Source organism: Amblyomma maculatum, chromosome 1 (assembly GCF_055883805.1).
Source record: "Amblyomma maculatum isolate TAMU_Amacu chromosome 1, ASM5588380v1, whole genome shotgun sequence".
NCBI classification, from domain to species: Eukaryota; Metazoa; Arthropoda; class Arachnida; order Ixodida; family Ixodidae; genus Amblyomma; species Amblyomma maculatum.
The window spans coordinates 18,348,091-18,492,269 of NC_139344.1; the positions used below are offsets into that span (position 1 = coordinate 18,348,091).

The window sequence follows — 144,179 nt, forward strand, 5'->3', positions numbered from 1 at the left end:
GCATTGATGGTATTCTTCAGCTGGAGACTATTTTCTGTGATGAAGAAATTGTGCATGGCAGTTACTGCAGACTTAAGTTGTATCCGAGACTATAGAGGGGAAGCAGTTGTTATATTTATTTTTGTTGATGTGTCGCATAGGACAAGCAATATTTATGACTCCGACATTGATGAGAAATTGCAAATGAACACTTTACACAAGGGCAGAGGTCGTACTTATGAAAAAAAAAAAAAGAAACTAAAGAACAAGGACTACATAAAATGTGTTGAGAAACTATATGCCATTTCAGGTTACTAGCAAACCTAAGAATGCTGCAAAACATGTGCACCTTTGCACCATGATATAACAGATCAACATAAAGCTATACACGTGCAGCCTTTTATGCAATGCACACAGAAATTCCCAGTGCTCCTGCTGCTATTGGAATAAACGGTAGAATTTCACCCCTGGTGGGCACTTCACGCAGGTGCATTGAGCATCCAATGATGCAATATTGTATGCATGACATTGCGAAATCCTTACAACTGCAAACATACTGCCTTATGCCGCCGTGAAACAGCAAGGCATAGGCTTCCACTGGGGATCACATAGTGTCGCTTCCATCTTGTGGCATGATAGTTATACTTGCACCGTGGCTCTGTCGCTTTGAAGTTAGGATTGTTATTGTATTCGCCGTACTCTCTTTCATGAGGAAGTCATAGTTTCTTCCACCATAAGCCAGCTAAAGACAATGTGTCCCTTTGCATACATGCTCGTCTCCCAGCGCTATTAATAAAATTCTCAGTAGTGTGCAAAAAAAAAATAACAAAATATCTTAGAAAAACAAGGGGGCTGTACATACCCCTTAGGTTGAGTGTTGGGCATCACTGCATCACTGACCTTCATTTTAATGGTGGGCTCGTTACTGCCCGCTATCTAGGCAGCGGGCAGTTACATCATCTTTTACTGTCAAGTTTCAAAGATATTCAAAGCAACATTCCTATTTCGAAAATTTACATTTTAAAATGTCCTGCCGTGTTTCTTACCCCTAAAGCTAGGTATACTTTTTTTATCTGGACGCGGAGTGTTCGACTGCCACAAAGAAAATATTGTTGAAAAAAGTCAGCAGACTGTCCTTCAGATGTGAAGCATTTGCTACATTGTACAGAAAATGCTTTGGACTTCTGCACACTATGCCATTTCATACACAACATGCAATGCTGCCAAAGGCAGTATGCCTGAGTACCGACTGCATTCGTGCCTGAGAAACAGTTTGTCCTACATCCAAGTCCAAAGTGCAGACATGGATCGTCCAACTGAGCTATGGAGACATCTATCTTAACACTGAGCGTATTCATCAGTGCCACCCTTGACTACAGCAACGGATGCAGAATTACCAGCATTACCGTATCTGTCATGTGGAATGTGATGAAACAGTGAAGCAGTGTGAGAACCTCCTTAACAGAAGCTGTCATTAAGTTACTGGCCAGACAACAGAAAGGAAATCAGCCCTTTATGTAGCCAACAGCCACTGTGACTAAACAATGTTGAGGAGAATGTTTTCTCTTCTTAGTTCGTAGTTCTGGTAAGTGGAGAATGAGGTGTGCATTTTTTTTTTCTTTTTTTACCAGACAGACTATTTGAGAGAAAATAAAACAATCCTACTCACTGAAAATGAGGTTCAGTCATTTATTCATCTTAATAAGCTTTGGCGGGTCGCGATGGTTCGGTACATACATCGCCACTAACTGCGCAGATGCTTTAAAGTGAAGGAGGAGTCAAGAAAATGTGCAATAAGGAACTGTGGCATCAAAGTTACACAGGCCTACGCGAATGGTATATAACAACACGAGCCCTTTCAAAGCAGTTATTTTCATAGCTGCAAATAAATCAGGTCATAAATTAACGGCACTGCAGTGTTCTAAAAGGTGAGAGAATTGTGAATCTATGGAGCACTGACCTGTAGTAGATGATTTTGGTGCACGAAATGCTGTTTTAAATACAAGAAAGGTTATACGCATATATTTCATGCGGAACTTTACAACGAACAAAACATTTTAGAAATGTTGCAAACAAGGTCCAGCCATATGTATACATTGAGCATTATCGGCAGGTGGCCAGCTTCCACGATACACACGTCTTAGGATCCGGGATTTAGAACTGACATGAAGAGTCGTTCCTTCAAGAAGAACGTTAGTCAAGTAGTGACTAACGTTCTTCCTGAAGGAACACCAACCGGAACGACGCCCCTTTTTATACTGGTATTTCGAGGTGATTAAAGTTTACCACTGCTACTAAATAGTGGTGTCGAAGTCGAGGACAACGATAAAAATGACAGCAAGATTCCATTCGACTACGCACTCGACCGGAGACGAGTTTGTCGCATCCCATGTGTTGCGCTACTTGCGCTGTACACCTTACTTCCGGATGATCCAAAGGCAGTGACTTTCGTAAATTTCGGGAAATGCAAGTAAGTACTTGACTTGCGACATACTGCAGGCATGTTCCATCGACAAGAGCGGGCTGACACGCATTGCAGAACTAGCATCGCAGAGTCCGTCGCAGAGTCCACAGGTCGGAGATGGTGCTATCTGTAACTAAGAGAACGCATGGGAATATCACAGCATGCTGCTTGACGAACAGCAGTACGCGAGGCCGAAGCTCAAGGAGTATTATAACAAGTGGAAAGGAACACGTACGGCCACACGGCTACGATATTCAAACTACAATGCCAAGAAACCCGTCCGCCACCATCGCCACAGCCATGTCCGGCTTGCGAGCGATCACGGAGCCGGCGACACTGGCGACCAGCTATCGACCTATCGCTTGAAACGGCGACGAGAAGCAGCAGACATTTTACAAACAAAACAAAACAAGGCTACGTCACATCCGGCAAGTTATTCCTCCTCACTTCTTTCAGCTGGCGCATGCGCAGAAGCGACGGAGCATTCCAATAAAGAAGGTCTGGTACGTCCAAACTCCCTGGGCTTCTTGATAGCTGCTTGGCGCGAAATTAATCTCCTCGGTCGCCTCGGTGTTTCGGGAGCACCTTCTCTCGTTAGTACTAGCGGCTGATTTGGCCGACAGTGGCTTGCGGATCATCTAATTTGATGTTTTGCAGTGTGATCAAAGAACGTGGTGAACTCTGAACTCTCGTCAGCCAATTCGGTGTGCTTTGGTGAAAACATGGCGGCCGGCACCGAACCTGTTGAGCTTGTGCTCAAGATGGATGAAGCAAAAGACGTCGACGTGCATTTCTTCGCATGTGACATCGAGCACAGGGGAAAGGCCAACGTGCCTGCTTACTTCTCGCACCACGTTGAGCCTATTGAAAGCAAGCCAGGAAACTTCAAGTCACGTCTGCGGGGACGACCACTCATGGGCAGACAGCTGGACCTGCCGGATGGCTACAGCGGCATCATAGCGCGGCGTGCAGGAACCCAGTCCGGCGATAGTAAGGAGCTTTACGTAAGCGGCCGGTTCGACAAGATAACTGCCTGGAACTGGAGTTCATTGATGAGTGAAGAGAAATATCGTCAAATGACTGAGTGGATCGCGGTGGCTCAAGCGCTACACGCACCATGTGACGAGTAGGCGCCAAAAAACGCGCGAAAACATTCGCTTCGGGTGCTGACAAGTACTACCGGTACTGGCTGTTCAACGCTCTGAGCCAATGCAAGGGTCCCTTAGAATGTTCTTACCGGCGTCAAGAGCGTCGACCATTGTTGACTATCCGTGCTTGAAAATGTGAATAAAACGTTATTTTACTTCAAAGCGCTGGCTGTTCGGCCTAATTGGAGGAGCTAACATATACTACCAAGAGAGCTGCGCGTCATGAGCTCGGTCGCTGCTATTAATGGTCATTTATTCTTCCAGGTTTTAATATGCATGGGAACATAATTTTAACTTTGTATTGCACGCTGAAAGTTTTTTTGCGATATGTACTCTCAGTACACTCCAAACACCCCTGATGCGGTCTGTACCTTCAAAGTGCCAACAGGCTGTGGGTTGTTTTTTTTTTTTCCTTTAGTTGCCGCGACGTGAGTGCTACAGTAGCTCTGCACACGCTTCCATAACCCCTACACCTTTAGCTACCATGTAGATTGTTGACTCCCATCACTGTCGCCTACACCACTTTACTCAAATTGCAGGTCTATAGAAGTTTGTGCAGACAGGATGCCGAATTGAAATGATTGCGAGTACTATGGTGCCAAGAAAAACAAATGGCTGTAACTACGATGAAAAATGACTCTGCAAGTGATTGCAACCTTTTGTCACATCCTGTTTTATTATTCTAACAAGTATTGTCAACTGATATTGTGATTGCAAGTGGTCTAGCTAAAGATTGCTGAGCTAGCCGTCATTTTGTCTACCTCTCCTGTTTACATGTTGCACTAGCCTTTACCTGAAGAGAAATGCACCTGCTTGCCCAGCAACCAGTTTTACTCGAGTGACTGAGAACTGCCGTTGTCAAATCCTGTTGTTTTATTAGTTCTGCAAGTGCATTCCATTTGCTTATTTTGCATCTGTGAATGTTGGTTCTTTTGACTGTTTGCATTTTAGTCCTGAAAGGTGTATCTGCTTTGTAACAAAGAAGCAGATGCTTCTGCAGAAAGAAACTCGTGAAAAATAACAGATGTTGTAAACAACAGGGAGTAACGAGTTGCAGATTTCTATTTTGTTCTGAAAAATTGAAAAGTCTCAAAAGTCATCTGCTTTCTCTTGGTCAGGATGACAAATGTAGGATAATTTTAACCACAAAGGGTTGCTACAGGATATGGTACAAGTACAATAGTGTATGCCAGAGTTAGTGACCAAACACTTCCTGGTACAAACACACTGGTGCTTGTACAAATATAATCTGTCTGTGCTGGCTGCACTGTAAGTACATTGCTCGTCATACAGCAAAGCAAAACAGTGCAAAATAACCAAAAGAGCATCTTGCCAAGTAGGGGAAAAGTTTGTGTACATAGTTACACTGAAACTGTACTACTACTGCCCCTTACCTGTGGCACAATGATTAGGGCACTCGACTGTTGTATCCGAGGGTATGGGAATGAATCCCGATAACGGCGCCCGCTTTTCGATGGAGGCGAAAAGCAAGACGCCCACGTGCTGTGTGATGTAAATGCATGTTAAAGAAGTGGTTGAAATTTCCGAGCCCTTCACTATATAAAACTGTACTAGTTGTGTTAAAGCTAGAGCCTTGCATCAGCTTTTAGCATCCAAATAATAAAGCTGCCTTTATTTTAAGTGGAATTCCTTTTTGAAGAGAAGAGTGAAAGGAAAGCCATCTATTCATGTTCCATAACACATGCAGCAAATAGCAGATCAATTAGGGGAAATGAGGGTACTTGTTATAATACATGAAGTTGGCTTCTTTCCTACATGCAGCAAATGACATTTAGTCACAGAAAAGCCTTGGCAAAAGTGCAAATAGATGCACTAGTTGAAAATGTGAAAGAGAGTTCTTATTTCTTGATGAAAAATTATGTATGGATATAAATATGAATAAGCATAAATACTTCATTGCACACAAACATTCCAGTGAGCAAGTCAGTCGACGTTGATGAGCCTGGGGTAATTCTCAAAGGAAGGGCAATATTTGCTGCATTTTCTAGAGGAGCTACAGTTCATTGGCTGGGGAATAGAAAAGTGAGAAGAAAGGAAGTGTGTATTACTACTAGCGCTGAGTGGACACCAGAACCAACTGTGAGGAACCAAATGCAGGTATAAGCTATGCACCTTTTGGGTTGGGGTGGAATTTGTCAATATTAAAAACCGCACGTCGAATGCATCATCATTTAGTAGAACTTGCGTGCGGTATAGTTGGTGACACGATTGGCGACGTCCTTTTTTTTGTGTGTTCTCTATTGTGAATGTGATCAAGTAGCAGTGCCAACAGTTCAGAGAATAATCATTCATGCAAGAAAAAATGCTCTCAATAAACTAAAGTTATAGAATTAGTGCTGCTTAAGGGGAGGGGCAAGAACATTAGCTGCAACAAGTATACTCTTGTTAGTGCATACTGTCAAAACCTGAAGTCCTTTTTAGAACAAATAAAGGTAAGATATCATACTCAGTTCATTCTTTTTTAGAATGTGGCACAACCCCTTCTCCATGACTATAATTATAATTAAGTGCACAGAAATTTTATTTTGGTTTGCTTTGGTTTATAGGTTTTAGTGTCCTAAAGCAACTCGGGCCATGACATACGCTATAGTGGGGGACTCCGGAAATAGCACATGGGTGCCTTGCCTTTTACCTCCATAGAAAAGTGTCTACTGTAGCTGGGATTGAATATGCTTCCTTGGTGTCTCTAGTTGAGTGCCCTAACCATTGAACCACTGCAATGAGGCAATTTTATTTCGGTACCTGTATTTATTTTTTCATAAATTCTTTTGAGTAAGCCACATTTTTCTCGGATGTGAAGTAAAGGTTTAGCAAGATCAGCAAAATGAGCGGGTCTTTCGTGGTTAAGCAATATGTTATTTGTGATGCATTGCTCAGTTTTTGCCGGCGAATTTTGAGCTGTTCCTGGCAATGTGGCAAATTTGACATCACAATGCCTTCTTCTTAGCTACACTTCAGAGAAATCAGATACTACACTTCAGTGATATCAGACATTTTTCTACATGGGATATAAATCCAGAGCATTCATTGAAGCTGATACACAGTATGTCAGTTTCAAAATCTGAGCAACACTACAAGTAATCCCAGAAGCTGCCTGAAACACAGGTGTAAACAAAACTAAGAAAAAAAAAACAGCATGTGACAGCTAGGGGCTGCAGGGACACAAAATACCATTTGTGATAAGCATGCTATAGTGTGCTATCATGCTGTATGATGTTAACATCTGACCAGTACACAGGCCCTATCCTATTCAGCCACTTTCATTTGCAACAGTTATGCACTGCTCTTATGTGCATACACCTTTGTGAACTGGTTAACTGAAACAAGCTCAGTTTCTGCAACACTGCAAGGTTTTAGCAACATAGAGCAGTGATCACGGCAGCAAAGGTGCCCATAACCGCATCCAGCCATGATTCCTGTGGAGGCAGTACTTTGGCTGCAGTCACTACAGCAGATTGGCTCTTCACGTATGTTCATCAAGTTTTGCACTGCTGCATGTGTGTGTGTGTGTGTGTGTGTGTGTGTGTGTGTGTGTGTGTGTGTGTGTGCGTGCATGTTAACACTGAAAGATAGTTTTTATGGTATCTGCCTTGATCTGAACACTTGGATAATTGTTGGAGGATGTTTCAAGTGAATGCTCAGTTTGCAGCATATGAATGCTAATTTAGTGCAGCTTTTATGAATGTTTTTGAATATGTCCTTTGCTATAAAATTTTGACAATTTGGGCCCATTTTGTATCTACTGCACAAGGAGGGCGTATGTGAAATGCAAACTTATCTCAGTTTCTATGTTGACTGAACTTCACCTGTCTGTTCTGTAATCTAAGGCCTGAAACTCTGGCACCTGGTTGATTACCCGGTCAGTTAATTGTTAGTGCAATCCTGTTACTTTTCAGATCATACCATTCCCAATAGAAAAAAATCAATGGGCCCAATTGGGAATTTTCCAACTGAAATGAACTGGTTAAAAACCAATTGTGTTTTCACCGCCCATTGGACCTGACCATTTGATATGAATTGGTGGATATGAAGACTAAATGCTTCACCAATTGAACTCAAATGGCATGCCCATTGAGCCCAAATGGTTTGAATTCACATAGCTGAAAAAAAAAAAATAAATAAAGATGCAATTTCAATGCTTTCTGTCAAGAAGTTACAGTGGAGCCGACTTTTATACAAGTGGACTGAAATTTCAAGTTTTTACAGAAATGAGAGACAAGCATGCATCACACTCATGGAACACAGATTAAATGTATATATCCACAGAATACTTTGCAGAGACTTATATATTCCATTTGTTGAACAGTGCTGCTGGGACCAGTAACACATCTCTGTTATTCAGAGTTAATTTATTTAATTATGCCTGCACTTACAGTGGACACAATAAAATCAATAAGATTAAGCGGCATATACTTTTTATAAGAACTTAAATTTTTCACTGTTGTCTCTTTATAGATGTATGTATATATGTGCATATCTCAGTCAATGATATCATTGACTTGACTCTCCCAAGTGGGCATGTTCTTTCTGGACCAATTAGAACTAATGGGAAGCCCAATTAATTTCGTGACTCCCAATTGGGATGAGTTGGTTAATTTCAAACTGGGAGTGAAGAAACCAGTTAGGTTGGACAGCTAGGACCCATTGGAAAAACCATTTGGGATTGGCAGAACCAATTCAACCTGACTGATCGTCCCAATTGGATCCATTGATTTTTTTTTTACTGGGTTCGACGAAGAAGAAATATATTATTTCCTTTGCGAGTGAATTGCAATATTTAAAATTTCGCAATTGCTCTAAATTACGAGCCAGATTTTGAAGGAAGAACATAGCTGGCAATTTGACGGTCATGTGCGTCTTTATTGTGGCCTCTGGCCAAGGTCACGGGCGAGGATCGAACCCGCGACCACGAGTGAACCGAAGTAGGTCCAAATGGAGCTAAAAAGTAAAAAATAAACTGAGAGAGAGAAACAGACATGAAAAAACGCCGCAGGCGCTTTGCTACAGCTACAGGTGAATAAATTGATAGTATCGATCGGCGACACAGGCAACGCAGGTGACAGCTAGTGGTTTCCATGGTCTCCTTTTTCGTATGTTCTGCGATTCCACTTCGGCGCCAGCCAGCCTGTGTTTCAAGTTCATTTATACGTGCGCTGCGTGCTTAAACCGAGTAATGAATCTTCTTTCAAAATAAACTGTCAAGTACGCGTTATTTTCAAACAAAGGCAATAGTGTCTTGTGAGTTGAAGGAGGATTCACGATTGCACAACGTAAGCGGAACCGAAACTGAGCGGAACAACCAACCTTGATCCACTTGAGCTGAGGGGTTGAGCCAGCTCAATGGCGTCGATGGCGTCCTCGTACCGGGTTCTCTTTCGCTTGGTTCGGCGGCCGTTTAACTACATTTTCAGGCAAAGTAGTCCTCCAACGTCTCCGATTAGTTCTTCCAGCTTGCCTCAAGTCACGCAAAGTTTCTGCCAAAGGCTGCCAAGGTGAACTACATACATTGGTATAACTGATATCAGGCGCGCGGTACCCGCGAGTGTATTCATGGTTTGCGGCGTAGTGCCAATCTCTTTCTTAGTGGTAACGCTGTCTACCATACTGAGTGCATCTCAGCATTCAGGGAGATAATTGCTTGTGACGCCTCGGGCAAAGCCTAGCGGTGTTTCTTTGAAGCCGTCAACTAATGCATTTTGTTAGACACGAGTAAGCCCGCCATCACCGCGAGTGCACGAAGTAGTGGGCAGCAGTAAGCAAGGTAGATGCCGTGTGTGGTGTGGCGAAGCGCTGCACTGCTGATCCTTGCGGAGTTTAAAGCTTGATTCTTTGGCTCTACCTCGCTTATATTTGTCGGAAATTCTTTTTCCCCTGGGACACCTCTTGTTGCAGCAAGGGGTTTGTGGCTAGCAAAAGAGGCATTTCGATAATGATTTGAATTCAACGAAATTAGTCACTGGTAGCCTTGGAGTGTGCTTGCTGTGGTCATTTATTGATTATAGGATGTAGCGCGTACTCAGGAAGCATGCTTCGACTTTTTGAAGTCAATTCTCTTGCATGTAAAAATGTGTAATGATTTTTTGGTCATTTATTATTGCTGCTACATTTGCTGTCTTTTCTGGAAACTGGTAAATCACCTAACGAAAGTTTATGTATTGAAATCAAACTTGCTTACCTAAGTTTTCCCAAGAGCACAAAGCGTTTACATGTTTAGAGGATCTATGCTTAGGCATCAGCTGCCTGACGTGGATTGTCGGTTTAATCTATCTCCACCTTTTTTTTGCTGTGTATCCATATCAAGCACTTATTTCAAAGCCCATTCTTAGCTCTGAAACATGAATTGGGTCCTAAAAGTATTTGAGTCACTACTTTAAATACAAAAATAACAGGTATTCCTGGTTTTAATTTGCAAATAGAGGTATATGTTAATTGTAACCTTGATTTAATAGCTGCTGAGTAATAACACACACATAACCAGTTTATTGCCTAGCCTTTGGCCTGTAAACATGAATCCAAATCTACTTGCCATTTAAAGCTCAGTGATTATGTGCACACTAGCCATTTGTGATATGTGTGAAACTGGTGTTACTGAAAATACAAGTTGGAGTGGATGATATGCAAATAATTATACACCAGAATGTGTTGTGAAGTGTATTGCCTCAGGCCTTGTGACTCATTCATTGTTTTTCTGTTCATATAGCTGCAAGAATGCAATGTTGGCAGGTTTGCTGTCTTTCCTGGGACTGCAAGAGCGTGAACCAGAAGACCCACTCATCCACACAATCAAGCTTGGCATTCTTAACCTGCAGAGGCAGGATTTCAACAAGGCAGAGTCCATGCTTCATATTGCACTAAAAATGGCTCAGGAGCGTGAAGATCACCAGGTGAGCCAAGGCAGAAAGGAAAGAAAGTATTGGAGTCTGGGTAGTTCCTGTGCCTCTGCATCATATATTCTGTGTGTGTTTAAGAATGAAGCCATAAACTGAAAAATTTTCAGTTACTCACGCTGTCATAAATGCATTCGTGGTGGCATTTTGAGTTAATGCTTTTCTATTTGTTTTTCTGTTTGCTATTAAAAATATGGGGCACGAAAAACATCGTCATCAGAATGTAGGCTGCTACTATAGACCTTTGCAATTGAGGGACCCCTGGGTGTCTCCGTAATTCTCGCTGAGCTGTTGTGTGCGGCTGATGTCAGTATGGTGGAAACGGCAGCGGAACCAATTTGAAACAGCCCAGAAAGGAGATGTTTTGACGTCCTCCTCGCCTAATGCAAAGTTCTATATATTCATGTTATTTGGAGTAGCCATGGTGGTGCAGGGCTTGTAGCCTGACATCAGCACATTACTGTCCAAGTTCATTACATGGTTATCACACCACATTCATCTTCCAAGATAAATCCAAATGTACATTACACATGTACCTTCTAGCAATTAAAATGTAAATAAATGCTTCTGCTAGTGGTATGTGCCCTAGGATGGCATTTTGTTAATATTTGGGGAATGTTTCAGCAGCGAGCGCTACTGCTTGGCTTATGCAGCCATGTGTTTTGCACAATGGGGTGCAGATAATTGACTGTTCTCCCATCAGGTTGCTTCAGCAGAGGTTATTCAGTCCGTTATATTTGTGGCCATGTGTCTTGGTTGGCTGTTAAAATCCTAAAGCAACATAGGCTATGAGGGATGCCGTGGTGAAGGGCTCTGTATAACTTTGACAACCTGTGATTCTTTAACATACTCTGACATTTGCACACTACATGCACACCTCGCATTTCTTTTCCATTGAAACGAGGCTGAGGCGGCTGGGATTTGACCAGGGTTTCCCAACATAGGGCATCTGTTAAAGCATATGCTTGGTGTACTCTGCGACACTATGGTCCCACAGCTCCCACACTTGTCTCTGCATGACATTGTTGTGTCATGCAGGAAAAGGAGATCCAGGTGGTTGAGCCGATGCTGAGTGTTTGGACATTTAAGGCCCTTTGGCAGAGGCAACACACCACTGGCGCCCGCTTCCTTTAGACCACACTGCTGGGAAGATCTGACCAGGGGAAATTGGCAGTTGCCTTTTCCTTTCCTCCTCTCAATCTTTCACTTTTCTATCTTCTTTCTCATAACTCCCCCGTCTTCTCTTCTTGCTCTTTCCTTTTTCCAGGTGATGAGGGTTAACCTTTTGTGGCTAACCACCCTGTGTTACGCCCTATTTAGTTATAGCTGGAGTGTACAGCTGGGGAAGGCAGGGCTTGCTTGCAAATTCCTGTCCTGTCCCTTTGTTGAGCTCTATGGTAGGGGGCTGGCACCTTGGACAAACAACATACTCATTCTATGGCTTCCTCATTTGAACCAAATGATTGCTTTAACAAAAAAAAAAAAAAAAAAAAAAAAGAAAAAAAAGAGGGGACTGAGGGCATGGAAGAATTCCTGCAGAAAAGAAAAAAAAAATACCCAAATACCACGTTGTACACTCTAAAGCTGAGGGAAAACCAGCTTTAATGCTGTCCCCATTCTTAGTATCCAAATTCTTTACAAATGCCATGGGGTCAAGATACAAAGTCAGCAGAATAGCAAACGGAAACCTCCTATCTTCTGAAGACATTGCTGTGACTATCACTGCCCAGAAATCTTGGAATACTGTCCGTGGAGTAATTTTTTACTGGGGCTTCCTACACATCACAGAAGAAAGAAAACACTCTGCAGAGGTCTGTGTGGCTGGGAAGGATTATATATATCACTGAAGAAAAAAATGTTAGATGGTCTTGCTGACCAAAATGTTATACATGTACAGAAAATCGCTATTCAAAAAGAGGACAAACAGATCCTCACAAAGCGCCTAATTCTCACTTTTAGTTCAAGCACACTACTAGAAAGAATAGAAGCAGTGTACTTTAAAATAGAAGCTTGGCAAATGCACCCAGCCTCTGCAGATGCCTTAATTTTCAAAGGTATGGACATGGGGCTACAGAGCTGCCGTGGCCGTAAAGTCTATGCAAAATGTGCTTTTAAAGAACACCTTGCTGACAATTGTGATGCTCCGGCGCCCCATTGCGGTTACTGCGAAGTATACCATCCTGAGTATTCAACATCTCGCCCAAACTGGAAGAAAGAAAATGAGATTGGAATAAAGACTAAAAAGAATCTATTATTCACAGAACTAAGAAAATCAGCTGGCACAGACTAACCCGTCCATTATCACTGCGCAGGCGAACTGTTCAGATATAGCTTGCATGGGCAGAGCACTACGCCGTAATCAGGCATGTGCTGAGGTGTCTTCAGACCCTGTGGTAGTGCCATCCAACCTGCCTCAGAGGCAGTGAAGGCTACTTTGTCAACTTTAAAAGAGAGCCTGCTGATCTCAGAGTTGGGTAAGCTTATGGCTCGTTAGTTCGTGACCTCACCATGGACCTCTAGCGCTTCCAACAAAGCAATGGGCGTCACTCCCAGCATGGCTGTGTTACTGGCGCAGTGCGAGTCACTGGAAAAATCAAAATGTCTTATTTAATGCAGTGGAACTGTGGAGGTTTACTGAAAATTATGTGGACATTGCAGACATGTTTGAATCAATGACACCCACAGCTGTATGCTTTCAAGAAACTGACCTAGGGCCACAGCACACACATATCAAAAGTACAAAATTTTCCGACGAGAGAGAGCATGCCAACAAACTTTTGTTATGTGTTGCAGTTATAATCTAAAGCAATGCCCTGGAAGAGAAATACCATTAAAAACTAATTTTGAGGCAGTTGCTGTAAATATTGTTTGCTACAAGACAATAACATTACGAATTTTATACAGCACACCTCACAGTTACACAATTCATGATTTAAAAGATTTCATTGAACGATTGTCAGAGCCTTTTGTGATAGTTTGGGACTTGCTTGAACATGCATAGCACGACATGCACAGGGTTGTGCCTTTAACATTTCGCAGCCACTGACAGAGACGTGGCCGCTGCATTTGACGAAGCTTTGATCCCGCGCCATTTACAATGCGCGGAAGGGTCCTAAGGCGCAATCCTTCCGCTTAGCCCTTCTGTCCTGGTTAATTGACATCCCAGTGACGCAGTATGCATGAATTTTATAAGGCAGCTTAATTGTACTGAACCAGTGGGTAATTTAACGTGCACTGTTCGTTTTGGGGAAGCGAACATATTGACACCAGGATACAAATAATAGAAGATTTTATGATTTCAAATAATGTATGCCTTATGAATACAGGAAAGCCTATGTATTGATGCCCAAGCTCGGAAAGAATGACCTGCCTTGATTTTGCAGTAATATCATCATCTGTTTTTAACCCTTTGATTGTCGAATATTCCGAAAAAATACTCACCCCAGTGTTGAATTTTTTTAAACACTATGTGTTTAGCGCAGTACCCGTATGGCAAAAACTGCGCGGGACAGGATGCGGCTGCAGTACCTGTATGGCAAAAACAGTCAAATGGATAATGACTTTAATTGGGAGGTTTTAGACTACCCTCGTGGGAGTGATCACTTGCCCACAGTCCTATGCACATTCATCATCCCCACAAGACCACAGCACTGGAAACTTCATCTCTCTGACTGGTCATCTTTTAGAATGAATGCCACCTTAATAAAAGATTATTCTGAAGAACTGGATTGAGGAAACAAATGAAAAGTTTATTAATGTGTATAATTAATAATATCAGCAGCAATAATAGCCATTTCACAAATTTCAGAACTTGCACAAAAAATACACCGGTTGTCGGGGGCAAAAGAATTCAAACTGGTAAAAAAATGGGAAAACAAAGCATGGACAAGGCAGTGCAGAGGCAGTGCAGAGAAAATTTCATGGCAGAAATGCATGTCCTTCATGAACAGTTTGATAACATCAAAGTAAATGTGGGAACCGGACAGAAAATTAACTTGGGATTATACCCGTTTTACATTTCCAATTCTGACAACACCTGCTACACAAACAGCATTAGAAGTGCAGGCCAACGGTCTAGGTGAGTATTTTTCAAAAGTTCCGAGCTTGTCTGATTACACATACTCATTCCAAAAACACAAAGCTACAGCAGAAAAAACAAAAACAAACTTCCCTTCGGATCAGGCACGCATGAAGACTACAGGCAGCTCATTACATTGCAGTTATCAAACACGGTGCTATCATTCAGTAAAAAAGACCATTTGCGACTTGACAAAATCAAGCCCCAGTTGCTGAATTTAATTCATGTTATGAAGTTTGCTCAAGTAAGGTTGATAACCACACATTAAAGTGCTGTGTGGTTATTCATTCAAAAGTTGAGGAAAACTTAATCGCTTTGAGTTTTATATTTGTGCCTGGCATGGAGGCAATGTTTTATGGTTTGTTCTTAACTGCTCTAAATAGTGAAATGAAAACCATAAAAAAAAAAGCTCGTAGGACAGTTGTCATTGTGTAATGCGAGATTCAGCAACAGCTGTGTAGGTAACTATTTCACAATAGGTTGAGGTAAAGAATTTGAGAGTGGCTTGCATACATGAGGGCATAGTCAGGCTGATGATGATGTATACATGAACGGTTATAGTTCCCAGGAATGTGCATTTAACTGCTCTATAGTTATGAAGAAAGTGTGAAACACACCTGCATCATTCTAATACATAATCTTCAGCATGTTTTCCAGTGCTTAAAAATCACCTCATTTTTTGTGGAAAAAATTTTTTGTCACCTGGCGACCAGTCTTTCACCCCTTAAAGGGGTCGTGAAACGAAAATATAGCTGCCCAGTTGCAATTTTTTTTGCTTCGGTAAACATTAGGCATGCCGATTCCAAAATATCTTGTCGAAATATTGCTTCTGCATTTAATAATACCATTCTGAAATCACAGCATTTTTGCGTTCCTGAAGTGACCATGCGACCCTGTTATCCGGAATTAGAAGTACTCGGCTACGTCATGTTTAGCCGTTTGGAAACGCAGATATTAATCATTATTTCCCTTAATACAATAGGTTTATGTTAAAGTTAGCAAATAAAAAAATAGTATATCAATTACTCGCTCACGCAAACGCATTTCTTTAACAATCTGTACCCGGGCAGTCTCTCGTTGCTGTCACGTGACGCGCGGTCGGCGGCGGCGGAGGAAGACGGGTGGTGTCTGCTTCTCGCTGCGCGCTGGAACAGAATGAGAGGTGACACTTGAGTTCATTTTCGGTAACGACGACTAACCTCGCTCCGCCGTGTACTCTAAATGACCATGGTTCCAATCTTATTTGTTGTTGTTTTCTTTTTTTGTGCGTGTGAACATTCATGATGGAGCACAACAACGTCTTGAGCAGTCACATACCACCGGTACAACTTGGTTGTGCGGCCGCTGCTGTATTTTTTTTTCTTTATTCTTGGCGTCATTAAAGATACGATGTAAATACGGTTTCAGGTCGAAGAAATCGACGAGTGTGTTCAATCCGAGTGGTGGGTGGAGTGTTTCAGGAGCGGGCGCCGCGGCGCGTACTCGTATAGGTATATTGCTCGCCTCCGCGCTGCATCGTTGAGAATAGCGTGTCGAGCTTCGCTTCCTTTATTTCGGCTCGATGACCTGAACTATGGCACTACACGGAAAGCGGGAAACAGGAAACACCCAGACGGCTGCTTCAACTACGTTGTCGCCGCCGGGATCTCGCCAGATGCTCTCAAGAGCAGTCGGCATCGGCACGCACCGCCCGCAGCTGCACCTGTTCGAAAGCTTCGGTTAGCGATTGCGCTCTCTCGCAACGGTCGAACGTAGGCTAGGCTGCAAGACTCGGACATACATACCAATGCCAATGCTGTAGTGCTCTAGACCTATGCGTAGTTCCGAAACGGCTGGGATCGGGAGGCTGGCGGTCAGGGCTTCTGCAAGCCGGAGTTGTGCCATGGTTACCGCGGCTTCTTGACACAAGTGACCGGTCGCAGGCTCCATCTTCGCCGACCTGGCACCCGAAAAGTTGCGTTGGCGTAAGGCTTAAAGCCCACGATGTAACCATGTTTTAACAGTAGCGACTATATAGACATAGCAGCGACGCTGGAACCTGGGACGTCGGCATGGAGGAAGAAAAAAATTTCTTCCTCCATGGACGTCGGCCATATTAAAAAACCCTATGTGAGCGTAGAGTAGGGCGCAATTACAACCTCTAAAATACACCGAGCTCGGTCAACTTTGGCTCAGCAGGCTCCGGCAACGGGAGCTTCTCATTGGCTTAGCGCTATGACGTATCTGTTGAGTTGAGGAGGACACGCGCTAGGAAACCGAAATTCTGTTTTTGTCGCTAATCAACGCGGGTGATGAAACGAATCGAGGTATATTATATGATGCAGGATAAGGATTCCATTTAGGCAAGCCGTGCAAAATTTCCGGAAAACGTTTCACGACCCCTTTAAGTGTACCTCTTCATCAAATTGGAACACATGCCCCCCTTCCGCCACAAGTGCCTTGTTCGGGGTCCAGATTTGGTAAATACTGAGGGCGGTATCTGGGGCAAGATTAACTGCTGTCAATACGAAGCCTATCTTAAAACTCTCTCAATGCCCCGCTCGTATTGGTCAGCCCTGATTCGCGGGCAGGGCGACCAATAAAAGTGAGTGTTTTGAGACAGGCTTTTTATTGGGAGAGGTCAATAATCTGGCCCCAGGTGAGCAAGCATGGTGTGCGAACAATTCAAAATTCAGGCAGTCAGTGGTTGCAGCTGCTGCATAGATGGAATGAGGCTTTGCATTGTAATGCTGCAAGATGACAACTGCAGGCAACATTCCTTGTTGCTTTTATTGCAGGCCTAGATGTAGTGCTATAAAACAAAGCCTATTCAAGGACCTAGAAGAGAGGAAGCATAATCTTCCCTGCAGATGTTTATATCCAAGATTTATTTTACTTTGGGGATCAAGAATGATGCCATTTGTGCTCTTACCCTGCCGTGGTGGTTCAAATAATTAGGCTGCTCAACTACTGACCTGGGGAACTTGGGTTCGATCATGGCTGCTGTGGCTACAATCTGCAATGTCACAGCGCATTACAGAACTCCAGTTGATCACAGTTGTCCAGGGATCAGAGCCCTCCACTTTGGTGTTCCTCATGATGTTGGTTGATCTGGAATGTTGAAAAATTTGAATCAACCAGACCATTTGTGGTCACTTTTCTTGTTTCCAGTGTATGGTAATAAACCCATGTTTTTCCTCCAGTAACAAGTCTAGCTAGGAGATCGCCATCTCATTCAAAGCATTGCACAAGTTCTTCACAGATGCCAACATGTCACTTTGAGCTTTGTTGTCAGCTGCCGTGGTACCTATCTTGCCAACACTTCCTGAAACGTGCATCATGAATAACATCGTGAGCTGCATCATGACTAGTCCACAGATGTGGCTGCTTCTCTGCAGTCACTTGGCAATTTTTTTTTATGAGCACTTTGACAGTTGCAGTACTTTCAGGTGTCTCAAATCAGTATGCTTTCCTTAGCTGAGGTGTATTGTTAGGTCTCACATCATTCTTGAATTTTCTACTCCACTTCTAGGCTTGCTATTTTGCCTGCCAGAATTGCATGATCATACTTAGCTTTCATTTTACGATAAGTTGCAGTGGGGCTTTTTTTACCTTTCTTTTTTAGAAATCTAATAACAGGATGTTGATCTTCTTTGGTGAATATGTCAAGTGGGACACCGTCTTACGCTCTGGCGGTGACGACTTTTCATCTGCACTCTTCAGCCACCTACTGTATATTCCTTACATTACTAGCAAGAATGAAATTTTGTATTTTAAATTTTGTGACTAAACTGTAACACTAAAATATAGTGTCTGTCAGCACAAATATGGGATCTTTCCAAACCTGTATTTGGTGTATGACAGCCCTAGCTGCTGATGTGTTGTAAAAGCCAACAAATGCACTCCCCCGCAGGGGCACCTTGTGTAATGAGGTGTTGGTGCTTGGCGCCACCACGGACCCTGAGCCCCCATACTGAAGCTGCAATCCGTACCGTGGCGATAAGTTGAAAGGTTGAGGGAAGAAACCGTGAACGGTGGCGGTCAAGGTCGTGGTCAAGCCTCGGCCGACGGCTCCCCACCTGTGTACCAGGTGTGGGTCTCCGGGACCTTCTTCTGCATATAAGGGTGAAACAGAGGCGACAGAATATATGGAACCCTTAGACCACCCATAATGCATGGAAAAACATTCATCAAAAAAACTTGATCGACCTCCGAAAAGGAGTCGCACCGAAGTGACACAAAAAATCATGACACCAACTGAGAACTTCCCAAAGTTTCTTGTCCTGAGCTCATTATTAGAGTCTAAACCTGTAAATGAGCTATCAGTTTTTCTGATAGCCAGCTCGCTGAAGGCCATCATTGGGGCTAACTATAAAGTGAAAAAACTAGGATCTGGTGACTTGCTAATAGAGGTATCAGACAAAAGCCAGTCTGATAAACTCCTCATAACAAAGACATTTGCTCACCTTGACGTTCAGGTATCGCCCCACCGCAGTCTTAACAGCTGCCAGGGCGTGGTTTCTGAGCGAGACCTCTTAAATGAAACAGAATCAGATCTCCTTGAGGGCCTACAGAACCAAGGTGTAACAGCAGTACGAAAATAACAATCAGGCGAAAGAATGAAGAAATAAAAACAAAACATATTGTTCTCACTTTCAACCAGAGCACACTTCCTGAATTCATCAATGTGGAATTCATCCGATGCAAAGTTAGCCCGTACATACCAAGCCCCCGCAGGTGCTTCAAGTGTCAGCGGTACGGGCATGGTAGCCAGACATGCCGAGGACGCCTTACCTGTGCAAAATGCAGCGCACATGACCATGCAACTGATAATTGCAATGCAACTTACTTCAAATGTGTGAACTGTGAGGGCACACACCCTGCATACTCACGGTCCTGTGTGGTCTTTCAGGCCGAAAAGGAAGTGATCAATCTGAAAGTAACCAAGGCGCGAAAGTACGGTGAGGCGCGGAAGAACATAAGTTCTCTCCTCTGCTCCCTATGCTGACGCAGGCCGTAGAGGGGCCAGGCCGCGTCTAGTAACGGTGGGCACGCAGTGCAATGCTGCTGACGTGCTCCCACCACGGCTCCTCACTAAGCTGCCACCGGCTGCCCCAATCTTTGCAATCCCGGAGGTCACTTTCTCGCAGACGTCCGGGACACCAAAGACATCTGAGAGGAACTTGGTTCCTCTGGAAAAACCTCCTGCCTTCATGCCTTCACCAGAGGCGATGGAGGTTAGTGTGGACTCCACAGCGTCAGTGGCGCCTAGGGAGTCCGCCAATGAGAGGCAGTGCCTGCCGGACCGCTCCAAATTGAAAAAACATACGTCAGTTAAGCCACCTGATAAAGGCGGTGAGTCTTAAACCCACTGTCTCATCCACATCCCGCACTTACAAAAAGGGCTACTGTGAGTATCGTTTATTGGAACTGTCGGGGACTACTAAATAATCTGGATGATGTATATGAAATCCTTGCCGAGCACCAACCAAACATATTTTGTCTGCAAGAAACCCACTTAAAATCAGCAGACACAAGTTTCCTCAAGCAGTACCTCGTATTCGGGAAGGATAGGCTAGGCAGCACTCGCCCCTCTGGCGGTGTTGCCATTGTAACTCAAAAATCAATCCCATGCCAAAGCATCTCACTTAATACAGACCTAGAGGCAGTGGCAATATGAGCCTTAATTTTTGGTAAAATAACAACACTGTGTTCTCTGTACATTCCTTCAGATTATAGGTTATGTAGCGAAAGTTTTGAACAGCTAATTGATCAACTTCCGGAACCATGGCTGCTGGTCGGAGACTTTAATGCACACCATCCATTATGGGGATGTACAAGAACGGACTCCCGAGGTGTGCTAATCGAAAAATTCTTATTGTCCTCTGGATCGTGCCTACTTAACACAAAAGAGCCAACATACTACAACATATTACATAACACATACACATCCATAGATTTAGCTATTGGCTCACCAATGCTCTTAGCAGCTACAGAGTGGGTTGTAATTAACAATCTATATGGAAGTGACCATTTTCCGATCTCTGTAAAGTATGCAGGTAATAAAAATGAAAATGCGTCTAATCCTAGAAAGTTTAAAGAATATGCAGCCAACTGGGAGATGTTCAGGGAACACTCATCATTGGCCTGTTCACCAGTTACTGACTTAGGCGTTGATGAAACTCAACGCTTGATCACGCTGCACATCATAGAGGCAGCAGAAAAATACATTCCACAGACGTCAAGTAAGCCACGAAATAAACGAAGACCCTGGTGGAATGCAGAATGTAAGACTGCTCGTGAAACTCAAAACAAGGCATGGTCGAAACTACGCCGATACCCCACAGCCGAAAACCTAATAGCCTTTAAGCGTGCAAAGGCAAATGGCAGGCGTATTCGACGCATCACCAAGCGAGAAAGCTGGTCATCATTCCTTTCTTCTGTGAACGCTTATTCTAATGCACATAAAGTACACAACAGGATAAGAGCACTCGAAGGATATAGCACAATCCCAACGCCCCTTGTCAGCACCAGTGGTGACTCTCTTGAACATCAAGCAGACACACTAGGGCAACACTTTGAATACATATTCAGCTCAGCACACTATACAGATTCCTTTTTGCGGCACAAGGCAAGAGAGGAGAGGAAGCACATACATGATAAAAGACCATCCTCGGGAGGATACAATAGCCTATTCACCATGCAGGAGCTGAAGATTGCACTAGACACATGTGGTAACACAGCACCAGGTTCTGACAGGATCACATATGGAATGCTCAGGCATCTGCATGTGAACACTCTTGAAACCCTACTCTGCCTGTATAATGAAGTGTGGGCCACAGGACGCTTTCCTAAAGCATGGAAGGAAGCGATCATCATCCCAATATTAAAACTCGGAAAAGAACCCACACTTGCTGCTAGTTATCGGCCTATCGCACTAACCAGCTGTCTATGCAAGCTTTTTGAGAAAATGGTAAATCGTCGCCTTCTACATTTCCTTGAATACAATGGTCTTCTTCATCAAAATCAAGCTGGTTTTAGAGCTGGGCGGTCAGCAGCTGATCAGCTCATTGCCTTTGAGTCTTATGCAAGGGATGCTTTTGTACATAAACAACATTGTTTATCTGTCTTTTTCGATCTTGAAAAAGCATATGATACCACTTGGCGCTACGGTATCATCCGCGACCTCTTCTCTCTTGGCATCACAGAGAACATGTTGAATACAATTCGAAGTTACTTGTCTGAACGGACCTTCAAAGTTCGTGTTGGCAACGCATATTCAAAGCAGTGCATTCAGGAAAATGGTGTCCCTCAAGGTGGTGTTCTCAGTTGCACACTTTTCATAGTCAAAATGAACTCTTTAAAAAGCGTGCTGCGAAAAACTATTTCTTGTTCTGTATATTTTGATGACGTCCAGATAAGCTTCAAATCTTGCAACTTGACTATCTGTGAACGACAGGTTCAGCTAGGTGTAAACAAATTTTCCAGGTGGGCTGATGACAATGGGTTTAAATTTAACCCTGAAAAGAGTGTTTGAGTACTTTTCTCTAAGCAGCGTGGCATCAGGCCTGACCCCAACATTACACTGAATGGTCAGAGCCTTGCCTTTAAAAATGAACATAAATTTCTTGGCGTAGTTGTTGACGAAAAACTTTCCTTCATTCCCCACATAAAACAGTTGCGACTGAAGTGTCTCAAAGCAATGAATTTGCTAAAAATTCTCTCTCACCGGTCATGGGGCACAGACCGCGACTGCCTTCTGAACCTTCTGAATAGTGTAGTTCTATCACGCATTGACTATTGCTCGATGGTCTATGGGTCAGCATCATCCTCTGCGCTAAAATTGCTCGATCCCATGCACCACCTGGCCTTCGCCTCGCTACGGGCGCTTTTCGAACTAGCCCAATTGCTAGCCTCTATGTCGAGGCGAACCGATGGTCACTGCAACGAAGGAGACAATTTACTTCTCTAACTTATGCTATGAAGGTACTATGCCAACTGGACCATCCATGTCGTCAGCTCCTGCTTGACAAAACTGGCACAAAACTTTTCTCAAAAAAACCATCTCTAACACCACCATATCCAATCAGAGTTGCCACGCGTATTGAATATCTGGATGTTCCGGTTACCAGTCTTCATACAACTTCCATAAAAGACCTAATTGCTCCTTAGGAAATGCATGGTGTTAATCGTGACCTGTCGTTTCTTGAAGTGGGGAAGCACGCATCCCCTATTGCCATACAGCAGCACTTCATGTCACTACAGGCGAAGTACACTTGTGATGAATATTACAGCGATGCTTCAAAGTCTGCTCAAGTGTCCTGTGCAGCACATGGACTGCACTTTTCACTTTCAGAAACACTGAACAGGCACACAAGTAGATTTACAGCTGAATGCCATGGAATCTTACTAGCTGTGAGACCATATTATAGAAAATAAAATACAGACATCGATCATCTATACAGACTCCCTCAGTGTTTTAATGTCCCTATCCTTTTGGAAGTGGCATAATACGAACCCAGTCCTGAATTCTCTCTATAACACCCTTATGTCTGCCCATAAACTAGAACTTAAAGTTACACTGTGTTGGGTGCCAGGCCACCGCTGTATATCAGGTAACGAGGCAGCTGATAGGCTTACTGCATCAGCTGCCCTTCGATACACTACAGACATTGATAACATATCATATCAGGACCTCAAGCCACACATCAAAAACATGATTCGACAACAATGGCAAGAGGAATGGGACGCAGCAACAGAAAATAAACTACACACAATAAAGCCAAGGATAGGCAGGTACACCACAGAAAAACAAGACAGATTTAAAGAAGTAGCCCTGTGCAGGCTGAGAATTGGTCACACATACACAGCACATACATATCTTTTAACCAACTCTCCTGCACCACACTGCTCGAGATGTGGTGATCGGCTTACTGTCATTCATGTTTTAATCATATGTGCACAACTGGAACAAGAAAGGAGACGTCATTTTCCCTCCTTGTTCACTCATCAAATACCTGCACACCCATCCATTTTTATTGGCGACAACCCAATGTTTCCTTTAAAACAGGTGCTTAAATTTTTATCACAAGTAAGCTTTTTACATGGAATTTCGTATCGACATGGGTCTCAGCCCGCTCCTCCTTGAGAGGACGGATGAGATCTTTTAAAACATCTACATATACATCGCACATCCATTATATATCGCAAATGAATTTTAGGCCCTATACACCATTGTTTTTAGCGATATTACAGAGCGAACACATTTTTAGGCCCTATACACTATACACCACTGTTTTTTATCCCTTCATGAAACATCAAAAATATCCCATTACATAAACTTGAGTACACCGTTAACCTTGAGTTTGGCGCTCTTTGGCCTGAGTCGCCCTTGCGCCATTAAAATCCATCATCATCATCAACTATCACATTACGCAAACTTGAGTACACCGTTAACCTTGTGTTTGGCGCTCTTTGGCCTGAGACACCCTTGCGCCATTAAAATCCAACTTCATCATCATCAACAAATGCACTTGCACAAGTCATGGAATCGAGCTAGTTAGTTCATATACACACACTGTGCTCTGTGTGTGTGTTTGTGTCTATTCGTTCTGTCCTCCTTGCGCAGTTTTGAATCTTCCGAAGCATTCGCACACGTTACAGGTTTACAGTTGCCGTTTGAAAGTCTACTTAACTTTTTAGATGACACTTTTTGCTATTTCATTTAGGGCTGAAGCACGCAGACACTAGTGCAACTCGAACCAATTTCCTGAAATGAATTTGGCTATAGCAGAAGCTGGCCACCAACAACACAGGCTGCTGTAGATGATTGTAATGTTCCTCCTTTTTGTGAATCGCATGCAACATGCAAATAATTTGCCGTGCACATAATTTTGGCGAAATATTGACTCATGATTCCACAAAACTGCTGTCTCTAAGGTCAGCACGTTGTCCTTACCTCCCACTAGAAGCTGAACATGCACTGGCTATATTCTTTGGGTAGGTTTTCTTTCCAAATTGAATGATCCCTGCTACTGGCTGCCATGGGTAACCTGTTGCTGCTGCCCAAGCTTCTGTTCTTTCATTTTTTCTGCAGCTTTAAGTCTAGCCTATCTCCTCCCTATGGAACATCCAGAACCTGCTTGCCTTGCTGACAGCCATAAAAGCCACCAGAGCATTTGACAGCTCTTGCGAGTTGCATTCTGTATTTATCATGTCATTATGGGAAGTTTATGGTCAAAGGATAATTTTATTACATCCTGGTTAAGAGTGTGGAATTCATCAGGCATTTGAATTTTTTCCGCAAGGCAGTGCTAGTGTGCTTTCTTTGTATACTGCCGAGTTCTTACTATGGTTGATGCCGGAAATGCAGGCTGTGCTGTGCAGCGCTGAGATAACATTCTTGCCCTAGTAGCGGCTAAATGTTTGCATATCGACGGGGATGTGGGGAGTGTTGGGTGGCCTGCAACCTCTGATACACGAAAGTTAGTGCTCATGAAATGATCTGCAGCTATGCTTTCAATCGAATTCGTCATTTACGGCACATCTTTGTTCGACCGAGGTGCTTGCTTAGGGCTCTTGGTGCCAAACTAGTCCATCATTAATAGCATGCTCACGACAACCATAGCAGATCATGTTAAAATATATTAAGAGTTTTCTTCTTCTGATGTGCTGCTTTTGTGCAAGAGGGCAGAGAGAAAAACCAGCACAACTCAGTATTTCTGAACCACTTTTATGCATACTTGGTGGCCTGTAAATGCCACCAGGTCTGTAGAAACAGGCTACATTTTTGGAGGTATGGTGTGAACAGGTCAATGAAGTTTTTGAGGTTACTTATTGTACTTACTCTTGCTATCATTTTAAGCCTGATGATGATTGATTCTGCAACGTTATAGTATAAGAACCTTATAATGTCTGTTTGAAATTTAAGAGTGATGACAAAAGGAGTCTGCTTGAATATTCAGATTTAATCAATGTGGCTGTGCAAATTATTTGCCAAATTGATTTTTGTGAGCTGGCCGCTCATGAAAACTGTGCAGGCTGTATCTTTAATAATTATGTCCCTTAGTGCATTAGTACTGTGTGATGATGTTGCTTGCCTGATCCGAGTCCGATGCCAAACTGGTGTCACCTGCAGGGAAGCTAGTGAAACACTGAGCTCTCCATCCGAAATGGAATATTGATGCCATCTGCTTGTTGGTTCACATTACTTGCAACATGAGGTTTCTTCAAGAATGTGACACAGTATTTTTTTTTTCCCTGTCTTTAGCATACACCTTTAATTTTTGGTTGAGGGACTTGACGAGTGGCTGGCGACAGCAAGAAGTTTAACCCTATTTGCGCCTGAAAACAAGTTCCGCAACACGCAGCAAAATAGACCAAAAGCTCACTGTCTCATTGCATAAAACTGTTTCATAGTAACACAAGATGCCTCAAGTTGTGCAAGTAACAAAGTAATCATACTGAATCAACTTTAACTTGTGTGCTAGTGAAGTGACATAGTAGGACTTGCTAATAGAAGATGGATACAGAATAGCGGTGGTGCTTATGTTTTTGTTTACGGCATTTTTTTATGTCAGACATTAACAGTTAGCTTGCAGTGCCACTCTGTTAGTAACAAAGCAATTTTTAACATGCATGGTTTGTGGCTATCTACACTCTATCCAGAGGCTAAAGCAGTGTAAATGAGCAGGGCACCACATTGTAACACAGCTGTAGCAATACTAAATTCATATGTAGCTTTAGTCAACCTCCAGAAAAAGCTGTGAATTGGCAGTGTATGAAATCGTGCGTGTGGTACCTGAGAGAATCATTCCAAAGTGGTGTTTTAGTTGTCTCTCCTGTCTTCCTGTTGCCTTTGACCTCATTAATCAGGTATGCAAGTAATTCTTTGAGTGTGGAAAAGGAAGCTTATGAAGAACACACAATCACAGAGTTGTAGAAGTGCATGAAATGATTTTAATGTCCTTTATATTTTGCTAAATCGTTTTTTTTTTTTCCTGAAGGCTTTTTTTTTTTTTTTTTTTTTTTCGAAGAGTTTGCCACAAGGCATAAGTTGAGAAAGGGGGAATGGATGCAGGAGATAGAAAGTTAAAAGAAGGAGTGAAGTCCAGTTGTGCTTATGTATTTGAGGAGGTTGGCAATATAGCGATTTATCATGCAGTCTTGCAGTTTTCAGTAATGCAATTTCTATGCTTTTCTATGTGACTGTTTCCCAAGTGGTAACTTCATTTCATGACATGAAAGCACCTTCATGATTGAAACTGTTAATGTAGCATTTTCTCAGCTGTTTCTCCTTTCCTTATTTTCTCAGTGTTATAAGAAGGTGTTGGTATGGCCGTTATTGTGCACGTTTTGTGTAATGATTTCATCAGTGTGTTGCAGGCTTTAGGTGAAGAGTTGCAGAGAAGGGTTTTCTGTGTAACAAATTTTGTAAATTTTGTATCATACTAACATTTCATATAAGAGTCAGAATACTTGCCAAAGAATGGGGGGGGGTACTTTTTGACTGTCATGCAACTCTTTTTGTCCTTTGCAGGCTGAGATCTACATTTTTGATATCATGGCCAATGTAGCCTTGGAAAAGGGTGACTATGAGAAGGCTGAAAAGCTGTTTGTGGATGTCATGAAGCGTTCTATTGCGGCTGGGATGCCACGGGATGACAACGCCATCGTTGAGATGTCTCTGAAGCTTGCTGAGATTTATGACCACTGCAAAGACACGAAGAAAGCAGAGCAGGGCTATCGCTTTTGCATTGATACTCAGGAAAAAAAGTTGGAGAAGAAGGATTACTTAGAACGGCTGTCTGAGCTAAGTGATGTTGAAAAAGACACGTTAGTCCTCTGGGCAAGAAGCACAGAGGCTTTTGGGCGGCATCAGTTGGAGCAAGGAAAAATTTTGGAAGCACAGAAATGTTTTGAGGATGCACTCACAGTCTCTGAAAAAGTCAATGGCATGGAACACGAAGTGACGCTCTCACTGTTGAATGATGTTGGCACTGTGGCGTCTATGCTTCATGATTATGATCGAGCTCTGAAATTGCTTAGAGAAGCAATAGCTAAGGGTCGTAGTATTAAGTCCAACAATTTGGCTGTGTTTTACTGCAACCTGGGTGGTATACTTATGGAGGAAGGCCGAAGCTATGCAGAAGCAGAAGATGCATGCCGAGAAGCCCTAAAGTTGGCCAATAGAACAAATAATAGCGAGGCAGCAGTCAGGTCTCGGGAGTGTTTAGAGGAGTTGAAGAAACGTGCTCCCAGGGCAGTGTTTGTTAGGTGATCTGGGACTCCTTGTGGCATTCTCTAAGTGAAGTGTTCAGCTTTGCCTCCTTGCTGCTGTCTCATGTCATGGCAAGCTTATGTCAGCTGCATTATCAGGTAGTTATACCATGGAGTCTCTATCTTGTGAACAAGAAACAATGTTCAGGATCTAGTCATAGATGTCTGTGAGGCAATGTGAACAACCTCAAAAGTAGCATTTCTCCGAGCTGCAGTGAACCCTTGACTGATTAGGCATATTAGCTTGTGGCAAAGAATGCTCTTTAGGTGTATCTAGCCAGCACTGCCTCCTCCTGGCCTTTAGAGGTGGACATGCCGTTAGTATGAGGCTACTGTGTGCACTCATGCATGTACGTATGTGCACGTACATGTGCGTGCATTTCCTCCTGGCAGATGCATCAGGTAAAATCCTATAGGACTCAGATGTGAAGCTCGGTGCTTGTGAATGTTCTTCCACTATTTTTTTGGGCCACATTTCTAAGCAAGTACCAGCTGCATATTTTAATGCTACGGCATACAAAATACACTGCACAGTTTGTCAGACACAACAGTCACATTCAGCAAAAGTGTGTACATTTGTCTGATGCTTCATGTGGCTGGTTTTAACATACGCACATTGTTTAGCAATAAAGCTAAGACTTCAGCCTAGCATCATCTTTTGCCTGTTGTGGCATATGCAGACAAAAAAGTAAGCAGACTAACTTATCAAAGATAGCACAGTTGCAAGCTGTAGTAGTATATCTAAAAGAATGTATTTTGATGCTAAAGTTTGAGCATTTTTGTAAGATTTTCTTTTGTAGTTGTGATTGCTGCATAAATGTACTTCTTAAGAAGAGCTAGCATTATTTTTATATACTACATGCAAAATTCCAAAACTGCTAAATGTAAACTCTGTGCCTAAGTCATCTGAGTTGTGCACGGTTTACTTTTAAAATGCCGCACTCAAAATATTTTTCTGTCTGGACCAGAATAGTTGGCTGCCAGGATGAACTGTTAGTTAAACACATAGTGTTTCTTTCATCGCTTAATGATGGTAGTGCATGCTTGTAAAATGCTCCTTTCTCGAAATATGTGATGTCACATCTCAGAGTGCAGCTGTGTTGCTCGTGAAATTTATTATATACGTATGTAAGAAGAAGACCTTAATATTATATGTAATCCAGCAGCATGTACAGCAGGAAATTAGTGTGTAATATTTAGAGGTTCAGGGATATGGCGAAATATATTTTTGGCTTCTTGCTGCTTGTCTTACTTGCTATTGGGAAGCATCATATGTATGCCTGTGACTATTTTTGTATAGCACTTTCTCGCCAATTGATTGTCAAGTGTTGTACATTACTGTGTTATTGTCTTACATGTGAATCAGTCAAAGTAATGATACAAACTGCAGTGTTGGGCACCATCTGTTGACAGTTTCCCAGAGAAGTAAAAAAAGAGTAGTAGTGGTTTATGGGCAATAAATCAGTTGCCATGCCTGGTTTTCAGTTGTTTAGACAAGGTAAAAAATTGTTTAACCAAATCTGGTCTTTCAGTATATGTCTGAATGAGAAATATTTTCTAACAGTTCTCCTCAGCCATGGGTAAGTTGGGTACCCCTGGAAAACCAGTAAAAAGTAAAAACGGACATTTCGAGAAAGCATAGGTGGAAGCCTCATGGCAACAAGAAACAGATGGGCCAAATAAAACACCCCTGCACTCTACAATGTCAGTGCACATCAAAGAACACCGGATGGTTTAAATTTATCTAGAGCCCTCCACCTAGGTGTCCCTTACAGCCTGTGTGGAAGTTTGAACGTTAAATCCTGCATGCCATACCAGTTGTGGCCATGGGTAAACATTGTTTTTTTGTGCGTGCATCACGGAGCAGTGGAGGAAATGTCGTACCAGTTCCTCTCACTAGCTCAGTCAACTGTTTTGAAGCCTTGTTGCAACAAGGGACAGTTGCTTTTGAAATGAGCACAGCAGCTTCTTTAGGTCCTGTCATATAGTCATGAAGCAGGAGCACCATTCAAGAGCAGAAGCTTTGTAGACCTTGAAAAAGTGTTCACAACCCTCATGTGAGCACCACTTAGGGGGTTGAAATAGTTCCTTTCGTGCCCTTTGCAAGTGTGGCTCTGAATGTTTATTGCTGCTAGTGTGGCAAACCTGCACATTGTTGTCAGGTTTTGTGTGATGCATGTGTTTTTCCTTTCTGAAGGTTAAGGATTAAGAATTTCAGTGCACTAAGCTTGCCATTGTTGTTGCATTGTTTGTAGAATGTGGTGGCAGCCAGAAGAAAAAGCTGTGCTGGTTAGCACCGCTATTAGTGCATGGGCATTAAGCTCTCTGAGTCAAGCTAGTGCTTTGTTTAATTTGAGGAAAGACCTAACCGGTTTATTTTAATCTGTGGTCATGGTTTCAGCTGCATATGCCCTCCATTCTTTTTTTTTTTTTTTTTTTAACTTGGAGTTCCGACTGATTGCCCAGGTAGCATTGTGTGGCGGAACTTGTAAGTGAAAAGTGGTGAGGGTGCAGAGGTGCACTCGGAGCCCTCTTATGCTTTCTTTTCTATGTTTCTTTTTTTTTTAGCATGGAGTTGGCTTTACAGTTTGTGTTTGCAAATGTAAAAGCTGTCATTTCAAATAGCAGTTCTCAAGACTTTTCGTTGTTCACATAAGGCTTTTTTAACTCATTGGAGGCCGAAAAACTAGTTAATTTTGTCCAGAAAATTTGTCATTGGATAGTGGAAATGTCTCCAAAATACTCTAGTACTTTTTTCTCATTCTAGTGCTTCTTTTGGCTGAATCAGTCATAGGATTTGGATAAAGTGACTTTACTTTTGCTATAGCATCATTGTTTGAAGAGAAAATTAGCTGCAAAGTTCATTATGCATAAGTTTTGCATATCACTTGTCTAGAAGCTACCATGTCTACAGACGCAGCCATTAGTGCAATGCAGCGCCTCATTTTTTTTTTTTTTTTTTCAAAATAAGCTGGTGACATGTCTGATTTTTCACCATCTTGGAGGCCAGTAAAACTGCGGCGACAGTTGTAATTCACCACTCACTTGAAATGTTCATCTTACGGCTCACCTGTGTAATTGACTAGCAGGTGAACACGTTCCTTTAAATTGGGATATTTGACAGTAGCACTGCTTATCACAAAGAAATTTCTCTATGTTACTGTCCTTTAGGACGTTAAACCCCAAAATCAATCTCTATGTTACTGTTGCTCTTAAAGAATATCCTGAGCGCTCTTTAGCACTGTTCAATAGATGTGAAATGAAGTTATTTTCTTGGCATTTAGTCTGTATCTTTGCAAGTGGTTGCAAATAAATACAACAAAAGTATGGTTTGTTTTATTTTGTCTGTAGCACGAGGCTGCAGCATTATTGAGCCTGTCCAAATGTTCTGCTGCAGAGTTGCTTGTACGACTTGCGGCACTTTTTGTTGTTGGGATAATTTTTCCCAGCCGGATTAATCCCATGTTTGCTTGTAACATTGCATCCTTTTCTGCGTGACAGACAAAAACTGAGTCGATGTAGCAGGGTAGAGCTGTGAAACTGAAGTCGCTTTTACAGATTTTGGTCTGGTGTGTCTAGAGGTAAATGTGAAAGAGCTGGGTGGCATATTTGCAAGGTTATTGTATTTGGCATCTACCAGAGTGTCTTCTCTTCTCAAACTTTTGTTTTCCTGTGAATTAATGAGTTGGGGCAGTATTTTATATGGTTTTATTTTATTTTCTATTGTCCTTTGTCATTCCTTATGATTTGCTACTGACGTAGGCTGTGACATGCCGCACTTGGTTAGGAACAAAAAGAAAAAAAAAAATCTAGTGTTGCGCTATATGGCTATCATTTAGCCTTCCTTTTTATTCATATGGCTGCTCTCAGGTGAATGTAATTGTAGTCATTCTTTTATTAAGTAATAAATTTCTTCTAAGCATGTGAGACTTGTCAAACCCTTAGTTTGAGTTTATCATTTTGGACAAGCCTTGCCATTTGATAGCTATCTTGGAAAGCTGCGCTGGTGAAACACCTGCTCAAGTCTTTCCTGGGTTGCATTCCCAGGCCGAAACAAATGTTTCATCTTCGAAGATTCAAGAGAGTTGTAGCTTTTTTTTTTTTTTTCTGCCATATAGCTGTATCTCGCAACCATCCATCATTCATTTTAAATTGTGTCCTATGAAGTTGTCTAACAGCTACTACACTGGTCTTCTAGCAAATCTGCCATGCTAATTTGTTGAGGGGCCATACTATGGCAGGTGTGAATAACCTCATGAGCAAAAAGACTGCCCTCTCTTATTTAACGTTTTTCTGTGCCCAAACTGACAATGGTATAATTTTTTTTTTTGTTCAAGCAGTTATTTAGGAAGTAAACACACCACACAAAGGAAATGCATCATAATTGTTGCCAGATAGGGTAGAAATGCAGTTCAGAATGGCAGAAGGCTTTGAGTTAGTGCATGTTCTTGACAAAATGAGACTGAAGATGCTTGGGCACACTGTCTGCCTTGTGTTCCTTCCTTTGTGTCCATCACGTCAATAAAATCTGTTTAAAAGAGTAGTATAGAAGACGCATGGAAACAAAACTAAATAAGGTTCCGAGTTGTTGTTACATGTAGTTACGTGTGAACATACTTGCCTACAGGCTAGTGCCTTTAAAATGGAGCGTAAAGTTTGGGTTTGCCTTGATTACGTTAGAACAACTTGTTTGTGTTGTACATGAAAACACTCCATCTTGTAGTAATGCTCTTTGGCATTAAACAAGCCTTTGTTGTAATATTAACACCAAAGAAAACATTTTCCAGACAACTCTTCAAACCATCGAATTCCCATCCGTAATCAGTTGTGACAGACTCCAGAGCATGTCAGCAAAATCTTATATCTGTCCTCTTTTTCATGCAAGCATACTGCTACTTATAGCCTTTGCTGCTTCCCTCCTTGAAAAACTTGCAGTTTACTTACAGGCATGTTCAACATCAACGCAAAGAGCTCTCTTCTAAGGATGCATATTACTGAGGATGTTAGCTTTGTATTCTGAGTGTACTAGTAAAAAAAATTAGTGTCTGTACCCTGGAACTAGTCTGATGATGGAGGGGTCACAGGCTGCAACTTCAGTTAAAGGAGCTGGCTGCACGGCTTCGAGTTTGCAGCATTTAGTTGCGTGAGCATGCTTGCTTCCAATGTTTGTTTCAGAAAGACTTGCAGAACCGCAACGCTATGCTGAAAAGCTGACAGACTAATGGGTGGTATATGGTGCCTCTAAATTTTTACGCTGGGTGTTGAATTGCAAAATGATCTGAGCTCAAAACCATTATTAAACTAATCTGTTGCAGCACTCTTATTGGTCAACCCTGACTGGCAGACCAACAGGAGCAGGGCTTATGGGTTGGTTTGAGACCAATTTTGTGATGAGATTGTTCTGTAATTCAGCCCATGTTCTTCTACACGTCTCAGCAGGTGTATGCAAGGGTTAAACCATTGCCCTGTTACTCGGCACATCCTTTTCAAAGGTATCCACAGTTGTCTTGTTCTCATTTTCATCAGAATTGCAGCTTAGTATGTAGAGGCTGAAAAGAATGGCTCTCAATTAAACCAGTCTGTGCTAAATGTGACTTAGGTGCGCAGGACAATGTTCAACACCGAAATTAAGTAGAAGAACCAGTCTCATCTGTAATTTACTGGTTGCTGCATAGTGCAGTACCGTGCACTTCGAGGTATTCTGGAGCCAGCCAAAGTGCGATGACGTATATCAGCCACAGGCAGGGCAACACATTATTCATTGGGCATATTTTGCGCATGTTGCCGGTTGCCTACGCATGGGGCCTCTTTGATGAGCTTCCTCCTATCTCCCCGGGTTAGAGAGACAGATTGGCTCTTCCTCTTCTCTTGCCAAAAAAGAGAAAATTTATGTAGCCAATGTGAACTCCGATGCCTTCGCAACCAAGGTTGTGAGTGGTGTGCGGATGTTGTTCGGTTGCCTTCATCTCTTGTATGGTATGGCTTTTTTGAAAGTAACATATCTAGTTCTCATGTACCAAAACTAATTCAGCTAATTCATTAGAAAATAAATAGAGTGGCAATGTTATTAAACAATAGGTAAGATTGCAAATGGCAGCAGTATATTATCTCCAAGGCAGCAGCAACTACCTTGAGTGAACAGTTCTCCAAGTCACGGCAAGTTTCTGTTTTGTGTTGTGTGTGTTGTGAAACAGCAAATTAAGAATCTACATTTTGCTCCCTCTGGCAGGATGGAGTGGAGTGGCTAGAGGCACCTGTGTCCTATATAATGCCTATGATCAAATTGTCCTCATTAGACTGATTTCATAGGGGATGTGACCAATATTACCTGATCCAACACCAGTAGACTCATTCCTGATTGGTTTTTTAAACATATGCATGCACATGAAGAAAGCCTGTATTCTCCAAGGCTTGCAGGAGAATGGCCGATATGATATCAAGGTGGTGCTGACCGAGGTTTCAGAATCAACCATTCTTTAGAAATAAGTGTTGGGTTTGTGCGTGGGTTCTCTTGAAAACTACTTTGAGCGCATGTTGCTAATTGTCACCCAATTTACGCACATAAAGGAAGAACATACGTATGGTCTGCTTCAACCATCTGTTTGAAGTGCTATTTTTCGAGGTTGTCCTCGGCTGGGACACCTAGTACAGGCTGTTTCATACTTCGAGGGAAACCAGGAACGCATGGCTGCCATGCTTCACGATGTTGTGCCACCGACAGCAGAACAGAATCGGTAGAAAAGGAACATGCATTGTGAGCATGACCGGCTGCTCTTTCCATGCAAGCCTTTGTGGCTGCCTATTCGCAATGGCCCTCAACAGCAGCAGTTCTCAAACCACAGTAGCCACGCCCTTCTGGTTTCCTTAGTATGAAACAGTCTCTACATTTCTTTACCTGAAGCAGAGCTGCGTATCATGCAATGAATAGTACTGATGATAGCTACTTGTATAGGGATAGGAATGCTGAACAGGTGGCGTCGCCTCTCGGCGCATCGCTCAATTGCTGGAATGCGCTGGCCCCAGCCGGTGCATTGCCAGCGCATTGGAGTGTGCTGTTTGTTGTTGGTTTGTGTGAAAATTGAAAATCCTAAGGTTTAGATGATGTTGCGTGTGCATATATCCTCAAGAGAGCAGAAAATTGGGCTAGTTGTGTGAATATGTCCCGTGAAACGAAGTCTGGCCAAACAAGGCTGGCGAAACGTGGTGCGTTGTTGGCTGCACTGGCAGCTACACAAACTCATCGAACGCTTTTAAGCCGATTCATTTCTACGGGTTTCCACACAAGCATGAGTGGCGGGTGACCTAAGCGTGGTTCTTTGAAAGGCAGAGGCATGAATCTACGTATTTGGTTACTGTGTGATCATGGAAAGTGCCGAATTTTTAAAATTCTGCTTGCTACCGGATGCTTTGTGCCTTCTGTTCCCCAGGAGTGATGGCACGAGAGTCTCGGAGTTGAAGCCGCACTCCTTCATCTGTAGTCACTTTATTGACAATTGAAAATCGAAGGAACCCAACAGCGTTAGTTACAACGCTACCATTTCCCTGCCTGTATGTAAGAAAACCCCAGCATGGGAAAAAAAAAAAAGGGAGCTCCACCGTCGTTGTTCGGGCTGCGTTGCGATCTTCAGTGATGGGCAGAGACAATGTTTGTGCAGCTACGTTCGCTGAAATAGTCATAGATAATTTAATTTTTTCTCTTAACAGAAAGAGCAGATAGGAGACATGAACAATTCCTATTACCATGATCTTGTCCTTTTTCCTCTCTTCGTTTGTCAACCAATGAAAATGTGCTGAGAGCTCTGCGTTGATACTCTTAGAATTTGTTAACATTTGCGTGTGGCATGTCCATTTCGCCTAATAAAATCACTCATTTCACAGCTCAGTCAATACCGCATGGTCACAAAATCTGCTGTCGGCTTCATATAAAAGTCGAACAAGAAAAGATACAATTTAATTTGTGGAAACAAGCATAAACATAGCATCTTTTTTTTTTTAATTTCGAAGGCCGTGTAGCAAATTTTGTTTTCGCATTCACGTTGCACCTGACACGGGTTTACGTATTTTCTCAGCAGCGCCCATTTCCTGGCCCGCCTAAATACATGTGTTTCTCATTGGCGCTTTAGTGAACATGAGATTTTCTGATTGTGGGGTAGTAAGACAAGACCGTTTTACCTCTCTCAGAAATTGCTTCTATGGCCAATGTAAACAGATTTAGCGGCAGTCCGGCAAGCTGCAGTGACAAAGTTGTAAAAGGAACGGCTTTCAGTTATCCGGATTCCTTTACGTGCAAATAGAAAACTACCTACATGGTCATGTCCCCTAACACTCATCAGGTATCGCGGTCGGGTATCAGCAAGTTCGTGGTACGCTGAGAAAGTAGAACACCTTAGCGAACGAGCCATCAGAGGGATTCATTTAACAATAGAACCCTCTCTTAGTTGTCGGTGGCTTATCTTACAACACATCACACTGTGTGTGCGTGTTTTTTTTTCGATTTTATTTAACAGTTTGACAGTATTGGACTATTGCTTTTAAATGTTCAAGGCACCTGCGGTCAATCACATTGAACTTCCTGCGCTGAGAGAATGCCTAAATTAGCAAAAGCCAAATACTATCAAGATCTCTTTTTCATAGCAGGCGTTTATTATTCTCCTTTTTGTTTATTTCTCCTTTTCTTGTTTATTTATTGCTTGTTTATTTTTCTCCTTTTCTATCTCTCGTTGCAAGGTTGAAACTGAAATGTCATTTGCTCTTATTCTAATCTGAATTGTTTGAGCCTAGCTATTACCAAAAAAGACAGGTGAAGCTGTTTTTCATTTTACATGAACGCTGACCATTACAACTACCACTACTTCGGCGCCACGGCTACACGGCTCGGCGGTATTTGATCTTCAGGCAGGTTTCGACTAGACCTAATATAAGATGTACGCGCAGTGCAGGCGCAATTCCCGTCTTTGAAGTCGTCTTTACAAGCGCCTAACGAAGTGTTCCTAGCACATTGTGAAATCACGTGCGCGGCATTTTCGAGTATATAACAGAAATGCCATGCGCCGGGCGGTTTAAAAAAAAAAAAAATGCACGCCCTGCCGAGGACGGCCCTTTCCTTTTTCAAGATTTCCCGGTCGAAAAATACTCCTTGCGATTACTCAAAGCAGCTCAAAGCTCCCAAAGCCACACCGCAAAACGACGGGTAGGGACATGCTCAAAAACGCCTCACAGAACGGAAACTACTGCGCCGCTCAGCTGCCTTGGCACTCTGCCGCGGGCGGCGCTGTTCCACCGAGGCGACGGTGGCGCCATACAACGGGCGCCCGGTCCCTATAGAGTAACTGCTGCTGAAAAGCTGATGCAGGATCAAGAGGGAATATACAACATGCATACATTTTGTAATGGAATTGTATGTCGTCTAAAGTAATTGGCCCTCTGCTCAAAATAGATGGACCATTGGTGCACCATCTTAATTACGCTATATATAAAAACACCATGTAACTGATCTGAATAATAGAAAAAATTCAGGGGTGTACTTGTCTGCTCAGTTGCAGTAATGCCAAAGCATTTCTCTTACTATCACCACCATCACTGTCATTGCCACTGCATTATTTCCACAAAGAATGTGTACCATCTGGAGACATGGGCACAGGTTCTTTTTACCTAGACTAAATGAAGGAGTGGAAGAGATGATGACAATGTTCACTGCAGAGTGCACAAAAGTTTTGAAGTTAGAACTTGATGACAACGTTGGCTGCACAACGCGAGTGTTTTTTGCTGTTGTACATGAGGCGTCACTGGCTATGTCAATAGTATAGCCAGTGGAGGCCCATAAGCATAATTACTGTATATGGCGCTCCAGAATGGCCGGCTATCACTATGACAGGGATGCCAGACCTGCTTGAATTTATTTTCAAGAGAGTATGGAGTAGTTTATTGCCATTCAAAAAGTGGCTGCAGAACCTCCCGAATGGCTCTCGAGGGTAGAGCCTTTGCTGTTGCTGCGGGAGTTTTGAAGCGATGAGGCCAGTCTAACACTGGCTGATCATGACATTTATTCATGTACAGTCTTTGTCAAAAATATACGGCCCAAGGGGTTCGCTTCTAAGCAATCTAGCTAAGCCCCTGAAAGCAACTCAGGAATATATAGGTAAGCATAGAGAAGAATGGTGACTAGGTTTGTCGTCTACTAGATTTCGAACGGTGCTGATGCGTACCGATCCCCGTTACGAGACTTAGAAACAAAACCCTTGGGCCGTATATTTTTGACAGACTGTACATTGCCTTATGTGTTTTTGCTTATGTTTTGATTGGAGTTTCCTTTCGTGTTATGTCATGTGCCAAAGCCAGGCAATAAAGAAAAAAAATGGCAATAGTATAGCGCTTTCGCACCTGGGCCCAAGGAAGCTGTTCTGCTCAGATGGTGGTTCAATCCCTGGCACTGAACTATATATATTTTTTAAGTGTTGGCGTGTGGGGTATTTTCTGGTTACAGAAACCACGAGGCAAGAGATGCATTTGCATTATTAAAAACTTCACACTCATGCTCTCTGATATCACTTGGGAAGCACCTTGCTGGTTAAAATGCATTCAAGTTAAATTTTATCTTACGTAGGCCCACCTCCAGCACTTCTACATGATGTTAAAGGCTCCATTCTCCAGAAAATCTGGTGTTGGTGTTGCGTGTGAAAAATCGTAGACGCCTTCAGCAGGCGACATGGCTGGGCACTGAGTTGGCGGGCACTGCCAACTCAGGGTTCTGCTTTGGGACAGGAGGACGAGATGGTAATCAACCCCCCTAAGAGCCATGAATTCCTAGTGAGAAAATGCTACTACTATGCCATGCAGGCACGTGCATATAGCTTGGTTAAAGCAGGAAATTATGTAGGATGGTTAAGCAGTGGAAATGCGCAAATAAAGACTTGGACAAGAGCACAAGGAATGTGCCCGTCCTTAGGTTCTTCTTGTCCATGTCTTTGTTTGTGCATTTCTATTGCTGAAGCATGTACGACCGCCTCTGCCAACAATGTGCACTCTTAAATCATGTGGGATAGTCTTTCATATAATATAGTGGCATATGACTCTATGCTAATGATTATCTGTAGCGATAACAGAGGCGCAAATGAAGAGATTAGTGAGTAAGCAAGCAGCAATATGCATATATGCAAAACAAAATCCATCTGCAAGGGGGGAACCATGGATGCGAGCCATTAACGCTGTCACATCACGTCTTTAAAGGCAGAGCTCAAGTGTCCGCAAAATTTATGGACGTAGCACAGACCTTGAATGTTAGCTCAGGGAGCTGGGCTGCTGTACAACTAATGAAGTTGCCAAGTGTACAAGCAACTGCAGTGTCTTAGGGAACACATACCTTGCACTTAAGAAGCAAATTAATTTTACTTTTGCTTCAAACTTAAAGCATTGAAGGGATTACACACCTTCAGAAAAGTTACTAATTCATGCTTTGCACTTAAAACATGAATGTAATATGTTCAAAAATATATTTTACTGGCATGGTACATATCACTACCCGTTTCCTTGGTCTGCAGGTTAACAGAACGTGGAGATAGAAAATAGAGGCATAAGGCTTTCGGACTAAGGAAAAGGCGCAGCACCATTAGATAGCTAAGCTTCAGACAACAAAACTTAAGTCCGAACTCACTGTCCGCAAAGTGCACTCACATGGCACACTTCCTTAGCGTCATGCACAGTCCGTTTACACCACTACAAACGTGCCGCACGTCCCGTGCACACAGAGTCAGAAAACTTGGTATTATCTAACACACTGCGACTCCTGTGCGTCAACCACTTTGACAATATCAGGCAGCCGGTGAATCATATCAGCAGGGTCTACAAGGCCCTTCGACAGTGCTTGATGCCGGCGCGATTCATCGTTGACAAGCAACAAGGCATTCCAGCCAGCACTTTTAGCAGCCAAGTAGTCGAGCACGATGTTGTCCCCTACATGCAATGCATGGTCAGGCGTTAAGTGCTCGTCACTGCTAGCACAGATCAATGCCAACGAAAAGATGTCCTTAGAAGGCTTCTCGACCTTGACCACAGCCGAAGCAATAACAAAATCGAAGTACTGCCGCAGTCGAAGCCCAGTTAGAATGCTGTCAAGCCTTTCGTCAGTATTTGAGATGACGCCAAGTTTCCGACCTGAATTTTTAAGCTGCTGAAGAGTTTCAACGGTGCCAATGTTCGGAGCCCAGCATTGAGGTGTCCTGTATGATTCATAAAGGTGTTTTGAGATCGACGTCATGAGCGACTCGCTGATGGCGCCTGAGCCAGAGAGCGTTCGGCTAACGAGCTCAGCCCACCACTGCTGCGACGTCATACCGCTTTCAGCGCCGTAGTTGGGATGTTGTGCCACCATGCGCTTGAATTCGATTTTGAACTTGTGATTAACATGATGCGGATCAGCTGGAACGCCATAGAGTTGAGCGACGCCAGAATAGGTCTGTCCGACAGACTCCTTGTAGCGTAGCAGCGTGTTCGTTGCATCGAAGGTGATGAGGCGCAGGCGCGACACCATGTCGCGTGTAACATCTGACAGTAATGCACTTGCTCGCTCGTTGTACAGAGGAAACACTGTGAGCAACAAGGCACGAAAGCAGTGTTAGATGACCGTGAACGTGTGCGTCTTATCGCCTGTTCAACCGCAAAAGCACTCAAGCACTGCCGGCTTCGGATTCGAGTTGGTTCGGCTTCGTTTAAAAGCCGCATATGTTAAAGCTAAAAAAAAAAACAAAAACACTTTTATATGCGTCTTGGTATTTTTGTATCAACAACTAGCTTTAGCAGTGTTAGAAAATAAGTAATTTAACTGAGCACAGCTGCAAGCTGCCATCTCACTCTCTGATGGCGAAAGTGCATGGCGAGGCTTTGTCACGCGGGTTTTGACTTTCGGCCTTTCGGCACTTTCGGGTCGTTTGTGTGGTTTTGTTGGTTTTGTCTTGTTTCTGCTGGCATTGGTTGCAGGCGTGCGGTTTCGACCTTTATTCTCTTGACATTTGCGCTCAATTTGCTGGGAATGTTGTGTTGTGCTCGGCTTCCAACTACGGCAACTCAACTAGAACGCGATACAAGATGTTCCGTGTGCCGTCGAGTTGTGAACGGCGAAAACGGTTGGCCGTAGCGATCCGCTGGCTGACCGTCGACGGCGAGCTGCACGGGCATTTCGTGAATTTATTTCGAGTATTTTGTCAATGGCAAGTGTTGGATAGAGCTGTGAAAGCTAGGAAATTTTGTGAAGTAGGTTGTTTGCTCTCGTTCAAGAGCACCAAGTTCTCGCTCGGACGACTTTGGATATGCGCTACAGCTGTTTTCGCATGATGACGGTAGCAGCGAGCGACCCCGCCGGAGTGGCGCAGTGTTTACGGCGCTCGACTACTGTTCCCAAGGGCGCGGGATCGAATCCCGGCCTCGGTGGCTGCTTTTTGATGGAGGCGAAAAGCAAGGCGCCCGTGTGCTGTGTGATGTCAGTGCACAAAGGGACACTGCAGCACTTTTTGCAGAAGTTGAGCTTTCAACAGAAAGTCATAGTTTTTCATGCTGCGAACTCGAATATCAGATTAAAATTAGGCAGAAGAAAGCAGAAATAGCCTTTTTTTTTCAGCCGAAATGTGCAGCCTGCGCGACGGGGCTCACCGCGGGTCGCGCCGCCGCCCGTGATTGGCCAAGACGTCGCGTGACGACATTCTGAGGACCGGGGAACATGCCGGGGAAGCTGCCGATGCGGCTCCCTCGCTGCTCTGAGTTGATCGCAGCTCTCTGCGGCTTTGTGAATGTCATTATGGCATGCCATTTTCACACTTAAGCAACCCCATGTGGTCGAAATTGCCGGAGTCCTCCACTACGGCGTCTCTCGCCTGAGTTGCTTTGGGACGTTAAACCCCACAAACCAAACCGGTAGCAGCGAGCGGTCGTTTCACACCTTCAAAAGGTTCGCAAATTGTGTTGTTTGGACTCCGTCAGTACAGCGTGATATAAGTACTGAACAATTTTCTTCGCGCCCATTTCTGCTAAATGCAAGTTTCTAGAACTGCCAGTGCTTACCAATCAGCTGTCAATGGTCTCGTCAGGCTAGGCCAGCATGTCACCATTAGTAGTTGTAAGATTTATACAGTTGTGTAGACATTGTTGTGCAAGCAGTTATGTTCTGTTTAAGTCCAGATAACGAAACATGCTTTCTCCAGCAAAGCAATCAGCATGAGCACGCTAAAATTGCAGAGATTGAATGTCCTTTATTGAATGGGAAGGCTCATGGCCATGGATGAGGGTAAAGAGGAGTAGACAGAATCTTCATTGTTTAGATCGTCACTCAAATCATATTGCTCTAACCAGGCCACTAAGGGAGCTACACTTGGCAAATATCATCTGTGTGTTAGCATCAGTTTCTAGAAGGGAACGGTAGTTCAGGCAGTAGGTAGTGTTTGATCTTGGAGCATCCAGTAGAAAAAGCAGGGCAATCCCAGAGTAGAGATATGCCGCCGCACGTTAGAGTCGTACAGTGGGGGCACGTAATCATTTCCTCTGTATACTGATGCCAGCGGGCTGTAATACATGGCGTGTAAGCCACATGGGCGATGAGTTTATTCAAAAAGACTTCTTGACTTCGGGTGAGGTGGGTTTTTCGCGTAAAAGGTGGGTCTGGTGTGGCCACCTGCATGCGATGCTGACTGAGACTACGAAGACTGGTCCGAGTATAGTGCATAAGAGCAAGAGAAGGAGTGTGTTGCCCACCCAAGGTCGAGTAAGGATGAAGCAAGGGGGGTGGGCAAGTAAACGTGGACATCCCACCTGCCAAGGCAGCTACAGCGCGTGCCGCCGCATTGCCCCCTGATTCGTCCGAGTAACCTGGGGTCCACTGAATAATGACAGTTCTGGTCGCGAGTTGGTGGCGTTTAAGGAGGCGCTGTATGGCCGTAGCAGTTGCATCTTGTGAACCCGGAGTAGCGATTTCCTTGTAAGCGTCATAGGAATCAGTAAGAATACATATTGAACCAGTTTCGGTGCAAGGCACTCCTGACAGGGCTCCCCAAATCACGAGGAGTTCAGCATGAAGAGGGGTACGTTGAGGTAGGTGGCAGGCTTAAGTGCCTGAAAGGGAAAGGTTGTCATCGCATACCCAGCCCATAGATGCTGATTTGCTTATAATTGAAGTGTCGGTGTAATGTTAGTCGTATCAGGGATTCACTCTTGTCGGTGATGGGCAGCGAGGAGCTCCCGGGTAATGACAAAATCATGGTTTATAGGTCGGCAATGGAGGCGTGTGACTACTGGCATCTCCCAAGGGGGAAGAGATGCATATAGGGCTGGTGTTTTGTGGTTATGCTGTTCATCCCAGGCCAGCAGGTGACGCCCTTGGACAGTGTTCTCTAGACGTATTCGATGACGCGTCTGTGACTTTGAAACGATGGTAGCAAGCGGTGGAAGAGCGGCCAAACGCTCAAGTTCAGCTATAGGAGTGTGCTTAGGTAGACCGGTAATAGTGCGTAGTGTTGCGCGATGAAGGCGTTCGACCTTAGCGAAGTCAGTCTTCAACAGGTTGGAGGACGGGTGTGCCATAGAGGATTTTTCCGGCCACTGCTGCTCGGGCCATCGTGCGGCAGGCATGTTGCCGTGCACCGTCGTGCCGGTTGGACAGGTGACGAATAGGCCAAAGGCATTGCAGCTGATGAACCCATTTCTGGGGACTGTTGCAGCTTGAGATGGGCAGGCCAAGATAGTGGATTTGCCCATTTGAGGATGTGATGGTGTTGCCTCCGATGTGAAGATGGATCTGCATACTGGGGTTGGTTTTATGTTTTCTGTCGATACTAATCAATTGTTTTGTGTGGAGCCAGTTCAAGGCCAATTTTGGTTAGTGTATATCAAGACAAAAAAGGGCCGCCTGAAGTTCAGTCTGCATAGAATATTTGTTTACGCAATCCACTGCCTCAGTCCAGACAGTAATATCATTCGCATATATAGCGAATCTTGCGCTTGTGCCGAGTTCCATATTCTCGGCGACGCGTGTCATGGCCAAGTTGAACAATATGGGTCTGAGAATGGAGCCCTTAGGTACACCCCTATCCAAGTAATAGGTTTTGGGCACCCATCCCGGAGCTTTGCCATGTAGCTGAATGGGCCTAGAAGTAAAAAAAATTGCGGATCCAGATTTGGGCACGAGTACTAGGAAAGCGTTTGGCGAGTTCCTCTAGGATAATCTCATGGCGAACATTGTCAAAGGCTTTGTGTATATCGACAGCCAGGAGATAGGTTAGGGCGGAAGGAGGTTAGGGCGGAAGCCGGCTTGAGCTGGATGGAATCCAGGACTGACATATTCAATGTAGTGACTAATTCGGGTATGCAGCAGGTGCTCGATGAGTTTACAGAGATGTGAAATTCAGAGCTCTTTGCAAAAGTCAAAGACGGTTATGAGTTCTGAGGTTAGGGCGGAAGCTGGCTTGAGCTGGATGAAATCCAGGACTGACATATTCAATGTAGTGACTAATTCGGGTATGCAGTAGGCGCTCGATGAGTTTACAGAGATGTGAAATCAAGGCGATTGGACGCAAGTTACTAGGAAGTCGAGGGTTTTTGCCAGGTTTAGGGATAGGAAGAAAAAGAGAAAGCTTGAGATCATCTGGTACCGTTCCGGTCTCCCGGTAAGAATTAATGATGTCGAGAAGGGCATCCTGGGCTGCCGAGTCGAGATTGCAAAGCTCCTGCCAATGCTCGGGTGTGTGCGAGCTCAGCCTCTTCCGAGTGCTGCTTGCAGTTCTCCCTTAGAGAATGGGCGATCCAGGTCTGGATCAGGGTTTCTGACTGGGAAAATGGAAACTGCTAGTGGAGGCGTTAGGCTGGCGTGTGGGAAAAAGGTGCGTATAACTTCATCTTCAACATCAGTGGGTTGCCATTGAGAAGGAGCTCGGCGAGAGGTGGGGCCCCGCGTGCCTTGCCACTTAGGCCACGAAAAATGCTCCAAAGTTGTGATAGGCCCGGTACTCGTCCAAGACGGTCGCATGTAGAGTGCCAAGCCTCACTTTGCAGGTGAAGCTGGTATGCCCGGATAAGCTTGAATTGTCGTCGAAGAAGTATGAGATCTTTGTAATGTTTTCCGTGAGTCCGAAAACGTTGGGCGTGAGGTGATCTGCGCGACGCTAAAGGTTAGCCAGGCAAGCATCCATGCCAACTGTGGAATTGTCACAGGGGATATATTCGAGAGCCTGAGTGCGGGCATCTCGGAGTACAGACGGGAAGGAGTCAATATCCAAGAAGGGGGTCGTAGTATTGGCCCGAAACTTGTCCCACTTGAAAAATGAATGTGTTGTCCGAACGCAAATACAAGAATTTTGAAAGCCTGCTTGTGCAGACCTACTATACATGGGGCTGTGGTGTTTATTCTTGTCTTGTGTAGGAAGAGAGACAGTTATAGGCTGTTGCAGAGATACAAATTAACATTTTTCTATACTCTGGTCAGAGTCATGAAATATTCACTTCAGGACAGCTATTTTTCATCTTTCATTGTATATATATATGCCACATAGAAAAGCTGACAGCTGAGATACATGGTGTAAAACCAAATTTTACTGTTCAGCAAAGCAGTTTTATAATGGCCTAGGTGATGCTACACGTGTTCATTCAAAAATTAAATGAATGCATCTACATAAGCTATTTGTGATGAAATACAAGGTGCTGCTTACATGAGGTTTATGTGTTATTTTCATTCGCTGCATTGCCTTCAGATGGAAAACAAGGTTCTGGTGGCCATTGGCTATCTCAAGAAGTGCAAAATTCTGCAAGATAGGCAGAGACTGGCCTAGCTATAGTAGCTTTTATGTCTAAGGGTAAGAAGTATGAATCTTGCCGAGGCAATTGATTTCTGTGCTCTGTGCTATGCATTTTCTTACAACTTGCTATTACTCACCCACAGGTCTATTAAAGCTCATCTCTACAGCCTGTACTAGGCATTTTGTGACAATTTACTATTCCTCACTCCCAGCCTTGTTTGGAGGTCATTAAGCACATGCTGTAAAAAAAATGTCTGCAAAAGTTCTGATGAAAAAAGTAATATGAGGTGTAATTAGAGTAAGAGAATCTAAGTAAGAGAAATTAGAGAATCTAATTTTTCTGTCCAACCAGACCCCAAACACAAAGTACCCAACAGCAAAATAGTTACAGGCTCTTTCCAGCTTTGATTGGAAGAAATAATGGTTCCGCACCCTGAAGTTTCTGGAGGTTTCAAAACAAAACTTTTGTTTAGTACTTCCCTTTTTGACTGATGTAAAGCAGCAATCAGTATTGGGGAATTAGGCATGCGAATTTCAAATATGGAGAGTTTCCACAGTTGTATGTGAATGGCGTAAAATGTCCCACACGCTATGCTTGGTTAAGTTTGCTTATGAGTGGGGTTCTCGCATGCGCTGCAGCCTCGGCAAGTGGATATGTCTCACTGCTGGAATGTATACGTTACTAGCTGACCGAGGCCCTCAACAAGCATTAGTAGAGGTTTTTGGCCATATAGTCTTCGCTACATACATGTTGGGGTATGATGCGAGCAGAATGAATACAGCAGTGCTAAAAATGTAACTCATACATCATGCAGTTGCATTTTCATAATACAAGTCAAGTAAAAATCAAATGCTTGAGAGAGATTTTTTTATTTCATGATCCTCCTAATTTTTTCATTGATTGACAGTATGATGTTAACCATGACACAGTTCTTTGGCATTCTACCTTCTACGGCTTCCAGAAAAAAAAACGAAACATGTAAACAAAATTAGTTGAGCTGTCAAGAGCATATGTAGCTTAAAATAGCGAAGATTGTGCCCACTTCTAAGGTTTCAAAGCACTGGTAAGTAAATCTAGATCTTCTGAAGGAATAGCACAACACACTGTTAGAATCGTTAGTCACAATTTTAGCTGAGTAACTAAAACGCGTTGTACCGGTTGTGCTTGCAGGCAGCTGCAGTGCGCCGCAAGACAAGGAACCCTAGCTGCTCTGACTCTCTTGGGCAGTGCAGCATAACCGATAAAGCTTTGTAAAGGCTGCAAAAAAGTGCACAATGTTCTGGTATTTTCATGCTTTCAGATCTTAGCAGTTGCAACTACAACTTGCGCGACAGTCCGTTCCTACATGCTAAACAACGACTGCCGGCAATGTAATTATCCGGCTTCTGCTAGTGTGAAATACCTTGACGATTGCTTACTCTAGTATAATTTATAGTTATATGTAGCGACTGCATGATAACAAACGAAAAACGAACTTCGGCCGAATGAACAATGCATGCTAAACTTCAGCGCGAAGAGACGACACACGTAATGATTGCACTTGCAATGATTTTTCACCCGTTTTCTTCAAATGCGAAAGTTAAATAGGGTTATAACATGTGTGCAGATCACTATGACCTTTTCTACTACTTTATTCGCGCTTATAAACACGTGAAGAGTCGAATTTAAGCTTGTCGGTGTCGAGTTTTAAGCACAGCGCAGCAGACGACCGTCTCACAGAAAGACCCGGAAGTCGGAATTACCCAGCATGCTTTGCAGCTCATTCACATTGGACATCCCCCTCAATCTGAAAACTTTCACCTTAGGTACATCTCCATCGGGTGCGTCAAAGCGGCGTGTAAAGCAAGCTGAAGAAGTGAAATCCACTATAGACGCGTGCAATGTAGAAGCAAGCGGAACACGGTATTCTGCTGTGTTCTGCCCTTCAGGCTTGCTCATGGCATTTTTCTCAAGGACTAGCGAAAACAGTCCATGTAAAGCTTGGATCAAATGTTATAACATACAGAGTTGCTGACTAACCATGTACCCTACAACTTGTGGCATAACTGAGGCTTGAGACCTCCAGAGAGTACAGAGTGCTCTGTCTCATCTCTCCTGAGCTTTGAAGGGTCAAGGGTCGCAACTCAATAGCCCTTTTACGCAAGAACGTTTGACCAAGGCTTTACTTCGCCACAAGGCTGCATATTGGCCCATTGATCACCTGAACACTTGCACGCACTGATTGATGTTACTGATCGAGCCCTGAATAGGTTGACAGATTTTGAGGCTAGCTATGTAAGTTGTTCTTTCCAGTGCATTCCTCTTGGCCAAGTTTTTTTGCTCAGCCATCCTCTGATACTTTTGCATCTTGCCGTTGGTCCTTAGGTACACTGACTTCCCTGCATATCTCCAAAGTCTTTGCATTGTCAGTCTTTGCCGCAGGGTGGTTTTACTCCTAAAGAAATTTCAAACAGCTAGGTCAGTTAGTGCAGTTTGACTTGTGCAGGTAATCTTGGGAAAATGCGAGTACAAGTTTGCTCAGCCTCCAGTATTTTTATCCTGTTTTCCTGTGGCTTGTTATTAGCCGTGCTGTTGGTGCTATCCCGTACAGACTTTTTGGTAGGCTGAAATGGCTGCAATGAACAGTGTGCATGATGTGGATGTTGAAGTTTGGGCTCCCTGACTCTTTAGCTTTTTGCCGTGACACTGATCATAGAAAGCAGCTTAGGTGCTAGTAGTATAGCTCACACTGCCGAGTAGCTAGTACAAATGACACGGTCACCCGGCTTCATGTACTCAGTGCCCGGCCGACCTGCATCACAGCCACTTTGACTCCCTGCTTGCTTTCTCAGTTTGAACCATAGAACTGCAGCGCTCAGTGACAGTGTCTTGAAAATACTTAGAATATGCAGTAATCCCACAACTCCCTGCCTCTAACAAAAGAGAAGTGAGTGACGTATACTAGTGGAATAGTGACGGCTCGAGTTCTACTTAGATGAAAGGGCTTACATGTTGCTTTATCCTTCTTGGAAGAAATCTCCTTGAAGCTAGCTCTGTAGTGTGTGGTGAATCAAACCACATGTGCATCCCATTACATTCCAACGCATCATTTCATTAGATCATCACTGTTAGTTAAATGCACTGTGTTCCTTAGTAAGTTTGTTAAAGTAAGTTAAAATAAGTTTGTTCCTGGATGGCTAACTGCACATGCATCATGTATCATATGTGCCACGTCTTGCAATTTACTGTACTAAAATGAGCAAGCAAGAGACATACACAGAGAAACAGTACTCAGTTTTAAATTCATTTTTATTGTATCAATGTACAAGACAAAACACAATTGAAGCAGCATACCTAGGCCCATTTCCTCTACACCAGTCTCTAAGACAGCTGCCAAACAGGACTGTACCTGTACAAAAGCCTTACGAGAAAAAATACCTTCGAGGCTTTTTTTTTTCTTATAATCTAAAGCTATGCCTCATTTATATTAAAACATCTTGCACCCAGCAATACACTTTCTTTATCTCAAACATGACGATGTAAATGGCGAGTGTATATATATCGTACACTACTTACAGCAAAACTTCTGCTCAGGAAATGTAATTGCAACAAATATAAAGGATAACAGAGGCCTAAATAAATAACCAACACATAACAAATTCCTCTACATTGTGTTGAGGAAAAGATGCATTTGTATGAGATCTAAAATATATTTAAAAAAAGCAACAAAATGCCACAGGATGCACTGTTATCCAAAAGCTATTTGCCGATACCAACAATGCATTGCTGGAACTGATGTTTTCGACATCTATTTATGAACCACATCTCATTGTAGCCACACACTGCAATTGTCAACACATGATTCACCGTGAAAACTGTGCACTATTTTCCAAATTCGTTCCTGTTCTGCTTCCTTTCTCACTAATGTAGGGCATTTTTCCTAAATTTAACACGATCAGTGGATTATCATGAACATGGGTATAGCTCCTGCAGCGTACAGTCTCCGCTTGTACTCATTTTTATGCCTGTTTCAGCGCATACTTGTAGCCATATTGAATGAAAAAAGCACTTTGAAAACACACAGGGAGGTTTTGCCATGTCGGCACATCACACAGCTTGCTTTCATGACTAGCTGATGGCTTGTCAGGGACGTGTGAGGAACGTGCTATACATTGACTCAACTGTTAAATGTGACTTAACGTGACTTGCACTGTGAATGCTGTGCAGGCCTGCTTCCTGTGAGCATCAAGGGCAGTGGCTGAGAGTGTTGGTGCTCTTGTCGTTAGAAGATACTACTTTTTCTGCACAGTTTTGGGTCAGGTCCTTCTTGTTTTAACTACAATCACTAGTTGTGTTTTTCTTTTTTTTTTCTTGTCTGGCATTTAAATGGAGTTGATTACTGAACATAACACATTTGGAAGTATAAAGAAAACAATGAGGGGTGAGCACGGTCAGCTTTTAACGTGCATTTTTTATTATTGAGCCCATTTCCTCGGCTATTGCTCCCAGTGGACACACACTCCTTCCACATGCTTCCTGTGATTGCGATTTCAGCAGATGTGGGCTCATTTGTTTCTAAGGAATTGTGCACAGTGTGCTAGGATAAAATTCTCCTCTTTCGTGTTTATGACTAGGCTTCGTATGATGCTCACCCATTGTTTTCTTCCTCCACAGTTTCAGGTTTGCTGTTAGGCTTCATTATAGGTCTTGTATATCGGTATTGAAATCCAATGCTCATCATTGTAGACATTTTTCCTTTTTCAAGTTTTCCCACCTAATTCAGCAATTTTTCCTCTAGAGGCATTTTCCTATGAAAGGAAAAGCTTAACTGTAAACTGCGCAGCCTGCTCCAATTTAGTCTCTTGTGAAGTTAGGGTATTCCCTGTCCCAGCTTTCTTCAGTTACAGCAGACATGTAGCCACTTCTTAAGTGCCAAGGACTCAAAATGTAAGAATGCTTTGATATCATTCAAAATTATTTTGACACAGCACTAAACATGCTTGCACTGCTACAGTTTTCTCCTCTTTACAGGCTTTTTTTTTTTTTTAGTTAGCCATTATATATGTATATAGCCTTCAAGTATGAAACTTGATAGTTTTTTTTTCTTTCTCTTTTTTGTCCCGGGATGGCGTAGTGGTTACGGTACTCAACTACTGTTCCCAAGGATGCGGGATCGAATCCCGACCTCGGCGGCAGCTTTTCGATGGAGGCGAAAAGCAAAGCGCCTGTGTGCTGTATGATATCAGTGCACGTTAAAGAACTCCAGGTGGTCGAAATTTCCGGAGTCCTCCACAACGGCGTCTCTCATAGCCTAAGTCGCTTTGGGACGCTAGACCCCACAAACCGACCAACCATCTTTTTTGTCCATTTATTTTTTCTCTTCATTAATGTCCTCTTCTCATTATTCTTCCTTGAATATACCTTTATATGCTTTATATTACTAGAAGCATATTTTCTAGTTTATGCAATCATCTTGTTGATCACTAGCCACCATTTTACTGGTTTTATTTTGTAGCTACAGTGTGCAGAACAGTAATTGACAACATAGTGATCAGTGCAAATACTGCTCTTAACATCCCCAAAAGTGTGGTAGAATCGGGGATGACCCATTCTTCAACAGCAGTATTAGTCAATTCAACCTGTTTCTAGCCTGTCATATTACGTGATGCTTAGTGATGTAACAAGAAAGTAAAGTAGCGGCTTTTCTACCACAAGTGCAAAACACTGGAAAGCTTATAGTACTTTGATTGTGTGAGTGCACATTGAATTATTAGCTGCTGGTTCAACTGAATACAGATACTCTTTGCTTTCACTTCTGAAAGTTACGAACAGTGACAAACTCATTATAACTATGTCATTTCTCGCCAGTAGGCAGGAAGTGTCTTCTATGTCTACACGGATGTATTAACACACTTCTACTACTTTTATGTTGGTGAACGTTGTTTACTTTCTACAGTAAAATTCATAGCACAGTTTTCTGTGAGAGAAACACAGGAAAGGGCATTTAATTGTGCTGCTGCTTGGGTGTTTACTGGGTATAGTGGCAACACTGTGTTTTCTTATTCATAAACGATTGTTTGTAACGATGGAAATAAATGATTGTAACAATGGAAATAATGCAGGAGTTGCTTTTTACACTTAGTCTAGCTTGTTTTATATTCTATGCCAAGGTAATCGAAGGTTACGACTTTGTTCTACTTCTCTACTGTCCAATATTGAGGGAAGCTGTTATATATTTACAAATACTGCCATCTCATACACGAGAACTGGCATTAAGATGTTCACGTTAGGTTTCTGACGGAGATTACTGATTTTGCTGCAGCACCTTCAAATTCCTTTGAATGCCCACATCAAACATATCTCACAACAAGAAATGCAAACAAACAGCACGCAGGCAGGATTGCCCTAATATTACGGGCAGACACTGGGAGGTGGGTGTTGTGGCAGACTATATTGCACATGCTGTGACTGACATGTGACATCTTTGGTCTGTCCATTGCATTTGACTTGACCAGAAGCACAGAAAAAGTTTAGGCTGCTTTTCAAAAAGGCTGACGTCATACACTGAAGCTCACTTTGAAACAAGAAAAGGAGATGTAGGCGGACACAGCACTAGTTACACATGAAATTCTCATCATCAGCTAGCTGGCAGAGAGTTTGCCCTTGTTTTCACAGTGAAATGCCTTCGGATGCACTGATTCACATTCCGGCCACGCAGTGATGATGTGTGCCTTCGTCGAATAGTGGCTGGAAGCCTCTCCGGCAGGCCTGACATCCTAGAAGGCAGTCTCTATAAGCACCAGGAAGGACATTCCCAGTGGTGTCTGTGATGTAAACAGTGTACCTTCACATCACTCATCTATTGGTCTCTTGAGTGTCGGAACGCTGTTATGTAGACAGGTTCTCTGACGCCTCAGCTTGTGTTGCCCAAAGGAAAAACTTGTCCTTTATGGCACTGGCGAATTGGTGGTCTCTCGCTGTACACTGCATGTATAGCATGCATAGTTCTTTCACACACAACCACACAGCTAACATTGCAGCACATCTACAGCACACTTTTGTTTTTATATAAATTAACTTAAAGCACCCTTTTTAGGTAGAGTCCAAAGAAGAGTACTAGTCATAACTCATTCAGGTGGCTCTGGCCTTTGTCCACCTTCGCTTCTTCCTTCTTGTGGCGGGTCTCAGTTTGATCTCCACCCAGGACAGTTGCATCCATTCAAGGGCATCCATGTCGTACCAAGTTAATAGACCGATCCCACCGACCGATCTGCGCATGCGCCAGTTTTCAGGAAGTTCTCTGCCGCCATGTTGGTTGTAATCGCTTGGTCAGCGCGCGCACATGCCACTGTATTCCTGCAATCACCGCTCCATACAAACTGATCGCACATTTCTCAGACTTCGCCACCGAGAAAAATTCGTCATTTTAGAAAATTTCGCTGACTGTTACATGCCAGGAAAACGTTCTAACCATCCCTCTGTTCTTTTAAAGAAGGTGAGCCCAAGAGACGAATATTTCCTTCTTTAAGGAAATATTCAAGGACTCGGCAAGCTACAGAGAGAGCACCGCATTTGCTTGCGCGAAGGAGCGAAATCATTTGCTTTGAGCTCCCCTCGGCGCATATCAATTCCGCTCTACGAGAAAACAAGCCTTAAAATGCAGCGAATGAAAAAAAAATGGCGTCATTTCACCTGTGGATGAACCGACTGAATGGTGTGTGCCTATGGTGGTGGTTCAAAAACCAACCAGTGATGTTAGAATCTGTGTAGACTTCACTGAACTCAACCGTCATGTCCTAAGAGAGTGGCATCCAATCCCGCCCGTCGAGCATACACTCGGGCTACTTCACGGAGCAAAGGGGTGATCAAAGCTCGATGCCAATTCAGGGTTCTGGCAGATACCGCTCAGTGAAGACCGCAAGAGGTTTACTACCTTCATCACGCCATTTGGGAGGTTTTCCTTCAACAGGCTACCGTTTGGCATCGCGTCCGCTCCCGAGCACTTCCAGAAACCGATGTCAAATATATTGGAAGGCCTCAACAGAGTGGTGTGCCATATGGACGACATTCTTATCTGAGGCTCCGAAACAGAGCATGACGAAACACTTCGCACTGTTCTCCAACGACTGAAAGAGGCAGGTGTCACGTTAAACGAGAACAAGTGCCTGTTTCACCTCGACCACTTCACATTCCTAGGTCACAAGCTTGGCCAGCACGGAATCAGACCCGACGAGAAAAAGGCTGAAGCCATATAAATTAACAGTCCAACTATCAGAAGCTTGTTGCAAAGGATGCTCGGAATGGCTATATATCTTGACCGATTTGTTCCCAACCTTGCGAACTTGCTCCAGCCGCTTACTTGCTTGCTGTCAAAAAAGCAGGACATTGTTTGGGATCTGCTTCAACAGCAAGCGTTCGACAAATGGAAACAATTACTTTCATCTCGCCCAGTGCTAAGGGTGTACGATCCTGCTTATGAGACAGTGGTTAGGGCAAATGCTTCTTCATTTGTACTGGGAGCAGTGATTCCACAGAAACAGACCAGTGGCAAGTTTTCAGTCAGCGCCTATGCCTCCCGACTTATATCTGACACTGAGAAACGATACCCTGAAATAGAGAAAGAGGCTCTTGCCTTGGTTTGGGCTTGCGGATGGTTCAACGACTACGTTGTCGGCAAGTCAGTCATACGCAAAACAGACCACAAACCGTTGGTACCTATCTTTATGCAAAAAAGCCTTGATGACCTTACATCGCGGCTGCAAAGACTTAAGATGCGAATGATGAGGTATCAGGCCGAAGTGACTGTGGACGAAGACACAGGTCGGTGCAAATGACGCCGTTTGGTGGCCTACAGTGGCCAACGACATCGAAACCACCTTAAAACATTGTCAAGAATGTGTCAAGACGTCCAGCAACCGCAAAATGCCCCTTCAGAGCACTGAGTTTCCGTCAAGACCATGACAGAGAGTTGCAATCTTGTTATCTTGTTAAATAACCACTGGTGGTTGATTGCGACTGATTACTACTCGAGATACCCGGAACTGGCTCGTCTAGAGAAGCTATCATCGATTGCAGTGATCATTCACTGCCAATCATTTTTTGCCCGTCATGGCATTGCAGAGGTGCTGGTCTCCGACAATAGTCCGCAGTTCTCGTCCTCTGACTTCACCAAGTTTGCTCAAGAATACGAATTCAGACACATCACATCAAGTACACTACCCTCAGAGCAACAGACTCGCCGAGGCTGCTGTGAAAATTATCAAAACTTCAATGAAGAAGACTCAAGACCCATACCTGACCCTCTTATCCTACAGGGCGACTCCATTGAAAAATGGCTAAAGCCCCTCTGAACTATTGATGGAGAGGCGGTCACGGACAAAGCTTAACCTTATTCCCGGAATGCTTGTTCCCCATTTGCCATAGGTCACTAAACACGGGAATTTTGAAACCCAAACCGCGAACAGCAGCGAAGAAACTACGATAGACGACATGACTTGCGGCAACTTCCCAATCTTCTGGAAGGGGATGAAGTATGGGTGACGGACTTAGAGCGAAAAGGAACCGTGGTGGTACCCTCTGGCAAGCCTAGATCGTTTATGGTAGACATTGGAGAGGGCACTGTGCGGCGAGATTGGAGCCATCTTGTCCCTTTTCTCAAGCCTGCGGAAGAGAAGCGAGAAAACCAAGACGTCTATGAGGCATCTATACATGAAGATACACATGAAGGTGACGCACGGACGTAACGCTTCCGGAGATTTCAGTTTCTCCAAGAGATTCACACACAGTTTACGCTGACGCCTCCCACCAGCACACAAAGTGTGGAAGTTGCGTCATTCCGCCCAAGAGTCTGCTTCTCTGTCAGGGGAGATGTAGTATGCCGTAGCCACTTGCAGTGGCCAGTATTCGATAGCCTGGGAGGCACTGCACTCGCGGAAGCTAGCAGGAGCTTCGGCACCCCGCCGGGGTAGCACATCGGCGGGGTGGCACACCGCCGGGGTGGCGCAGTGGTTACGGCGCTCGACTACTGTTCCCAAGGACGCGGGATCGAATCCCGGCCTCGATGATCACTTTTCGATGGAGGCGAAAAGGAAGGCGCCCGTGTGCTGTTCGATGTCAGTGCACGTTAAAGAACCCCAGGTGGTCTAAATTTCCGGAGCCGTCCACCACGGCGTCTCTCATAACCTGAATTGCTTTGGGACATTAAACCCCACAAACCAACCAGGAGCTTCGGGAAGGCTCGAGCTGCGCAGTTAGGCTTACGCCGGGCTCGAATAAAGACTGTGTTTGTTACAGCTCTCGGGCTTCGTAAAGACTGTGTTTGTTGCAGCTCTCGGGCTTCGTCGGCTACCGCTCAACAATGTGTGGCGCTGTCGGCTGCTCAGACGATCCCCGGGTTCTTTTTGTCTTTCTTTACTCGACAACTTTAAACAGCTTCGTGTTGCGAGTCTGGCAGGCAGTCACATTTTTTTTTTCAAAACATTTTTTGCCAGAACTCATTCCTAATTCATAATTTATATATAATACAGCCTAAGTTCGGATCAAGTCAACATGTCTTGTGCCTGCACAAAACCCCGACCAATCCGCTGCTGTGGGTACGTGCTTGAGGAGGTCAGATTCCAACGTTAGTGCTAATTTACAAAGTTCGCTGTCTTTTTTTCCCTTTTATTCAATTCTACGATCTTGCATCGTAGTTCTTTTTTTTTCTTTAGCTGATAATTGATTTGTTACAGTAATCAAGTATATACAGTGCATTTGGCTCTTAACACAGACCCCTAGGTAATCCCCCCCCCCCCCCCCCCCCCCCGTTGTGGGTATACGTGCCATTTACCAAGAAAGAAGAAGAAGAAGAAGAATGCGTCAGCGGCGGTGCATGTTGGTGTTCCTGCGTTTCCGATTCGTCTGATGCGCACCATGGCTACGAAGCAGCTGGGGAACCAGCACATTCAAGTTTTTGTACGGTGGCGGCCCCCGAACACACTGGAGAAGACGAGCGGCTACACAAGTGCAGTCGAGGTGGTCGCGGACAAGAAAGAGATCCTTGTAAATGACCGCGTCATTCCGGAGCGTTCTCTCCGCAAGTCATTCACTTTTGACAAGGTGTTTGGACCCGAAGCAAAGCAGATCGACGTGTACCGGGCGGTCATGGTGCCCACCATAGCCCAGGTCATAATGGGCTACAACTGTACTGTGTTCGTGTGTGGCCAAATGTGCGCTGGCTACACCTTCACCACGGAGAGTCAACGATCATATGGCCATCTGGGCTGGGATAATGACCCGCTGGCCAGAATTATTCCCCGCACTCTGCATCAGGTCTTCGAAGAGCTCCGAGCACAAGACATCGAGTCCACTATCGAGGTCTCCTTCCTCGAGTTGTACAACGAGGAAGTTTTTGATCTGCTGAGTGCACACGAGGACACATCGAAACACAAGGATTACGAGGACTGTGCTAGAAAGGGATTCGTGATAATCCAAGCCCTCGAAGAAATCATGCGCAACCGTGAAGAGGCCTCCCTTCTTGAGAAGGCTGCAGCTAAGCACCTAGCTAAGCGCAAAGACAGTCTGGATTCGTGGAGAGCTCAAAGGCCCGCTTCAGCCATGTTGAGACTAACTCACTAAACAGTAATTATTGCACTGTATAATCGTTTTGAACGAATTCGCGTATGTGTGCCTGTGCTGCCTATGTTTTCTTGTATTGAATACATGATGTACCCACTCTGCTCTGTGACGCCCAAACCGGGCTCTGAGTGTACTTCAAATAAACTGCCCTGAACAGGTCGCCACTCGGCGTCATTTCTTAGAGGCGTTGGAAGATAATTTGCCACCATCTGCAGCAGATTCGAGGATCTGCTGTTGTGGCATATACATTTCAAAAGCCAAGGAATTTGCTGGTGAAGGTGCTGCAGCCAACAAGTCCACCCATTGCTACAGCCTGGACTCTGGACGCTATCATGTGCTCTGATGATCCCCTGTTTCTTTTTGGTCTTTTTCTTTGCTCGACAACCTTAAACAGCTGTGTGCGGCGAGTCGGGTGGCAAGAGTTGTCGGGCAGAGAAGATAGGCCGCTATCTCATTCCTGGCCGTTGCGTGCCACTCCAAGCTTTTGTCTTTTTAATGTCCTTGTTCAGGTTACCTAATTCGTCTAGCAAGGTAATTATTTATCGTATAGATCAGCATAACCCTGTGATTCCCAGCATTGCATGAAATGTGAATAATCTTCGTTTCTGCTCCTATAACTGTCTGCATTGCCAGCACGCTTGAAGTAATCGTCTTTTTCAGCATACTTATCAACCCAACGACAAAGTATCAGCTGTCAGAGATGCAGGAGGCCCGTGAAATGATAAGCTGGTTCAAAAGCTGCCCCTAACCGCAAAACATCCTGCCGTAGTGTTGCGTTTACAGATTATAGAGCAGTTTTGAATTTCCTGAAGGCACCTACGTATTTTCACAAGGTTTTGTCGACCTCGGATATTCGAACAATTATAAGAATTTACTCAATTCAGTTACTATGGACTTAATGTCTTCCTAATGAATATCCCATATGTTTACCTTTCGTTGATCAAAAAACCATTAGTGATGAAATCCTGGAAGTTCATAACTTTTATCCGACATTTTCAATCATTAACGGGCAAAGGAGATTGGCTGAGGCCTTCCTTAACACCTCCTCCCACTTCTGAAAAAAAAAAAAAAAAATTGAGAAGGGTTCAACGCTGCTGCTGAACCAAATATGGAGCGAAAGCATTAGCTGCGAGTGACCGAGCGTTCTTCTTCTTACTTTTCTACTTCTTCTCCTCCTCCTCCTTCTTCTTCTTCTTCTCCTCCTTCGTCGTTTTCTTCTTCTTCGCGCCTGTTCAGTGTCATTCTGGACTGCTGCCACGGACTACGCAACGGGCTGAAACTTGGCCTAGTAAAATCCACAAACACGCGCTTTTCAGCGAATGACCTCCTAAATCCGTCCCGCAGTTGTCTGGAAAACGGCCCCTGTGTGGTGCGGGCAAAATCGGTAAGGCATAGTATATCGGCGGGGCTATTGTATATGAAATGAACGCCGAGGAAAAATTGAACCTGGCGTGTATGACGACTGGTTACAACTTTCCTTTGACAAACAGCCCACAATCGCCGAAAACAGAGCTTTTATGATCTTGCACATTGGCCGGAAGGACGAAAACCTAGAGCTCACACCACCGTCTACATCAGTAGTTGGCGATCGCAGAGTCCATAATTTTCACATCATCATCGCCATCATCGTCGCCAAATTTATTCTCTTATCACCCCCAAATTTACAAGTAATAAATACCTAGTTTGCTGCTGTCCTAGCGCCAAGAGAGAGAGAGAAAAAAAAAGAAGCCAACGATCGAATTTTAGGTAGGAACAAAATTTGTGCGGCGTAACTGTTTCAGCATCCCTTTAATGTTGAAAACATCCATCAATTGATTCTGCAGACCTCTCTTCGCTCGGATTCTTTCGCCGAATCTAACGTCATGGGTTCTGAGAATATTTTCGCGTTATGTTGATGGCAGTCCTGGAGTCGGGAAGGCACCGAAATGACTGGAATGTAAAAGAAACTTCATGGAGCTATCTCGCCGGCGCACAGAAACGAAATGTTTGGATACGGCGAAGCGACATGCAGTTGTGCTCGGCGGTGCCTGCAACTCTCGGTTGCGCTAAATTTAAAGCTGGCAAGAAAAGCTGTCCGTTAAGGATCGAAATGCAACTATAACAATATAGAGCAAGTGGCTTAATTCACGCGTTGCTGCGATCGTACGAGATAAATCTGGGCGCACGCCGTTATAAAAAATTGATACGGCCGCGTCTCGGAGTCATTGACCGCTAACAACCAAATATTCACGAAATTTCAAGGCAATAGTCAACCGCAAAGGTTGAAGAGAGGCTTGTGTAAAAACAGCGGACGCCGGTTCAAACTGAAAACGACGAAGTTGAAGTTTGGGTATTGCGAGGAGGCGGCAGGCAGTCACGTATTTTTTTTTCACAACATTTTTCACCAGAACAAATTCATAATTCATAATTTATATATAATACAGCCTAAGTTCGGATCAAGTAATCATTTTTTTGTGTATGCCCTAAACCCCAACCAATCCGCTGTTGTGGGTACGTGCTTGAAAAGTCAGATTCGAACGTTATAGTGCTAATTTACAAACTTCGCTCAGTATTTTTTTTCTTTTATTCAATTCTACGATCTTGAATTATAGTTTTTTTTTCTTTAGCTCATAATTGATTTGTTACAGTAATCCAGTATGCGCAGTACATTTGGCTCTCCACACTGAACCCTGGGAAATCTCCGCTCGTGGGTATGTGCCATTTTCCAAGGTAGAAGACGACGACGAAGAAGAAGAAGAATGCGTCAGCGGCGGTGCTTTGCTGTGTTTCCACCTTGTCTGACGAGCGCCATGGCTACGAAGCAGCTGGGGAACCAGCACATTCAAGTTTTTGTACGGTGGCGGCCCCCGAACACACTGGAGAAGAAGAGCGGCTACACAAGTGCAGTCGAGGTGGTCGCGGACAAGAAAGAGATCCTTGTAAATGACCGCGTCATTCCGGAGCGTTCTCTCCGCAAGTTATTCACTTTTGACAAGGTGTTTGGACCCGAAGCAAAGCAGATCGACGTGTACCGGGCGGTCATGGGGCCCACCATAGCCCAGGTCATGATGGGCTACAACTGCACTGTGTTCGCATATGGCCAAATGCGCACCGGCTACACCGTCGCCGTGGAGGATGAACGACCAAACGTGCATCTGTGGTGGGCTAATGGCCAGCTGGCCGGGACCATTCCCCCTACTCGGCATCAGCTCTTCGAAAAGCTCCAATCAGAAGACCTCGAGTCCACGATCGAGGTCTCCTTCCTCCTGTTGTACAGCGAGGAGGTTTTTGATCTGCTGAGTGCACACGAGGACACGCCGATGCTCAAGATTTACGAGGACTCTACAAGAAAGGGATCCATGATAATACAAGTCCTTGAAGAGATCACTGTGCGCAACCGTCAAGAGGTTCCTGAGATGGGTGCTTCTAAGCGCCAGACTGCGGCCACACTGCTCAACGAAGCATCGTCACGCAGTCACGCCGTCTTTGCAGTCACTGTCCGCATGCGTGAAATGACTGATGATGGCGATGAGCTGGTCAAAACTGGACAGCTCAACCTGGTTGACCTTGTGGGCACCGAGAACATAGACAGCTCTAGCGCTGCTTACCGAGGAGCACGTGAAGCAGGCAACGGCGACCAATCTCTGCTTACTTTGGGCCGTGTCAGAACTGCTTTGGTGGACAAGTCAGTACGTGCACGTGCCTTAGAAGGAAAGCAATCTGACGTGTCTGCTGCAGGACGCATTAGGTGGTCGCACCAAGACTTCCATCACTGCAACCATCTCACCCTTGAGAGTTGTAGACACGACTGAACGGCACCTAGCAACTGCTGCCCTGCTCCATGCAGGACACGGATATGAGCTTGGATGCAACTGAGCAGGTGCAGTCTAAGGCATCGCTTGAGAGAGGCAGGCTGCCCTTGTTCGCGTCCGGAAGCTGCAATCACTGTAGATGCTGAGGAGCTTGTGTGAGTTGCCAAGACTACAATCGGCGACGTTGACCTGCTGTATTAGAAGCTTCCGCGAACATCTGTCATCGATCACACCTATAATAAGGAAAGACAGTCTGAATTCATGGAAACTTCAAAGGACTGCATCAGCCAGGTTGAGAGTCACTTATCTGTAATTATGGCACTGTATAATCGTTTTGATTAAATCCGCGTATATGTGCCTGTGCTGCCTATTTTTTCTTGTATTGAATATATGATGTACCCACTCTGCTCTGTGAGGCCCAAACCGAGTTCTGAGGGTACTTCAAATAAACTGCACTGAACAGGTGGCCACTCGGCGTCATTTCTTAGAGGCGTTGGAAGATAATTTGCCACCATCTGTAGCAGATTCGAGGTACTGCTGTTGTGGCATATACATTTCGAAAGCCAAGGAATTTGTTGATGAAGGTGCTGCAGCCAACATGTCCACCCATATCTACAGCCTTGACTGTGGACAATACCGTGCAACATGTTTATTACGCTATCATGCGCTGTGATGACCTTCTGTTTCTTTTTGGTCTTTTTCTTTGCTTGACAACTTTGAACAGCAGCGTGCTGCGTCCGAGTCAGGCGGCAAGAGTTGTCCTGCAGAGAAGATAGGCTGCTATTTCATTCGTGGCGGTTACGCGCGACTCCAAGATTTTGTCTTTTCAGTGGCCTTGCCCAGTTTACCTAATTCGTCTAGAAAGGTGATTATTTATACGTGTAGGCGATTTTAACCCTGTAATTCCCAGCATTGCATGAAATGTGGATAATATTCGTTTCTGCTCCTATAACTGTCTGCATAGCCAGCATGCTTGAAGTAATCGTCTTTTTCAGCACACTTATCAACGCAACGGCAAAGTGTCAGCTGTCAGAGATTCAGGCGTCCGGTGAAAAGATAATCTCGTGCGAAAGCTGCCCGTAAGTACAGAACAGCCTAAACATTAGTGGCCGTAATGCTGCGCGTTTACTGATTATGGAGCAATTTTTGAATTTCCTGATTCCGCCTGCGTATTTTCACATGGTTTTGTGGCCCTCGCGTATACAAACAATTATAAACAAAATTACTCAATTCTGTTCCCATGGGCTTAATATCTTCCAATTGAATCTCCCAGATGTTTACCTTTCGATGATCAAGGGACAATTAGCGATGAAATCTGGGAAGTTGATAACTTTTATCCGTCGTTTTCGATAATTAACGGTCAAAGGAGATGCGTTGAGGCCTTCCTTTCTACCTTCTCCCAATTCCGAAAAAAAAAAAATGAAAAGGGGGAGGGGGGAGGGGTGAAATTCATACACACATCGTTCTTTCAGTGGAGGATCTCGCAAATCCGTCCCTCACTTGACAGGAAAATAGCCCGCCACAGAGTGGTGCGGGCACGAAGCAGTTACTGTACGGCGCATGCATTCGAAGCGCCCGTGTGCGGCGCGTTTTCTTTCTTTCTTTTTTTTTTTTTTGCCCAGCTTTTTGTCTGCTATCAAAGCGTGCGTCAGTGCGGGCAGAATGTGGCGCACTGACTTTTCCGCATCTCGCTTTAGATGCGTACGTGTGCACCCCACAAATTCATCGTCGAATCAAGCGGCGTGGTTTATGTTGTGAACATTTTCTCAGCTCTTGCCGATGCTCACAGGTTGTGCTGTTCCTCTTGAGAGTTTGGCTTTTTTTTTTTTTTTGTCCAACACAGGTTACAGTGCTGTCCAGTTCATATTAAAGAATTTTCTTTTCCACGGGTTTCGCAAGACGCACGGATGTTCGTGTGGTGGACGGGCGTTCTACATGTGGTTACGACGCCGCGATGAAGGCAGCGAAAGTTGGCCACGGAAATACGAATGCCACCCCGCCGATAGCAGGCAGAAAAAATAGATGTAACCCCTCGGGTGACCTCAGCAACGAGTTGTCCAGGGAGAACGACTGAACGGTATACGGTGGGTGAGACTGGGTGACCGCTTTCTGGTAAACAACCTACCCCATTTTTTTATTTTTTTTTGTTGATCGCGTCCAAGAAGCTCAGAGAAAGCACTGCGATTCTGACAGTGCTTTTCGTTCCAAGCACCTACGGTTTTTCTGTCCGAGTTATCGTTTCCATTTCCAGAACCGTCTGCTTCTCCATTGCACTGCCGTATTTTTTTATGTTTGCGAATTAGTGGGTGAATAACTGCGTATTACGGACGTGAACACAGTTTCGCTTCATAGGCGTCTTTGTACGCAGCAACGCCATGTATCACTCACTGAGATTCCTAGTCTACTGACGGCATCACTCGTATCCTCTGCCCGCAGTAAGAGCCTAGATAGAGAAGGTTGCGCGCGATTACGGAAGATGCCGCTGTAAGCAGAGCAGGCGCTGCTGGCTGCCGAAGTGGTCGAGCCGCAAACAGATGGAGACGTGTTGTGTCTGGCCTCGGTTTCCTGTCCGGAGTTCGGACACGCGTTCAGCCACGTCTGGCACGGACGACGGCTGTGGCGAGATTCTCTTTCTCTTGATTTTCACTCTTGCATCTGTCTACCGCTTAATGTCGGGGGTGCGTGCTTAGCTACCACGCGTTACTGTCGCCTCTGATGTGGGAGAATTTTTCGATTCGTGCGCTTTTTGTGCGCTCTTTGGCTGCTTGCAATTCATAACCACAAGCAATTGTGTTTTCTTTGTCAAAATTCAATCTGGTGTTGTAAAATAACCTTCGTTTACCACCTGTGACTTTTGGGGCGACTTTCCTTTCTGACCAAACGAGGATAGCACGTATGATTCCATCTCGTTGCACTGCGACTGCTGAAGCACACAGAATATGGCAGGGGCGTGCGTTAGCAGAGGAAAAGGGTGCCCTGTGTTCGTGCGGGAAAAAGAAAGCTAGAGATGGGCAAGACGGCTCACTTGAACGGCTCACTGGCTCACTTACATCTGTAGAGGTGAGGGGGTCGCTTAGGAGGGGCAGGAACTTTTATTATATATATATATATATATATATATATATATATATATATATATATATATATATATATATATATATATATATATATACACAGTCGTGCCTCGTTAATATGGACACTTTGGTTTCCGACCAAAACTGTCCATAAAGCGAGTCATCCATAATAACGAGTCATGAATAAAAACTAAAAAGATTTTATTGAGAAAAAAAATGTGTAATTAATGACTGCTTTTGTGCATACCAGTGTGCACAGGTGACAGGACTCAAAATTAGACAGAACACTGGCAATTTTGAGTTCATTATCCCTGTCATCGTTGTCCTCAAAATATTACAGTGCAGTCTGAAGCGACTCGCGCACTATGACACGCGTAATGGTAGGCTTTATGTTGGTCGTACTCTCGAGCACCAACTCTTCACTGGCTGATGAGTCAGTGTCCGATTCTATACTCGCCGCCACTTCCAAAATGACCTCGTCACTGAGCTGCTCCTCCACGTTCGCTTCGTCATCCGCGGCGAGGAGTTGTTCTGCGGCGCTCTCTGGGTCAGCTGCACCTGCCTCTTTTAGTGATTCTCGAAGCCTTGCCAGGGGAATGTCATCATCCAAACTACAACTTTCTGGGTCCAACTACTGATGCGGTAAAATACCAGTGTGGCGCTAGCAGTTAGTGATGGTCGTTTCACTTACGGCATCCCACGCAAGCTTAAGCTGCCTCAAGCACTAGCGAAGGTCTACTGTCTGCGGCTCCTGCTTCTCGACACAACGAAGGTAGTGTCGGACCAAGGCAGCTCGGTAGTGTGCTTTTCTTGCTCTAATTATGCCGGCATCAAGTGGCTGAATCTTAGCAGTCATGTTTGGTGGGAGAAAGATGAGGTTGATATTTTTGAACTCTTCAGGGGAGATAGTGTGGCAGCCGGCATTATCAACGAGAAGAACCACTTTGCGACCGCTTAGCTTTAGTTTTTGGTCAAATTTTTGCAGAAACCCTCTAAAAATATTTGAAGTCATCCATGATTTTCTATTTGCTTCATATGTAAAGTATATAGATGGGGAGAATGTTTTTCCAAAGCATCGGGGTCCTTTTGATTTTGCCACTACGATTGGCTTCACCTTGTCCGTCCCACTCGCATTGCACATGAGGCCTACCGTAATTCGCTCCTTACTGCGCTTTTTTCCTGTTGCAGGACCGCGAGCAAGAGTTGCGGATGGACCGAGCTTATAGAAGAAACCGGTTTCGTCAAAGTTGTAGATATCATCCAGGAGATAGCCGCTAAGTAGCTGTTTGAGATTTTCTTGAGACGAGGAAACAGCTGAGCTGTCGATGCTGCCCCCTTCTCCATGAATCCGCTGACTCGAAATGCCATGTCGGTTCTTAAACCTTGTCAGCCATCCTCTTGAGTAGCTGAAGTCAGTCACGCCTAGACAGAGCGCAGAATATTTTTTCTCAGTAAACATCACCTTGTTTTACTGAACAAAATATTCCGTAAGTCATCACAGCTAAAGTCTATCAAGACGGAGGAGAAGGAACGATACGTACCCATAATGTTGCCGAGGCAGCGAGCCTTCTCTTCAAGCATTTCGTCGCTCACTACAGCACCATTTGCGCGCACATTCCCGAACCACATCAATAAGGCCGACTCCATCTCTTCGAACTGTGCTGGGCGCTGTCGGACTGTGGCTGACGCTGCGATGCCGACGTTGAGCCATTTGTCGGAGTCTTTTAATATCGATGCTACCGTCGATCTGGCGAGGCTGAGGTCTAGCTTAACTTGGGCCCAGTCCCTCACGGCCTGGACTGACTGAGATGGCTTTTGCCACTTGTGTTCACAGATCTCCCTCTTTGCGGCAACGTTCAGCTCCGTTCTTTTGCGTTTAACTCCCGCCATGCCAAAAGTTAGACTAAAGTTGAGGGTTACAGGCTCCTGATTCTTTGCACTTTTTTGTCTTTGCCTGGTTAACCTTTCTTTTTTTCCATTTACTCTTTCTGTTCCTTTTACCTTTTATGTTCTTGAGCTGTTTTTGCTGTCCTGCTTGCCAACTTTAAGAAGAGGCGGGGCCAGTCAAGCTGCACCGCACCAGCTTTTTTCTCGCTTTCCTCGCCACGTGTAGTGTTTTAAACCTTCTGTATATGTGTGGTGAAAATAAAGTGAAAGCCAAAGCAAGGAAGCGAGGGAGTCATGTTGGCAGGCTGCTATGCAGAGGGCTATCGAACAGCCCCTTCCGGCGCCGTTTGTATGTGTTCCTATGAAACAAACACTGCAAGCTGAAGTAAACGACGGCTAGCCGACTACGAAGAGCTCAGACCTTGTCAAGGCCGCATCGTTGACTCAAAGCGAAGCCGACGGCGCAAAATGTGACAGTTCGGAAGCGCAACAGTGACGAAAACCAGGAGCATGAAAGGGAAGCGCATCCAGGGCGGGACTCCCGGTCCCAGTTGCGTTCTCCATCGCATTTTTTTTTTGTCGCTCTACTTCGTGAGTGTGTCTTAACTCTGACCGAAAAGCGTTAACGGCTTCGTGGAACACACACTGTGCTTTGAGAAAGAAAAACTTCAGTTCCTGCCGCCACGTTAGGCGCTTGTCTTTCTTCCTGTCATTTCTTTCTTACGCCTTTACCGGCCTCTCAGTTCACGTCCAGTAGAATTTATTGCAACCACCTGCTGCTGTTTTCCCGACAGCGGCCTCTCTTTGCGGCGCTTCCGCTGCACCCAGAAATCTCCCGGCTCCCTCCTGTCGGGGTCTTTCTTACTTAGCTGGCCCTCGGTTTGCTCCTGCGCTCCCCCCTCCCCCTCCCTAAAACGGCGACGCGCCCCACAGACTCGTTCAAGCATCCGGCCGTATCGGCTATCGCGTAGGTTCGCGGGCGGCGCGCCCTTCTTTCACTTGCGTTCGCACTCCTCTGCTTTTTTTCAAGCGCTGTCCATATTAACGAGACAAAAATACATGGGCTCAAGTGGGCTGTGTGCATTCTTCCCCTGTCCATTGTCCAGACAGCGAGTTTCCATATTAACGAGGCATAAATACATTGAAAAAGTTTCGTCCCCAGAAAAACTGTCCATAATTCGGGTCGTCCATATTAACGGGGCACGACTGTATAGCTTTTCTTGCACCATCTTTAGAAATGAACGAAAACAGGCACAGTGTACCTCTTTACAATGCACTGCTCTGCGGCCGAAAGGTCTGGGGTGGGATCATAGGGGAAGAGAACGAGAGAGGGAAACGGGCTTTTTTTTCGACATTTTTTTCGAGGGGGCTGGACGCTGCTGCTCAGCCTCCTCCGTATCGAGATACCTGTCACTTCTCAACTGCGCCATATACTCTGCATGCCGGGATGCAAAGATTGCACGAAAGAATATATACTACCGCCCGGGGCTTTCTTCCATTGAGTATCCTGCGCATATATTGTTTCAGACGAAAATCATTTGTTTCACTTTTTTTTTTTAACTGAACATTCATCATAGCCAGTTTTCCAGTCATACAATTAACATTAGTTCAAATATGTAGTCTTCCTAACGGTCCTGCCGATGAAATGGTTGCCTGCACTCCCTCAGTGTGCTTACATAACTTTGATTATAATGCAGAATCTGCAACAAACTGGAGTGTTACGAACAGACCAGGATTCCCAGCAGACCACTTCGACAGACTTTCCACCAGAGCATTGTCGTGACGCTGGGGCTAAGTCGACCCGGCCTTCACTTGGTAGCGTGCAGAGACTCGGGGTTGATGAAGGATTGAATCTTCGAAGTTGGTAAAATATATACAAGCAGGTTTAATGGCACTTTGAGAAAACTTATTTACATGAATATTTACATGAAAAAGAAGGGTATATTAACAAAATGGCAAGCGTTAAGAGTTCATAGCGAGAAGCTTCTGGATGAGCCGTTTACCCAGGGCTCAGAGCGACATTTCGTGTTCTGCAGCGTCCTTAAAACCCCCTATGTCCAGCCCCTCTCTGAAGATGCTGACCAACCAAATCCAGGGCACGCCCCTCAGATATCGGCATCCAATCGAACACATCACTGCACTGATGGTCTGAAGCACTGACTGGCCCGGCATTGTTTCGTTGAGCCTGGTCACTTGTTGGCGGGAAAAGCTTGGGAACGGCGAGGAGGTACATTTCTATTCTTCAGCCAAGAATGGATAGGCTGGTTCCGGCAAGTGGATTTACTTCTCAGAAACCCAAGTGCACGTGCGCGCCGCATACGCTTCCAGCATTGTCCCTTTCCGGCAATTGCAAATCTTTCCTGCATTCCCGGGAAATCATCTAATGGCCGTATGCGTCATGCTCCTTTCTTGTCCTGCAAGTCAGCGGACATGTCACTCTGTCGTCTCCTTTAGATAGTAGGCATTCCTCACTGGACGATGGCGCTTCTCGACTGGAAGGGTGAACAAAAGAAAGAAAGCACTTCCGGCTATTTCCCGCAGGGGGACATTTCTTTGTGTTTTTCTAGATGTTCTCTTGACAGGGTCAATTTGGCATTTGCAGGGTGTCCACAAAGCAAAACAGGCTTACAAAACAGGATTCCTGGAAACAGGCTCACTTAGAGCCATTGTACCAACACCACATATCCACAGCACTTATCCATGCCCACAGGCGAACAATAGAGCGCGCAAGTGCGGATGATGCACGGTCGTAACAGCCTCCTCCCCCGCCAGAAGAGTCTCGGAGGGCAGCAGTCGCAGCTGCTGCATGAAGAGAGGACTTAATGGCCTGCACATGAACGCTTGAAGCTCGCTGTTGCTTGTCGCGTTGTCTTGATTGTCGTAGGCCAATTTGCTTGAGCTGTCTCTGAAACTCAACCACCTGTCGAAGCAAGCACTCGGCTCCCGTCTGAAGAGACCAGGTTAAAAGAAAACTGCCATTGTTGTTCGAGAAAAGCCCACTCTCAAGACGTTCAGGACCCACGTATTCCTAGAAAACCAAACGTGCTGCTTTACATAGTCACACATATACAAGCGCACGGAAAAAAAAAAAAACCTGATTATCAATTTGGATACATGGTGAGGAACATCTCGGACCGCTTAGAAAGAGCGGCTAAGCGCGTCCGCATTCCCATTTAGCTTCCCTTTTTTGTATCTTATTTCAAAATTGTACTGCTGTAAAATCAAGCTCCAGCTAAGAAGGCGACTGTTCTTCGATGTCGCAGTTTGCAGCCAAGCCAGGGGACAATGGTCCGTCTCTACAGTGAATTTGGCCCCTCCAAGATAGCACTGCAATTTTTGTATGGCCCATACAATGCAAGCGCACTCTTTCTCTGACGCGCAATAAGCTCTCTCTCTAGAACTCAGTTTTCTGCTCAGGTAGAGCACGGGGTGCTCATTACCGTCGTCATCTCTCTGGCAGAGAACAGCACCTAGCCCTCGATCACTGGCATCACACTGGACCGTGAATTCTCGGCCATAGTCTGGAGCTCGGAATACCGGACGGCTAATCAGCACAGCCTTCAGGTTTACGAAGGAGGCTTCCTTTTGTTCGTCCCAGACTACATTTGTCGGTTCTGTCTTGCGGAGAGCGTCGGTCAGAGGGCTAGCCAGAGCTGAATAGTTAGGGATGTAGTGATTGTTGTACCCAGTCAGACCCAGGAATGCTCGAATTTCCGTCTTCGTGCTCGGCCGCGGGTAGTCTGCTACCGCAGAAATCTTAATCTCTCTGGGTTTCCTGAAACCTTGACCTACATTGTGACCCAAGTAGTCCACGGTCGCCCTTGCCAGGCAACATTTCTCGGCCTTTACGGTTAGTCCAGCTTGACGCAAAAGGCTCAGTACAGCTCTTAGATGTACCATATGGTCCGCCCATGAGTCGGAAAAAACCGCAATGTCATCTAAATAAGGCACCGCGAATGTTTCACACCCCTTTAAAACCCTATCCATGAGTCGGGAAAAACAAAATGGAGCATTTTTGAGCCCGAAACTCATCATTGTTGGCTGGTAGCTGCCCGTCGGAGTGACGAAAGCCGCGTATCTGCTGGCGCGTTCAGTGAGCGGTACTTGCCAGTATCCTCGAGTAAGGTCCAGCGTAGTCACATATGCCGCTCTACTGACCTGTTCTACTCTCTCCTCAATATTCGGAATAGGATACACTTGATCCCTGGTGAGAGAATTTAGCTTTCGGTAGTCTACCACAGGCCTAGGGTCTTTACCTGGAGCTTCTACTAAGATCATAGGCGAAGCATAATCGCTTTCCGAGGGTTTTATTACTACCAATTCCAGCATGCGAGTTACTTCCCTATCCAGAATTTCTCTTTGCCTTGGAGAGAATCGGTAGCACCTTGATCGCACTGGCACGTCTGAAGTCAGCTCAATATCGTGCTCAGTCAAATCAGTCCTGCCTGGCCTGTCCACGAAGCAGGCCTCAAACTCTGTTATTATCTCGCCCAGATCGGATAGCTGAGATTTCTTTAGTTCTCCTATCTGCTCCGTCTTTTTGAGAAGCTCCTGTATCTTAGGATCATGGCTTGCTCCATAGCTAAGTCCTCTCGGGTTCCACTTAAAAGTCTCGTGAGATTACTAGACACTGGCGGCAAGAGGTTATTCTCAAGAACGTCCTCATTCCGCGTCTCATCAAGCTCACTTTCAAGTTGACTTATCTGAGATGCCTCGCTCTCAAAGTTTTCTGGCCCGCTATCTTCTACATCGACCACTGTTTTAACTGCCGTTTCCTCCGCTGTGGCTTTTTCTGGAATAAGCAGTGTAACTAGTTCTCGCGCCTTTGAACGTGTTAAGGCTTGCACAACTCTGTCTCCGAAAAGGATGCCCCTCTTTCGCAGTAGCATGTCCGATTTGTTGGAAAACAAATACGGATAGCACTTAGGAAGCTTTCCTGAAACGGCAGCCTCGGTTGTCAACTTGCCGAAAGGGCCCTCGATGACCACGTTCGCGATTGGCAAGCACACACTCTGTTCCTCCACTACCTGGCGGATCCACGCACACTGTCCTGTATAGTCGGAAGGCGACACATACGCCGGATGGACAACATCCATCGTTGCGGCCGAATCGCACAGTACCTTGCAAGGCTTCCCGTTGACTACTAGGTCATGTAGGTAGGGTTCTAAAAGCTGCATATTTTCATCGCAGTCACTGACATACGAGAAAGCAATCTTTTCTTTCCGGCAGTTGACGGCAATGTGACCCTGCTCATTACACCTAAAGCATGTGAGCGGCTTCCTAGCCTCAAGCTTATTCTTTGTGTTCTGCGCGTTGGTCACTTCCCCACTTTTCTCACTGCCGTCCTTTCTAGGGCGTTTGCCTGAAGAAGCCTTCCTTTCTTCGTTTGCAAATCTAGCAAAGTGCCTTTTCTGACTGTTATTCACACTCAACTTGGGATTGCGGGGCCTATCCACTACTGGGTTGCTGAATTGTCGGCGCGAGGCGTACTCCTCAATGAGTTCGGCAGCTTCAGTTGCCGACTTAATATCGCCTCGGTCCTGTAACCAATTTCTTTCTTTTCCTGGGAGGCAGTTATAAAACTGCTCCAAAAGAATTCGCTCGACTACAGCGTCCCTATCACTGTAGGAATCAGTGCTCTTTAGCCACTCGCCCAAATTGACTCTGAGATTGTACAGGAATTCAGGGTAACTCTCATCCCTGGACTTAGCAGCGTTCCGAAAACGTTGTCTGAACCCCTCGGCGCTAAGCCTATACTTTCTCAGAAGGCAAGCTTTGACCTTCTCGTAGTTGTCCGCGTCCTCCTTGCTTAGCCGCGCGACAACCTCCGCTGCCTCGCAGGGCAGAACCGTCAATAATCTCTGAGACCAAGTGTCTCGCTGGAAGGACAGTTTTTCGCAGGTTCTCTCAAAGTTAGCTAGATACAGACCGATATCCCCTGATATCACATATGGCTGCATGTACTTTGACATCTTGAAATCTGCCTCCTTGTTGAGAAGAGGTACCGCTAGCTGGGGACAATCGCCCGACCTCTTGCTCAACTCTAGTTCTAATTTCCGGAGCTCAATGTCTAGCTTCTTTTCCTCTTTTTCCCTCTCACGTTCGCGCTCCTTTTCCTCTTTTTCCCGCTCTTTCTGCTGTCTGAGCTGTTCCTTTTTTTGACCGATGAGGTTCCATGCTTCACTGAGCTCCTCATCATCGGTTCCCAGATCAGTGATTGCCTTTATAATCAAGGGTTTTCGTGCCAAACCACTTGTATCAATTCCCAATTCCTCACACAATTGCAACAGTTCCGGTTTCTGCAGCTTTTGTAGGTCCATGATCGCTCCGAGTGTCGGCTACTTCCAAAACAACAGTGCAAACTACCAAACCTAAAGGCGGTTCAACACTTTTTACCAGTTCTAAAATCTAACCCTGTTCTAGAACCTGGTCCACATCAGAAGAAAAGCCAAGCACTCACCCACACATGCGATCGATGTTCCGAGCTGCCCTCTTGTTGGCCGATTGTTGCTCCTGCTTGTTGCTTGAGATGCCACCTCCGATCACCAGATGTTGTGGCTTGTAGATTCTGATCCACCTCGAATCACCAGATGTTGTAGCTTGTAGATCCAGATCCCAACGCTGGTCACCAGTTGTCGTGACGCTGGGGCTAAGTCGACCCGGCCTTCACTTGGTAGCGTGCAGAGACTCGGGGTTGATGAAGGATTGAATCTTCGAAGTTGGTAAAATATACACAAGCAGGTTTAATGGCACTTTGAGAAAACTTATTTACATGATTATTTACATGAAAAAGAAGGGTATATTAACAAAATGGCAAGCGTTAAGAGTTCATAGCGAGAAGCTTCTGGATGAGCCGTTTACCCAGGGCTCAGAGCGACATTTCGTGTTCTGCAGCGTCCTTAAAACCCCCTATGTCCAGCCCCTCTCTGAAGATGCTGACCAACCAAATCCAGGGCACGCCCCTCAGATATCGGCATCCAATCGAACACATCACTGCACTGATGGTCTGAAGCACTGACTGGCCCGGCATTGTTTCGTTGAGCCTGGTCACTTGTTGGCGGGAAAAGCTTGGGAACGGCGAGGAGGTACATTTCTATTCTTCAGCCAAGAATGGATAGGCTGGTTCCGGCAAGTGGATTTACTTCTCAGAAACCCAAGTGCACGGGCGCGCCGCATACGCTTCCAGCATTGTCCCTTTCCGGCAATTGCAAATCTTTCCTGCATTCCCGGGAAATCATCTAATGGCCGTATGCGTCATGCTCCTTTCTTGTCCTGCAAGTCAGCGGACATGTCACTCTGTCGTCTCCTTTAGATAGTAGGCATTCCTCACTGGACGATGGCGCTCCTCGACTGGAAGGGTGAACAAAAGAAAGAAAGCACTTCCGGCTATTTCCCGCAGGGGGACATTTCTTTGTGTTTTTCTAGATGTTCTCTTGACAGGGTCAATTTGGCATTTGCAGGGTGTCCACAAAGCAAAACAGGCTTACAAAACAGGATTCCTGGAAACAGGCTCACTTAGAGCCATTGTACCAACACCACATATCCACAGCACTTATCCATGCCCACAGGCGAACAATAGAGCGCGCAAGTGCGGATGATGCACGGTCGTAACAGCATACATAGTGGCTAAAAACACCGAGATTCAGTGCGAACAAGAGGCCCGGGAGGTACAAGACAGCGCGGCGTCAGAAGATCGAGTTTGGCCTGCGGAGGCTGCGCATGTGGCGTCCTAATTTGTTTGTTTTTTCTCCACGCATTCCATCTCTGCGTGCTTTGTGAGCTTCTCTGATAGTATGACTTGTCTCCTCTCTATGGTCCGATGAACATACACCTTTCGCTTTTTTTATTCCCGCCGAAACCTCTTTTTGAGCGTGACAAAGGCATACTGGAGACAAAGTCAAGATTGATTTCCGGTTCTGGTGGTTATTGCGGACTGCGGTGTATGAAAGTACGAAAATATTTCGTGAGACGTTGAAGCCCCATAAACCCTCCCCCCTGGCCACGCCCCTGATCTCTCTCTCTCTCTTTATATATATATATATATACATATAAAGAGCTTTAATAGCAATAAAAAGTAAAATCAGTTTTGGCTCTCACGTGCCACAGCAAGCGGTGGCATTTAGCATCAGTTTCTGCCTACGGTTGTGATTGCAGTTGGCGTTTCTGCCTGTTAAGACGACTGAGGAAGGTGCTACGAAAGAACGCGGAACATTCCAACCCCTTTGCTCTGCTTTTCTCCTCTCCGGTGCATGGCTCCGCTCCGGACACTAAAAAACACCGCGTACCAAGCACGCTTGGAGTACAACATTGGCCTCGATCCCCTGACGCTCAGCCTCAAAGGCATCAGGGGAGGATAGCCCCAAACCATCCCGTCGAATCGAGGTCGCCGGGTTTTCTGCTGCTCATGATGGTGACCTGGTGTCCAGTCCTTGCTTTTTGGATGGACACCATGATGGTGCCTCAGCTGGAAAACACAAGATAAAAGAGAAAAGGAGGGGAGAAATGATACACCCGGCGCCCTCGCATTTGGACATTTGGCGCAGTCAATAAGGAGGCGTTGGATGGCACAACGACAACTGTCGTGCTTCTGCCGGTGCGTTTGACCCGAATGGCAGTTGTGCGACGAGCACGACGGGCATATGGCCATTATTTCCCTCTTCTTACCTGCCACTGACTTCTTTCACTTCTCTTCCAATCAGATGATGTATAATAGTTGTAGTCAGTGCTCTCTGTGTCCTAGTTTATCTTCGTCCTCGTCCTATGCACTATTTCATCAGAAGAGTAAACTGCACGATCGATTGTCTTTTGAGACACGAAAGACTTGGTCTTCAAATGGTGTTGTTGCACCAGCGAGCAATGCACGACCGATGAGTGTCGTGAGACATAGTTCGAACAGCAGCATGACAATGAACGGCGCCATTCTTTGCCAATTAAGGCTTCTTTACTCTCCCCTTCAGTGGCATCGGGTGTCACACTATATTACGCATACAGCGCCAAAGGGATTGCCGCGGACCACACACAGCGGACGAGTACGAGTACCGGTCCCCACTCGTCGGCATGGAACGAAACCGCAAAACTGCAAGACAAAAAAAAAGGTAGTTGATTTGAATAGTTAACCAAGTGCGAAGTAGGTGCATAGCACTGCTTGACCGTTGTACTTCAGCACATCAAGCACGGCGAACCTGCGCCCCAGTGCCAGGTGGCCCGGCTTCATACATTGCGACTCGAAGCAAGCGCGCGGTGCAACCGTGTCCTCAGCTTCCCTTGCACTATCTTCAGAAATGAACGAAAACAGGCACAATGTACATACCCCTTTACGATGCACTGCTCTGCGGCCGAAAGGTCTGGGGTGGGATTATAGGGGAAGAGAACGAGAAAGGGAAACGAGCTTGAAGGCGAGCGCCAGTTAAGGCGCGGAGGTAAGCACAAACAGCTTCACGACACGGTGAGCGCTTTGGAGCTGAGGTCCAGGGAGCCCCGCGCGTGCACGTCTGCTGTCCGTGAAGGCTGAGGAGTGACTAATGCGAGGGTAGAGATGTCGAAGTTGAGGACGCGAGTGTGACACACTCCCACTCCGGAGTAACACACGCTTGTGAAACGTTGCCCAGTGACGGCCGCCACGTCTGCAACTGACACGCCCCTCTATCACTGTCTTACTCTCTCACTAATAGGTGCACTTATGCGGCCGCTCCGCCCCCTCAGTGTTAAGTCGCGTGATGCGGGCGTCGCCAGTTTCCTTTCCTCCTCTTCAAGTTCACGGAGAGACGGATGGACAGAGAGAGAGCTGCTGCAGCTATGCGGCTACTCCGCCTCATCAATGCTGAGCCGCGCGACGCGCACGTCACCACCTTCTTTTTCTCCACTTCAAGTTCACGAAGAGAGAGAGAGAGAGTTGGCGGCTTCGGACAGACATCACCGAAATCCGTGATTGCGGCTAGTAGTGCTACGCACCAAAAGTGCGGGCACCAGCAGCACGGTACCCGCGGGAAGATCCGAAGGCAATGGGTTGGTTGTGACACTGAAAAGGAAGGGCGGTGTAGTTGCTTTTTCGCTTTGAGTTTTGAAAAATCTCTCCCGGCTCCTACAGACAAGGCTTACTGAACGAAAGAGAACAGGCTTTTCAAAAGAATCGCCATTTCGGCCATCTAGCAGATCTCGATCCATAGAACCACCTCATTCGCTCTGCAAAAGAACGGCGCACTCCGCTCAAAAAACAGCCGAGGGCGAAAACATTACTACGAATCTTGCGAGAAAATGCAGAAGGTTGCTTTCTCGCATCGCTAACAGGTGGCGATGGCGCGGAAGTCGCACCCGCCTGTGACGGAAAGATTCAGTGAACGAGAGGATCAGTAACCAGCTCTTCGAAAGATCCGATAGCTCTGACCGCTCCGATGGCTCTGACCGCTCCGCGGCTCAGACCGCTCCGGATCCGACGGCTCCGGCGGATCCAGCTCCGACTTTGCGGAGCCAAATGGCTCATACGCTCTTTTAAAGAAGCGGCTCAGAATATCCGGCTCGCTCCGGAGCGACCCATACCTAAAGAAAGCTGCTTAAGTCTTCAGAATTCGCGGCGGGTTGGACTGCTTCGTTCTTTAAAGTGCACTCTTTTACGTCTCGCGCTAAAATAACTACAGTGCAGAATCGACACTGCGCTGCAGATGTCGCCTGGCCCCGTGGAGCTTTCTCGGAAGCATGGCGGATCGTCCCTGTTAGTCCTCGCGCAATCGCGCCAACTTCTGATGGCGCGTGGACTTTTGGTTCCTTTCGCGACTCTGATAGAGCGTCAGCTCACACGAGCGCATCGACTGCACGATAGCCCTTTTGCATGAAGTAGCTCCGATTTTCGGCGGCTGCTCTGAGCGATCGTTTCGCTGCTCATCCGACGCACACGCGCACAGTTGCGGGAGGAGGCGGGGGAATGGTGGTTGGGGTGATGTGACGTGCGCGCCTTTTGCGGGCCGCCGTGAACTGCGCGTGGTCGGACTTGGGGACGACGGATGTCACGGCCATATGCGCTGTTCGTTGGGCAGACTTTATATTCCGATCCCCTCGCCCTCCCCACAGTCCTCTGGCAGCGGCGGCACCCCACCCGCCGAGATGCGGATGAATGGGGCGGGCCGGTGGCAACGGCAGCAGCAGCAAAAGCGAGCACGGGGCGCGCACACCCGATGCCGCATGCGCGACCTTTGACAAGGCATCGGGGCGAGTCGATACTTTTTTCTTGCTCCGTTCTCGCTTTGGAAGGCGTCTCGTTTTACTATGGTTAGAACGTTTCCTGCTCTGCACTGCGGCCGCTACCTGAGGCCCACACAGCTCCGGTGCGGGAGTAGATCGCCTCGCCCCACACCCCTCCACGGCCTGTTCCCTCCTCCGTCGGGATTTGTCGGGATGTCGAGCCAAAAGTGCAGCTGCGCACTCCCAACTCCCCTGCCCGGGACCCGGTCAGCTCTGGATGGACTAACGAGAGCGCGGTGCGTGCGCCAAAAGAAAGTACACAAAGCCAGTGCGGTGTTCTGGGTCTCCGCATTATCCTGCTGCCGATTTCATTTTTCGCGGCGTCCGTCTTTGCGGCCTTCCGCGCTTTGCTTTGGTAACGTTGCTTGCAGCCTATTTCCTTTCTTTTTTTTCTTTTTTTTTCGTTTCTGCCGGACCGGTCGACGCGCCAGGCACACAGAGGAGCCGTAATCGAAGGAGGAGTGTGCTCGAATAATTGTTTTATGAGCACGGGCGAGAACGAAGACAAGTCCGGGGAGCGGTATTGTCGCGAGGAGGCTGGAGGTATCATGCTAACGAGATTAGCCGTCTATTGAATCGGGCAGCGGAGATAGTTAGCGCCGGCGATGTGATCAAACTGTAGCCAACAATGCAAACACGGGGGCCAGTTGGTTGATCATACTGTGGAATACTGCGCTACTTGATAGACAGTTTGCAATTTGCGCTTCATTCGTGTGTCGTCTTCACACTTGTCTCTGTCTATCAAGTAGCGCAGTATTCCCCAGTATGATCAAACTGTCTCTAGCGAAACAATGGAAAAATAAACGGCAGATCCCGGCCGATCTCGAGTATACCTTTCGAATTTCGTTTCATGTTTGTGTTTTTTCTTCGTTTTCTTTTTCTTTTCTACCGGCTGATTTGCTTTATAGCTTTCTTATTTTTGGGTACCGTGCTCCTCCCTCACATCTGCATTCTGTCGAGAGGGGAATGGGAATGAAGAAACGCAGATAACTTGAAACAGTGTGAATTTCCTCATGCTCTTTCGCGGAACGCACAGAAGGATGTACTCTAAGGCCTCATTCTCACAGCCGGTTTTTCTCTCCGTCGCCTCCGTCGCGCCGGCGCTCGCCCGAGAAGGGGAGTTAATGGTGCCAGTACTCCCCGGAATCGGGTGGCCGGCGCCGTGGGGTTTATCTCCAAGGCGCCGCCGGTCCGGCGAGCGGCGGACTCCACCCCACGAAAGAGAGACCAGAGAGCGCGCTCGCTTCTCTCACGTGACTCTACGTCACGGCTTGCGTGTCGCGACCAAACGAGCGCCGGCGGAGCGGCCGCGCGGCCATCGCGGGCTCGCATGCAGACAGCCATGCCCGAGCACAGAGAAAAAAAAATAAAAAAGCGAGGGTTGCCCTCCTCTCTGGTGCCCCGCGAAGCGCGCGCTGACAAAAGACAACAAATGCTGTTCCCTTTTTTTTTAATTTCTCAATGCACCGGGTGTCGCAGCTAAACATGACCTCCTGCAAAACCTTACGATGTTTCAGTAGTATATTTGAATGGGTTTATCAAAAGAAATCTTGCAAGTTCTGGCGACCCATTCCTTTATTGATGACAAAGTTATTATATATGTTCCTATAGACCTCTTCAATTTCGCTGACTGCCATGAATAATATTATAAATATTATAGGAGTGCGCACTTATGCTGAGCTTGGATACTGCCTTGATATATACTCGTACCCGTTTGTTGTTTCGTAGTACGCGCGGTGTTTGTACTGAGGCTGAGATAAGAAGGCGTTCCAACTCCGAACTGCTGCGAGAAGTCGCGACACTAAATGTGGAATATAAGAGACGGGGAGTTTTTTTTTATCAGGGGGGCTAAAGTAACAGTACTATTCTCAAGTAGTAGATTTGGAATTTCACTCACTTCCATTCCGGAGCTACGCAAAGGATACCTGTTGCAAACAGTTAAGCGGGTAGTTTTTCTCGCAAACCTAAGCCGATCCAAACAGGTGCTTGGCAAACTTAAATCATATAAAGCATGTGGCTCATAATTTGAGCTAAGATTCCTTATATAGACACAACCAGAAACAAAAACAAGTACGGCGTAGCAAACAAGGTTCGGGACAATAAAGATACGGACGGGCGGAAATCTATTGGCTAGGCAGGCGAAGAAGCAAAAATGACTGCCGCACAGGTGAAGGAAAAGAAAGAGGTAATGGGTGAGGTGAGGAAAGGAGCAGAGGAGAAAACGGAACAAAGAAAAGAGAGAAAAAAAAAGCAAACAGTGGGTGAATGGCGCGGTAAGAAGACATCATGAATGGGAGGAGGTCTAAGGAAAGAAATAAAGAAAAACCATACCAATGGGGGAAAAAAATATCAAGAAAAGGCCGCAGCCTACCTGCCAGACAGAGAACCCCTTTCATGAAAGTTGTGACGAAACTGCTTATCAGGAGTAATATAACTAGAGTGTGCATTTACACTACGTTTTAGTACTCGCTGCTTATATTCGTACCCATTTGCTTCCGTGCTGTACGCGCGGCGCTTTGCAGTAAACTGTGGAGTTGCGTACAGCTACTGAAGCTAAGATGGCAATGCCTTCCAGCCCCAAAGCACAAGAGGCTAACAAAAAATGCCGATTTTATTTAATTTTGCAATATGCAGGACGGCACAGCTAACCTCGACTTCCGACAGATTTGCGTGAAATATTATTTCAGTCGGCGCCATTCTAACTTGATTTTTTAATGCTTGCATCAAAACCATCTTGCCATGTTGTCGCGAACAATTCTTTTATTTATAGAATAGTTCACTACGTTTTCTGTGATTGTGGTGATTGCGAAGAATAATTTTAATGGAGTGAGCATAACTTTTTGCGGTTTAATACATGCTTGCTATAATTATACTCATTTGTTTTGGCGCAGTACGCGTAGTGTTTGTACCGTTACCAAAGCTGAGATGAAAACGCTTTCTAGCTCCAAACTGCTGCTAGAGCACGTGAGACAGCACGCTTCTTTTTTTTTTCCCGTACAGACGCGGAGTACACGACTTTCACCGCTGCAGAGAGGGCAGCCGCCCTCCGTATTTTTTTTTTCTTGCAGGAGAAAAAAAAAGCGCTCTGACGTAGAGTCGCGTGGGAGCGGCGAAGCCCCGCCCGAACAGGTTTGACGGCGTCCGGCGGCCCTTTATGTTTGAACATCGCGCCGTTCCATCCGTCGTGCGGTGTCCCCCGCCGGTGCCGCCGCGACGGAGAGGAGCACCGGCTGTGAGAATGAAGCCGCGTTCAGACTACGTGTGCATCCGTCGTAAGTATCGTATTTATCACAGTGCGCATAGTGGCTGGAACTCCCGTTTACGTAGCTTGCGACCGCGCATGTTCACACTGGGCCGTTCGGTAAGATGCGTTCTTTACGACCGGCCAATCAGCGCTCTCAACATGGCGCCGGTTAGCAAGCGGCTGATAGCGGAGGTCTGGGCTCTTCAAGCTCAAAATGAGATGTGAAAGAAAAGACTGGACACACAAATAAAATACGAAAAAGAACAATGGGTATATTAACAATACAACTCGATTATAAATACACTTCGTTTCACACACGCACGGTCGCACACAGTGTTCAAACGTCCGCTCACCGTGCTGACGCACCGCTCACTCCTTCGCGCATTTCTTCACGAGCCCGTTCTCATTGTCGACGTATCGCGCACTCCTGCTCGGTGTTCTGTGATCGCACTCTCTCGCACCCAAACAGGCGTACGGTCCGCCTGCATCCCTGCTTGCGATTTTACCAGTGCCCCGGAGCGATCTTGGAGACGGGCCGGGGCGGTGACTCAAAAGCCGTACTACTGACTCCAAACAATGAGCCGGGGCCCGCGGCAGACACGGAAACGTCCGCGGAACCTCGTCCCCCCTCAGAAAATGCTGTTTTCTTTTTCTCTTTTACGGTGAGGTTCTTTCAAACTTCGACGAGTCCGTACCAGCTCCGTTCTGCGGCCCGACCGCACCGTCGCCCCGCATCGGCCTTTCGCTGCAGGCCAACTGTTTCCTCACTTGTCAACGGAGCCGATGGGCTGCGAGAATACACGGGGATTAAGCGGACATCCCCCGCCTCCATAACCCCACTTTTCTAAACTAGAGAAAGCATTTGCTTGTTGAGAGCTTGTTCGCGCATGAAAAAACGGATTGATAAACCACTTACTACTTTGACTCAGCGCACTGGCAATTTGCAGCCAGGCATCGTTTTGCATTTCTCTCTGTGCGATTTCAGCTACTCGTAGTAGAGAGCCGGCCTCTGCCGAACTTTTTTTATGAGAGGCTGCTAATTCCACAGCGAAGATTCCGCACTGCACATGATCAAGCTGCGGACAGACACAATCACCGACACAGACACAATCACCGACACAACACCAATAACAACGGCGAGCCGAGACACTGCAGCAGAGTAGGAGTGTTGGATGATGTCGCCTACTAGTGGTTTGCGCGCGAAATCTGGGAGGACCGGAAGCCCCGTGACCGGAAAGGAAAAACCGAAACGGCTGTGCGCATTGGTCGCGCGTAACAGACGTATCTGTACTAGTCGTAAAAGTCGCGGGTCCTCCGACATTTACGCCCACGCTGGCTGCGTACGTTGCGCATTTTACGCTCAATACGACAGCAGTCTGAACAGACACGTTACGTTTTTTGCGCTTACGCTTACGATCCTTACGAACGATCCGTGCGTTGCGCACGTAGTCTGAACGCGGCTTGAGGCCTTAGGAGGCCCGAACAGGTTTGACGGCGTCCGGCGGCCCTTTATGTTTGAACATCGCGCCGTTCCATCCGTCGTGCGGTGTCCCCCGCCGGTGCCGCCGCGACGGAGAGGAGCACCGGCTGTGAGAATGAGGCCTTAGGCCTCCTAAGGCCTCATTCTCACAGCCGGTGCTCCTCTCCGTCGCGGCGGCACCGGCGGGGGACACCGCACGACGGATGGAACGGCGCGATGTTCAAACATAAAGGGCCGCCGGACGCCGTCAAACCTGTTCGGGCGGGGCTTCGCCGCTCCCACGTGACTACGTCAGAGCGTTTTGTTTCTCCAGCAAGAAAAAAAAAATACGGAGGGCGGCAGCGCTCCCTGCAGCGGTGGAAGTCGTGTACTCCGCGTCTGTACGGGGAAAAAAAAAAGAAGCGTGCTGTCTCGCGTGCTGTCTCACGTGCTCTAGCAGCAGTTTGGAGCTAGAAAGCGTTTTCATCTCAGCTTTGGTAACGGTACAAACACCACGCGTACTGCGCCAAAGAAATGAGTATAATTATAGCAAGCATGTATTAAACCGCAGAAAGTTATGCTCGCTCCAATAAAATTATTCTTCGCAATCAACACAATCACAGAAAACGTAATGAACTATTCTATCAATAAGAGATTTGTTCGCGACAACATGGCAAGATGGTTTTGATACAAGCATTAAAAAATCAAGTTAGAATGGCGCCGACTGAAATAATATTTCACACAAATCTGTCGGAAGTCGAGGTTAGCTGTGACGTCTTGCATATTGCAAAATTAAATAAAATCGGCATTTTTTGTTAGCCTCTTGTGCTTTGGTGCTTCAGTACCTGTACGAAACTCCACGCAACTCAAGACTGCTGTCAATATAAGCATTGTTCACCAGCAATGAAACGTTCCTGTCGATACAACCATTCGTGATATTAAAGGGGTCGTGAAACGTTTTCCGGAAATTTTGCACGGCTTAGTTAAATGGAATCCTTGTCCTGCATCATATAATATACCTCGATTCGTTTCATCGCCCGCGTTGATTTAATAGCGACAAAAACAGAATTTCGGTTTCCTATCGCGCGTCCTCCTCAACTCAACAGATACGTCATAGCGCTAAGCCAATGAGAAGCTCCCATTGCCGGAGCTTGCTGATCCAAAGTTGACCAAGCTCGGTGTATTTTAGAGGTTCTAATTGTGCCCTACTCTACGCTCACACAGGGTTTTTTAATATGGCCGACGCCTAGGTTCCTCCGTGGGTTCCAGCGTCGCTGTGCTGCTATAGTGAACTAGAATATAGTCGCTACTGTTAAAACATGGTTACATCGTGGGCTCTGAGCCTTACGCCGACGCAACTTTTCGGGTGCCAGGTCGGCGAAGATGGACCCTGCGAGCGACCGGTACAGTAAGGCCTCATTCTCACAGCCGGTGCTCCTCTCCGTCGCACGGCACCGGCGGGGGACACTGCACGACGGATGGAGCGGCGCGATGTTCAAACAGAAAGGGCCGCCGGACGCCGTCAAACCTGTTCGGGCGGGGCTTCGCCGCTCCCACGTGACTCTATGTCAGAGCGCTTTTTTTTTCTCCTGCAAGAAAAAAAAAATACGAAGGGCGGCTGCCCTCCCTGCAGCGGTGGAAGTCGTGTACTCCGCGTCTGTACGGGGAAAAAAAAAGAAGAAGCGTGCTGTCTCACGTGCTCTAGCAGCAGTTTGGAGCTAGAAAGCATTTTCATCTCAGCTTTGGTAACGGTACAAACACCACGCGTACTGCGCCAAAACAAATGAGTACAATTATAGCAAGCATGTATTAAACCGCAGAAAGTTATGCTCACTCCAATAAAATTATTCTTCGCAATCAGCACAATCACAGAAAACGTAATGAACTATTCTATCAATAAAAGAATTGTTCGCGACAACATGGCAAGATGGTTTTGATACAAATATTAAAAAATCAAGTTAGAATGGCGCCGACTGAAATATTTCACGCAAGTCTGTCGGAAGTCGAGGTTAGCTGTGACGTCCTGCATATTGCAAAATTAAATAAAATCGGCATTTTTTGTTAGCCTCTTGTGCTTTGGTGCTTCAGTAGCTGTACGAAACTCTACGCAACTCAAGAATGCTATCAATATAAGCATTGTTCACCAGCAATGAAACGTTCCTGTCGATACCACCATTCGTGATATTAAGGTAGCGCTTAATATTTCGCTATCACCTGCAAGTGCAAGCAATGCGCGGCTTCAAAAGCGGTGGCTTCCTCTTGAAACGCAGTTTCGTCACAGCTTTTTTTTTTTTTTTTTTTTTTTTTTTTTAGGGTTCTCTGTCTTGCGGGGAGATTGCGACCTTTTCTTGCATTTCTTTTCCCCATTGATATGCCTTTTCTTTACTTGCTTTCTTAGACCTCCTCCCCTTGACGAAGTTTTCTTGCCGCGCCATTTACCCGCTGTTTGCATTCTTTTTCTCTCTCTCTCTTTTCTTTGTTCAGTTTTGTCCTCTGCTCCTTTCCTCACCTCGCCCATTACCTCTTCCTTTCCCTTCTTCACCTGTGTGGCAGTCGTTTTGACTTCTTCTTTACTGCCTCGAACCTTGTTTGCCACTCCGTACTTGTTTTTGGTTCTGGCTGTGTCTATATAATGGCTCTTAGCTTAACTTGTGAGCCGCATGCTTTACATGATTTCAATTTGTCAAGAACCTGTTCTGCGTTTGGATTGACTTAGGTTGGTGAGAAAAACTACCAGATTAACTATTTGCAACGAGGTACCGTTTGCGTAGCTCCAAAATGAAAGGGAGTGAAATTGCAATTATGCTACTTGAAAATAGTGTTACTTACCTCAGCATCTCAGATAAAAAAAAAAAATTACCCGTCTCTTATATTCCGCTTTTAGTGTCGCGACCTCTCGCAGCAGTTCAGAGTTGGAACGCCTTCGTATGTCAGCCTCAGTACAAACACCGCACGTACTACGGAACAACAAATAGGTACCGATATATATCAAGCCAGTATCCAAGCTCAGCATACATGCGCACATCTATATTATTATTCATGGCAGTCAGCGAAATCGAAGAAATCTATAGGAACATATATAATAACTCTGTCATCAATAAAGGAATGAGTCGCCAGAACTTGCAAAATTTCTTCTGATACACTCATTCAAACATACAACTGAAATATCGTTAAGTTTTGCAGGAGGTCATGTTTAGCTGCGACACCCGGTGCATTAAAAAAAGAAAAAAGAAACGGCAGCTGTTGTCTTCTTGTCAGCGCGCTCTTCGCGGGGCGCCAAACAGGAGGGCAACCCCCGCTTTTTTTTTTTCCTCTGTGCTCGCGCACCGCCGTCTGCATGCGAGCCCGCGATGGCCGCGCGGCCGCTCCACCAGCACTCGCTCGGTCGCGACACGCAAGCCATGACGTTGAGTCACGTGAGAAAAGCGAGCGCGCTCACTGGTCCGTCTTTCGTGGGGCGGAGTCCGCCGCTCGCCGGACCGGCGGCGCCTTGGAGCGAAACCCCACGGCGCCGGCCACCCGATTTCGGGGAGTACTGGCACCATTAACTCCCCTTCTCGGGCGAGCGCCGAGGCGACGGAGGCGACGGAGGAGAGAGAAACCGGCTGTGAGAATGAGGCCTAACACTTGTGTCGAGAGGCCGCGGTAACCGCGGCACAACTCCGGCTTGCAGAAGCCCCGACCGCCAGCCTCCCGATCCCAGCCGTTTCGGAACTACGCATTGGTATGTATGTCCGAGTCTTGCAGCCTAGCCTACGTTTGACCGTTGCGAGAGTGCGCAATCGCTAACCGAAGCTTTCGAACAGGTGCAGCTGCGGGCGGTGCGTGCCGATGCCGACTGCTCTTGAGAGCATCTGGCGAGATCCCGGCGGCGACTACGTAGTTGAAGCAGCCGTCTGGGTGTTACAGATCATCCGCATTTACTCCAAATGCTTCTTGATCATGGACACAAGGTAAGAACCTTGAGCGAAAGGCGACATAACTTGAACAAGCGGCACCTGTTTTTCATTTTCTCGAGCAAGAAATGCTGTAATGAAATCTATTGCGGAAGGCAGTGTTAATAAAATAAAGCTTCCCCTTTAACGTTACTTACCTGCGATCGCCTACACTGTCTACAGTGTTGATATTGCGCCACGTTAGCGCGAACACATCGCTGGTTTTCATATTTTTCTAGTTTTCATAGAAGCGCATGAGCATGACGTTTCACCATGCAAATTACTGGTTTGCTTAATTCCATGCACGAGTAAATGAGAAAACACGCATCATCTGATAGTGTGAACTTCCTAAATGGAAAGGGCATGCACATTGATGTGAAGTAACGGGGGGGGGGGGGGGGAGACGCTGTCCGGACACATTTGCTTGTTTTATTAGCCAGGTATGACCTTCAGCAAGTGCAGCACTTCAAAACATAAATATATAAGGAATGCCACAAGAAATGCAGTAAATAAGTACAAAAGCAATCTCATTTCGGAGGACTCTGTGCTAAGTGAAATTGCATGCAGTGAAGTAGCCTGTCTCCTGCGGAAGCCGTGGGAAAATGCACTAAAAAACGACACAGAAGAGAAAAACACACAGAGCAGGACTGGCTTCTGCAGACAATCACTAACTAGCCCGACAACTCTTTTTATAGCCTGTCCCCACTTGCTGCCAGAACAATCACCATACCAGCACTCAAAGTTTTATTTGCTAGTTTTTTTTTACCCACTTGCATTAGGTGAGTGTTGTATAGTGTGCAAATATAATTAAAAAAATTGACTTCACTGATACCATCATCAACACCTGCACACAGTAAACCTCTCCAAAATGCTTTGACATTGACATTTTACATGTGCTGAAATGTAACAACCAAAAAAAAAAAAGACGTTCTCCCAAAGGCCAGTACACCGAAACTTCCACAGTTTGAGTAAGTGTTGGAAATTTTACAGTTAGCAAATGAAGTTATGGAGTAGTTTTGCGGCACTTGCAGAAAGTTTGGCACGTGCCATGTTGTGGGAAAACAACTGAGAGCTGTTGACAGAAGTGCACTTGTAGTTTATGGCTCCTTCGAATAGAATGACTCCATGCACAGAGCTGCTTAATGCATAAGTCGCATACTTAACATCTTCGTGCTATGCGGATGATATCAGCGTGGACATTGACATCGGCCACAACACTAGTATAGAGGGTGTAAGACGACTACCAGGTTTTGTCAGTCAAAAGCTGCATTGCCTTCAGGCGTTATTTTGCTGCAGTAGCAAATTGTGATTGCACTGGAGTTCTAATATTGGGTGGGTCTCATTCTCTCTCAATCACCTGCAGCAGAATTCAAAGTTTGCCATACTTCCAGGGAGAATAAATTGACAGTGAAAGTTACACTGTACAGCTTCTGTTAGATGGGAATTAATTGTACAGATGCATGAATAACTTTCAAATTTGTAAAAGACCTAAATCATATTTTCATTTTGCTATGCTGAAAAGTGAATATTGCTTTTTCTCTTGTCAACAGGAGGCACCACTACATCTGCTACAGCCAGCTTGTGCACTGGCTTTGGGGATGCCTCGGCAGACATCACAGTAAAGTCCTCCCTATTTGTAATGCAAGCCAAATAAGGGAAAGGTTTCCATCTGACAGTTACACTGGTTTTCAGTTTGTGCAAGTTTTGTAGAGTCATCACCTTATTCATTCTGAAACAAGCTGGAAAATATGAGAAGAGAGAATTGCAGGACAGCTGGACTAATAACTGGAGTTTTACTAAAGGATAGAGGCAAAAGAAGACTTGCACAGAGATGCACATGTAAAAAAGGCCCCAAAAGACTGTTGACCGATTTCTTAGCCACACACACGTCCTTAGCCTTTGCAGTATAGTGTGCCTTTGGACTTGGATCTGTGGCTTCCCTTTTGTAACGAGTGGTTCTTGACCATAAGGAATTTGCTTTTTTTTAGATTTTGATTTTTTAGACCCTTTCTGCTTTCCACGCTTTCACTGCTTTGGGGGTTTTTCGTGCACGTGCATTTCTGTGCGAATCTTCTTTTGCCTCTTTCCTTCAGTAACATTTCAGTTGTTAGTCAAACTTTGTCTTGTGCTCCTCTCACGTGTTTCGTCTTGTGGCTGGTTTTAAGATGAATCAGTACCAACTCATCCAGTTGTTAGTCCTGTTGATATCACTAGCCTGACTGCACCCACTGCTGGGCAAATGCTTCTCCCATATCCATCCGAATAACCCGATCCTGTGCCAGGTGCATGATTCTGGCAAACTTCCTAATTTCATCTGCTTGCCCGAGTTTCTGCCGCCCCCTGCTAAACTTGCCTTCCCTTGGAATCTAAAAGACATATATAGGCTCACTTAGAATGAATTTTGTGTACTCACTCCCTTCCTTTACCTTTGACGGGTAGAATTTTTCTTCTTTTGGAACTGACCGCAGATACATCAGCTGCATCCATATGATCCCCGCAGACTTCCTAATCTCATCTGTCTGCCCGAATTTCTGCCGCCCCCTGCTATGCTTGCCTTCCCCTGGAATCTACAAGACATATATAGGCTCACTTAGAATGAATTTTGTGTACTCACTCCCCACCTATACCTTTTATGGGTGGAATTTTTTTTAGCACTGACTGCAAATGCATCATAATTGTGCAGTTGTGTATATACCTGCTTGTATAGATGTCTCTCCCATATCTATCCAAATAACCCGATCCTCTGTAAGCTGCATCCATCTGATCCCCGCAAACTTTTTATCTGCCTGCCTGAGTTTCTGCTGCCCCCTGCTATACTTGCCTTCCCTTGGAATCTACAAGACATATATAGGCTCACTTAGAATGAATTTTGTGTACTCAATCTCTAACTATACCTTTGTCGGATGCATTTTTTTTTTATTTAGCACTCACCTCAACACATCATGATTGTGAAGCTGTATATACACATTTGTATATTTAGGAGAGAGGAAGACAGCAAAGAAGCGGGAATAAAAGATGTCTTGCTCTAGGTCAACTTCCTTCTAGCCTAAAAATTTTGTATGCACTGATGAACCTCAGTTCAGTTCAGTTCAGTCGTTCAGTCGTGTCCGACTCTTCGTGACCCTATTGACCATGTCACGCCACGCTTTCCGGTCTCTCACTATCTTCCTAACATCACATAACTTCATCTGCAGTGCCTCGAGGATGCCATCTAACCATCGCGTTCGCTGCCTACCCCTTCTCCGGCGACCCTCAACCTTTCCCAACATCAAATCTTTCTCCAGCGACTCCTCTCTTCTCATCAGATGACCAAAGTAGCTGAGCTTTAACTTTAGAATTTGACCCTCCAATGAGCAGTCAGGGTTTATGGTCGACAATATTGACTGATTTGATCTTCTGGCAGTCCAAGGAACTCTCAAGAGTCTTCGCCAGCACCACAATTCAAACGCGTCAATTCTTCGGCGGTCAGCCTTTTTCACAGTCCAACTCTCGCATCCATACATCACAACTGGAAAGACCATAGCACGAGTTATACGGATCTTGGTTGGCAGACTAATGTCTCTGCTCTTTACTAGGCGGTCAAGGCTAACCATTGCTCTCTTTCCCAGAAGCAGGCGTCTCCTAATTTCATGGCTGCAGTCTCCTTCCGAGGTAATCTTGGAGCCCAAGAAGAGAAAATCTGTCACAGCTTCCACCTCTTGTCCCTTGATGCTCCAGGACTTGATAGGGCAAGACGCCATGATCTTTGTCTTTTTAATGTTCAGTTTAAGCCCAAACTTCTCACTCTCTTCTTGTACGCGCATCAGAAGTCTCTTGAGTTCCGCTTCACTTTCTGCCATTAAAGTGGTATCATCCGCATATCTAAGGTTGTTGATACGTTTTCCAGCAATCTTCACTCCAGCTGAAGACTCGTCCAGACCAGCCTTCCTCATGATGCACTCTGCATATAGGTTAAATAGGCAGGGCGACAGTATGCAGCCTTGCCTCACTCCTTTCTCAATCGGAAACCGCGGCCAACCAATAAATTATTTTGAAAGCAACATGTCTCTAACACTCATTTGGTAACATTAGATAATGCCCAAATGTACTACAAAGTGGTGGTCCTTGTGGCACTGACAAACCTAGATTTTCTAGTTGCCGCGTTCACCTTTAGACGGCCTCGAAAAATAGTGGCTCATGGGGAATAGAAAAATCAAACCGTTTTCTGCAAAAGCTGCTTTGAAAGGTGGCCACTGTTTTCAGCATTTTGCAGTCTCATTCTGAAGCAAGCTAGCATAATCTGCAATCTGTAGACATGCATACAATAATATGTGCCTTATACTTTGAAATGTACCAGACTTTAACCAGCCATAAAACAGCGTGCTGAAAAGGTATGTATAGTAAAGCCTCCTTCGTTGATGATACCCGTAGTTTGCATGAAAACATCTGCACTAGAACCTGCATGACGTTGAGTTAATTGGCCTGCTGGTTGAATATGCCACCAAAATGCTGGTAATACAATGAACTTTGTTGGTGCTGGGGTCAAGTCTAGAAATATAAAGTTGGGATGATTTAATTGTGAAACCTTGCTGCTGAATTCACTGCAGGCTAGAATGTAACAGGATTAAAGGGCAGCTGTAGACGTAAGGGCAGTCCACATTGTCACGGCATCTTATGCGTCCTAGTACACATATCTACATACCGTGCATGTTTTGCTAGTAAACAATGTAACCACAGATTTGCGAAGCTCCAAGAATGCTACACTGATGCTGTTTGAGTAGCTGCTTGTGTCGCTGAATATTGTGAAAGCCTTTTGATGGAACGAAAACTGCTTGGTGAATACTGTAAGAAAAAAGGGTGTGCGAAAGGGGTAAAAAGGGCATAGCATGGTCATTTACCCCCTTTAGAAGGCCTTGGGGGTAACGTTGCACCTGCTGGAAGCAGGTCCCTTTTCACTTACCCCCTCTTAGAAAATTTGCACCCTACTATAACCCTACTTACCCTCTCTACCAATGTTTGTGTGTTTGTGTGTGTGTTCCTGCCCCTTAAACAGCGATGTGATTAGTTGGGGCGCATGTCACCATGGGGCGCTCGAGCAGCATTCTGCCCCATTATGTCTTGTTCCCGCAGTGTCGCTTTCAGTGAGGGGAGGCGTTTTGTGCCACACTCGCCACCGTTTTTCTCTCGGGGGGGGGGGGGGGGGTCCCTCTTCACGTTTACCTCTCCCCAGTCACGAACTGCATGCTGCAGGTGTGTCGTGGTTTCTATGGGGTGATGTCATGACTGCAAAACTGCTTCTAAATTTTAATGAAACAGCAGATACTTTTGTTTTGCTTGTGGGAGTAATGCTCTGGCAGCACACAGCCTGTTTCAGGCTTAGTGGAGCCGCTCCGACTGCACAGCGAACTGTCACGGGCCGTTGTGCAAACGTATTTCCTAAGCTGCTTAAAGGAAAGAAAAGGCACAGTATCTGTCACACTTCTTGGTATAACCCTGAACCACACCGCAAGGGGAAGCTTGGGAAGCTTCGAAGGAAGGTGGAATAAAAGAAAAGAAAGAAAGAGGTGCTGGTTGTGTTCAGCAACAAAATTATGCACATATTTGATTTTACCTGAAGCGAATACAGCTCTTTCGGTCGAAAAGGCATTGCCATTGCCATTGTCGTTGCCGAAACTCGCAACTCGTGGAAAAATATATGCTCTGATTTATATTAAAATCGTGATAAAACCGATTCCTTATACAGCTTTCAGGATGGTGTCATACCCTTTTCGCGTCACATTTAGCATCCACCTGCTAGTCATGCTGAAGGTTAGTTTGCGACAGAGATTCGAACCAATGACAATGTACAGCTGCCAAAATCTTAACTGACGTTCGTGAAGGCAGCACTTTCTGTGATTCTGAGCGTTACAGAGCAGCTAACCTGCGAAAATTCCAAGTATATATATAAGAAAGGGCTCACCAAGCTCTTGCGTAATCTTGATCTTCTGGCAAGTATTGTCCGCACTAAGGCGCAGTAGCACAGAAAAGAAGGTCGTCATGCGCACGCCAGTTAATGATTTGGGCGGCTCTACTTCCTGTTTAATGCCTTTCATTTTAAAGTTCGGAGTTCATCAAGAAGTGAGCCAGACACAGCACCTTCCCTTCCCCCAAACCAAGCCAATTAATGGCGTTAATCACATTGCCGAACTCTGCATCTCTTAACGGCAAGCATTCGCGGAATGAAAACGCGGTGTTAAAGGCGCTATCGCGTCTACAGCTTTGGTGTCATCCTGGCTTTAAATAATTTAATTTTATAGCGTTAACTAGAGGCAGGCTGATGGGCAGCTGAAAGCTGTGACACTCGAGGACAAATTTCAATAAAAATTCTTTCTTTCTACTCGTTTTTTGTTAAATGAGACCAGCTACACTGAAAATAAGGATTTCTTCACCCTCATTTACCGTACCGCAGAAAGCATGTCAGTCGGACATTCTTAGTTTACAAATGGACACACACACACGTATATATATATATATGTGTGTGTGTGTGTATGTGTGTGTGTGTGTGTGTGTGTGTGCGCGCGTGCATGCGTGCGTGCGTGTGTGTGTGTGTGTGTGTGTGTGTGTGTGTGTGTGTGTGTGTGTGTGTGTGTGTGTTTCATACTGAGGAGGCTGCCCACCTAGGGCTGAATATTTCCCGCCTGCTCCTAATAAATGCTTGTCTCTCTATCTCTCGTTGCTCCTGCTGCAATGAACTTCCAAATAGAGCGCGTTGCACAATTACCGGCGTGCTATAGAATGCATCTCCCAGCTAAACCGTGGAATCCTCGCAGCTCAAATTTCGGGCAGAAATGGCATTTGTCGATGGTATGGTTCTTGCCTGATTCAATCAGAAGTCGGATGTTCCCATCGTATGCGGCGGCGATGCCGGTGCTATCGCTGCGGCAGCGGCTTGTCTTGCATCGCCGCCACAGCATATAATGGGAACATTCGACTTCTTATTGAATCAGGCAAGTACCCCAAACAAATTTAGTATTCAAAATACTAACGGCAAAATTCCATTTCTGTGCGAAATTTGAGCTGCGTGGATTTTGCGGTTTAGCTGGGAGGAGCAATAAACAGCGCGCTGGTAATTGTGCAACGCCCTGTATATTCCTGGGTCTCCTCTTTTAGAGATTTTTTATGTTTCTGCAAACGAAGTTAAGGCACCTACCTGCCTGTCTGTCCCATAATGCACTTTTCCACGGGCCATCGGAATGCGGTAAATAACCCGTCTTGCCTCTACCAAGGTTTTCATTTGCTTGATTTTACTGTTCTACACACATGCTCCCTTCTTCATTCCTTTCTTTTTTTTCCAATTTTCAAAAACAGACTAATCAGTTTGGAAGGTGTGAAGAAAACAGAATGCGTACACCGTGGCATGTCATCATTCATAATTTTTTCATTGGCTCCGATTTCAGCAGGTTCGTTTATATCCGTCTTTTTCGTCTTTTGTTTCAGCTAGTAACCCCATTTTGGCACAATTTTAAGGTGCAAAAACTGCCCCAAGAGCTGGCTCTATTGTTCCTAGTTTACCAGGGCTATTTCTTTTCGCAGTGCTTCGGCGTGTTTCGTACTTGTTGCACCACGCTGTCGGGTGAATCGCCGCTTCTCGGGCGCTTTTGTGATGAAACACGACACATGCATGTTTTCCGCCACGCCGCACACCATGCACTTCGCGTTTTTCAATGCAGCACACACGTGTTTGCAGCAGCATTGAGCGACATGATGCCTTCCAGCATAAGTTGAGTGGAAAATTTACAAAAGACCAGCTAGCTGGCTACCTGCAGAGCCAGGTACAGCCTGTGATACTTACTCGCGGTCACTTATCCTTTCTAGTTCCGAGAATCCAGGAAACTAGGCATTGATTCCTTCGCTCGCCGTATGACAAAGCGCAAAGGTGACGCATGCTCTTTTGTCCCGATAAGCTTGCCCCTCCGAACATCGGAATTTTAGACACTGAATCTCACGCGCCAATAACGGAGGCGGGGTACGGAACAACCAGAAGAACCTGCTGCTCCCCGAAACTCTTTTCTTCACAGCGCAAAGTCATTTTTCGTCGCACTTTCGGAAACCAGTTTGGCTGTAGCTTCCACAGTGCCTACACGAGGTACACAAGACTGTTCATTGTGAATAACATGCAGGGCCCAGGGAGCCCAAATGCACGCCTCTTTTCGATGCACGTGGTGGCTCTGGACACAAACTCTTCTCAAGGCTCCGTGGGGTCACGAGTCATTCCAGCAGAAGCGATGACCTGTTCGGACGCGGAAGCATCGAGTGGTCTCAGTTTTATGCCTATGGGCTGCACTGCCCTTGAGTTGTAAATATTTGTATCATACTCAACATGCAGATATGTTCGAGCAAAGTCCTTCGTTGTCACTGCAGGGAACTACCCCCTATAGAGACGTAACCTTAAATTAACTGACGCGGCAGAATTTTGTTAAGGGTACAGCTCGCGACGACTCTGCAATCAGCGACGACGTGGAGCTTGGATAAAGCATGAGGTACGCATCTTCTAGTGCTGCAACAGTCTTGGGCTGCCCAAAAGCAGCAGCGGAGGAGAGATCACGTTAGCAGATTCGCTGGGCCAGCGTTGAGAACAAGTATGGACTTGAAAGATTGCTGCTTCGGTGGCGCCGTGTCACAAAGACCAGCTTCGGACTCCAGCGCATGCCAATAATGGGCGACAGCAGCAAGTGCGGCGGCAGCGGTCAACGTAAACCGGCGCATGGTGCTTGTAAGTTTCATTTTTCGAACTTCTTGCTGCTGTTATTGTGGGTTTAAGCCCGTACTCTTTTAATCAGCATGCGTCGCAATAGTGAGCACAGTGTTGAGTCCGAGGTTCGAGTGGTCCCAATCTCTATGATCAGCAGCCGTGACTGCATTTGAGTGACCACCCATACGTATACCATGTGTGTCAGCGAAGGTGAACCGGAAGTTTTAAAACTTCTTTTTGTGATATTGAGATGGTTTGAAATTGCAATTGTTTACATCAGGATACAGGTTAATCAAGCTAATATGGTGGTTAACTAAACTCGTAACAATAATTGACCTTTTCTCAGTGGCGCACCCCTCTTGTGACCGCCAGGTGAAGTACCCTTGACGGGACGGCTTACCGAGGTTCCCTCGCATATTTATAGCAAAGCTTTTTCACAATAGTTGAGTGGGCTTATTTTCCGAGCAGTAGTTGAATGCAGGGCTGTCATGGATGAAGCAGGTCAAGCGCAGGAGGAAGGTATATCAGGGTGTGTCCACAGATGCCTCAAGCATCACTACACATGCTAGCTGAAAGTAGCCCCCCGCACTTAACTATATACTGCTTGGAAAATAGGCCGGAACCATTACTGCGAAAGAATTTGTGCAGAAAAAATAGGAGCGATCCTCGGTAACCCGCCTCGTGAGACGTTCCTCGCTTGGCGGCCACAAGAGGGGTGTGTTGCTGGAAAAATGTTTCCCATGCAAGAGAAAGCGCTTGCTGTATCTGCAGCCACGACGCGGTTCCAACACACTTCCATTTTTTTTTTTTTTTGCCACGTCGCCGCAGTTTAGTCGCCGAGGTGTTTCCATCGCTTGCATGTGTATACATTTTAAATGTGTGTACTCCCTCACATCTCAATTTCTCTCGTTTTTCTCTCACACAGATTCCTTCGGAGTATGGATTCAACCACGACGATGACAAAAGACTGCTCAGTTATCTTGCCATTTTCAAACGCAATAAAAAGTAAACCCTGCCTCCCGTCCTCATGTACTAATATCGGTGTGCAAACTGCACCCTGAATGGCTACATGGCCCGTCACAAATATGTCGCTCTAGCACGAAGAAACCAACATTGCGGAAGCGAGGGCGTCTGTGACCGGCTGACGAAGACATCATACATCTTTTTACGAAACGTTTTTCTTCTGTGTAGGGTGCATGTTAAGGCTGTCTAATGTTGCAGCGAAGGCAGCATTACCACACATATGCCAAACGGAGTCGCTTGCGTTGCAAATAAAGAAAATGTATATCTCGTATCGCTTCGATAGCGGCGACGTCTTGCGACTGACTGCACACTCAGTCGAAGTGTGGTATTTTTCAAATTACTAGCGTACCAGTGTGCGCTTAGAGTATATATAGAAGGGCGCAAACATACCCTTCTAAGGAAAAGAACATTATCATAAATAGGTGTAAAAAACACACTCTAATATGAATTAATTTTATTCCTCTGGCTGGTAATATTACCCATCCAAACGAAGCATAAATATGAACGTAAAAGTGCAAAGTTACGCCCATTCATAGGGTGCAAAGATGCACTTACGGGGTGCTGTAGTAAGCTCATTACCCTGGCATAAATGCAGACCCTGTGAGGGTAAGTTTACACCTTATGATTAGGCATAAGCTTATTCCAGCTGGGGGCAAATATGCACCAGATTTTAGAGCATATTTTTGCACTTTTATGGCCTAACCTTTAGTCCTTCTGAGAAAGGGCAACGTTACTCCCCAGAAGCATATACTTGCACTACACCATATGGCATAACGTTAGCCTCGTGGCAGCGTAAACTTTACACCACACACACTTAAGCCCCCGTCGAGGGTGTAACTTTGCACCCAAAGGGGCTCCCCAGTGCGTCATGGGACTACCCCCCTAAAGGGGTAAGATCACACCTTTCTTTCTTAGAGTGTGAGGTTGGTCAGGAGCGCAGGTGATATGTATACCCTCGCAATTTAACCATACAAGCACAGACTGTATGATACTCATACAAATTGAAAAATATAAGGGAAGGAATTGAACTGAAGACTTCGCGGTTCGACAGTCCAAACTTCTACTACATGTGCTTTGGGCTGTGCTAGCCCGCCTGCAATCTGATTGCCCGAGCCAGGAAAATGGTACACACCCATATGAGCACCACTCCCAGTACTCTTTAACATGTACATAGAAGTGCAGGTGCTTGGGATAAACCTTGGCTGCCGCAATGCACCTCAAACAATGGCATGTTAGCCAGAATAGCAGGTTGGGCTTGTTGGTTTTCCATCCTGAGGTAACAGCGCAAAATGTGGACGGGAGCACAAGGCGAGAAGACGATGAGACATTGTGTCGTCTTCTCGTCTTGTGCTCCCATCCACGTTTTGCGCTGTTACTTCAGAATGTCACGTGCCTGCCCAATATCTACGTAATTGTCACACCAACCACTTTGTGTGTATTTACGACTACTTGCACAACACCATTGCCACCCACTGATGATGAGCAGCTGAACAGCAGTTTTTCACGTACACTCCGCTGCCATTATTTACAAATGCTATCACGCTACGACTTCCCATACCACCCCACCCAGCCTCTGTGTGTAATGACTCAACCTTTGGTGCATTTGCATGTTCTCAGGATACTGGAGAAATCCAAGATATCAATTAGTAGATTCAAGCAACTTAATCTGACATACATCTGGTGAGAATATTACAACTCTATCCATGTATACACAGATCTGTATCACCGCAAGCGTCGCCTACAATTGTGGTGATGCCGCTCAGAACATGACTCATCTTTTTTTTAAGGGCATAATTCTTCACAAACCGCTGCTGAGCTTGTGGCCCCTTGGTAAGAGGCTTTCCACATCTGTGGGAAACCACTTTAGAAGTGGTGTGAATTCACAGTTTCAAAGCCTGCATTACAAATTTTTGGAAGTTTTCAACACCACACCCTTACCAGCCTTTGGCACTACACATCACTGAGTTCCTTATATCTACTTGTGCTCAAGGCCACAAGGTAGTGCTTTAGTGGATCCATACCCACTTGCCAATTATATGCCATTATGCATGCTTTCTCCATAGACTGCATCTAAATGTGGTTTCACACACAAATATTTATACTTAATTGGACAGGCGGACTGCCCAGAATGTTCCACATGTGACATTACGGAGACTCTGGAGCGTGTACTAGTGGTGTGTCCCAGTATATGCGTGCAAAACAATAACTGGAGTTACTTCTTTGAAGTGTTTTGGCAACAGGCCTCTCTCAGAGGACTTATTGGCCGGTTGGCCAGAAATGGAACGCTCTACAGGCAGTGCAGGCTTTCTGCTGCTTCTTGCATGACACAGGACTTGACTCGTGACTGTGGTGCAAGTTACTATTCCTGTATATATTTTAATCAAGTCACGACCCTCTTTGTTCTTCTCTTTCTGTAGCAGGTCAGATATTAAACTTTTAAGCCTATCTATCCGCCTTTCCAATCAATAACACTTGCGTGAATGCATTTCTCCTGGATGGTTGATCTGGTAATCACACCATCGTAATGCAAGGACATGGGGCGTATGAGCTTTTGAGGTGAACAATTTTTACCCTAGAAATGTCTTTTAAATGATGTGAGGGATTCTGTATATATTTTAATCAAGTCACGACCCTCTTTGTTCTTCTCTTTCTGTAGCAGGTCAGATATTAAACTTTTAGGCCAATCTATCCGCCTTTCCAATCAATAACACTTGCGTGAATGCATTTCTCCTGGATGGTTGATCTGGTAATCACACCATCGTAATGCAAGGACATGGGGCGTATGAGCTTTTGAGGTGAACAATTTTTACCCTAGAAATGTCTTTTAAATGATGTGAAGGATTCTGAGCTCTGCTCAACATGATCCTCCTCTTTGGAGTCTTCATCAGGTTCTATGGGACTAGATGAGTGCTGTGGAAAGAACGTGATCGAAGTGGAACCAAGGGGCCTGTTCTGGGTGGTACGATATGCTGGTAGGGGCACCTGTTGTGCTGGCCTCACGGTATCGTTCAAAATAAAAAAAAAAATCCAAAATGCGCATATTACTGCTATAGGGCAATCTGGCAGGAAACAATCAAATAGAACTGGTGGCTTCTGCGAGTCGAGTAGTTCTCAAATAAGCATATCTGTAAGGCTACAAATCGCAACTACGTTTACTGCCTTTATCATGCGACCTACACTTTTTTTTGCCAATGCACTGGGCCAGCGGTTTTGCGTCGGTACGACGCATCGTTTGAAGTGAGCTTTCTTCGTTTCCGGTCCATGCCGAGGCTTCGAATGACGCCGAGGTTCATTTAGGACTTCCAGTAGAAAGTAGTACGAACACATGAACCCAATCGGTGTGCCAAAACTTGTGAAAGCGAACGTTACTTCCACTCGGAGAAGCCGTGCTGCAATCGATCGCGACGTACACGGTTGGCGTAGCGAGCACTCAAACCCGCACAACACGCCTAAACCCAGAACCTAACGGTGACAGGAAAAATAGGCGAAGTCTGAGCACTGTAGACGTTGTAGGAAGTATGCTTCCTCTTTTTTTGAGAAAGGTTACGAGAGAGGCGTCGGGAAGGTGGGGGAGCAAAGCTGCGACAACGCGTAGGGTGAAAGGGCCACCCAAGTACATTGTAGCAACCTTTTTTTTTTTTTCGGTTTCCGGCTTTCCGTGTAGTGCCATAGTTCAGGTCATCCGGCCGAAATAAAGGAAGCGAAGCTCGACACGCTATTCTCAGTGATGCAGCGCGGAGGCGAGCAACTAATATACGAGTACGCACCGCGGCGCCCGCTCCTGAAACACTCCACCCACCACTCGGATTGAACACACTTGTCGATTTCTTTGACCTGAAACCGTATTTAGATCGTATCTTTAATGACGCCAAGAATAATAAAAAAAAATTACAGCAGCGGCCGCACAACCAAGTTGTACCGGTGGTATGAGACTGCTCAAGACGTTGTGCTCCATCACGAATGTTCACAAAAAAAGAAAAAGAAAATAACAACAAATTAGATTGGAACCATTGTCATTTAGAGTACCCGGCCGAGCGAGGTATAGTCGTCGTTACCGAAAATCTGAACTTGAGCATCACCTCTCGCTCTGTTCCAGAGCGCAGCGAGAAGCAGACACCACCCGTAAAGTGAGCTTTACCACCCGTCCTGATCCGCCGCCGCCGCCGACCGCGCGTCACGTGACAGTATTGTTGAAGATGCGTTTGCGTGAGCGAATAATTGATATACTATATTTTTATTTGCTAACTTTAACAGCAACCTATTATTGTATGGGAAATAATGATTATATCTGCGTTTCCAAACGGCTAAACATGACGTAGGCGAGTACTTCTAATTCCGGCCTACAGGGTCGCATGGTCGCTTCAGGAACGCAAAAATGCTTTGATTTCAGAATGGTATTATTAAATGCAGAAGCAATATTTCAACGAGATATTTTGGAATAGGCATACCTAATGTTTACTGAAGCAAGGAAAATTGCAACTGGGCTGCTACATTTTCGTTTCACGACCCCTTTAAGGCCGGAATACATGGAGCGTTTTTGCCGCGTCAAACCGGCGTTTTACGCCCGACGGCGCGCACTCGACGCCCCGCGTCAGAAAAAACGCGCGCCGCCACCCATCTGGCCCTGCCAGATATTTGACGCGCGGGCGGCGCGGCGTCCTCTCGAACCGGAAACTACTGTCGACGCGAGCCAATAGGAGCGCGGAAAGCTGGCATTTCCGGTTTGAGCGGCCGCTGTCAACATGGCCGCCATTGCTGACGAGGTATGGGGCAGTTTGGCCGCAGAAATGTGATTATCGTAAAAATAAACGCTTAATCAAGTACGGAATGTCGCTTTTTTGTGAGTATACGACATACTCTCGGATCGCTGTGTGTTTGTTTGCTCCCTGGAGTGAAATTTGTGAAAATAAAAAAGAAAACCGTGCCGCTGGTATCCGAGCGGGCATTCCGAAGTATCTTCGTTCATTCGAGCGAGCCAAATCCTTGCGCACCTATGTATGCTTTCTGCATTTAGCACAGTAGCATTAGAATGAGCACTTTAGGGATTTTACCACAAGGGACAGCGTCGCTTCTCTCACGTACCTCGCTCTGCGGTTATTTCCGCTCGCTGATGCATTTGCTTTCGCATCGAGGGATCCGCGGCGGCGCTCGCGCCGCTTCGTCGTTCCATGTATCTCGAGCTGGGCGTCGCGTCGGCGCGGCAGTTTTCGACGCGCGAAAATCGTGGAAAAAAACGCCGCATGTATTCCGGCCTTTAAGGTAGAGCTTAATATTACGCTATCACCTGCAAGTGCAAGCAATGCGGCTTCAAAAGCGGCGGCTTCCTATTGAAAGGCAGTTTCCTCACAGCTTTTTTTTTTAAAAGGGTTCTCTGTCTTGCGGGGAGATTGCGACCTTTTCTTACATTTCTTTTCCCCATTGATATGCTTTTTCTTTACTTGCTTTCTTAGACCTCTTCCCCTTGACGAAGTTTTCTTGCTGTGCCGTTTACCCGCTGTTTGAATTTTTTTTCTCTTTCTCTCTCTTTTCTTTGTTCAGTTTTCTCCTCTGCTCCTTTCATCACCTCGCCCATTACCTCTTCCTTTCCCTTCTTCACCTGTACGGCAGTCGTTTTGACTTTTTCTTTACTGCCTCGAACCTTGTTTACCACTCCGTACTTGTTTTTGGTTCTGGTTTACATGATGGTTTACATGCTTTACATGATTTCTATTTGTCAAGAACCTGTTCTGCGTTTGGATCGACTTAGGCTGGCGAGAAAAACTACCAGATGAACTATTTGCAACGAGGTACCGTTTGCGTAGCTCCAAATGATATGGAGTGAAATTCCAAATGTAATACTTGAAAATAGTGTTACCTCAGCATCTCAGATGAAAAAAAAAATTATCCGTCTCTTATATTCCGCTTTTAGTGTCGCGACCTCTCGCAGCAGTTCAGAGTTGGAATGCCTTCTTATGTCAGCCTGAGTACAAACACCGCACGTACTACGGAACAACAAATGGGTACGGATATATATCAAGCCAGTATCCAAGCTCAGCATAAATGCGCACATCTATAATATTATTCATGGCAGTCAGCGAAATCGAAGAAGTCTATAGGAACATATATAATAACTCTCATCAATAAAGGAAGGGGTCACCAGAACTTGCAAAATTTCTTTTGATACACCCATTAAAACATACAACTGAAATATTGTTAAGTTTTGCAGGAGGTCATGTTTAGCTGCGACACCCGGTGCATTGAAAAATGAGAAAAAAAGAAAAAATTGGAGGCTTATCAAGGTTAAGCCCAGTGGATGCGAAGCATGTTAAGCAGCTGCCTCAGTGTGGATGGGGCTAAGTAACGGAGACGTGGTTTTAGGTTAATCGTCGTAATTTATTCTTTGCAGCCCGACAAACACACTCGTATGGTCCGTAAATGCATGACTTGGTTTGCACGTCACTTACGCATACACGCCCGGCGCAAAGAGGCTGGCACGGTTGCGGGTACAGAGACTGACGCGACGGTGAGCGCGCGCCGCTTCATCCCTGGCGTGACGTCACATATCACGTGATGCAGCGATGGTGGCGCCGCCGAAGTGTGGAGGCCTCCGCCGGGCGACGTCCGACGGCGCGATATGAGGCCCCATCTGCAGCCGGTGTGACGTCATCACGTGACGTCACATCATGTGATCTCACTTCAAGGTCAATGGTGGCCACTGCCGGGAGGCGACCGACGGCGCGATATGAGGCCCCATCTGCAGCCGGTGTGTCGTCATAACATGACGTCACGTCACCTGACCCCACTTCAGGGTCAATAGGGAGTTTTAGAATAGGGGAACCCAAGGATTGGGGCCCCCAAGAAAATACCGTGCCGTGGCGTAACGTTCGAGCCGACCGGAGAGTTTTAGAATAGGGGTTTGCCGACGCAGCGGAGCGGGGCTTGCGTTCGTCGATCGCAGCGCCCTGACGGTAAACCGTGAAAACATTTAAATCTATAAAAGCCAAAACAACGCTATCTTATTAAACAGAAAATGCTGTCATTGTACAAAAATATCCTAAAAGTACCAGTTATATAATCTGTTTTCTTCAGACAAGACGAAATCGACCAATCTTAATCAATCCAGGCTGAGCCGGGAAACCTCATTTGAACCTTCCGCGCTTTCCGACGCCTGGTCCCCATGGCAACCACACGATGCGAACTCGCTAAGCCTAGCAGCTCGGTAAATCCGGAAGCAATCAGGCAATATGGGGCGTTTTATCGCTTAAATTTGGTGGTGCGGGCATCATGAGACATAGCACAAGCTTCGTTGGCCTTTCGTTTGCCGTGAACGCGTGACACCATGCAGCGGTAACGACGAATGTGTGCCGAGGCGAGCGGCGCCCGCTTGACCGGACGCCGCCATATTAGGGAGTTTTAGAATAGGGGGACCCTATCGGTTAGGGGAATAGGGTAATAGCGGGGCGCGAGTGCGCATGCGCAGAACCCAAGCGGGCCTTGGGTTTTTGGGTCAGCGGACGACGGCGACCCTATCTCGGCGAAATAGCGTGGACCCTATTGCCGGATAGGGTCGGGCAATATGGCGGCGTCCGGTCAAGCGGCCGCCGCTCGCCTCGGCACCCATTCGTCGTTACCGCTGCATGGTGTCACGCGTTCACGGCAAACGAAAGGCCAACGAAGCTTGTGCTATGTCTCATGATGCCCGCACCACCAAATTTAAGCGATAAAACGCCCCATATTGCCTGATTGCTTCCGGATTTATCGAGCTGCTAGGCTTAGCGAGTTCGCATCGTGTGGTTGCCATGGGGACCAGGCGTCGGAAAGCGCGGAAGGTTCAAATGAGGTTTCCCGGCTCAGCCTGGATTGATTAAGATTGGTCGATTTCGTCTTGTCTGAAGAAAACAGATTATATAACTGGTATTTTTAGGATATTTTTGTACAATGACAGCATTTTCTGTTTAATAAGATAGCGTTGTTTTGGCTTTTATATATTTAATTGCTTTCACGGTTTACCGTCAGGGCGCTGCGATCGACGAACGCAAGCCCCGCTCCGCTGCGTCGGCAAACCCCTATTCTAAAACTCTCCGGTCGGCTCGAACGTTACGCCACGGCACGGTATTTTCTTGGGGGCCCCAATCCTTGGGTTCCCCTATTCTAAAACTCCCTATTGCCCGACCCTATCCGGCAATAGGGTCCACGCTATTTCGCCGAGATAGGGTCGCCATCGTCCGCTGACCCAAAAACCCAAGGCCCGCTTGGGTTCTGCGCATGCGCACTCGCGCCCCGCTATTACCCTATCCCCCTAACCGATAGGGTCCCCCTATTCTAAAACTCCCTAATGGTGGCCACCGCCGAGCGCCGCGCGAAGGCCCGAAACCTACGTTAATATGCTTCGCATAAAAAGAAACGGCATCTGTTGACTCTTGTCAGCGCGCGCTTCGCGGGGCACCAAACAGGAGGGCAACCCCCGCTTTTCTCTCTCTCTCTCTCTCTCTCTCTGTGTCCGCGTACCGCCGTCTGCATGCGAGCCCGCGATGGCCGCGCGGCCGCTCCGCGAGCGCTCGCTCGGTTGCGACACGCAAGCCGTGACGTAGATTCACGTGAGAGAAGCGAGCGCGCTCACTGGACCGTCTTTCGTGGGGCGGAGTCCGCCGCTCGCCGGTCCGGCGGCGCCTTGGAGCAAAACCCCACGGCGCCGGCAACCCGCGAGGCGACGGAGGAGAGAAAAACCGGCTGTGAGAATGAGGCCTAAGAGCTGAGGGATGGCCTTGAAGGAGCTTGTACAGAAAAATTAAATCTACTCTGACACGACGGCAGTTAAGAGAAGGAAGATTCAGTAGGGTACTCTTGGTGGAGCGAGAGGAGGAAATTGAGCAAGGAAAGCGATATCGAAATATCCGTAAATTTTTTTGCTGTACTCTGTCAACCTTGTTCCAGTTCGATTTACAAGTGTCACTCCAAACAACCGACGCTTACTCTAAAAGCAGGAAGCATATGGACAGGTACAGCTTTAGGAATGGAAGTGGAGTACGGAACTCTCTCAAAAGTCTGCAGACGAATCCGAGTGTCTGCATAACCCGCTGAGCAATGCGTTTAGTATGAGAGGAGAAACTGAGGGTGCGGTCAAAATGTACACCAAGGTCAATAATTTCATCAACTGTATCCAACAGCACAGAATTCACAGAATAATGGTAGAGAAAGCTGTGCGTTTTACGAGTAAATGAGACAACCCTAGGTTTGGAAGAATTGAGGGTGAGTCGATTCTTCGCACACCAATCAGAAAAAGCAGATATGTCCAATTGCAACAACAAGCAATCTTGAAAAGTATGTATGACCTTGAATATTTTTATATCATCAGCATAAAGAAGAAACGAGGAGTTCTTGATGACGGAGGAAACGTCATTAATAGAAATGGAGAAAAGAAGCGGGCCTAATACAGAAACTTGAGGAACTCCACTGGTTTCAGGATAAACGAAGGAAGTCTGTCCATTGACACTGACAAAGCAGGAGCGATCAAGGAGATAGTTACGTAGGAGGGCTACGATTGAGACTTCGACACCAGTGAGTAGAAGCTTTCCAAGTAGTAATGAGTGAGTAACAACGTCAAATGCTTTGCTCAAATCACAGTACACAGTGTCAACCTGACCTCTCTGAAGGACTGCTGCAGAGGCATATGTCATAAACGTGACTAGGTTGGTTGAAGTAGAGCGACCCAACTTGAAGCCATGTTGATTCGGTATGATGACATGTTTGAGATGGAAGGAAAACACATTCTGCAAAGCTAATCCGTAAAGCTTAGATGTTGCACATAGAAGAGAAATCGGACGATAATTAGCAACATGAGATTTGTTCCCTTACTTGAAGACAGGAAACACGCGTGCTATTTTCCACACGCAAGAAAAGGCAGCATTGTTCAAACAGTTATTAAATATAGCAGTCAGTACTGGTATACAAAGATACAACTGAAGGTTTTTATTATGAAGGCTGGAATGCCATCAGGTCCAGGAGACAAACATGGTCTCAGACGCTTAAGACTCGCAGTTATTAGCCTCTCGTCAAAGAGAAATGAATTAGATGGTGCACCAGATGGGAGTCATACGGAATCGCAGTGTGGAGGTTTGTATGCGGAGGAAAATGTTGAGCCCTTTCCTTAAGTATTAACGCCGTTCTCACTTCTCTGGAAAACCAGAAAGGAAACTTCCTACGACTAGGAGTATGCAGAGAGAGGTATGTACTGATGCATACCATTAAGAACTATTTCAGTGAAGCGACTGACTTGTCCGTCGGCATCACGAATGTCATTTAAAAGGGACCAGTCGACAAAAGAGAAGAAATTGAAGAGACCGACATAGTCACCACGTGCATACGCGAAACGGGGCGAATTAATTCCCCGCCCGATCTGAAATAGTAGAGGGTGAGGCAGAGATAGAAGTAGTCACAAGAAGTGGAGGGTGAAATTTGTCACAGCGAGTTAGCGGTATGTCGGAACTCGAGGCTCGAACGCTTTCTAAATTCGATAGACAGATATTGAGAATATTACCACAGCAGTTTTCAATGAAATTGTGTTGCTGCAAAGAGGTAAAGGCTACAAAATCAAGTAGCATACTACATTTATTTAATATATAATGATTATTGTGAGAAGTAAATGAGTTCTAATTGATACCTCGAGTATTAAAATCGCCTAAAGTGATAAGTTTGTGTTTGCTATGACGAGTTATAATATGTTCGATTCAGAGCAGAACATCATCATAGGCTGGAGGAGGAAGACTCGGAGGAATGTAGAAAGCTGCAAGTAAAAGTTTTTTATGTTAATTTAAAGTGAGCTCAGGCCACACACATTCTTGAATAGTTTCCAGATAGGAACGTCGAACACACTGCAAAGAACTGTCAATAGCAATTAGCACTCCCCCTCCTCTTTGTTTTGGTCCTGTTTCAGAGCTGTCGCTTCTAAAAACAGAGTAATTATTAGGAAAAAAATCACTGGAAGGGATATGGCTTGACAGCCAGGTTTCGGTAACTACAATAGCGGTGTAACAACTGGCCAAAACGCTAGAAAAGAATTCAGATTCCTTAGTCCGAAGACATCGGATGTTTTGATAGTTCAGTTCAGTCATTCTGTTGTGTCCGACTCTTCGTGACCCTATGGTCCATATCACGCCACGCTTTCCGCGGTCTATCATTATCTTCCTAACATCACATAACTTCATCTGCAGCGCCTCGAGGATGTCATCTAATCATCGCGTTCGCTGCCTACCCCTTCTCCGGGGACCCTCAACCTTTCCCAACATCAAATCTTTCTCCAGCGACTCCTCTCTTCTCATCAGACGACCAAAGTAGCTGAGCTTTTAGAATTTGACCCTCCAATGAGCAGTCAGGGTTTATGGTCGACAATATCGACTGATTTGATCTTCTGGCCGTCCAAGGAACTCTCAAGATTATCCGCCAGCACCACAATTCAAACGCGTCAATTCTTCGGCGGTCAGCCTTCTTCACAGTCCAACTCTCGCATCCATACATCACAACTGGAAAGACGATAACAGATGTCCAAATTGGAGGCCACTGCAATTTAGCGTCGGTTCGGAGGATGATAATAATAATAATAATAATAATAATAATAATAATAATAATAATAATAATAATAATAATAATAATAATAATAATAATAATAATAATAATAATAATAATAATAATAATAATAATAATAATAATAATAATAATAGTAATAATAATAATAATAATAATAATAATAATAATAATAATTTTTTTAAACACTCAAGAATCAGCACAGCAAAACGGGCCCAAGCCAGTAATGGCTTGTGTAACGCGGCTCGTGCGAAGTACTGACGGCGTTATGTTATAATGGAAAGTTATTTTTTAGATTGGTTCCCATTTTGTGATAAAAATGCATAACTAGGAAGGAGTTCTCAAATAATTTTGCTTTGAGTACTAACTGAGGCCTAATTTGATGACGAATTTTGTTTGCTATTGTGTAAAAACTGTGACATTGTATTCACATCGAGCTCATGATTAAATTTTGGTGTGGGGAAAAATAAATTAAAGCGGAAAATCTGAAATATCCTATCTTTTTGTTCAGCATTGTAAATGGCGAGGCAAGTATTTTACCAAAGCGTTTGGGGAACTCCGCTTTGAAGTAATTCCATTTCCTATCGCGATTCTATTCTTTTCTTTTTTCTTGCTTTCCTCCCCTCCAGGGCTTAAAGTCAGGGGGATCTCGGGGGTCTGAGACCCCCAGTAATATTTAAGAGGGGTCTGAGATCCCCCGAACGTGAAAGTATAAGGACTGTATGAATACAAAGCAGGCAACCATTTTTTTCTTGTCAGTGGCGTAATCGGAAGATTTCTTCACTGTCGTTTCGACAGTTTCGCAGTGAGTATTAATAAGAACCAGTGATACGTTTTCGAAAACCAGAGATGGAGCAAAATAATGATTTCTCCCCTTTGTATAAAACGATTTGCAAAACAGGCAATCAGCCACTTTCTCTCTTGCCCTCTTTATTTTCCTTTCCACCAGTGCTCGAATCACTACGCTCCTACCTTCGTCTACTCCACACTCGGTGGGAACCGACAGACGGCAGTAGACACATTCCACCGTACCAAGCCTTTCAGTGCTAATGCATCAGTTGAAGAAAAAAAAAAACCTTTAGCTTGAAACATTCTACTGCTACGGAGGTAGCACGCCCTTACAAAAATGCATGTTGGGAGTCTATAGAAATTCGGATCAGATGTGTCAACATACGCTGTTGAAACTCTATCGATAATCATCGACATCTTTGAAGGTGCCGTGTTGACCCCATGTTGAGGTCTTTTGGAATAGTGGCCCATGTGTTTCTTAAGAGCGATTTTGGAATTCGCGCAACTGAAATTCTGTTGATTTCAGGCTCAAATGCTTCAGAAACTCTGCAAGTGACGCTTTTTGATTTTCTGCTACCTTTCCACTCCTGAAAAACAGAAAATAGTACACGACCATCGGTTTGCCAGGAGCAGACACGGGGTGATTTTCATTAATGCAAAAGTAGTACAGTACATCTCCTAGCTGCGATAAGTCACCACATTCTATGTTCTGTCCGACCAATTAACAATCCTGTCTGGTCAGAGCTGGTTAATGATAAGCATAGTGAGGCATAAAAGAACAAAACAGATGTTGATCTTTTAAGCCCCGTTATACTTACTCACTCATTAACCTACACTAAACTGACTAAATTGTTGATTGGTCGAGCAGAACATAGAATGTGTTGACTGACCGCAGCAAGGATATGTGCTGTGCTACTTTTGCATTAATGTAAACCACCTCGTGCCTGCTCCTGGCTAACCGTTGATCACGCAGCATTTTCTGTTAATCCGCAGCGGAAAGGGAACACAGAATAAAAAATGCGCGTTAATGACAAAGAAAAAATATGCATCTTTGGTGAACCCATAACATGAGCTGGGTTGTTTATTTGCTTTATTTCAATTCATGTGCAAGGTATGACGCCAGGCTGTTCTTTGTGTAAAACTCTGATACGTCCGGGAACTCCTCGCATGTGATGCTGAAATAAACAATATAAATCATAATTAAGTTGCGGTATATACTAACCTAAAAATAGAGCAAAGGCATTTGTGCGCTGCTCCACGTCATAGCTCAAGAAATTTCTCGTCTAAAATGAGTTGTCACTGTCTTTCACTGCTTAGACGGCATTGACCGCCGCCTCCACAGCTCGGCAGCACTACCACATCGTTCATTTCTCCCTGATAAACAATATATGCTGCCGTCAAAGATCCCATTGTGAATATAAATAGTAAGCGCAGGTCACAAGCATTACTACCCAGAAAATTTGAAGCAAAATTACCAACTATAGGCACTAAAATGAGTGGAAACAAAAACAAACACTGCAAAAATGGCGGAGCTGCACAGATTCAATAATCCACAATGTGTGACAGAGGCATATTATGATCTCGATAATGTGTCCGTCTCAGCGCGAGTAGCGTATCGAAAGAGTACAGCACTGTGCCGAACAATCCGTCAAAAACGGTCACCGGTTAAAAAAAAGAAAGAAAATGTCGCCATTCCAGCTGGCGTTCCATCGGCCCCAGCGTCCGCGTAGAGACAAGCCTCGTTCTCTCTCTCTCTCCCCCTCCTTTATTTTTCGACGAGGCTGGTTTGTCTGCTAGAAATATTTACATGCGGGCTTCACCTTGTAGCACACACTGTACAAGACTGGCACAAACACGAATAGGAAAAAGTAAAACACTCACCAAAGTGCAGACGCTCCCTCCGCCCGCGCCGGCTTTTCGCCTAGAATCCAAAACGCCTGCGACTGTTGATTGAAGCCAAGGTCATCTCCGTGAAGACAAACCACGGAGAAGGCAGAGAGCGGGGAGCACCCCTCCCCCCCCCCCCCCCCCTCCAGCCGACAGGAAGAGACCCCTCCGGACATGCTGGCGCCGTTCGCGGAGCACGGGGGAAGTGGGTACGGACAGGAGCAAGGCGGCGGCCGAATGCTTCTTTGAAAAGAAGAGTCGCCGATAGAAGACGCGTGCAATCCTGTTTTTGTTTTTCTTTTTATTTCATACGCGAATGTTTTTGCTATGCGTGTTAACTCTATAGTATGCGTGGGATCAATCCGTGATTATTAGAACCCCTCAATGTTTAAAGTGACTTCATTTTAGCATGGTGTCCACTAAGAAAGGAAGGAAAAGAAAAAAATAACAGTAAAATTCTCCAAAGACATGCAGCGGTGGAGGATTCCAATACAGACTGCACCTCATTTAGCGGCAAAAAGCTACGGGCAAAAACACCTATGCTTGGGCAGAATGTCAGACCCTGAAGCATATATATAGTGAACTTTGGAACTGGTTTAAAAAAGCTCTGTCCTGCCCTACATGGTAGGTTCAACCTAGGATCCTGTTTGTTAGTATGATGACTCACTGAACTTGTTTTATGATAAATATAAAATATGTCCTACCAATAAAGTTACCTTCTGCGACATACAGAAGCTGATCCATTACGAATTCTGATTGACATTCAACGATGTATTTGCATTATTAGTGGAGGCTTTGCCATCATGAAGTTTTTAGGGCATATTTTCACTGTGTTGCGAAGCTTGAGCTAAGTGTGCACCGTTAATATGTACTTTTATATAAAATGAACGAGCACGCAACTGCATGCTGCTCTTATATTTCCCTTTGCAGAATGTGGCCAATAGTTGATTAGAAGTGAGACCAAAAATTCATAACGAAATTGTCACATCATGTTCTTATCATTTGTGCCTAAAACTACTTAAAAACATAGGTCAGCATGAACAGTACACGCTAATTGTTCGTGAACGTTGAAAACTGACAACAAAAAGCACATAGAAAAAATTGCACAAAAAGTCTATTGGGTAGAACACAATGAAAATTCTGTTGGCCCTGTAAAGATTGCATTCAGCTGGGGTTGAATGTCTATCGAAATTCAGTAAATTCTAAAGGCGGTCAATAGTCCAACAATAGAGTTTCAAAACTCATTTTTGTAAGGGCGGAAATGAGAGTGCGCTGCCATTCATTGCTGCTACGCGCCTCGGTATGAGTATGCTTCTGGAGACGCGGATGGATTCTCTCGGCAAATCGTTTGCACTGTGCACCGGCGCCGTATATATGTACGCAATCCGGCCATAACACGAGAATGCGCGAACTTCCCCACGTTTGCTAGGGATGTTTCCAGCATCGTGCCTTAATGAACACGTCCATTCTAACGATGGCTGCTGCAGTTTATGCACGCAGTGCAGTGTTGTACGCAGTAAGAATAAGCTAAATGGCAGGGTTTGACCGCAGTGCATGTACTCGCTGGTTCTAGCTGTGCATGTTTGAGGCATCAGCCCTGTAATGATGCGCAGCCCCGTTGAGGGAGCACCGCTGTTGCACATGTGCGCTAGTGTTTTTATTACGCCGGCAAGCGATGCTGCCTCACAGGCGGCCGAACTAAGGAAGGAGCATGCGCCTCCGCCCGCAACCCGGCGCAGGCCCTTGCGTCGCAGTCGGGCGCCGCGGCGAAACATGTAAGCTCCTTAGATGAGAGGCTTTAGATGCCAGCACATAGACCTGCCGCGTCGGGACCACGGCTGGTGTCAGAAGCGCGCTCTCCCTCGAGACCGGCCGTGGCGGGACCAATCTACTTGTGCCGCCCACGCGTGGTATAGGGTCACGGGGGCGGATCGCGGATCACGGTAAGCTAAATCTCTCTAGAACTATGCTGCTGTGAGAGAAATGATGTACTTGGGTGGGGGTGCAGCGTGTTTGCTAATAAAATCTTGATTAAAGGAGATTTCTTTTCTTGCTCCTATGAGGTGACGCACAAAGATGGTTTCCCCCATACCTGGCAAGCTCACTTAAATACGAAATCGTTAGGCACAGAACAGATACCTTCCTATTATATTTCACCGTCTTAACAATTATTGTCAGTTTTCCCCCCGAGGTAGCGGAAATAGTAACTCTAGGTATCACGAGATGGCGCCAACGTAGATAGGTAACATGAGCATGATAGCTACTGCTACCATCACGTTTCAAAGGGGACGCTCCTATATTCCATTCATTCCATCCATTCATCCAACATCAACTATTGAGAGGTGGCGCCAGCGTCGCGGTACCACAAGCGCCATCGACGGCTTCTTCACTGGTCAAGCGGGAGAAGAGGTGTCTTCAGTTCCGGGAACTCATAGCGTGAGGACGCATCCTCGCGGGCTACGCTCAGGCCGGCAAGGCGAGGTCTCGCGGAGACTGTCCCGCCTACTCATCCCGTTCGGCCTCAGAGATACCTCCTACCCTAGCGTGGGGAGGTACTCGCATGGCTTATTCATCAGCTTGTTTTATTGCTAGCTGGCGTTGTTATTGCAGTAAAAATTCCTGTTTTTAGTCGGCGCGTTTCGTTCTTTTTCTCCCAATAGCTGGCGTTGTTATTGCAGTAAAAATTCCTGTTTTTAGTCGGCGCGTTTCGTTCTTTTTCTCCCAATAACAGTTTGAACAGCCAGCCGCGACTAACCGGGGAAAACATAATTATCCACATACAACTCCACAAGGTATAAATAAAAATAGAATGGCACAAAACGATATGCAGGGCTTAATTTCGGTGTAACATGGTATGTTCATCTACTACCGATTATAGTTACACAATTGCAACTGGTACAAAGTACGCACCGAGAAAACTAAGCGATCTGCTTACAGCTTAAACAATGCAAAAAAAAAAATCGTTGCGCACGCTAGCGCAGGGGATTTCTCCGATGCCAAACGGGACGAGAAGGCGGGAAAGTCTCTACGAGGCCTCGCCTTGCCGGCCAGATGCCTCCTCACGATATCAGTTCCTGGCACCGAAGACTCGTGCTACAGCCGCTACTGCAACGCTGGTGCCACATCTTGATAATTAATGTTAACTACCAATGCTGGTGGCATCTCGTGATACCTTGAGTAACTGCCGTCGCCATCTCGGGGGAAAGGAGGAGGAGGTAGAACTATTTTATGAAGAATCCGATTTTAAAGGAGACGATGGAGATCGTTTCCCACAACCTCGTTTACGCTTGGTTAAGGAACGGTTTCGTATTTAAGTGTGCATTTTTACCTCGCTATTTACTGCATACACTAAATGGTTGCCGAGCATGAAACATCATTTTGGTTAGTTGGTTGGTTGGTTTACATGAGTTTAACGTTTATTTTATTTATTTATTCAGTGATTGTGTGGGCAATACATGGTACTGCCCGTGGGGCAGGACAAAAGGAGGTAATTAGTCTCCTGACGAGGTCCTGGCCCCACTGGGCGCAACAGCAGCGGGTACAAAGTACAGGCAATGCACATGCAACTACATACAACAATCTTCACCGTATACTACACATGAGTAAAAAAAAAGACAAGAAACAAGAACACCGAGTTAAAACTATCTCCGCAGTACAAAATACGCATTCAGACACGTGCCAATAACAAAACATAAGGAAATGTAACAGCAGTTATGAAACTCTGGAACAATGTAAAGGAATAGCACAATACATTGCGATTTCACATCTACTTTAGTCATGTATTTGGTTTTCTATTGAAGTGAAAACAGGTTTTATTCTCCGTTTGAAAGTTGGCAGACTTCTACTTGTTCTTGCGATATGAAGTATGTCTGGGTAATTATTACATAGTTTCATGATTTGATGATCAATTGTCTGTTTAGCATAATTAGTCCGAGGTTTATCTAAAACAATGAAAGTCCTCCGCAGATTGTGACCAGTATCCCTATTTAGATAATGACTAGAAGATCTATTATAATTGCTCGACACTTCAGAAAATACGTGCACATAATTTCTGCTTGTATATATCGTGGATCCAAAGCGATTTAGGCTAAGGAGACGCTGTAGAGTGGGGCTCCGGAAATTTCGACCAGTTAGGGCTCTTTAACGTGCACTGACACTGCACAGCACACGGCCGCCTTGCTTTTCACCTCCATCGAAAAGTAGCCGCCGCGGCCGGGACTCGATCCTGCAGCCACGGGCGCAGCAGTCTAGCGCCCTAACCACTGCACCGACACAGCGAGGCACTTCGCCTTTGTGAGCCATTACAAGGAGAGATGCATTTCGGAGGGGCAGCAAAAGAATTCTATCGAGCTTTTATTAGCAAGAGCCTGCGCCCCCACTCAAGTAATAATAATAAAAAATTGTCTTAAAGGGACAGATCACTGGTCAAAATATGTTATGATATTATGGTGGAGACGAAAAGACGTTGCCTCAGATAGTACAGATCGAGCACTACAGTATCAAATAGGCTTTACAGTTTTAATATGCCTTTGAAATTTGCGTAAAATAGGGTGCCTCGATGCGGGGCACCCTAGCATGGATGGATGGACGGATAGAATATAGGAGGGTCCCCTTTGAAGTGGGGTGGTAGCAGTTGCTATCATACTTTTTCTCCATATATCTTAATTATTGTTTTAGATTGGTTAATTATACCATCATTTTATTTAAAGAATTTTTGTTTCTACATTACTAACATTGTTACTTTTCCGCTTTTGGGCCACCAATCTTCCAATCGTTTTTTGCTAGCTTCCACCTCAGGTTCATTCACCCGGCCACTGGTATCTCTAAACCCCATAGCTTCAGGAAGAGTGACTGCGCCTGCATCGACTTCCGGATGGATATAATTACATTCGAGTATAATATGATTAATTGTTTCTGTGGACTTACCACATACTGCACATATGTCATCTTGTATGTATGTATGTATGTATGTATGTATGTATGTATGTATGTATGTATGTATGTATGTATGTATGTATGTATGTATGTATGTATGTATGTATGTATGTATGTATGTATGTATGTATGTATGTATGTATGTATGTATGTATGTATGTATGTATGTATGTATGTATGTATGTATGTATGTATGTATGTATGTATGTATGCATGCATGCATGCATGCATGTATGTATGTATGTATGTATGTATGTATGTATGTATGTATGTATGTATGTATGTATGTATGTATGTATGTATGTATGTATGTATGTATGTATGTATGTATGTATGTATGTATGTATGTATGTATGTATGTATGTATGTATAACTTTATTAGGGAGCCGGCAAACGACGGTTTAAAGCGTCGGGACGCTGGCCAAGCGTCAACCCGGGGTTATGCCCTACCCTGCAGTACCTCATTTGGCCCGTTTGTGGTGGGTTGTGAGGCTTGTGCTTTTCGAGCGCGCCCCGGGCCTGCTGGACGGCCCATAGTTGAATGTCCTTGTCTGTATTTTACACAGCACTTTGAAGTTCCGGTGGGTATGTCCTGGATGCAGCTTCGGTCGGGAGCCTGGCACAGTCCCACAAGATGTGCCATTGGTCCGCCGGACCCACTTGACATACACTGCACATATCACTCGTGTAGATGTCTGGGTGGAGGACGTGTAGCACTGCCGGGGCTAGGAGTGACCCAGTTTGCATTTGCCTTAGGATGACCGCCTTCTCTCGACTAAGTGCCTTGTGAGGCGGCGGCATCGTCCGTCGAGCTAGGCATTTAGTCACTTCCTCGTAACTGGTCATTCGGTCTTTTGTTTCGAACCACCACTCGGAAAGGGTCCCTTCCGGGGGCGCGGAAGGTAAGCGCTCGTGCCGCTGAATGGGCCATCTGGTTGTGATTCGGTGAGGATGCACAATCTCCCGCGTCCGCCGGGAACCACTTGATGCGGATAGTGTTGCCGCGGTCTTTGAGCTGGAGCTTACTGAGGATGGCGGCCGCCAGCCCGCACACTCGCCACTTGGCAAAGTTGCGCACAGCGTTCCTCGAGTCGCTGAGCAGGGTGAGACACTCGGCCTCCGAGATCGCCAGAGCGATGGCAACCTCCTCGGCGCCCGTGGCGTCCGTGCACCGCACGTTCGCTGCCGTTGTCTTGAAGCCGATAGCCGCAGCAACGGCCACTGCCACGAATCCTTCTCGCTTGTATTCCGCTGCGTCAACGAACCGGGTGTGCGGGTCCTGGGCATGTTGCTCGACGAGGACTTTGCCCGCGCCTGCCGCCGTTCTTGGTTGTACTCGGTGTGCATGTTTTTCTGGATGGGGTCCACGTGGATGTGGGCCCACGCCTCTCGCACGATTACCGACTGGGAGCTTGGGGATTGTAACCCAGGGACATCAGTATACTTGGTGGTAGAGAGGCGCTCCATTTGCGCAGTGAGCTGCGCCTCGGCTATTTCTTCTAAGGTGTTATGGACGCCGAGCTGCAGGAGCCGAGCCGTACTCGTGGTCCCCATTAATACCAGCGCCATCTTGTAAACCCGTCTGATCAGCGTTTTTGTCTTTGTCATGTTAGTGACCTGCCAGTTGAGGTAGGCCGCAACGCAGACAACGTGTCTGATCACGAACGACTGGACGAGGCGCAGAAGGCTGTCTTCACGTATGCCTGCCCTTCGTGTTGAGACTCTGTGTATGAGCCGGATAGCATCAATTGCCTTGGCGGTAATCTTGTTGATGGTCTCGTCGTTGCGGCCGTTCTTGTTTAGTAGCTGGCCCCGGACCCTGATCCTGGGAACTTAGGTGATGCGCTGCCCCGATGCAGTCACAATCTTTATGCGATCGCACTCCCGAGGGGGAGCGCGTTTCCGTCCCGGTTGTAATGGTGTGAGGACGAACAGCTCGGATTTGGCGGGCGAGCACACTAGGCCTGTGCCGTCAAGGTGTTGCTCGATGGCAGTAACAGCCTCTTGGAGCTGCTGCTCAGTGCTGGCGTCGGAGCCACCTGCCGCACACAGGGTAATGTCGTCGGCGTAGATCGTACGCCGGACGCCGGTCCCTTCTGCTGCCCTCACTACGCCGATCATGACAAGGTTGAAGAGAAACGGTGAGATGATTGAACTTGCGGGGTACCCGTGCTGCCGAGCTTGTGTTCGGAGAACATAAGGTCTCCGGCGTGCAGTTCCACCGTGCGGTTGGTCAAGAAGGCTTGGATGTAATTGTAGCTCGCTACCCCCATGGTGAGTCTCGATACTTGTGCTAATATGGGTGAGTGTTTGACTTTGTCGAATGTGCTTTGTAAATGAAGTCCCAGAATTACTTTGCTGTCTTCTGTCTTGTTGTCGATTATTTCTTGTTTGAGTTTTAGCATGGCGTCTTGTGTGCTGAGTCTGCGCCTGAAGCCGATTAACGTATCCGGATATAAGTCTTCCTTTTCCAGGTACTCCTGCCACCGGTTGGCAACCACTTGCTCTAGCACCTTGTCCACGCAGGATGTGAGCGAAATGGGACGCAAGTTGCCGATGTCCGATGGCCTGCCCGGTTTCGGGACTACTATTGGTCTTGCCGTTTTCCACTGTCGGGGGAGCTTGCCCGAACGCCAGCATTCGTTGTAGTAGTGGGTTACAGCCTCGATCGATACATAGTCGAGGTTGCGTAGCATCTTGTTGGTAATAAGATCGGGGTCGGCTGCTGAGCGGGTGTTGAAATCGTGCAGCGCTACCCGTACCTCTGACATGGTAATGTCTTGATCGAGCCACGCGTTGGGCAGCCCCCCGTGTGGCGGGTGGGTTTCCGTTGGCGTGTGTGGCAGATACTTGGCTTCCAGGTTCTTGATAACGACGTCTTTTCCTTGTTGTGTGGTGGTGTGTACGAGGCAGGCCAGGCGATCGCGCTGATGTGAATTGGTCTTAGTTTCGTTTAGGAGGTGCCGAAATAGATTTCATGTGCAACCACGATATAGTTGCCCGTGAGCTCGGTTCTAGACTTCGTTCCACTGCTGACGGCACAGGACCTTGCAGTGATGTTGAATGGCCCTGTTTAAGTCCTTCTTTCTCAATTTGCGATTCAGCCGTTGCCGCTTCAGCTCGCCTGTATCGAACGTTTGGCCTCAATCAGATGGGCCAGACGACAGTCTATAGTTATGATGTCTTCGTCCGTTTGAATGGTCTTAGTGGCCGAGTGCACTGCATCGTGTAGCTCTACCGACCAGGTTTCGATGTCTGTGATGTCTCGCGCTGTAGTTGGTCGTCCCTTACGGAAACCGTCCAAGCCCGTCCACTTGTGTTTAATGGTGTTGCCCCGGACTTGGTTGGGTATCGTAATTTCGAGGATGTAGTGGTCACTGCCCAGGTCAACGCCGGTGTTGCGGTATGTTACTTTGCCGGTGTGGTCGTTCTTGATGAATGTAAGGTCTGGTGTGGTGTCTCGTGCTACGGAATTGCTGATTCGGGTAGGATGATTGGGATCCGTGATCAGGGTACAGTCGTGGTCCAGGGTATCCTGTAGTAGGTCCCGTCCCTTTGCCGCGTCTTTCGCGCAACTCCACGCTCAATGGGAGGCGTTGAAGTCTCCTCCAATCAGCAAACTGTTGCCTTCGGCTTGGGTGCTGGCTGTGTGTAGTAGGGTCTTGTTGAATTTCTGTGTTTGGTGCTTGGGGTTACTGTAGATGTTAGCAATGAACAGGCTGTCTTTCCATTGTTTGCTCGGGATGATTTCGGTGAAGGTGTATTGCATCCTGCTGCGGCCGTGTCTGAGCTGATGTTCAATGAACGTGAGCCCTTTGCTGACGAATGTGCAGACGGCTCGTTCCTCCGCTGGGCTAACGTGAGCGCAATACCCAGCAAGGGTCGGGTTCGCCGTCACCGTTTCTTGCAGCAGAATGATGTCAGGTTTCTTGGTTACCGTGGTGATGTGTTGTTGCAGCACTGCTCTCTTGTTGTAACAGTGGCAGTTCCACTGCCAGACCGTAAGGCCCGGTAGCGATCCTATTGCGGCTTGTGGCTGGCATATGATTGTGATGGAGTGGGGCTTGCGCCTGTTTTTGGAGATATGGGTGGTTTGCGAATTGCGCAGCAAAGATGGGGCTCCATACTATGGGCTTGAGGGTTTGTTCAATGAAGTCAAAGCACTCCTGTATGGTTCGGTAGGACGTGGTGATTAGTTCCTCCAGCCGCGCCTGGCGTTGGTCAGTGACGGCAGCTGTGTTGGCGTAGGTGTTGGTGAGCGCTTCAATTTTCGTTTCGAGCTAAGTTTCCAATTGGATGAGGTCCTTACGATGTCGTGATGAGGTGCGTGCTCGTTTCTTGGGGGTTAGGTCAGTGGTTGTCTCCTCTTCGGGCTTGTCTTGTGACATATCCATTGATTATGTGCCTTGATGTGATGACATGTCAGTGTTCTTCTCGGGAATAACGGCTGGTGTAAGTGTCTCGGATGACTTTTTGTAGCTGCGTGTTCTAAGGCACCCTGATCTAGCTTCAGAAAAGTAGGGCACTGCCTCTTGAGTTATCAAAGAAAGCATCCTTCCTGATCTGCCTTTTTCACTTTCGGTATAGTTCCACACTCTGTTTCTTTTCCGTCGAATTCATCCAATTTTTACCTTCTGTGTTTTTCACCTGTTGCTTAACGCTCTTTATTTCTTCGCCTTGGGACCAGCATATATACTCATTAGTTTCCTAGTTCTTTTCCTCCATTGTGAGTCATTGCATTTTAGGTATAGGTATTTAAATACTTTAGCTGCCCATCTGTTACTGTCCAGTTTCCTCAGGCGTTCCTCATATAATATTTTACTCTGAGCTTCTCGTACCTTGAAAGATGCCCAGCTTATATCCCTGTACTGTCTCATTTGTGACTTGCCGTGGGCACCCATGGCTAATCGTCCGACGGTTCTCTGATTTATTTCTAATCTCGACTGTACCTCTGAGTTTAGGCACAAAACCGCATTTCCGAAAGTAAAACCGGGCACCATAATTCCTTTCCAAATACTCCTCAAAACCTCATACCTGTTGTATCCCACAATGCCCTATGCTTCATTATACCGGCATTTCTTCGCCATTTTGCCTGAAGTGATTGCTCATGCTTTTCAATGTGAGCCAATCCTTCAAACGTTTACCTATACCCCAAGATATTTATATTCTGCCACTCTGGGCATTTCATGGCCCTGTATTTTCAGACCCTGATCAGTTGAGCCTTTGAAAACCATCAGACCTGACTTGACTGCGCTAAAACTGAAGCCTAGAGCGTCCGCTTCGCCTCCGCGATACTTAACTAGAGTTTACAATTCTCCCGGATTCTCTGCCAGCAGCACAATATTGTCTGCAGACATTAAACCGGGGAGACGCTGATCTACCGCCTTTCCGCCTAATCTATATGACAGGTGTTACTTTCTTGTATCCTCCGTTCCATATTTATCATATAAAGCATGAACAGCAGCGGTGATAGAGGATAACCTTATCTTAATCCTTTGCATACCTTGACAGCTTCCGTACTTCTTATCCATTCCCATGTAAATTCTACTTTGTTATCCCGGTTTATTTCCTGTTATCTCATGACCGATACCTTCTTCCTTTAATATATGGTCCACAGGAGTTCGCTGTTTACGGCCAAATACAAGGGTGTAATTTCCACTCTAGATATTTCGATGCATTGTGTAAGCACGAACAGGCTATCATCTAAGCGCATACCATTTCTAAAGCGGTTCTGAAGTTCTCCGAGTATCTTGTTCCTTTCTACCTATACTTGCATCTTTAATTTCACCGCCTGCATAGCCAACCCGTATATAACAGATGTTATGGTAATCGGCCTGTAGGATTTTATGTGCATCCTTCCTCATTTCCCTTTATAAATCAAATTCTTTTTATTCTGCCGCCAGCTCTCCGGAATTTGCTTATTCGTGATGACTGTTTCCAAAGATTTTAACGTTTTCTTACTTCTTGGACCAAGTTCATTAATTAGCTTGATCGGAGTTCCATCTATTCGTGTAGATGCGTTTTTCGGAATATTTTTTCTTCCTTTTTCCAGTTTATATTGGTCAGTTCTAAGCTGCTTTGTATTCTGCTATATTGTGTTGCTTCCTGATTTGCGAAGATTACCCTATCGTCGCTCACTGCGTTGTCTCCCTTTAAACAATTTACCTCGTTATCTTGAATCCGGTCCTGCTTTCTTTGATTCTTTTTGCAAAGCCAGCTTATATGGTTCCAGAATTTTCTTGGTCCGCTTCTAGTGGCGTCATGTATGTTAGCCATCCAGCGGTCGTTGGGCTGCTTTATTTTACTTTGGACGAGGGCCTGTACATCAAGTTTATTTTGTAAATATGATTCCCATTTTCGGTGTATTTCCTCCTGAGATACCTGTGCTTTCTTTGCCTCTCGGTGTTCCCTTGAAGCTGCCCATCGTTGTTCAATGGATTCCCAGATTTCCTTATTCCACCAGCTCCGCGGCTTCCTCTTTCCATTCCAGCGGTTTGCTACTTTTACCTCCTTAATTTTTATCCTTATGAGTTGTTCTACCTGTTCACAATCCCAGCCTTCCATGAGACTTTTCTCTATTGCTTCGTCTATGTCTACTGCTATCTGCGCTATTTGATCGCCGTTTAATTTTGCTTTTACTTTTTGTCTAAGTTACATTTCTCTTTTGATCGCGGGCCCCATCTGCAGACTAATACGTTTATGATCATTTCCCGACTGCACTCCCCTTCTTCGTCTATTTCTATTTTTGTGACCTTGCAATAAATTCTCTGCGACATTAGACAGTAATCAATGGTCATCTGCCTGTTGCGGAATTCCTACGTGATTTCTCCATCGCATTTTGTTTATCTATTTACAATACCTAGGTCGTGTCGCTCACAGAAATCTAGCATTAGCTTCCCGTTAGAATCCGTGTATCCATAAAGTTCGTCGATGTGGCCGTACATATCCCCCTGTAGAATAATATCGGAAAAACAACCGAGGCGCTATCTAACGGAGGAACCATATTACTTTCACTGTAGTACCCCACGTGGCTACATGTCAGCAAAATATCGCTGATTTTCGTAAGTGCACACTGTTCATTGTTCTTCTAGGGGTGCTCGTCATAATTTATTATAATTTGCGCTCTCTCCACTGCGTCCTTAAATAAAAATCACCGCTCCTTTCGTTCATTAATTCATTCATAAATCTTTATTCTGAGGATAACGTTCATTTATTCATAAACCTTTATTCATGAGGATGACCTGAGGCCTAGAGGCGAAGGGGCTGGGTTAGGTGAGGTTGAGGGCGCCTGACTCCGACGTGAAGTCTAGCAGGGCACTAATCTTGCGATTGGCGTTGGTATTGGGGGCTGTCCAGTCTTCGTAAGTCTGAATGTGGAGAGCAGACGTGTAGCGTGCGCGGAGGCCAGCCGTGCCAGGACAGGTCCAGATCAAGTGCTGCCAGCAGGGCAGTTGGGGCAGCTGATCTTGGTTCGGCGCCATTGACTCAGGATGTACGGTGTGTACGCTGCACCGGCTCGCGCCTTGTGAGTTAGAACTTGGGCAGAACGAGAGAGGCCGGAAGGAATCGGAGGAGTAATATCGGGGACAAGGTTCCGCAACAAACCTCTCCGTTCATGTTTAAGCTACGTGATGAGTGTCTGGTATGGTGAAGGAGACGGGTGAACAATAAGGGTGGTCCGAGTCGGACGGGCCCACATCACATAATTGAAACACACGACCAGCACATCGGTCTCCGCATTTATACCGACGCCGCCCTATCATGACGATGACACCGGCCTCACGTTTGCAACCACCGCCTACTACCACGAGAGTTCACAGCTGCACTCTACTAGCCGCAGTGGTCGCAGGTACTGGTCCGCAACTGAACTCGAGTTAACGGTCATCGACGAGGCCCTTCAACACTGCACCAAATGAACAGATCATTTCATCCACATCTACACCGACAGTCAAGAGGCTATAAAAACCCTGCAAGGTCGTTCTTACAAGACCTCAGTACAACGCCACATCAAACAGCGCTGCCGCTACCTGCGAGAGACCACAAGTCTCTGTACAGATTCATTGGATATCTGGACATAACGTATAAGGAACCGGTAACAGAACGGCCCACGAGGCCACTGGTGCTCAGCTAGAGGAAGACCGCCGGTATAGCCTTGATGTGGGCCCGTCCAACTCGGACCACCCTCTGAGGATGACATGACCGTGAGAGGCATGCTTTCAGATTTGGCGATGGCGCCAAGTGTTCGGAATTCCGTGAATGAATCGATGATAGCGCCCACTAAAGCTTTCGTCGGCAAGACGTGCGTTATTGTGCCGTAACAGCCTTGAGTGTGGAACTGAAAAGGACGTTACTCTAAGCAGAAATGTCTAATTACTGTCTGGCGAGAGAAATTTACATTAGTTTTCGGTACGTCTTTTTTGTCGACCGCTAGCCGTCATCGCGATCGCTGCTCATGGTTTCCAGCATCGGACTACATAAAAGCGGCCGCAAGCCCCGGTCGAAAAATTATCAGTAAAAATGTTCTACAGCATTTTTACCAAAACCGCTGCGGAATCGATCATTTTAGACGTCAATCTTTCCATTGTGCCGAAAAAAATTTGAGACCTAAATTTTAGTGTTCTATCCCTTTAGCCCCCTCCCAAACTGAAAAAAAAAAAACATCTGCTACGTGGTTGCCAGTGCGTACATTGCAAGACTCCGAACAATATTAATTTCATTTCAGTACAGAATAATGCTTAGGCTTTTTAAAAATCAAGGCCCACACTAGCTGGACGTCTGTCTATATGCGCGCGGTATTCTCTAATCCGACGAGCGGCGGCTGCTTGACTCTGCAAAAATGAAGCAGCTGTTACATTTTCTTTTTATAACACCTCACTTGATTTCAACTCTACCCGTGATGACTTATGCCTACTGTTAGTCTGCTTAGGTTGAAACAAAAATATGGTAGAATATAATCAGTTACAAATTATGTTCTCCTTTAATTTTTCAGCAACACTAGCTCCTAATTATTACGTTATCTATCATACAATCAAATCGACATTATAAATTATATTATGTCACCTACAACGAATTCTGGCGAATCCCCCACTGTGGGTATGTGCCATTACAACGGGGGAGAAGAAGAAGAAGAAAACGAACAGAGCAGGAGGAAGCGTTCGAGTGCCGAAGATGGAGAGATTTGGACTGGGTCCCGCAGTATGGGTTCAATCCGTGTGCGACGGCAGACGGTTACCCGGCGCGCACACCTTTTTTCTAACCGGCGAGTAGGGCCGCACCGGCGTCGACAGCGGTCGCGCAGCAACGCTGCCTTCATCTTGGATCGCGGCATTACAGCATCGCCCATTTCGCACCAGCCACGGAATCCATTCAAGGCATTCCGGGCACCACAGAGCGAGCACTGAACGCGCCGATCCGTTCAGCCGACATGAACAAACCTGGATAGCCTCTGGCCGACCTCGGCGTCCTGGGGGAAGTTCACCAACGTCATCATCAGGCGCTCGTGGCCGCCGACCCTTGCCGCCTAGGCCGCCAAAGTTCGCGCATGAACGAACTTCTAGCGGGCATGCCAGGGGTTGGCCCTCCAGCCAACTAGAGAGACGGATTGATTTTCGCCGGGCGCAAAGTAACCGAGCTGTACGTCCGCAAGAAAGTCACCGTAGGTCAGAGTCTTCTCAGAGGACACCATTTCGTCGGAAGTCGAGGGACCACAGCCGCTATACCTCGCCAATGCAGGTGACACGTAGGATGAGACCAGAGGAAAATGATAGGAAATCATTTCATCGGAAGTCAAGGGACCGGAGTCGCTATACCTCGCCGCTACAAGGGTGACGTAGACTGAGACCTGAGGAAAGTGCTAGGCGCACCAATAATTCAGGACGCAAGTTGGAGAACAGCTTTGCAAAACATCCACGAGACATCGCCTGCAGCCGTCGAGGAGGCAGTGAAGCCCTGTCTAAAACTATGACATATCATGACAAAAACGAGCATGAGGCCAAGCACACTTAAAGGCGTCCAGTTGAAGACAGTGTAGCGCTAATTACAAGAAATATTCTTTGACAATTTCCCCCGGCAAATCGAGGTGCCCAGTTTGGGCAGATAGCATATCGAAGTTCGTTATAAACAAGACTAAAACAAATCAAAATTAAACAATTCTTTGCAGTGGAACCTATGAAGATCCACTGCTATTTGACTTCAGATGCGGATGAATCTACGGAACGCTCTTCGAATAGAGATGCGTCAGAGTCACTATTACCAAGGCTGCACCATTCCATCGACTTGTGATAAGAACTGTGAAGTGTTGAAATTATATCCTGCCAGATAACTGAGGCCGATATATGGAACCTAAGCCCCTTGGTAGTATGGAATCTGCGCACTCTTTTGCGCGCATCGAAAAATGCCATGAGAATACTGCAGCATAACATATTACCAGTTTTGAACAAAGTGATGTTTTTATTTCCAAGGGCGGTGACTAAAGGCGAGTTGAATGTTTCGCTCCATACTTAGACTGGGAGAGAGAAACGAAATCCACCAAATTGGCAGCACATGAAAGCGATAAGAAAGACGTCGTTTTATTAAAGGAGAGTTTTCATACCTTGGTCAGTCTGTTTCAATCACTGTTGTGCAGAGAAACTGGGCGGTGCTTCGAGAATTGATCTGCCGCTGAAAGCATATAGCACGCAACATAATTTTGCTATCGGCAAGCTCCTTCCAAGGAACCGCAGTAAGGGAGTTCAAAAATGTGCCGGAAAGAGAAGTATTTGCACTTTCCGGCTATGACTGTAATGATGACTCAGACGCGAAAATTAAGCTCTTGCGAGGTACGCGAAGGACAGGAGAGTCAGTACACGGTAGGCCTGTTCCGACGAAACACATGAAGTTCTCAGGGCTGCCGTGAAAGTGAAAGGTGTGCGGTGTGCAAAGGATCGTGGAGCGCGCGCCGAGAGCTTACGGCCTTACGGGTCTTCTGCCGACACTGCCCGAGTAAGGACCATGCAGATTATGCTGTGACTCAGGAACATACATGGCAAAACTACTTCTGAAAAGGAATTAAATTACGTTACTAATTACTTTCGTGAAAATCGCATAAAAATAATTAAAATACATTACTCATTACTCCTCCGAAAAAGTAATGAAATTACATTACAATTACCTCTGCTGAGTAATTCAATTGCTTTTTAATTATTGTATAGTTTTCATCCAAGCAAAAACTAAGTAAAGCTAGTAAACTAAAACCAACTTGTTCTCCAGACGCGAAGCACTCACATTCCTTCATCTTCCAGCACGAAATTCTTTCTCAGAAAGATATACCTTCCCTCTTTCCTACAGCGCTTGCAATTAGAAAAAAAAAAGACAACTGAAAAAAAGAAAGAACAAAAACAAAAATAACAAAAGCAGAAGCTTGGTCGAACGGTCGTGAAATGAGCGGGGAACCCAGCGTTTTGCTGGCCCGCAGCTGTCTTCGCCATTTGGAGGGCCCGAAGAAGCTAGGTTATTTATTGCTTTCGCAGTCCCTAGAATCGACGTCGGCACCTTGCAGTCAATGTTCGTGCCACGGTGGCTCACGTCATGGACCTCTTCCGCCTGTCTACCCTGCCCCAACCCTCCTTCGCCCAGTGGTAACGAGTGTAACCAGGCACCGTTGTGCTCTAGCCGACGCAACAGGGAATGCCGCTGCGCAGCGCTCCCATCTTGTTTCAACTCCGGCCTTTTTGCACCATCTGCCCCTTCGGTATTCCCTTGGCGCCTTATATCTTGCTGCTTGTACAATGGTTGCCATGGGAAAACCGCACTAAGTGATCCTGCTGCACAGATCTCAGACACACTATTCTGCTCAATTTTGTCTCCTTTTGCCGATCCGTTACGCTGCAGCTTCGGTTTGCCGAACGTCCTTTCTGCTTTCGCGGCACTCTACTTTGTTAACTATTGAAGGAGCAATAGCGCACTTTAGTAAAAGTAATTTCAAGGAAATAATTACTTTTGATGCGAAGTTACTGTCAATAATACATTTCTAAATTAACAAACCAAAAAGTAATTCATTATATTACAACTTACCGGAAAAAGTAATTAAATTACAGTAATTTCCTTACTGTAATTCAATTGCTGCCATGTCTGCTCAGGAACACCGTCACCTGCACATTGGTTAAGATCTCTGGATTTTTGAAAGCTCATGTGACAGATATCGAAACAAGGGCCTTGTATATTGGTGTGCATGTGGATGTATTCGCGTTGCAGACATGGAGTCAATTCAGTGCGCGCGGTACTTGTTCGCTTTTGTGTAGCCATTGAAGTGGTTTGGTCGACTTGTGATATGTTGAATTCTTTCACTCGTCTATATCGCTTTACATTGCTGTGACTTGATGATGTTCGACCTAGTACCGGATGCTTGTAGTGTCATTCTTTCTGTTGTATTGACATTGTTTTAGCACTTAGCAGTTACCTATTCCTTGTAAAAACTTGGTCGGCGGGATAACTTTTAGTATTTAAATACAAAGTGAACTCAGTGAAACGTTCGTCTGCCGCGTGATTGCTTTAGTCGCTTACAGGGCGTGAGGTATGATACAAACCCAAACCTTAGAGGAGGGGTGTAAATCTGCCGATAACATGTTCGAGGGGTGGGGAGGGGGTTTGAGGAGGAGAAAGGACCTTCGAACTTTTGTAGCTAAACACTTGTTGCTAAAGATAACCAAGCCGGCGACAGAAAATTTCAAATCAATTTTGTCGCCTTCCATTCCACCACGGAATCTTTCAGCATTTGCTTGGTAAATGGCAACCGAAGAGATGGTGACACTTTTCGGAAATATAGGATAGGCTATAGGGATCAAGCTGGCATCCCTCAGGACGGCCTCAAAGAAAGACAAGCATACTTTGTGCGCCAAATTGGCTTTTCTCTCAAGCACTGTAATTCATCTGAAAAGTGCGGATGTAATCCTCACATCAATATCAGACGACATCAAAATCTACAAGTAATCGGTGGTCTCTGTCAGCCACGTTTAAGTTGCTAGATCGATCAGCGCCAAGTTTCAGCACGCTTTGGACAAATGCCAGTGAGTTTCAGTCCTCAGAGCAATTGCGTATTTGCCGACGAATATCGAAGAGTGTATGAAATGTTTTGAATACGAGCACGTTGATAATGATCGTAACCTAATTGATGGAGCAGCTTGAAGCAAGTTAAAGGTTAGCCATTTCGAACTGCGTGGCTGCTTTCTTTTTTTTTTTTTTTTTTTTTTTTAACGCGAAGCGCATACAGCTCTTTTTGCCGAAGAGGTTTGGTTTATGGGGTTTAACTAGTTTAACGTCCCAAAGCGGCACAGGCTATGAGAGACACCGTAGTCGAGAGCTCCAGAAATTTCGACCACCTAGGGTTCTTTGACGTGCACCGACATCGCACAGCACAGCGGCCACCGCGGCCGGGATTCGATACTGCATCCTTGGGTACAGCCATAGCCTCCTTTGTATAAAGGAGGCTATGGTACAGCAGTCATTATCGCGACGTAACCGTTTGGACGAAAAGCTGTTTCGGCTCGGGTGTTGTCAGGCGTTATCGCAAGTGTTTGGAACCAGCGGAAAAACATCTGAAGTAGCTGATCGATAAGTGCTAGTTTTTTTTTAGTCGATATTTATTGCCTCAGGGCATCAGTATGATATGAGATGAAGGATGAATGAATGATTAAATGAATGGAAAAAGGTTGGCTGATTTTATGAAATTCAGAAGTGAGTGATGATGAGGTTAATGATGATGATGAGTGCTAGTTAACAGACTGGAAGTGTGATGGGTGATTTGGGGTTAATGGTAAATCTATATTTGATTGAATAATTACTGATAATTAATATTATTAAAAAGACACATCAATACAATAACGAATAAAATAAAGATAAGTACGCAAATATAAAATAAATAAGCAATTTCTTCTGTCATTTCTAAAAAGTAAAGGAAGGAAACGAACGCATCGTGTCAATATTTAAGGCGAACTCTAAGCTTCTTTCTAATCTTTTTTTTTTTTGTTGAGGGCTACGGACCGAATGAAAGGGCGTATGACACGTACGGCACTATAAAGAAGGAGGTTCCAATTAATGGGCGTCTTAATCGTTGCAGCACGTCATCATCAGGCGTCGCATTTCACCGAGCTTTCTTTGGATCAGATGCGCTTAACATGCTAAACAAATATTTAGTGTCTGCAAGTGCAGCCTATCGTAAAGGACAGAGGTTCCGCGCTACATGCAGGACTGTTACTACGGTGCTCCGGCACTGCGAGGTGGGGGCGTCGCCTGTTAACTCGTCAGAAAATTGTTCGCCCTATGCAAGATACACAGAGATAAATAGGATCTGGTGGCGAAGACTTGTGTCTCTCTTGAATACACTGCTGTTATAAGACAGAACAACTTGGAGTATCTGGCATTCGGATTTTTGCGTTGATAACAATCGTACAGTCCGAATAGACAGCAGTGTCCAGAGAGGGAAATATGAATACAGAATATTTAAGGTAGATTGGCAATTATTTTAGAAGCGAGGCGCTGGAGAGCCTGGCCAAAGCCGAAGTGGTTGCGGGTCATATCATTGCCACGAAGAGAGTGCCTGTTTAACTTGAGCTACAAGCCGGCTGCTGTGAAAATTATCAGAACTTCAATGAAGAAGACTCAAGACCCGTACCTGACCCTCTTATCCTACCGGGTGACTCCATTGAAAAACGGCTACAGTCCCTCTGAACAATTGATGGGGAGGCGGTTGGACAAAGTTTCCTCTTATTCCCGGGATGCTTGTTCCCCATTTGCCAGAGGTAACTAAACTCGGAAATTTTGAAACCCAATACTGCGAACAGCAGCGAAGAAACTACAATAGACGACATGGCGAGCGGCAACTTCCCAACTTTCTGGAAGGAGATGAAGTATGGGTGACGGACTTAGAGCGAAAAAGAACCGTGATGGCACACTCTGGCGACCCTAGATCGTTTATGGTTGGCACGACACTGCGCGGAGAATTCGGAAGCATCTTGTCCCTTTTCTCAAGCCTAAGGAAGAGAAGCGAGAGAACCAAGACTTTCTACGAGGCATCTATACTTGAAGATACACATGAAGGTGACCGCACAGACGTAACGCTTCCGGAGATTTCAGTTTCTCCAAGAGATTCACACACAGTTTACGCTGACACCTCCCACCAGCACACAAAGTGTGGACGTTGAGTCATTGCGCCCAAGATAGTGCTTCTCTGTCATGGCAGTAGCCACTTGCAGTGGCTAGTCTTGGATAGCCTGGGAGGCGCTGCTGTGCGCTCGCGGAAGCTAGCAGGACCTTCGGCACCCCGCCGGGGTGGTGCAGTGGTTACCGCGCTCGACTACTGTTCCCAAGGACGCGGGATTGAATCCCGGCCTCGGCGGCCGCTTTTCGATGGAGGCGAAAAGCAAGGCGCCCGTGTGCTGTGCGATGTCAGTGCACGTTAAAGAACCCCAGGTGGTCTAAATTTCCGGAGCCGTCCACTACGGCGTCTCTCATAGCCGGAGTTGCTTGGGACGTTAAACCCCACAAACCAACCAGGAGCTTCGGCATGGCTCGTGCTGCGCAGTTACGCTTACGCCGGGCTCTAATAAAGACTGTTTGTTAGCAGCGCTCGGGCTTCGTCGGCTACCGCTCAACAATCGCGTTATCACGTGCTCGGATGATCCCCGGGTTCTTTTTGTATTTCTTTACTCGACAACTTTATCAGCTGCGTGCTGCGAGTCAGGCAGACAGACAGTTTTTTTTTTTCGAAACGTTTTTTGCCAGAACTTATTCCTAATTCATAATTTTATATAATACAGCCTAACTTCGGATCAAGTAAACAATTCTTGTGCCTGCCCAAAACCCCGACCAATCCGTTCCTGTGGGTACGTGCTTGTGGAGAGAAGAGGCCAGATTCCAACGTTAGTGCTAACTTACAAACTTCGCTGTCCTTTTTCTTTTCCTTTTATTCAATTCTACGGTCTTGAATCAATTTCTTTTTTTCTTTAGCTGATAATTGATTTGTTACAGTCATCCAGTCTATGCAGTGCATTCGGCTCTCCACACACAACCCTAGCTAATCCCCCTCGTGGGTATATGTGCCATTTACCAAGGAAGAAGAAGACAAAGAAGAAGAAGAGGAATGCGTCAGCGGCGGTACATGTTGGTGTTCCTGCGTTTCCGCCTCGTCTGATGAGCGCCATGGCTACGAAAAAGCTGGGGAACCAGCACGTTCAAGTTTTTGTACGGTGGCGGCCCCTGAACACACTGGAGAAGAAGAGCGGCTACACAAGTGCAGTCGAGGTGGTCGCGGAAAAGAGAGAGATCCTTGTAAATGACCGCGTCATTCCGGAGCGTTCTCTCCGCAAGTCATTCACTTTTGACAAGGTGTTTGGACCCGAAGCAAAGCAGATCGACGTGTACCGGGCGGTCATGGTGCCCACCATAGCCCAGGTCATGATGGGCTACAACTGTACTGTGTTCGCGTATGGTCAAATGTGGACTGGCTACACCTTCATAAAGAGTCAACGATCAAATGCGCATCTGGGCTGGGCTAATGACCAGCTAGCCGGGATTATTCCCCGCACTATGCATCAGGTCTTCGAAGAGCTCCAAGCACAATACATCGGGTCCACTATCGAGGTGTCCTACCACGAGTTGTACAACGAGGAGGTTTTTGATCTGCTGAGTGCACACGAGGGCACATCGATACAGAAGGTCTACGAGGACTCTTTTAGAAAGGGATCCGTGATACTTCAAGGCCTTGAAGAAATCATGCGCAACCGTCAAGAGGTCTTCACTCTTGAGAAGGTTGCAGCTAAGCGCCAGGCTGCGGCCACTCTGCTCAACACAACCTCGTCACGCAGTCACGCCGTCTTGTCAGCCACTGTCCGCATCCGTGAATTGACTGATGATGGCGATGAGCTGGTCAAAACTGGACAGCTCGGCCTGGTTGACCTTGTGGACATCGAGAATATAGGCTGCTTTGGCGCTATTGGCCGAGGAGCCCGTGAAGCAGGCAACGGCGACCAATCTCTTCTTACTTTGGGCCGTGTCATAACTGATTTGGTGGACAATGCAGCATGCGTGCCTTACGGAGAAAGCAAAGTGACGCGGCTGCTGCAGGGCTCCTTGGGCAGCCGCTCCATGACTTCCATCGCTGCGACCATCTCACCCGACATGTCGAACCTTGAGGAGACCTCGAGCACCTTGGACTACGCCAACCGGGCCAAGAACATAACCAAGCAGCCAGAGGTAAACCAAAAAATTACCAAGAAAGATCTTATTAAGGAGTACAGAGAGTATATAAGAGGATGCGGAGGATCGTCGCAGCAACCAGTGACAAGAATGGGATCCTTGTGGACCAGGAGAACTATACAGGAACATATAATGCAGATCGAACGGCCAGTCACAGGAGATTCCGGAGAAGGAAGCTCAGACTGAGTCTCCGACAGAAAAGCTATCAGCAGTTAATCAGCTGTGTTATTAAAAATAAAAGCAGGGAGTTTCAGAAACGACTATACAGCTCCTGCCACAATCCGGGAAATGAAGATGAGCTTGGATGCAACTGAGCAGGTGCTGTCTAAGACGTCGATTGAGAGAGACAGCAGGCAGCCCTTGTTTGCCGGAAGCTGCACTCACTGCAGCTGCTGAGGAGCTTGTGTGAGACGATTGACATTGACCTGCTGTATCATAAGTTTCACCGAACATCTGTCATCGGTGAGACCAACAAGGAAAGACAGTCTGGATTCGTGGAGAGCTCAAAGGACCGCTTCAGCCACATTGAGACTAACTCACATTTCAATAATTATCGCACTGTATAATCATTTTGATCGAATCCACGTATCTGTGCCTGTCCTGCCTATTCTTTATTTGTAATGTATTGAATATATGATGTACACACTCTGCTCTGGGACGGCCGACCCGGGCCTTGAATGTACTTCAAATAAATAAACTGCATTGAAAAAGCCGCCGCTCGGCGTCATTCCTTAGAGGCGTTGGAGGATCGTTTGCCACCCTCTGCAGCCGATTACAGGAACTGCTGTTGTGGCATACACTTCTAAAGCCAAGGAACTTGCTGATGAAGGTACTGCAGCCAACATGTCTACCCACTGCGGTAGTCCACAGTCGAGGCTCCGCAGCCTGGATTGTGGAGAATACCCCAGCATGTTTCGGACGCTATCGTGTGCTCGAATGTTCCCTGGTTTCAAATTTTGCCCAGTTTCGTTTTGGTCTTTTTCTTTGCTTGACAACTTTAAACAGCTGCGTGCTGCGTGCGAGTCAGGCGGCAAGAGTTGTAGGGCAGAGAAGATAGGCCGCTATCTCATTCGTGGCCGTTACATACGACTCCAAGGTTTTGTCTTTTTATTGTCCTTGCCCATGTTACCTAATTCGTCTAGCAAGGTGATTATTTATTGTATAGGTGAATTTAACCCTGTGAGTCCCAGTTTTGCATGAAATGTGGATAATATTCGTTTCTGCTCCTATAACTGTCTGCATTGCCAGCACGCTTGAAGTAATCGTGTTTTTCAGCGTACTTATCAACGCAACGACGAAGTGTCAGCTGTCGCAGATGCAGGAGGCTAGTGAAACGATAAGCTCGTTCAAAAGCTGCCCCTAACTCCAAAACAGCCGAAATATTATAGACCGTAATGCTGCGTTTACAGATTATGGGGCAGTTTTGAATTTCCTGAATGCGCCTATACGTATTTTTGCAAGGTTTTGTCGTCCACGGATATTCAAACAATTATAAAAAGAATTACCCTGGGCATAATGTCTTCCTAATGAATCTCCCATATGTTTACCTTTCGATGATCAAAGAACCATTAGTGATGAACTCCTGGAAGCTCATAACTTTTATCCGACGTTTTCAATCATTAACGGGCAAAGGAGATTGGCTGAGGCCTTCCTTAACACCTCCTCCGACTTCTGAAAAAAAATGAGAAGGGTTCAACGCTGCTGTACCAAATATGGAGCGAAAGCATTAGGTGCGAGTAACCGAGCGTTCTTATTCTTACTTTTCTACTTCTTCTCCTCCTTCTTCTTCTTCTTCTTCTTCTTCTTCTTCTTCTTCTTCTTCTTCTTCTTCTTCTTCTTCTTCTTCTTCTTCTTCTTCTTCTTCTTCTTCTTCTTCTTCTTCTTCTTCTTCTTCTTCTTCTTCTTCTTCTCCTTCGTCGTTTTCTTCTTCTTCGCGCCTGTTCAGGATCATTCGGGACTGCTGCCACGGACTACGCAACGGGCCGAAACTTGGCCTAGTACAATCCACAAACACACGCTTTTCAGCGAATGATCTCGTAAATCCGTCCCGCAGTTGTCTTAAAACGGCCCGTGTGTGGTGCGGGTAACACCAGTAAGCCGTAGTATATCGGCGCGGCTGTTGTATATGAAATGAACGCCGAGGAAGAATTGAACCTGGCGTGTATGACGACTGGTTACAACTTTCCATTGACAAACAGCCCACAATCGCCGAAAACGGAGCTTTTATGATCTTGTACATTGGCCGGAAGGACGAAAATCTAGAGCTGACACCACCGTCCACATCCGTAGTTGGCGATCGCAGAGTCCATAATTTTCACATCATCATCATCGCCAAATTTATTCTCTTATCACCCCCAAATTTACAAGTAATAAATACCTAGTTTGCTGCTGTCCTAGGGCCAAGAGAGAGAAAAAAAAAAAAGCCAACGATCGAATATTAGGTAGGAACAAAATTTGTGCGGCGTAACTGTTTCAGCATCCCTTTAATGTTGAAAACATCCATCAGTTGATTCTGCAGACCTCTCTTTGCTCGGATTCTTTCGCCGAATCTAACGTCATGGGTTCTGTGAATATTTTCGTGTTATGATGATGGCAGTCCTGGAGTCGGGAAGGCACCGAAATGACTGTACTGTAAAAGAAACTTCATGGAGCTATCTGGCCGGCGCACAGAAATGAAAAGTTTGGATACGGCGAAGCGACATGCAGTTGTGCTCGGCGGTGCCTGCAACTCTCGGTTGCGCTGGATTTAAACCTGGCAAGAAAAGCTGTCCGTTAAGGATCGAAATGCAACTATAACAATCTAGAGCAAGTGGCTGAATTCACGCGTTCCTGCGATCGTACGAGATAAATCCGGGCGCACGCCGTTACAAAGAAAGTGATACGGCCGCGTCTTGGAGTCATTGACCGCTAACAACCAAGTATGCACAAAGTTTCGAGGTAATAGTCAACCGCAAAGGGTGAAGAGAGGCTTGTGTAAAAACAGCGGACGCCGGTTCAAACTGAAAACGACGAAGTTGAAGTTTGGGTATTGCGAGGAGGCGGCAGGCAGTCACGTATTTTTTTTCACAACATTTTTCACCAGAACTAATTCCTAATTCATAATTTATTTATAATACAGCCTAAGTTCGGATCAAGTAATCATTTTTTGTGTATGCCCTAAACCTCAACCAATCCGCTGTTGTGGGTATACGTGCTTGAAAAGTCAGATTCGAAAGTTATAGTGCTAATTTACACACTTCGCTCAGTCTTTTTTTTTTTCTTTTATTCAATTCTACGATCTTGAATTATAGTTTTTTTTTCTTTAGCTCATAATTGATTTGTTACAGTAATCCAGTATACGCAGTACATTTGGCTCTCCACACTGAACCCTGGGAAATCTCCGCTCGTGGGTATGTGCCATTTACCAAGGAAGAAGACGAAGAGGAAGAAGAAGAATGCGTCAGCGGTGTAGCGTTGCTGTGTTTCCGCCTTGTCTGACGAGCGCCATGGCTACGAAGAAGCTGGGGAATCAGCACATTCAAGTTTTTGTCTGGTGCCAGCCCCCGAACACACTGGAGATGAGCGGCTACACAAGTGCAGTCGAGGTGGTCGCAGACAAGAAAGAGATCCTTGTAAATGACCGCGTCGTTCCGGAGCGTTCTCTCCGCAAGTCATCCACTTTTGACAAGGTGTTTGGACCCGAAGCAAAGCAGATCGACGTGTACCGGGCGGTCATCGGGCCCACCATAGCCCAGGTCATGATGGGCTACAACTGCAATGTGTTCGCATATGGCCAAATGCGCACCGGCTACACCGTCGCCGTGGAGGATGAACGACCAAACGTGCATCTGTGGTGGGCTAATGGCCAGCTGGCCGGGGTCATTCCTCCCACTCGGCATCAGCTCTTCGAAAAGCTCCAATCAGAAGACCTCGAGTCCACGATCGAGGTCTCCTTCCTCCTGTTGTACAGCGAGGAGGTTTTTGATCTGCTGAGTGCACACGAGGACACGCCGATGCTCAAGATTTACGAGGACTCTACGAGAAAGGGATCCATGATAATACAAGGCCTTGAAGAGATCACTGTGCGCAACCGTCAGGAGGTTCCTGAGATGGGTGCAGCTAAGCGCCAGACTGCGACCACACTGCTCAACGAAACCTCGTCACGCAGTCACGCCGTCTTTGCAGTCACTGTCCGCATGCGTGAAATGACTGATGATGGTGATGAGCTGGTCAAAACTGGACACAGAGACGCAACAGCGTACTGCAGGCGCGCCTCTCTGAACCAGGGTTTGAGCCAGCATTGAGCGGAACGTCGACAAAGCTCCCGCTTCAGCTGTATCATCAGAATAGGCAAAATCGCAACGCTTACAGCCCCTTATGGCAGGACATTCCCAAAGCAGTGCCCCCCGCTGGCGCGGCGGACGACAGTGCTCTGCCGTGCGCTTCTTCGTAGTTGTTGCTAGGCCTATTGTGTTTCGCATCGATGGTACAGTAGTACATGAAGCGCGCTAGAAAATTCTTTCGTGCTATAGTAAATGGCCTACTCATGGAAGTGCCTAACTTTAAATCCCATTCTCTAACAATAAAAACAAAATATGATTAACTTCGGCTCCACCTTTCAGCGAAGGCTACGTGCAAGCGGACTGGAGCAGCCGTGCCGCAATGGCGGCAACTGGTTATGAGCAGAACCTTGCTTTTATGGCAGTGGTCCTTTCTATATCAGCCACTCGGTATGGCTTAGCGATCCTCAGGAAGAATTCAGTATTGAACATTTCGCTTATTATTTACGGGAACAAACTTTAGCCCACTTTTCTAAAGTTTTGCGTATTGTCGGCGCGCATGAGTCGGAGCTGCAGCTGGCACGGAGCGGCAGCAAGTGCTGCCATCTCACAGTGGTAACGCCCAGGAGCAGCCGTTCGCCCGTCCGCCGGTGAAAATATCTGGCCCGGCTTGATAGCCAGCGAACGGCCGCCAGGCGGCTGGTCGCAAGGTTTGTCGCGGGAAAATCGCGCCATGTGGGCCAGCCTTAAAGGGGTCGTGAAACGTTTTCCGGAAATTTTGCACGGCTTAGTTAAATGGAATCCTTGTCCTGCATCATATAATATACCTAGATTCGTTTCATCGCCCACGTTGATTTAATAGCGACAAAAACAGAATTTCGGTTTCCTAGCGCGCGTCCTCCTCAACTCAACAAATACGTCATAGCGCTAAGCCAATGAGAAGCTCCCGTTGCCGGAGCCTGCTGAGCCAAAGTTGACCCAGCTCGGTGTATTTTAGAGGTTCTAATTGTGCCCTACTCTACGCTCACACAGGGTTTTTTAATACGAAGTGTCTAAAGGTACGTCCGACGTGTCCATTCGATTCTCGTAAAGATACGGCGGACGTCGATATACAGGCTCATGGCTATATGCACGCCGAACGCGGCCACATTCCGCTTGCTACGCGTGAATGAATCTTATCCTCTATGATATCAGCTAGCCGCGACTCTCGATGAATTGCTACGAAGAGTGCATCCGTTCTAACATAGATCACGGTCTTCACTTAGGGTTGTGTACGGCAAGCATCGCTGTCACGCACATAGCTGCAGGCGATGCTACGTACTGCACCAGCTCCACCAGCTGGCATCGAGATACGCACATTCACGAGCAGCTTTCGCTTCGCACTAAACTATTACCTCGATCTGCCCGTAATGTAAGCGAGCTACTCCTAGCATTTACGCTGTCTTAGGTCCTGCATCGACCTCCGAAGATATAGCGCCGGTACAACACACACACCTCGCCGTGCAGAACATTCGGCAGTCCAAAGTATGTATGTGAAATGGCATTATCCCAAGCAAAAAAAAGTGTGTGGCAAAAGGTAGGGCCGACCTTTCTCGCCGACCAAAAAGTGGCCGGCCGACCTTCGGCACCCGAATGAGGGCCGGCGTCGGGGATTGACACTGACCTAACGTCGGCCGATTTTCGGCAATCGACTACGGCCCGACCTTTTGGCCCGACGTGATCGACCACTTGCCGCGCGTGGGCCTGCCGTTTGCCAGCGTTACTGAATGGTCGGCCGCTCGTCTGCCCTAGCATTTTGCTGACGAAAGACCGTACGTCGGTCGGTTGCTTCCCGACGCCGGTTAGTGGCCGGCATCGCCCCTCGTGCAGGTATCATGCCATGCATTTAATATATCGTGGCCCATGCATATATAACGGGGTAGCACATACAAATGCATCAAGAAAAGCAGTAGCTTTTCTGATGCCATGAAGAAACAAAAGCTGCAGTATTTGGTGAAAAATTTATTTGTTGACAGCGTTCAGAAAAAGCCCGCGATTTGCTTTTTAATAAGCGTGGATATATGACTGCGCGTGTGCCACATATGGAAGATGGGCTTGAGGCTTGGTCTCCTTCTTTTGGCAGCCTGTCTATCACTTGATGTCTGCGACTGGTCGGATCTGCGGCAGGTTCCATCTTGGTCAGCTGTATGAAGAAAAGTGTTTTAATTAAATATTTCCTTTTCGCCTAGACTTTTACATTGCAGGCAAATATAGGGTGAAAAGGTAAAAAAAATAATGTCGGCTCACTGCCACCAACTGCACTATCACATCAATATATTTTATGCGCTTGACTTCATGCGACCCTACTGAAAACGCATTAGCGCAAAGCCGCAATAGGTAATCAGGATCCGTGAATCCGCGAGAAAGGCGCGATCACTTTGTTTTGCTGGAGTCATGATGTTGCAATTTGCAACCGTAGCGCACTCAAACTTTATCCTCCCGAAGCGCGTTCTTGCATGCTAATGCTGCAATTTAATAATTCTAGCAAAACCAAGTGTCCGCGCTTGTCATAGAGCGCGTATGAGGGATTCCAACGCGGCAGAACAAACAGTTTCCGCGATATTTACATGAAACCTACAATAAGTTTATTCCGTAGAATACAGCTTAATTTTCTCAAACTAGATGGAACTTTTACAGCAAAAGCGACCGGATATTTAACGATAAGTCATCTGATTTATTTTCGTTATTTAACAACCGAGCATTATTTTAAAAATTGTCTCATCAGCCAAGACGGCTATTTAGACAGCCCAACTCTTAGAAGCTTATAGAACCCGTTCTAAATTTTTAAAGCTTGAAACAAGTTAGCTGAACACCTCATGAGCATGTAAGCACCAGGAAATAATCCGCACGATGGAAATACAACTGCTTGCCCAGAAAGCAAGCGCACAGAGCAAAATTAATGTGAAACGGTTCAGATCTGTGTGCATCACATATATAATTCCAAAATCCACAAAATGAACGCACTGGCTCACTTACCTTGCCAGCATACCGCATCACTCAATCATCAATTTTCACGTATATACATCATTACAGCAGCAAAAAAAAATAATAATAATAAACACGGCATAAATCTTGTACTCAGTCCTGGCACGAGCTTGCTTGGCAGCAGCGATGATGCTAGTACAGCTTCTGATCGCTCCTATGGCGAGGGGTGCTGCAATATTTATATCAGTGATAGCATTTGACATTTAACTGGGTTGCATGCGTCCCATCGATGTGAGTCGGATAATCGAATTTTCCGAACAAAATCAGCGCTAATACCTGTCCGGCAAATGCACCGCCATGAAGAAGCGAAAGACCAGCGTTTTAGTGTAGAGGAGACCAAGGACTTCGGGCTTCGGCGAAACGAGCTTCCACTGTCGAAGCCAGTTTCCAGATCAGCTGATATCGCCTCCCTGCACGATCAGCGCAAGGCGCGCACACCAATTACAAAATATACATTTACAGTAACAAGATGCGCATAAGTCTCAAAACAATACATAATTAGTTGCAGTACATTATCGTATAGAAGAAAATCAGCGATAATTTGACTTACCTGGTCGGTATACATGTCAGTGCATGCACTTCGATGTGAAGAAGTGAAAGACGGGCGTTTTGAGGCAGAGGAGATCGGACCTCGGACTGCAGCGAAAAGAGCTAATTCCACCGCCGCAGCATCGTTTCTAAGTGGGCTCAGCACGTCTTCCTGCGCAATCAGAGCGAAATGCGCACACATCGATTATAAAAAAAAAAAAAAAAAATTACGTAGTAACAAGATGCGCATATATATACGCGCTCCAGAAACAGTTGCAGTATATTGTCGTATCGAACAAAATATGTGCTAATTGGACTTACCTGATCGGTATAGTGAGTGTCCCTCCATATTTAAAGGCGAGCATTTTGGGACAGGAGATACCCAAGGACCCAGACTGCAGCAAAATGAGCAAATTCTGCCACCGCAGCCACCGCAGCCTTGTTTCCAAACGGCTCAGCAAGTTTTCCTGCGCGATCAGCGCCACATTATTATGTTCAGTATAAAATCGAATCTAGCAAAAAGCTCCTCTGATCAAGACCGAAAGATCATGCACTTACGCATGTTTTGGTGAACTTCGGCACGAAGAATCTGTACAGAGCGGCTGCAATCATCAGCTGCATATATGGGCTGTTCTTTTCAAACGTTGACTGCTGCAGGAGGTTGAGGCAGATTGAATTTGCGCGAAATAAAAGCGGACGATAAAATTAGGCAGTAGGCATCCCGCGCACCCACACGGACTCACGGAGCTGGCCGTCGACTGAGTGGCGCGCCGCGCATCTTAGCTCGCGCGGGATGTGTTTTCCCGCCTTTTGGCCACGTGACCTCAAGAAGGGAGGAGGGGGGGGAGAGAAGCTGCAAAAGCAGGGAGAATCTCCCTGTGTGCGGTGCATGCAATTCTTTTTTTTTTTTTTTTTTGCCGCTATTTCTCTCTGCTTCGGCATTCCTGTCGCCCCCCGCGGTAGGGTGCCTCGATGCCTTTCACCTCCCCGTGGTTCTTTCCGCTTTGCCGCAGGGAGAAGAAGTGGACCGATGGGGGGCAGCGGGTCCCGCGCAGCGAGAAGCAGTTTTCTTTCTTTTTCACGCCCCCTCCCCCTCCCTCGTCGTTCAAGAAGCGTCGAGGTAGTTTCTTTTCTTTTTTCTACAGCTTCTGTAGAGCCTCCGTCTTGATACCAGCGGCTGTAGTTCTTTGCATGAAAAAAATATGGCTTGGAGTGAATGTATGTAATGTTCTTTTAACCGAATATCTTCCACATAAACCAAGTGTGGGGCAGTAGAACACCTGCAGCTTCATTTAGCCAAAATAGCAAGACCTGACTACGTATATAGTGTTCAGCAACTTTATCGGAACCGTCTTGGAAACTTTTCCAAGACGGTTAAGTTGCAGAACACTGTATATTATTAGTGCTTTTGCAGAGATTACATAGTCCATGCGGATTTATACTTCCCAAAGCAGTACGTGGGTTATTTAGAGTCCCTCGGGCTGTCATATTAATCGCAAACCACATTTCCGTTTTCGGTTTCCATCATAATGCGGCTTCTGCAGCTCGACTAAAGCCCGTGACCTCGAGCTCAAGCTGGTAAATACCGATTGAACCACATAGTAACTGCTGCAAGTTTCTGACAAAAATATATTTTGTCCATTTGTTTTAGGGATGCATGAAAATCAGTAGAAGGTCGCAGGGCAAAGTGCACCGGATCCGGATGAAAGCTCATAAAAGCTCACCGCCTCTTTTCTTGACCCCGTACGAAATGTAAACTCACGGAGGCTGCGAAACGAATTTAAGGGCGTTTAGGATTGATAGGTTTCGAGGGCACTGGCAAATGTAATTGACGGTTAACATATAAACTTTAAAGGCACGTGATCTCTTCAGTTTACCGTGGGTTTGCTTAGGGTTACGTTATAGGTTAACTTTATGATCAGGTTGTTTAAATTCAGAGGTTACCATTTAACCATAAAAAAAATGGACAATTACATTCGTAGGTTCATAGCAGTTACCGCGCAAATCTTAGGCACTTAATACTAAGTATGCTTCAAACAGACAATCAGCGCCTACCAGTTCACAAATTCAAGCATAAGTTCATGACAACTCGCGATCAACTACAGAGTGTACCATACCCGCCGCGGCTAAATTAGCGCGCGGTTAAAGCTTTATTTCAAAATATGTATAAAAAACAGTTAATTTCACCTTCTGTTGCGCAATGTATAATTCTATCAGCAGGCTCAAATGATATAGTGTCAATATATATCATGCACGCGGTATAACTCAATGTTGCATAAAAATAGCTGTTTCAATGATACGAATTTTCCACTTTTCTCCTGCTAAGCCGACTGCCTCATGGAACGTAGAGGGGAAACCTGCTGTATTGCAGGAGACTTTACTTTGATATGCACAATGTTATTTAATGATATATTATAGCAGCAGTGAATACGCGGCTGGGGAAAAGGGGATTCGAGGAACTTTATATATATTCTGGCATTTCATACCATATTTCTGCGTGTGAGGCTGACGTTGAAGAATTTAACAATGTAGACCGCCACTGGTGCAGGAGCCGATCGATCCTCGTCATGTTGCGCGGGATTCTCAAAACGCAATCCCTTTGAATTTTCTCAAAAGAACCAACGGTTACTTCTTGCACAATGCTTGTGTTCGCAGGAAGTATACGTTCGACAGGCGAATCGTCCGGGCGATCGGCTCTTTGCGTGCCTTTCATTTTTATTTGAAAACTATCAGGACCACATTTGTGTTCTGGATAAAGACAGTCGGCCTCGGCATATTGATATATAAGGAATAAAGCTTTCCTAATCCCCGTGTTTTAACTGAGTCGGGCAAATATTTGTCCCAAGCTGTTCCATTTATCCTCATGTCGGCAATATACTCGAGTTTCGTCTATCGAGAGTGCAGCATATATGTATATATGCGAAGCGTTACAGCTCATTTGGTCCAAAAGCCACCTCGCTAACCCGTTTTTCGCTTGAGTATCGTCGGGTTTTGTCTGAAATATTCGGAATGTGGTAGTAAATATGGAGATGCGGTCCAGGTTCCCACCGGGATCTGTGACAGATGCTGCGCCTTTACTTTCATATAACCAATTTACAATTAACTGCGGTTGTCCACCGAAATAGAGAGATAGAGAGAAGAATGAGAAGGCGTTGTATCCCGTCGAATGTTAAGGGGAAGCTTGAGCGTCCCCCTAATTTTTATTTCCTTCTTTCAAATATTATTAACTATTCCATCGTACCACTGTGTAAGGTCGTGGAACAATTTACTCTGGGCGACTGCAGACGTGCGTAAGTACGTGCGTGCGTACGTGCATGCGTCACACACGGCTTCGTGCCGATGTCGGGATAGACTATTAACTCAATAATCTCGGACATCTTGTTCATCCTAAAGTTATAGCTAATTAACGTATGCGCGAAACTTCTGATAAAGCCTAGTGCACACAGGTGCCAACTTTCCCACATCTGTGTTCCTTGATTGTTTATTGATCCAGCCTCCCAATGATACGACCCTGCATGGCTTAGCACGTGTTTTCTTGTGGATTCCTCTTGCAAAGTCAATCTACTTTGATTATATTTTCACTATAGCTAGGTGGTGGCGCCTATCTGGGTTCCGCCTTGTCTTCATTATGCCCTTTGTTGTGCGCTATTGGGTATCCGAGTTAGTGGATCACATAGGTTAAGTTGGGCGACCTTAACTTTTATACTGGCTTGGAAGTAGAAGGCAGATGCTTGTAGTGCATGGTCAGGGAAAACAGGCGCACGTGTTCGCATAGTTAGAGATGTTTGTAGACGGAGCATGGATAGCCATAGCAGTATCTAATCTCTACGAAGCGCTCTGCTATTCTGCGCCCCTATACATATGTGCGAAACGTATGCGAAGTGGGAGACGCCTGTTGCACCCAATCTCCCGCATGCTCTAAGAGACTTTCGGTGGCGCACTGAGTGTGGCGTATTCGATCCCCACCAAATTAAGACAGGCTTTACAGCTGGCATATTGATCCGCACAGTATCAACTCTGGTCAGGTCGAGTCTCACACACGTGTCCTTAAGGACTGCGTCGCAGCTTGGACATTCCGCTGCCTAGCGCCGTGAGCTTTTTCGTCGCACAGTGGAAGGCCGCGCGAAGCGTTCGAACAACGTGTAGTGAAGTCCGTGGGATTGATCATTTGGTAGAATAGGAACGCGGTCGATCGTATTCTTTCGCTGACCCCGTTGTCTACTGTTCCCCATGCTAGTGTGTCTCACCTAGATATAGCCAGCTGTTAGTTCTTGGAGAGCAAAGCTTTATCCGGAGGTTGTTGACGCGGCACATCCACCTCAGGAAGGTCACTTGTACATCGAAGTGATTTGAACTGGGTTCTTGTCTTGAAATACGCAAGCCTGCGGCTCACGCGTATATGTGTGAGCACAA

General features: G+C 45.8%; 3 protein-coding genes and 4 pseudogenes across 4 annotated transcripts; 6 read left to right on the forward strand and 1 right to left on the reverse strand.

Moving 5' to 3' along the window:
* The first annotated feature begins 2,916 nt into the window (after positions 1-2,916).
* On the forward strand, positions 2,917-3,753 carry LOC146201866 (uncharacterized). Its single transcript, XM_084587828.1, has one exon. It carries the CDS (start codon positions 3,166-3,168, stop codon positions 3,571-3,573), a length of 408 nt encoding a protein of 135 aa, XP_084443954.1. The 5' UTR covers positions 2,917-3,165; the 3' UTR covers positions 3,574-3,753.
* A 4,979-nt stretch (positions 3,754-8,732) lies between these two features.
* Positions 8,733-31,161, forward strand: Ttc19 (tetratricopeptide repeat domain 19). Of its 2 annotated transcripts, none has more exons than XM_084587830.1 (3): positions 8,733-9,104; positions 10,313-10,496; positions 27,095-31,161. In XM_084587830.1, the coding sequence occupies exons 1-3, from the start codon at positions 8,953-8,955 to the stop codon at positions 27,833-27,835; spliced, it is 1,077 nt and encodes a 358-aa protein (XP_084443956.1). In that variant the 5' UTR covers positions 8,733-8,952; the 3' UTR covers positions 27,836-31,161. The 2 variants fall into 2 exon arrangements, with proteins under 2 accessions (XP_084443956.1, XP_084443957.1); XM_084587831.1 differs by lacking the exon at positions 8,733-9,104 and adding an exon at positions 9,353-9,373.
* Positions 31,162-39,306: 8,145 nt separating this feature from the next.
* LOC146201868 (rhythmically expressed gene 2 protein-like) lies at positions 39,307-40,539 on the reverse strand. The gene has a single exon (XM_084587832.1). The coding sequence runs from the start codon at positions 40,358-40,360 to the stop codon at positions 39,596-39,598; it is 765 nt and encodes a 254-aa protein (XP_084443958.1). The 5' UTR covers positions 40,361-40,539; the 3' UTR covers positions 39,307-39,595.
* Positions 40,540-56,493: 15,954 nt separating this feature from the next.
* On the forward strand, positions 56,494-57,198 carry LOC146201869 (kinesin-like protein KLP2 pseudogene; annotated as a pseudogene).
* Positions 57,199-59,987: 2,789 nt separating this feature from the next.
* On the forward strand, positions 59,988-61,053 carry LOC146201870 (kinesin-like protein KIF11 pseudogene; annotated as a pseudogene).
* Positions 61,054-130,899: 69,846 nt separating this feature from the next.
* Positions 130,900-132,521, forward strand: LOC146201871 (kinesin-like protein KLP2 pseudogene; annotated as a pseudogene).
* A 2,919-nt stretch (positions 132,522-135,440) lies between these two features.
* LOC146201872 (kinesin-like protein KLP2 pseudogene) lies at positions 135,441-136,238 on the forward strand (annotated as a pseudogene).
* The last annotated feature ends 7,941 nt before the right edge of the window (positions 136,239-144,179 follow it).

Excerpts from the sequence above, each read along its gene's own strand:
- LOC146201866 (XM_084587828.1), top strand. The coding sequence starts at position 3,166 with ATGGCGGCCGGCACCGAACCTGTTGAGCTTGTGCTCAAGATGGATGAA.
- Ttc19 (XM_084587830.1), top strand. The coding sequence starts at position 8,953 with ATGGCGTCGATGGCGTCCTCGTACCGGGTTCTCTTTCGCTTGGTTCGG. Across the intron at positions 9,105-10,312 it reads TTCTGCCAAAGGCTGCCAAG|CTGCAAGAATGCAATGTTGG; the intron begins GTGAACTACATA and ends CTGTTCATATAG. Across the intron at positions 10,497-27,094 it reads AGGAGCGTGAAGATCACCAG|GCTGAGATCTACATTTTTGA; the intron begins GTGAGCCAAGGC and ends TGTCCTTTGCAG.
- LOC146201868 (XM_084587832.1), bottom strand. The coding sequence starts at position 40,360 with ATGGTGTCGCGCCTGCGCCTCATCACCTTCGATGCAACGAACACGCTG.